Source organism: Somniosus microcephalus, chromosome 28 (genome assembly GCF_052327205.1).
Source record: "Somniosus microcephalus isolate GS21.2 chromosome 28, FLI_Smic_1.0, whole genome shotgun sequence".
NCBI classification, from domain to species: Eukaryota; Metazoa; Chordata; class Chondrichthyes; order Squaliformes; family Somniosidae; genus Somniosus; species Somniosus microcephalus.
Genome location: NC_141014.1, coordinates 40,751,688 through 40,894,658, shown reverse-complemented (window position 1 = coordinate 40,894,658; position 142,971 = coordinate 40,751,688). Strand labels below are relative to the sequence as shown.

At 51.3% G+C, this 142,971-nt stretch overlaps 4 protein-coding genes across 7 annotated transcripts in view; 1 reads left to right on the top strand and 3 right to left on the bottom strand.

Moving 5' to 3' along the window:
• The window catches only part of LOC147099649 (chromobox protein homolog 7-like), a 19,228-nt gene extending 8,627 nt beyond the window's left edge, over positions 1–10,601 (bottom strand). Inside the window, 3 exon segments of the mRNA XM_085969006.1 lie at positions 1,191–1,256; positions 5,187–5,230; positions 10,451–10,601. Of these exon segments, the coding sequence (XP_085825132.1) occupies positions 1,191–1,256; positions 5,187–5,230; positions 10,451–10,519 (179 nt within the window). The 5' untranslated portion in view covers positions 10,520–10,601.
• A 27,887-nt stretch (positions 10,602–38,488) lies between these two features.
• On the bottom strand, positions 38,489–64,943 carry josd1 (Josephin domain containing 1). Its single transcript, XM_085969005.1, has 4 exons — positions 63,492–64,943; positions 46,829–46,957; positions 41,489–41,683; positions 38,489–38,828 (listed from the first exon to the last, which is right to left on the bottom strand). The coding sequence occupies exons 1-4, from the start codon at positions 63,665–63,667 to the stop codon at positions 38,729–38,731; spliced, it is 600 nt and encodes a 199-aa protein (XP_085825131.1). The 5' UTR covers positions 63,668–64,943; the 3' UTR covers positions 38,489–38,728.
• An 8,474-nt stretch (positions 64,944–73,417) lies between these two features.
• LOC147099647 (GTP-binding protein 1-like) lies at positions 73,418–94,413 on the top strand. The gene is made up of 12 exons (XM_085969000.1): positions 73,418–73,919; positions 76,256–76,367; positions 76,689–76,869; positions 78,610–78,958; positions 81,155–81,278; positions 83,370–83,484; positions 84,454–84,598; positions 86,106–86,288; positions 87,853–87,988; positions 88,935–89,113; positions 90,357–90,536; positions 91,783–94,413. The coding sequence occupies exons 1-12, from the start codon at positions 73,767–73,769 to the stop codon at positions 91,870–91,872; spliced, it is 1,947 nt and encodes a 648-aa protein (XP_085825126.1). The 5' UTR covers positions 73,418–73,766; the 3' UTR covers positions 91,873–94,413.
• Positions 94,414–95,592: 1,179 nt separating this feature from the next.
• Positions 95,593–138,643, bottom strand: LOC147099646 (epsin-2-like). Of its 4 annotated transcripts, none has more exons than XM_085969001.1 (11): positions 138,585–138,643; positions 131,018–131,558; positions 124,173–124,409; positions 123,226–123,338; positions 122,428–122,493; positions 116,948–117,049; positions 113,935–114,088; positions 110,538–110,687; positions 107,049–107,159; positions 104,856–105,110; positions 95,593–104,269 (listed from the first exon to the last, which is right to left on the bottom strand). In XM_085969001.1, exons 2-11 carry the CDS (start codon positions 131,373–131,375, stop codon positions 103,995–103,997), a joined length of 1,821 nt encoding a protein of 606 aa, XP_085825127.1. In that variant the 5' UTR covers positions 131,376–131,558; positions 138,585–138,643; the 3' UTR covers positions 95,593–103,994. The 4 variants fall into 4 exon arrangements, with proteins under 4 accessions (XP_085825127.1, XP_085825129.1, XP_085825128.1 ...); XM_085969003.1 differs by having other exon boundaries at positions 138,564–138,604; XM_085969002.1 differs by lacking the exon at positions 138,585–138,643 and adding an exon at positions 133,752–134,519.
• Between the last annotated feature and the right edge of the window lie 4,328 nt (positions 138,644–142,971).

Below are 142,971 nucleotides of genomic sequence, written 5' to 3'. Positions count from 1 at the left end.
TACTGCCCCTCCGACAGAGCGGCGCTCCCTCAGTACTGCCCCTCCGACAGTGCAGCGCTCCCTCAGTACTGCCCCTCCGACAGAGCGGCGCTCCCTCAGTACTGCCCCTCCGACAGTGCGGCGCTCCCTCAGTACTGCCCCTCCGACAGTGCAGCACTCCCTCAGTACTGCCCCTCCAACAGTGCTGCGCTCCCTCAGTACTGTCCCTCCGACAGTGCAGCGCTCCCTCAGTACTGCCCCTCCGACAGTGCGGCGCTCCCTCAGTGCTGTCACTCCGACAGTGCAGTGCTGCGCTCCCTCAGTACTGTCCCTCTGCAGAGGTTCGATACAACCCAGCGTCTTACTGGGCCACTTCAGAGGGCCCCCACATTTGGTGCGGGACTGGAGTCACGTGCAGGCCCAGACCGGGTGAGGAGGGCTGGTTTTCTTCCCTAAAGGGACACTGGTGAACCAGTTGGGTTTTCCCGACAATCCGACAGCTTCGTGGTCACTTTGACTGAGCCCGGCTTTTAATTTCCAAGATCTTTAAAACAGAATTCAAGTTCTCAAACTGCCCAGGGAGGGATTTGAACCCACGTTCTCTGAATTATCAGTCCAGTAATGTAGGCACGACATTGTACCCGTTATTATTGGCCATTCCCAGCTACCCTGAGACCATTCTGAGTCAAGTACACGGTGCGGAACAGGAGTCACACGTAGACCAGACTGGTGATCGGCCGCAGGTTCCCTTCCCTGACACCAAGTTGGATTTTTACGCCAATTCGGCAGCTTTTCTTTGGTTATTTTAGTCATAAATGACCAGCTTTTAAAAAAATCTAATTTCACAATTTGACATGGTGAGATTCGAACTCAAGATGACCAGTCCAGCACCACAAGCCCTAGACTATCAAACCCAACCTTAATACCACTTTCCATCTGTAAAATACTGTGAGGGATGTATGTTAAGATGCACACACACACACGCACGCACGCACGCACGCACGCGCACACACACACACACACACACACACACACTGACACTGACACAAACACACACTCACACAAACACACGCACACACAGACAGACACACACACAGACAAGTGCAGGTTACGCACAAACACGGACACACTCATCCATTCGTTCTGACACACTGACCCAGCAGTCAATGGGTTCAACAACAAGTACAAACTGTGGTGAAAACTCTTCTTACTTTTCCTCATAAGCCATGACGAGTCGCGGGTCCAGAATGTGATCCTCGGGCTCCCACGTACTGTACCTGGAAGAGAAACAGACGAAGAGTTTGTGCCGCAGATTCAACACTGTGACCATCACTGGGATCATCGGCAGGACCACAGTACATTCAGTGATTTTTTTTCTGGTGATGTTGGTTGAGGGATGGCGTTAGAAAGACTTGCATTTCTCCAGCGACTTTCACCACCGGACGTCCCAAAGCGCTTTACAGCCAATGAAGTACTTTTTGAAGTGTAGTCACTGTTGTAATGTGGGAAACGCAGCAGGCAATTTACCCACAGCAAGCTCCCACAAACAACAATGTGAAAATGACCAGATCATCTGTTTCAGTGATGTTGATTGAGTGATAAATCGTTGCCAAGACACCAGGGCGAACTCCCCCCTGCTCTTCTTCGAAATAGTGCCGTGGGATCTTTTACGTCCACCTGAGAACGTAGATGGGACCTCGGTTGCACGTCTCATCCGAAAGACAGCACATCCGACAGTGCGGCGCTCCCTCAGTACTGCCCCTCCGACAGTGCAGCGCTCCCTCAGTACTGCCTCTTCGACCGTGCAGCGCTCCCTCAGTACTGCCCCTCCGACAGTGCAGCGCTCCCTCAGTACTGCCCCTCCGACAGTGCGGCGCTCCCTCAGTACTGCCCCTCCGACAGTGCAGCGCTCCCTCAGTACTGCCTCTCCGACCGTGCGGCGCTCCCTCAGTACTGCCCCTCCGACAGTGCGGCGCTCCCTCAGTACTGCCCCTCCGACAGTGCGGCGCTCCCTCAGTACTGCCCCTCCGACAGTGCGGCACTCCCTCAGTACTGCCCCTCCGACAGTGCAGCACTCCCTCAGTACTGCCCCTCCGACAGTGCAGTACTGAGGGAGCGCCACACTGAGTGTCAGCCTAGATTAGGTGGAATGGGACTTGAACCCAGAACCTTCTGACTTTGTTGTACCGGTGCAATGAGCACAGAACCGAGAGGGAGAGGTCATCGGACTCACAGCAATAATCTGATCAAGGACTGACCCAAAATCTGAAATATTATTTGTGCAGGTTTCATTTTTTCTAAGGATTACGGTTCTGGACATCAATTCCTCATGAGGGAGAATCAAATGAGGTCAGCCCCTGATTAAGAGCAGCACTGAGCGAGGGTAACAGACACCAGGCATGTCCTCGAAGTGTTAACTGGAGTCAGCAGGCTGTGTCATGGACTGCTCACTCACTCACTCACGTGCACTCGCTCGCACACGGTCACTAACACAGCCTTCTCTCCCCTCCCCTCCCCCACTGTACTGCAGGAATACTGCAGAGCGCCGTAAATATCAAGAGAAATAACATCACATGACTAACTCCAGCACCAGGGCAAGCAGCTCCTGCACACAGAGACACGCGTACACGCACAGAGAGACACACACACACAGACAGAGACACACACACACACAGACAGAGACACACACAGACAGAGACACCCGTACACACACACACACAGAGACACACACACACACAGAGACACACACACGCACAGAGACACACACGCACAGACACACACACACACACAGAGACACACACACACAGACCCACACACACAGAGACACACACACAGAGACACACACACAGACACACACACAGGCAAAGACACCAACACACACACAGACGCACAGATGACACGCACAGAGACAGTCAGAGACACACAGATATGGGGAGAGACACACACAGAAACAGAGACTGGGGGAGATGCACAGACATGGGGACACAGACACACACAGACACAGACGCTTGCAAACACAACCATCACACATTCAGACACAGAACAGAGAAACAGTAAGACACACACAGGGACAGAGACACAGAATCGTTGGATCTTGCTGTGCGTAAATTGGCTGCCGCGTTTCCTACATTACAACAGTGACTACACTTCAAACAGTACTTCATTGGCTGTAAAGCGCTTTGGGAGGCGACCGAGCTGTGAAAGACGCTGGAGAAATGGGAGTTCTTTCCTTCTCTCTCTTATCATCCTTGAACTATCCGCCAGCTTTAACACCACTGACCACTCCACCCTCATGAAGTCTCTGCCCTGCCTGGCACCTGTCATAACACAGGAGCTACACGTCCTCCTCAGCACTTAACAGTCACCTCCAGTGTACCCAAGGGTCCATCCCTGGTCCCCTCCTCCTCACTATCACATGCCGTCCTTGGAGATATCTATTTTTTAATTCTTTCTCGGGATGTGGGCGTCGCTGGCAAGGCTGGCATTTATTGCCCATCTCTAGTTGCCCTTGAGAAGGTGGTGGTGAGCTGCCTTCTTGAACCGCTGCAGTCCGTGTGGTGAAGGTGCTCCCACAGTGCTGTTAGGGAGGGAGTTCCAGGATTTTGACCCAGCGACGATGAAGGATCGGCCGATATATTTCCAAGTCAGGATGGTGTGTGACTTGGAGGGGAACTTGGAGGTGGTGGTGTTCCCATGCGCCTGCTGCCCCTTGTCCTTCTAGGTGGTAGCGGTCGAGGTGTTGAAGGTGCTCTACAAAAATACAGGTTGTTATAAATCAGTAGCCCTGACGATGATGCATCAACACGCACACGAGTGTGGAAGTGCGTGTCACGCAGTGTGGGTTTAGTTAGAAGGAAGGTTCATCGATCTGGAAGCTTAATATCGCGTCTCTCAGGAACAGTGGCGTGGTCAGTGAAGGGGTCATGACCCCTCCCGACCATTTTGCGTTCAGCCACCGTGCCTTTGGAGGACCGCCGCCTCGTCGCTCCCAGGAACCTCCGTCTTCCGTCTTCAAACCAGGTAAGTCATCAAATCATGCAGCACAGAAGGAGGCCATTCGGCCCATCGTGCCTGTCCCGGCTCTTTCAACGAGCTCTCCAATTAGTCCCACTCCCCCCTGCTCTTTCCTCAGAGCCCTGCACATGTTTTCTTTTCAAGTATTTATCCTATTCCCTTTTGAAAGTTACTATTGAATCTGCTTCCACCGCCCTTTCAGGCAGCGCGTTCCAGATCACAACAACTCGCTGCGTAAAAACATTCTCCTCATCTCCCCTCTGGTTCTTTTGCCGATCACCTTAAATCTGTGTCCTCTGGTTACCGACCCTCCTGCCACTGGAAACAGTTTCTCCTTATGTCCTCTATCAAAACCTTTGAACAGCATTCCCCAGTTAACCCCCACCCCCCCTCCGCCAAGTCGGCCAATCCCAGTTCCGCCCCCCGCTCAGCAACAGCCCAGAGCTTCGCGAGCAATGGTCCGGTTTCGATAATCCAGGGAAACCAAGCAGCCATTTTGCAATTGGGCCTTCACTGTCCATCGGCATCTCTGGAACCGGCACAAGAGTCCCACCGGCACAGGGGTTGCCAACACTGGCTGGCCGTATTCCTGGAGGTTCCATCACGACCGCCCTGCCCCGCCCCCACACTCTCGCCGTTGGACCATGCTCCGGACGCACTGCCTCCCCACAGCCAATTGGAAAAGGGAACAAGATTCTTTGTTATCCAACTGGATTCATCTTGACTGTTAATTGGACAGCCCATCTCCAATATTTTTGATCACTAATAAACAGAAGGGTTCCAAGAAAACCAGCAACAAAACAATTTTGTTTAACACCCCTATGATATTTCCCTGGGCGTTGCTCGCTGCAGTGTCCTAGAGATTATTCTTCAGTTCCTGAGTGTTGGCGGCCCACCAGGGCCCCTCCCCTACTGCAGCAATGGAGTTTCTGCCTGGATTATGGGCTCAACGCACGGTGGGGGATGGAGGGGCGGCCAGGGGGTGGGGGCTTGACCCCGATGGCCTCCTGACTCGGAAGCGGGAGTGCCACCAACCGAGCCAAGCTGACGAAAATCACGACTTGCAAACGCCATGGAAACCCCAATGGGAGCAAGGGTTATGGGATAGCGGAGGAACCGGGCGGACCAGAAGATCAGGAGAAGCGGGGCGGTCGGAGGGAACAATGGAAGGGATTGAGAGTCTGGTCACTTACTTTGGGGGCCATCCTTTCCACTTCACCAGGTATTCCACTCGGCCCTTTAAACAAACACAGAAGAAATTTGTCGTCAGTCAATCGCGGAACACAGCACAGATTATCGGCTGACGCTCTAATCGCAGCCGCCGGGGAGGGGGCGGGACTGACCGCGGCGCGCGCGCGCACGTTACGACGGCACACTGCGCGCCACACCCAACTTCATGCAGATTCGCAAAGCGTGTTTTTGCCTATAACAGTCTGCGACGGGCTTGCCCTGGGAGACTGTGACTACAGGCAGACCACAGCAAGGGGTCATCAGCACCGACAGCAACACCCACCCTCCTTAAAAAACAGCGAGCTGTTGTGCGAAATGAGTATCAGCCCAGTCCCGTGTACACTCTGCCCGATCATGGACTCTACAGACGTGGCCGCCAATCCCCACACCCCCCCCACCCCCCCCCCGGGACCTCCAGCGTCAATGAGGAATGTGTTTGGTCCCGCCCTTCCCTGGGTCAAGCCTGGGAAGTCCATTCCCGGCACAGGAATCCCAACCTGACCCCCAACGCTCACTCCAAGAACGCAGAGCCTTTAAAGGGACATGCACCGAGAGTTTAGCAGCAGAATAATACATCGTGTCCCTCTCCTTATAAAATAGTGCATCCTCCGAGTTACTGCACATTGGGACATCCGCTAGTTATATTCGTATGCCAAGGTGTCACACACCGGGCGTCACACTGAATTACTCTGGCCTCCCGTTCAAGCTGCTGTAATTACCTGGATTCCCACAGGTGTGACCTGCGCAGTGGTCTTAAAGGGCCAGGCCAGGTTTAAGGCTAAACATTCAAACCTTGCTCTAGATGCGAGTACTCGTGACCGATGGCACAGGAGATGTGCTCGCCATTTATTTAAAAAGGCACGGTTGTAAGGTAGAGAAACCCGGCAGCCAATTTGCATACAGCAAGATCCCACAAACAGCAATGTGATAATGACCAGATAATCTGCTTTTAGTGATGTTGGTTGAGGGATAAATGTCAGCCAGGACACCGGGGAGAGCGCCCCTGCTCTTCTTCGAAGTAGTGCCCTGGGATCTTTTACGTCCACCTGAGAGAGCAGACGGGACCTCAGTTTAACGTCTCTGCCAAAAAATGGCACCTCCGACAGTGCAGCGCTCCCTCAGTACTGCCCCTCCGACAATGCGGCGCTCCCTCAGTACTGCCCCTCCGACAGTGCGGCGCTCCCTCAGTACTGCCCCTCCGACAGTGCAGCGCTCCCTCAGTACCGCCCCTCCGACAGTGCAGCGCTCCCTCAGTACTGCCCCTCCGACAGTGCAGCGCTCCCTCAGTACTGCCCCTCCGACAGTGCAGCGCTCCCTCAGTACGGCCCCTCCGACAGTGCGGAGCTCCCTCAGTACTGCCCCTCCAACAGTGCAGCGCTCCCTCAGCACTGCCCCTCCGACAGTGCGCCGCTCCCTTAGTACTGCCCCTCCGACAGTGCGCCGCTCCCTCAGTACTGCCCCTCCGACAGTGTAGCGCTCCCTCAGTACTGCCCCTCCGACAGTGCGGCGCTCCCTCAGTACTGCCCCCCGACAGTGCAGCGCTCCCTCAGTACTGACCCTCCGACAGTGCAGCGCTCCCTCAGTACTGCCCCTCCGACAGTGCAGCGCTCCCTCAGTACCGCCCCTCCGACGGTGCAGCTCTCCCTCAGTACTGCACTAGAGTGTCAGCCCAGATTTTGTGCTCAAGTCTCTGGAGTGGGACCTGAACCCATGACCTTCTGACTCAGAGGCGAGAGTGCTGCCAACTGAGCCACGGCTGACACCTCAGGGTTGTCGAGAGTATTGGAGACTGCCAGCGGCCTCCACAGTCGAATAGCCTGCCCGCAGACAGTCTAGACTGACACGTGAAGAACAACCAAGTGGCCGGGCAGTACCCAAGGAACCACTCGCAGGGAAGGAGAAAAAACTGTATCTCATGAAAAGGTAACCTCCTCCTGCACCAACACAACAACCGCCGCATGGTTTACCAACTCGCACCCAAGGGAAGAGGGACAAGGAACTAGAACTTGGATTTATCATTCACAACAGCCAAAGGCGCAGACACTGGCATCAACAGTACGTTAGCTTAATTCTCTCATCACTGCCGCCTGCACCGTTCCCTCTACACTGTCCCATCAAACACTCCCAGGGCAGGTACAGCACGGGTTAGATACAGAGTAAAGCTCCCTCTACACTGTCCCGTCAAACACTCCCAGGGCAGGTACAGCACGGGTTAGATACAGAGTAAAGCTCCCTCTACACTGTCCCATCACACACTCCCAGGGCAGGTACAGCACGGGTTAGATACAGAGTAAAGCTCCCTCTACACTGTCCCATCAAACACTCCCAGGGCAGGTACAGCACGGGTTAGATACAGAGTAAAGCTCCCTCTACACTGTCCCATCAAACACTCCCAGGGCAGGTACAGTATGGGGTTAGATACAGAGTAAAGCTCCCTCTACACTGTCCCCATCAAACACTCCCAGGGCAGGTACAGCACGGGTTAGATACAGAGTAAAGCTCCCTCTACACTGTCCCATCAAACACTCCCAGGGCAGGTACAGCACGGGTTAGATACAGAGTAAAGCTCCCTCTACACTGTCCCATCAAACACTCCCAGGGCAGGTACAGCACAGGTTAGATACAGAGTAAAGCTCCCTCTAACTGTCCCATCAAACACTCCCAGGGCAGGTACAGCACGGGTTAGATACAGAGTAAAGCTCCCTCTACACTGTCCCATCACACACTCCCAGGGCAGGTACAGCACGGGTTAGATACAGAGTAAAGCTCACTCTACACTGTCCCATCAAACACTCCCAGGGCAGGTACAGTACGGGGTTAGATACAGAGTAAAGCTCCCTCTACACTGTCCCATCAAACACTCCCAGGGCAGGTACAGCACAGGTTAGATACAGAGTAAAGCTCCCTCTAACAACCTCCGTCATGCCTGATCTATATTAGGCTGTGTGCACGAGCGTGAAGTGGGGCCCAATTCACTGTTGCTGTCGGTAGGTAAATAACCTGTCAGGTGATGTGATAAACATTTTAAGCATAGGGACCTTGTCGGGGAAAATAAGCAAGTACCTAGGCCATTGGATGAGAGAGATGGCAGAACGGGACAGTGTGGAACAGGATTTCTGGCTCTTCCCCTCTCCCCACGGTGGGGGGGTGACCCATCGGAAACTGCTCAAGACACAAATCCGCTGCGCTAACTAAAACTGCTCCCGCCTCCCCGGAACGGTCGGACACTCCCTACCGTCTCGCCGCCGCCCTCGGGCCATTACTCACCTGTGGGCCGGGACAGTGAGCATCGGCAGGCTATTCGGCCGTGGGGGCCGCGCAGGGAGCATGGCCGGGCGAGCTGCTGACGGAGGAGTCCGTGGACTGGGCGGCCCTGTGATCACTGCCCCCCTGCCCTCTCACTCTACTCAATGTTGGCGGGGCCCAGGCCTGCACCTGGGTCACAGGGGGTTCCCTCGATTTGCCCGATACCCTGCATCACTGTGAACAAGGTGAGCTGTCCCACGGGCTACCCTGGTTAAACAGCTGCAGCAAAATACCGTTCTACGTTTCTCAAAATGTTTTCAACACAACTGCTTTGTGGAGCAGGGGGAACGTCTTTACATTTTAACTACGTTCCCTCCCTTTCTCTCCGAAAGGTGCGGAATTTTTCTGGGGAATTTTAGCTATGAGGAAAGATTGGAGAGGCTGGGGTTGTTTTCTTTGGAACAGAGGAGGCTGAGGGAGATTTAATTGAGGTGTATAAAATTATGAGGGGCCTAGATAGAGTGGATAGGAAGGACCTATTTCCCTCAGCACAGAGGTCAATAACCAGGGGGCATAGATTTAAAGTAATTGGGAGAAGGATTAGAGGGGAGTTGAGGAGAACTTTCTTCACCCAGAGGGTGGTGGGCGTCTGGAACTCACTGCCTGAAAGGGTGGTCGAGGCAGAAACCCTCATCACATTTAAAAAGTACTTGGATGTGCACCTGAAGTGCCGTAACCTGCAGGGCTACGGAGCAAGAGCTGGAAAGTGGGATTAGGCTGGAGAGCTCTTTTTCAGCCGGCACAGACACGATGGGCCGAATGGCCACCTTCTGTGCTGTAAATTTCTGTCATTCTATGAGTACAAGCTGCACTGGTTCCCTGCACAAGTTCCCCATTCTCCACACGAGGGCCAGGGCGCGCGGAGCATCAACGGGCCATTCGACCAAGGGGGGCGGCACTGTGGCTGATCCAGATCCTGCCCTACCCACATACTTCCCAGCACCGATCAGCAATCTGGAGCAGGAATCACTCCCTCTCCCTAATGCATCCTGCACCCTTGAGCCATTTTGAACAGACTCCTCCGCCCGTCTAATACTTTTTTCTAAACGTACATGCGTGCTTTAAAAAAAAGGGCAGGGAAATGGGATTCGAGTGGCTGGGACCAGGCTCAGGGACGATGGGCCGAACAGCCTCCTCCTGTACTAAAGCTGCTCGGACTGTATGCATAATTACAATTGTGATTCCAGAGTGCTGGAACAAACAATCGCATGCAGCGCGATAAAATGAGGAAGAGTGATCTCACCCAGTCTTATATTCTGCATCCTCACCCTCGCCCCCCTCTCTGTACTCCAACCAACCCATGTGGTGCACTTGTTATGATATTAATTGTTCCAACAATTTATCTTTAAATTGGGGTTTCTAAAAGTAGTTTATTACTGCCGCTGCCTTTGCGCGTGAAATAATTCACCCATTAATTAATCTTGTATTAATTGATCAGGCAATTCTTAACTCCCAGCAAGACTAGCCCCTCCCCCCCCAATAGTAAACATTGCAAGTTCCCCTGTCAAACTCTTTAACACTCTTTGCAATCTCCACATTTTCACCCTCGTCCCTTAAATTACTGAATATTCGAAACACTTTGCTGCACCGTTGCTTTTTTTTTTGGGCAGAAATTATTCAATTGCAAAAATTAATTTTTAAAAAACCCTCCTCTTTTTTGAATGCCGGCCATGAGCATTTATTTTGGGCACTATTGATATACCTTTGCATTAATTGTTATTTAATTATTAAAATGTTAATGCAATCCATCCCTCCCCTTTCCCCCTTCCTCTCTTCCGGAGGTTATCTGACAGCTTGCTGCTTTGAACAACAACAAAAAATTGCAAGTGTTGTTTATTATTATTATTTTTTTTTTAATTGGCTGCGGTGCATTAAAGTTCTTGCACCCACGTGTGATTTGCATTTGTTGCTGATGGATTACCTTCCTGATGCGCTTCTTCCTGATGTTCTCCACCGCGAATACTTGCTCCCCTATTGCAGACAGCTCCATACAGGCGAGCTCGCAGCTTTCTTCCTGCGCAACATTTTCACCCGCGCGTGCACGCGCATCCCCGGATTTCCCCCGGCGCGCGCGCGCGTGTGTGTGTGTGTGAGTGCGCGTGCACCGACATGGTGCGCGCCCCCCCCCCGCCAACCCGCTCGCGCGCACCAAGCCCTGTGGCGGAGGGGGCGGAGGCTCCAAGCTTGCAAAGTGACACAGAGAGCAAGTTAAAGGGACAGCTCATTGCAAACCCCTTGCATTGAAAAACACAGGGATTGCACACAACACGCACACACACTCAAAATAAAACATTGCACCAATTAAAGATCTTGTGTTTCTCTACATGCAAGACATACTTCTTCTTCTTAGGCAGTCCCTCGGAACCGAGGATGACTTGCTTCCACATTAAAAACGAGTTCTCAGGTGACTGACGAGTCCAATGCGGGATCTACAGTCTCTGTCGCAGGTTGGGGCAGACGGTGGTTGAAGGGGCGGGTGGGTGGGGTGCTTGGGTTGACGTCCTTGCGCTGCCTGCGCTTGGCTTCCGCTTGCTCCCGGCGAAGAGACTCGAGGTGTTCGGCGCCTTCCCGGATGCTTCTCCTCTATTTTGTGCGGTCTTGGGCCAGGGATTCCCAGGTGTCGGTGGGGATGTTTCACTTTTTCAAGGAGGCTTTGAGGGTGTCCTTGAAGCGTTTCCTCTGCCCACCTGGGGCTCTCTTGCCGTGCCGGAGCTCCGAGCAGAGCGCTTGTTTTGGGAGTCTCGTATCGGGCACGCGGACAATGTGACCCGTCCGTCGGAGCTGATTGAGCGTGGTCAGAGCTTTGATGCTGGGGATGTTGGCCTGAGCAAGAACGCTGACGTTGGTGCGCCTATCCTGCCAATGGATTTGCAGGATCTTGCGGAGGCAGCGTTGGTGCTACCTCTCCCGTGCTTTGAGGTGCCTGCTGTACATGGTCCATGTCATACATACATACATACATACATACATTGATTGGCACCCCATCCACCACCTTAAACATTCACTCCCTCCACCACCGGCGCACCGTGGCTGCAGTGTGTACCATCTACAAGATGCACTGCAGCAACTCGCCAAGGCTTCTTCGGCAGCACCTCCCAAACCCGCGACCTCCACCACCTAGAAGGACATGGGCAGCAGGCGCACGGGAACACCGCCACCTCCAAGTTCCCCTTCAAGTCACACACACCACCCTGACTTGGAAATATATCGGCCGTTCCTTCATCGTCGCTGAGTCGAAATCCTGGAACTCCCTCCCAATTTCAATTTCAATTTTTATTTCTCACATAACCAAATACAACAAGTGAAATCCAGTCAGTGAAAAGCTTTTTTCTTAACGAGCCGAGCGCACCAAGCAGCAAAGGACACTTAGCTGCCTGGTACGCGCGGAGCCCGCAAGGACGGCAGCCATCTTCATCGGCGCCATCACAATCGGGTCCGCTCTCGCCTCGCTCCACCTTTCCCGCACTCCTGCCCGACAATCTTCAGCCGCCGTGGTACCGATGTCCCCGGGGCCTGCTTCTCCCTGGCTCTCCTTCCACCCGGTCTGACCTCTGAGCCTCCCGCGGTGTCCGACCTTCCAGGGCCTGCAGTTGAGATCTCTGAAATTTGTGCATTTCCCGAACCATACTTTTCTCCCAGAACGATGTTGCCGGTGAAGGGCAGGAGGATGAGGATGAGGGCCGGTGTCCCAGTCCATGGAGACCGGCTGCTGCAGGAGCAGCGGCTGGAGGCAGAGCGGGACACAGCCATAGCCAGAGAGAGAGCGGGCTTCATAACAACTCCCAGCCGGCAGGCGAGCAGCAGCCGGCGGCTCCTTGCCTCACACAGCGCATCACACGGGGCAGCAGAGCCACGACAGGCCGCTCTGGCTCAGAGGGCCCGGCCCGGCCCGGCCTCTCCCCGCAAAGCGGGGCTCGACCAGAGTCCAGAGCCGGCCCCGGCTTCCCTAACAGCACTGTGGGAGCACCTTCACCACACGGACTGCAGCAGTTCAAGAAGGCGGCTCACCACCACCTTCTCAAGGGGCAACTAGGGATGGGCAATAAATGCTGGCCAGCGATGCCAGCGACGACCACGTCCAATAAACAAATTTTTAAAATACAATGACGTCCCAAAGCGCTTTACAGCCAATGAAGAACTTGTTTGAAGTGTGGTCACTGTTGTAATGTAGGAAACGCAGTAGCCAATTTGCACACAGCAAGCTCCCACAAACAGCAATGTGATAATCTGTTTTTAGTGATGTTGGTTAAGGGATAAATATTGGTCTCAGGACACCGGGGAGAACTCCCCGCTCTTCTTCTAAATAGTGGCCGTGGGATCTTTTACGTCCACCTGACAGAGCAGACGGGGCCTCGGATTAACGTCTCATCCGAAAGACAGCATCATCCGACAGTGCGGCGCTCCCTCAGTACCGCCCCTCCGACAGTGCGGCGCTCCCTCAGTACCGCCCCTCCGACAGTGCGGCGCTCCCTCAGTACCGCCCCTCCGACAGTGCGGCGCTCCCTCAGTACCGCCCCTCCGACAGTGCGGCGCTCCCTCAATACTGCCCCTCCGACAGTGCGGCGCTCCCTCAGTACCGCCCCTCCGACAGTGCGGCACTCCCTCAGTACCGCCCCTCCGACAGTGCGGCGCTCCCTCAGTACCGCCCCTCCGACAGTGCGGCGCTCCCTCAGTACTGCCCCTCCGACAGTGCGGCGCTCCCTCAGTACTGCCCCTCCGACAGTGCGGCGCTCCCTCAGTACTGCCCCTCCGACAGTGCGGCGCTCCCTCAGTACTGCCCCTCCGACAGTGCGGCACTCCCTCAGTACTGCCCCTCCGACAGTGCGGCGCTCCCTCAGTACTGCCCCTCCGACAGTGCGGCACTCCCTCAGTACTGCCCCTCCGACAGTGCGGCGCTCCCTCAGTACTGCCCCTCCGACAGTGCGGCGCTCCCTCAGTACTGCCCCTCCGACAGTGCGGCGCTCCCTCAGTACTGCCCCTCCGACAGTGCGGCGCTCCCTCAGTACTGCCCCTCCGACAGTGCGACGCTCCCTCAGTACTGCCCCTCCGACAGTGCGGCGCTCCCTCAGTACTGCCCCTCCGACAGTGCGGCGCTCCCTCAGTACTGCCCCTCCGACAGTGCGACGCTCCCTCAGTACTGCCCCTCCGACAGTGCGGCACTCCCTCAGTACTGCCCCTCCGACAGTGCGGCGCTCCCTCAGTACAGCCTGGAGTGGGGCTCGAACCCACGACCTTCTGACACAGAGGCGAGAGCGCTACTCATTGAGCCACAGCTGACACTGCTTAAATTAAACATATAATGGGACATTTTTGCAATTGTTGAATTAAAAAAACTAGTGGAGCACTTTTGAAGATAGTGAGGCTGAGGGGAGATTTAATTGAGTTGTATAAAGTTATGAGGGGCCTCGATAGAGTGGATGGGAAGGACATATTTCCCTTAGCAGCGTGGTCAATAACCAGGGGACATAGATTTAAATAATTGGTAGAAGGATTAGAGGGGAGTTGAGGAGAAATGTTTTCACCCAGAGGGTGTGGGGGTCTGGAACTCACTGTCTGGTAGAGGCAGAAACCCTCATCACACTTAAAAAGTACTTGGATACGCACTTGAAGTGCCGAAACCTACAGGGCTACGGACCAAGAGCTGGAAAGTGGGATTAGGGTGGGATGGCTCTTTGTTGGCTGGCAAGGACAAGATGGGCCGAATGGCCTCCTTCTGTGCCGTAAATGTCTATGATTCTATAGTACAATGCAGTAAATTGCCAGAATTAATAAAACAGTGGGCGACTCTATAGCTTTAAGAAGCAATGCTCTCCACCCTAATAAATGGTGAGTTTCCTTGCCTCAAAAAACGGGTCCGTATTAAAAGATTAAAGACAGTGCGCTGTCAGCTTCAAGTCATTCCAATAAGAAGGAGGGAAAAAAACAGCCAAATGTTTAAAGTTTGATGTGAAAAACTGAAAATGCTGGAAACACCCAGCGGGCCTGCCAGCATTTGTCAAAAGGGGAGACGCAGACTAACATTTCAGGTGTACACACCTGCATTTTACATAGTAACACTTCCCAAGGCGCCTCACAGGACAGCGAACCACTTAAGGAGATATTAGGACAGGTGACCAAAGGCTTGGTCAAAGAGTTTGGATTTAAGGAGCGTCTTAAACAGGTGCCCGGATGGGAGCAGCTGCAACAACATTCAAAAAGCTCGGCACTATCCGGGTCGGAGCAGTTCGCTTGATCGGTGCCCTTGGTCGGTGAACTAAATATCCAGCTCGTCCACCACTGTGACTACATAAGAACATAAGAAATAGGAGCAGGAGTCGGCCATACGGCCCCTCGAGCCTGCTCCACCATTCAATGAGATCAGGGCTGATCATCGACCTCAACTCCACTTTCCCGCCCGATCCCCATATCCCTTGATTCCCCGAGAGTCCAAAAATCTATCGATCTCAGCCTGGAATATACTCAAAGACTCAGCATTCACAGCCCTCTGGGGCAGAGAATTCCAAAGATTCACAACCCTCTGAGTGAAGAAATTCCTCCTCATCTCAGTCCTAATGGCCGACCCCTTATCCTGAGACTGTGACCCCTGGTTCTAGACACTCCAGCCAGGGGAAACAACCTCTCAGCATCTACCCTGTCAATCCCCCTCAGAATCTTGTCTGTTTCAATGAGATCACCTCTCATTCTTCTAAACTCCAGAGAGTATCGGCCCATTCTACACAATCTCTCCTCATAGGACAGCCCTCTCATCCCAGGAATCAATCTAGTGAACCTTCGTTGCACCGCCTCCAAGGCAAGTATATCCTTCCTTAGATAAGGAGACCAGAACTGTGCCCAGTACTCCAGGTGTGGTCTCACCAAGGCCCTGTACAATTGGAGCAAGACTTCCTTACTCTTATACCCGAACCCCCGTGCAATAAAGGCCAACATGCCATCTGCCTTCCTTATTGCTTGCTGTACCTGCGCGCTAGCTTTCTGAGTTTCTTGCACGAGGACACCCAAATCTCTCTCAACACCAACATTTGAAAGTTTCTCACCATTTAAAAACATATTCTGTTTTTCTATTCTTCGTACCAAAGTGAATAACCTCACATTTCCCTACATTATACTCCACCTGCCACCTTACTGCCCACTCACTTAGCCTATCTCTATCCCTTTGCGGACTCTTTGTGTTCTCGTCACAGCTTACTGACCCACGTTATGTGCGAGCTTCAGCATGCATTGCAGCCACTCACCAAGGTTACTTCAACAACATCTCCCAGCCCTGCGACACCAAGGACAATTGCAGCAACAGGGTGAGAACATCATTACCTCCAAAGTCCCCTCAAACACCGAGAAGGACAACGGCAGCAATAAATTGGGAACACCATTGCCTCCGATCCCCCCCCCTCCCATTCCCGCACCCTCCTGAGCTACAGCTATATTGGCCGTTTCTTCATCGGCGCTGGGTCGACCAACACCCTGGAACTCCCTCCCTAACAGCACACGGAACTTGAGGGGCAAGTTGATCACCACCAGCTTCTCAGGGCAATGAGGAAGATGCGACAATCGTTAAAGTACACTGGCGCTAGCCCACTCGGGCATTGCAACTACTAGACAACCCACTGCGAGAACCCAGTGTCCATTTTAGCAATGTTTCCTTTTTATATATTTTATAATACTTGATGCAATCTTGTAACTTTGTTAGCACAAACATCACCACCGCGGTGTGCAATCGCCCCTCACCATCGATGCGATCACTCCCGGTATCGGTGCTTGCAGTGCACGCAGCTCGCTTCTAAACTGGCTACACTGTGATGCAAAATAATCAGCCAAGCACCGACGCCCCACACTCACCTTGGGCCTTTAACGTGGTGAGACATCCCCACGGGGTTTTACAAGGGGAGAGGGACACCTTGGGAGAAGGGTTCAGGGAGATGGCCAAAGGGGCAGTCTCGGAGATAGGTTGGAGGAGGTCTCTGAAAGTGGGGACAGAGGCTAGCAAAGCAGCGGGGTTTAGGAAGAAGAGCGTAGGGAACAGGCTACGCGGTGGCTAGAGGCTCCGAAACCGCTAAGGGAGTAAAAGGGGAGGCTGGAAGAAGCACGTAGTCAGAGAGGGCATGGGCCTCGGGAAGGATGAGGCGAGGCTGTGCACTGAGGCCTGGGATGAATTTGTAAACAAGGGCTGCCTTTTTTTTTAGTAAAGAATGAAGTCTTTTTCTTTTCGGAATGTTCATTATGACAGAAAAACACAATTAATTTTGATCAATGGCCAGTGTGTGTGTCAAATGAGTAATACAAGGTCATACAGCCCTGTTATGGAGCCCTTGATCGCTGCAGGGATTGGGCCTTTGCCCAGTGCCCTGTATTTGGCGTTGATTGAATAAGTCACACGTTCTGCAGTTGTGGCTGGATCTTAGCCCTTTGTAAATATCCCACAGCACTGACCAAGGGCAACGCCCCCTGATATTCCCTCCCATTCTTTTTGGAAAACACACAGTACTTGCTGGATCCCTGCCCAACCTGAACCTGCCACCGTGGACCAGGATCTGGCTGCCTGCCAGCCACGGTGTTTCACAAAGTTCTGCTCCGGTAACACCAGGATAATTTCTCACGACAACATTTTCAATGATTGAGTAATGTTTGTGCATCTGAAATGAAAAAGATTAATATTTCCTCTCTAGCTAATAGTGCAGGCAGCTACCGTAAGCTGCAGATTGGAACTCCCTCCCTAACAGCACTGTGGGAGCACCTTCACCACACGGACTGCAGCGGTTCAAGGCGGCTCACCGCCACCTTCTCAAGGGGCAATTGGGGGTGGGCAATAAATGCCGGCCTGGCCATCCCGAGAATTAATTTTTTTAAGAAAATTGAATTGTGGCATTAATAGCGGCAACTCCTTCCTGCATCATTCTTTGGCATAACTTTTAAGAACTTTAGATGCAGGAGTCGGCCATACGGCCCCTCGAGCCTGCTCCGCCATTCAATAAGACCGGGGCTGATCTTCGACCTCAACTCCACCTTCCCCACAATCCCTTGATTCCCTTTGAGTCTAAAAATCTATCGATTTCGGTCTTGAATAGATTGAACGACTGAGCATCCACAGCCCTCTGGGGTAGAGAATTTCAAAGATTCACCGCCCTCTGAGTGAAGAAATTTCTCCTCATCTCAGTCCTAAATGGCCGACCCCTTATCCTGAGACTGTGACCCCTCATTCTAGACTCCCCAGCCAGGGGAAACAACCTCTCAGCATCTACCCTGTCAAGCTCTCTAAGAATTTTATATGTTTCAATGAGATCACCTCTCATTCTTCTAAACTCTCCTTGGCACATCCCAAAGTACACAGCCAATGAAATACTTTAGAAGTGCAGTCACTGTTGTAATGCTGGGGAATATGGCAGCCAAATTACGCACAGCAAGATGACAATGGCCAGATAATGGGCCAGATTTTGTTGGAGTCCAGAAGGCTGTAAGTTGCTTAATTGAAAGATGAGGTGCTGTTCCTCAAGCTTCCGTTGAGATGGAGGCTCATTCCTGACTTGTGCCTTGTAGATGGTGGAAAAGCTTTGGGGAGTCAGGAGGTGAGACACTCGCCACAGAATACCCAGCCTCTGACCTGCTCTTGTTGCCATAGTATTTCTAGAGGGATTGGACGTCCATAGTGAAAAAGAGATGGTTGGGGCCAGGAAACTGGAAACTGTTAAAGTGGCGGAGGGTGTTGCAAGAGCGACGGATGTAGGTGGGAAGACACTAGACAAGAGGAGAAAAAATAGAGTTCAGATAGGAAGAAATCAGTTCTGTGGGGCAAGAGCAGGCTGAAACGATGGGTCCACCAGGGCAGTCCTGTTTGTGGATCTTGGGAAGGAGGTAGAAGTGGGCTGTGTGGGGGTGGGGTCTATGAAGTTGAAGGCCATGGAGAGAAGATCTCCAGCGAAGATGAGGTCAGTGACAGCATGGGAAATGGTGGCTTGATGTTCGGTGGTGGGGTCATGGTCCAGGGGTAGGTAGAAGGAGGTGTCAGAGAGTTGTTGTTTAGCCTCCGCAAGATAGAGGTCAGCTTTTTAAAAAATATTCATTTATGGATGTGGGTGTCGCTGGCAAGGTCAGCATTTATTGCCCATCCCTAGTTGCCCTTGCGAAGGTGGCGGTGAGCCGCCTTCTTGAACAGTTGCAGTCCGTGTGGTGAAGGTGCTCCCACAGGTGCTGTTAGGGAGGGAGTTCCAGGATTTTGACCCGGTGACGATGAAGGAACGGCCGATATATTTCCAAGTCAGGATGGTGTGTGACTTGAAGGGGAACTTGGAGGTGGTGGTGTTCCCATGCGCCTGCTGCCCTTGTCCTTCTAGGTGGTAGAGGTCATGGGTTTGGGAGGTGCTGCCGAAGAAACCTTGGCGAGTTGCTGCAGTGCATCTTGTAGATTGTACACACCGCAGCCACGGTACGCCGGTGGTGGAGGGAGTGAATGTTTAAGATGGTGGATGGAGTGCCAATCAAGCGGGCTGCTTTGTCCTGGATGGTGTCGAGCTTCTTGAGTGTTGTTGGAGCTGCAAGTGGAGGGTATTCCATCACACTCCTGACTTGTGCCTTTTAGATGGTGGAAAGACTTTGGGGAGTCAGGTGAGACACTCGCTGCAGAATACCCAGCCTCTGATCTGCTGTTGTTGCCACAGTATTTATGTGTCTGGTTCAGTTAAGTTTCTGGTCAATGGTGACCCCCCAGGATATTGATGGTGGGGGATTCGGCGATGGTAATGCCGTTGAATGTCAAGGGGCGGTGGTTAGACGCTCGCTTGTTGGAGATAGCCATTGCCTGGCACTTCTGTGGCGCGAATGTTACCTGCCACTTATCAGCCCAAGCCTGAATGTCATCCAGGTCTTGCTGCATGCGGGCATGGACTGCTTCATTATCTGAGGAGTTGCAAATGGTGCTGAACACTGCAGTCATCAGCGAACATCCCCACTTCTGACCTTATGATGGAGGGAAGGTCATTGATGAAGCAGCTGAAGGTGGTTGGGCCTAGGACACTGCCCTGAGGAACTCATGCAGCGATGTCCTAGGGCTGTGATGATTGATCGCCAACCACCACAACCATCACCAAACAACAACAGGGCCACCCTTGTCAGCAGGTTTAATGACAATGTTCGGATTGGACCGGAGAGAAGCTGGGGTTGGTCTCCTTGGAGTAGAGAAGGTTAAGGGGAGATTTAATAGAGGTGTTCATAGAAACATAGAAGATAGGAGCAGGAGTAGGCCATTCGGCTCTTCGAGCCTGCTCCGCCATTCAACGAGATCATGGCTGATCATCCAAACCCTAGCACCCGGTCCCTACACCGACAGCCATCCCACCCAAGCCCTATCCCAGTAACCCCCTAATACTAAGGGCCAATTTTTATCATGGCCAATCAACCTAACCCGCACATCTTTGGACTCAAAATCATGTGGAGTTTTGATAGAATAGTGGAGAAAGTGTTTCCACTGGCAGGAGGGGCGGCAACCAGAGGACACAGATTTAATGTAACTGGCAGAAGAACCTGATGTTAGATCCGTGATTCTGAGAGTATGATGTTTCCAAATAACTACACAGATGCTGTAACTTAACAATCAACAGGTGTTTACTGGAGTAGGGTAGTCTCAAGACTGGGGGTACAGAGGCATGCTCAAGGCTTATATACAGATGTGGTCACTGTCGGTACTACAGTATACAGGAGCTGTAAAAGTAGTTCTCTCTTAAAGGTACATACACTACAATTCCTCCCCTTTTAGATTAGCAGTACCCATAATATTCAAATAACAATTAACACTTTAACATGTACATTAAACAAAATAGTCCATTTATAGATTCAGTCTTTGGGGCGGCTTCCTGATCCTTTCGGGATAGCGCCTTTCCTGAGGTTCTTGTTCTTGGTGCGGAGGCGATTCTGGCCCCTTTTCGTCGGTTAGTTCATCGGTTTCCACTGCTACTGGTTTGGAGGTAGATGCTACCGGTATGTCGGGTTCATCCCCAGGTACTCGAGACATGGGGTTGACTCGTTCCTGTGACGCTAAGATCTGATCGACGTGGCGTCTCACAATGTTCTCCCCGACATCCACTGTGTACATTAATGGCCCCTGCCTTGTGCATATCGTTCCGGGTTGTCATTTCTCTGTTCGGTAGTCACGGGCCAAGACTGGTTGTCCTACATTGAAGCTCCTTGTCGGCTTCTCATTGATGTGCTGGAATTGTTTATCCTCAACATTTCTTCGCACATTTGGTCTGAGCAAATCCAGACGAGATCTCAACCTTCGGTTAAAGAACATCATGGCCGGGGTCTGGTTGGTGACTGCATGTGTCGCATTTCTGTAAGCTAATAGGAAATTGTCCACCTTATGCTGTAGTGGAATTTCCTCGTCGCACATGGCCTTTATCGCCTTTTTAAAGGTTTGTACGAACCTCTCAGCCAATCCATTTGTGGCTGGATGATACGAGGCGGATGTGTAATGCCTTACCCAATTCCTTCTCATAAATTTTCGAAACTCTTCGGACACAAACTGTGGTCCATTATCAGAGCAAATCTGCTCTGGCAAGCCGTTCCTGGCAAATATGGTCCGTAGGACTGCAATCGTTTTCTCTGTAGTGGTTGAGGACATTTTTATCACCTCAGGCCATTTCGAGTGAGCATCCACTGCTATTAAGAACATTGAGTCCATGAATGGACCAGCAAAATCAATATGCACCCGTTGCCATGGAGAGGAGGGCCACTCCCATGGGTGTAGAGGGGCATGTGGTGGTGCATTTTGGACCTTCTGGCATCCTGAGCAGCTCTTGGTTAGGTCCTCGATTTGTTGATCGATCCCCGGCCACCACACATAAGCCCTAGCAAGGCTTTTCATTTTCACCCCTCCCAGATGACCTTCATGAAGCTCATTTAGCACTCTCTCCCTTAACTTGGGTGGAATCACCACTCGGGATCCACACATCACTGTCCCCTGGCATACTGACAGCTGTTCTCTTCTGGATGAGAATGCTGGCAACAGTGAGTCGCCATGTGTTGGCCATCCCCTCACCGTCAAATCATATACCCGAGACAGTGTCGGATCATTGCGGGTCTCCTTCTCTATATCCGCGTTCGTTACTGGCAATCGTTCAATTATTGACGAATAAAATATCTCGATAGGGTCCACTGCTGGTGCTTCCTCCACAGTAGGCAGTGGCAGGCGTGATAGCCCATCAGCGTTTCCATGCTGTTTCGTGCCTTTATATTCTATTTCATATTGATTCGCCCCTAGAAACAGGGACCATCTTTGTAACCGTTGTGCAGTCATCACTGGAACGCCCTTCTTAGGATTAAAGATGGAGACAAGTGGTTGGTGGTCAGTCAGCAAGGTGAACTTCTGCCCATGCAGATAGTGGTTGAAATTTTTTACTCCCCATACTAGGCTGAGGGCCTCCCTGTCAATCTGGGCGTAGTTGCGCTCGGCTGAGGTTAGTGGCCGAGACGCAAAGGCTACTGGCCTCTCCAACCCGTCTGGGAATTTGTGCGACAGCACCGCTCCAATACCATAGGGTGATGCATCACATGCCAAACGAATTGGTAGTGCTGGGTTGAAATGGGCCAACACCTCTTTTGATGTGATCAATTCTTTACACTTCTGGAAAGCTCGTCTACGTTAGTCATTCCACTTCCATGGTACCCCTGTTTGCAGTAGGGTGTTCAGTGGGTGTAATACCGTGGACAAATTTGGTAAGAACTTATGGTAGTAGTTTACCAGCTCGAGGAACGACCTCAGTTGTGACACATTTTCCGGTGCTGGAGCCTTGACTACTGCCTCAATCTTTTCAGGGGACTTATGTAACCCCTCTTCATCGATGACGTGGCCACAATACGAGATCTGCTTCTGGAAAAACTCGCACTTGTGGCGATTAGCTTGTAGCCCATATTCCTTTAATCTGGTGAGCACCTTCTCCAAGTTGGCGAGGTGATCACTGTCATTTTCGCCCGTGACCAGGATGTCGTCCAAATAACACTGGGTCCCTGGAATCCCTTGCAGGACTTGATCCATCGCCCTTTGCCAAATAGCCAGAGCCGATGCTACCCCGAACACCAGCCGGTTGTATTGGTAGAGACCTTTATGAGTGTGGTATTGTTTCGAGGCTTCTTCTACCTCCATTTGCAAGTACGCCTGGGCTAGATCAATTTTGGTGAAGCGTTTACCTCCAGATAACGAGGCGAAAATATCCTCAATTCGTGGAAGCGGATATTGTACCGTGTGAAGGATTGGGTTCACTGTCACCTTAAAATCCCCACAGATGCGGACCTTCTTTGGTTCCCCAGGCGTATTACTCAACGACCTCTGCATTACAGGAACGATGGGTGTAGCCCACTCGCTCCAGTCTACTTTGGACAGTACTCCTGAACGTTCCAACCCTTCCAGCTCTGCTTCGACGGCTGGTCTGATCGCATAAGGCACTGGTCTGGCCTTAAGAAACTTTGGGCTTGCATTTTCCTCTATTTTAATCATTGCTGTTATGCCTTTTAGTGTTCTGAGTCCCTCCTGGAACACTTCTTTTGCGTCAGTTAGCATTTTTGAGTTGTCCAGGTGTGACGTCGTCATCCTTTTTGGCCTCAACCTTCAGTGCCTGTATGGAATGCCAATCTAATCGTATCTTCCGGATCCATTCACGTCCTAGCAGTGATGGTCCTCCATCTGGCAATACATATAAGTCTATTTTAGGTATTTCCTGGCCTTTGTATATCACTTTCACCCTTATTTTTCCTTTGGGGTAGACTTTTTGCCCCGTGTACGTCTTCAAGACAATCTCTGTAGCTTTCAAGGGTATATGTGAAAATAGCCGGTTGTAGTCCCTTTGCTTTAGGACTGTTAGGGCTGATCCTGTGTCCAATTCCATTTTCACTTGGACGCCGTCTATCTTGAGTGTAACCCAGATAGTCTGGTGATCCTCCATTTTGGTTACCTTATGTAGTTTCAGACAACCCAGCTCCTTGCTTTCGGAGTCTGTGTCACTTTTCTGTTCATCTGAACTACTGTCCATCACCTTGTGTACCTTTTTGTACTTCTCCTGTGGAGATTTCTTGCTGTTGGTTTTCTTCCCAGACCTGCAGACTCTTGCTATGTGTCCTGCTTTTCCACACTATCTGCACACTTGGTCCTTGAACCAACAATCCTTCTGGTCGTGTGTTGTTCTGCCGCAGCGATAACACTTCCCTGTTCCATAGGACATTTAATTGGTGCCATATTCTTGCAGTCTCCGTTGTATCTCTGCAGCGCCCCTTGCGGCTGCTTCGTGTGATACTGCCATACTGAAAGCCTTGTCCAGTGTAAGATCCTTTTCTGATAGAAGCCGTTTCTGGGTTCCTTCACTTTGAAGCCCACACACAAACTTGTCCCTTAACGTATCTGCTAGTCCCACTCCAAACTGGCAGTGTTTCGATAGCTTGCGCAGTTCCGTTAAGTACTCAGCATTACTTTCGTCTTTATGCTGGTTCCGTTTGTGGAACTTAAATCTTTCTACTATCAGCAGCGGTGTGGGGTTTAAGTGGTCCTGTAGGATTTCTACTATGCTTCCGAAATTCTTATCCACGGGCTTCTCTGGGGTTATTAGGTTTCGCAGTAAGCCATAAGTTTTTGCAACATGGAATTTAACAAAACGAGTGCTTTCCTAGCATCTGGCACTTCATTCGCCCTGCAGTACACCTCAATGCGTTCCACATATGTCGCCCAATCTTCGACTTCATTGTTGAACGCAGAGATACTGCCACTCTTCGGCATCCCTGGGTGTGATTTAACTGTCAAAAATGGCGTCTCCCGCGCTCTCCCTTCTTCTCCGCTGGCACAAAATGGCATCTCCCGCGCTTTCCTTTCTTCCCGCGCTCGCCCTTCTTCTCCGCTGCGGCTTCTAAAAATGGCGTCTCCCGCGCTCTCCCTTCTTCTCCCCGCGGACGCTGTTCAGCCCTTGAGCCCTGGCTGTGCTCTGCGCCTTCTCCTGTGCGCCTTTCCCGTTTCCGCCGCTCGGTCCTGAACCCGGCTGCTGCTTTACCCTCTCTGTTTTTGTTTTGTTTTTTTCCCTCGACGCCGCTCGGTTTTCAACTCCTGGCTGCGCCCTGTGTGCTTCACCCTCTCTCTTACCCGTCGACGCAGCTCGGCTTTTTCTCTGCCGTCGGACGGCTCCAGCTGCCGCTGTCCGGGAAGGGTCTGCGCTGTACCTGTTGTCAGTCTGTTGCTGGATCGTCGTGGCTGGGGAACCAAGCCCGGCTCTCAACAGCCTCCCATGCGATGTTCACTCTCTGCCAGACGACTGGGCGGTTGCTCGTGGTCGACGCCCGTGCTTCTGGCCTCGACTTTCTTCCACCGCCCTCCCGGAGCGAATCCTTGAAGGGAAATGCAGAGTTGCAGGTAGATTCGAATCGACACTCGTCACCACTGTTAGATCCGCGATTCTGAGAGTATGATGTTTCCAAATAACTACACGGATGCTGTAACTTAACAATCAACAGGTGTTTACTGGAGTAGGGTAGTCTCAAGACTGGGGGTACAGAGGCATGCTCAAGGCTTATATACAGGTGTGGTCACTGCCGGTACTACAGTATACAGGAGCTGTAAAAGTAGTTCTCTCTTAAACAGCACGGTGGCATAGTGGTTAGCACTGTTGCCTCACAGCGCCAGGAACCTGGGTTCGAATCCGGCCTCGGGTGACTGTCTGTGTGGAGTTTGCACATTCTCCCCGTGTTTGCGTGGGTTTCCTCCGGGTGCTCCGGTTTCCTCCCACAGTCCAAAGATGTGCGGGTTAGGATAATTGGCTATGATAAATTGACCCTTAGTGTTAGGGGATCGGGTGGGATATGTGTCGGTGCAGGCTCGATGGGCCGAAATGGCCTCTATCTGCACTGTGGGGTTTCTGTGATTTCTGTGATTAAAGGTACATACACTACACCTGAGGGGAGAGGAGTAGAATTTTTTTTAATGCAGCGAGTTATGATGATCTGGAACGCACTGCCTGAAAGGGCGGTGGAAGCAGATTCAATAGTAACTTTCAAAAGGGAATTGGGTAAATACTTGAAAAGGAAAAATTTGCCGGGCTAAGGGGAAAGAGCAGGGGGAAGAGTGGGACTAATTGGAGAGCTCTTTCGTAGAGCCGGCACAGGCACGATGGGCCGAATTGGTCTCCTCCTGTGCAGAATGATTCTATATGCACACGTCAGCCTGTTGTTACCTCACTCACTCGAAATCTCAGGGTTCAGCTGATGTTGATAAACAGCTTGTGTGCTGAACTTGCAGTTTATGACCATGTCACAAGAACCACTTGATAAGCCTGCTTCTTACAAAGCCCCATTGTGTTGCCTTGCTCTCCGCAGCCTACAGCACGCCACTCACTTTGCATTGGGACTTGTCATTTGCATATCTCCATGGAGTTACTACGGAATGCCATGACCCTGACTGCATTGTTACTGTCACTGTATAATTTGCAATGTGTGACTCAGCGCGAGCTAAACACAAGCATTACACAGGCCAAACTCAATGCCGCATCATTTGAAAGCGACCCTTGCACTAGAGTTTTACTCTTGTATCTGTGTGTGTTTTTTTTTTCAAATTCGCAATCTGAATATTTATTATTTAAATTTTTTTAAAGTTTTAAACCCTCCCGAGGGGCAATGCATTAGCAAAAAATAAACATGGTCTGCATCTTATTTATGAAGAAAATGACGAACGGTTAGAGAACTGATTGGAATGGCTGGCTCTGCTCTGAGTCAAGCCTCGTCTTGCTGAGCAGATGCACAGACCCCGAGCAGCAGTGAAAAATCTGAGTGCAGTGTTGACACTGGATGGCAACATATTGCATTTATATAGCGCTTTTAACGTAGTAAAACGTCCCAAGGCGCTTCACAGGAGCGTTAATCAGGCAAAATTTGACACCGAGCCACATAAGGAGACATTAGGGCAGATGACCAACATAGAAACATAGAATATAGGAGCAGGAGTAGGCCATTCGGCCCCTCGAGCCTGCTCCGCCATTCAATGCGATCATGGCTGATCATCCAAACTCAGTACCCTGTCCCTGCCTTCTCCCCATATCCCTTGATCCCTTTAGCCTTAAGAAATATATCCAACTCCTTCTTGAATATATTTAGTCAATTGGCCTCAACTGCCTTCTGTGGTAGAGAATTCCACAGGTTCACCACTCACTGGGTAAAGAAATTCCTCCTCATTTCTGTCCTAAATGGCCTACCCCTTATCCTTAGACTGTGACCCCTGGTTCTGGACTCCCCGACCATCGGGAACATCCTCCCTGCATCTATTCTGTCCAGTCCTGTCAGAATTTTATAAGTTTCAATGAGATCCCCTTTCATTCTTCTAAACTCCAGTGAGTACAAGCCCAATCGTCCCAATCTCTCCTCATACGTCATTCCTGCCATCCCAGGTATCAGCCTGGTGAATCTTCGCTGAACTCCATCCATGGCAAGAACATCCTTCCTCAGATAAGGCGACCAAAACTGCACACAATACTCAAGATGTGTGGTCTCACCAAGGCCCTGTATAACTGCAGCAAGACATCCTTGTTCCTGTACTCGAATCCTCTCGCTACGAAGGCCAACATACCATTTGCCTTCTTAACCGCCTGCTGCACCTGCATGACCAAAGGCTTGGGTCAAAGAGGTCGGTTTTAAGGAGCGTCTTAAAGGAGGAGAGAGGCGGAGAGGTTCCGGGAGGGAATTCCAGAGCTTGGGGCCTCGGCAGCTGGAGGCACGGCACAAGGGCACGTGCCCTGCCGAAGATTTGGATTCACAGGCCACTCGCACACTTGGCTACAGATTTTCAGGACCAAATTGAGGAAATGCTCCCCTCACTGGAACATAAACATCAGCAGCCATTCAAAATGCAGCGGCATTATTAACCCGAGATATCTCAATCACTCCAATACTGCCCTGCAAAGCTGTAAATTACCACCGCTGAGATCAGTGTATGCTGGTTCTCTGTCCAAGGTGCTAACCTGTTTACGGGTTCGTTTTTATTAAAATAGCAAGTTATACAGGAAACTCTCGATTTACCGGCACCCAAATAACCGGAAATCTCTGTTAACCGGCAAAATTCAGGAGTCGGTTCGGGTAAGTTTTACTTCATATTAGTGGCCGTTCCTGGATCTGTGGCCGTGTAACCGGGGTTCCTGCACCTGTTGCTAAGCAACAGGGACGCCTGGATCTTGTGGCCGGGGTTCCTGCACCTGTTGCTAAGCAACAGGGAAGCCTTGTTCTGTTGCTGTGTACGGAGCTCTCGTACCTTTTAACTATACCTCTCTGTAATCCGGACTTTTTGATAAACTGGCACCACGCCGGTCCCGGATAAAAAAGAGTTTCCAGTACAAACAAACCAGGCAAGTCTTCGCCCCCTAATATCAGCCACAGCAATTGCAAGCCTCCAATCAAACCCTTAATTGTACACGTTATATGCCAAAATTCGAAATGGCAGGCTGTCCCCAGATGTGACTGTTACAAGAAAGAGTTAGAAACTGAAGTCTGTTGCCAAGAAAAGTTTAATGGCGACTTTTCTTAAACACTGTCATAAAGTCTTTTATGTTACACATTAAGGCCACAAAAACTATTAGTAGTTTCGTATTTAAACAAATTGATGGAAGATTTTATTGAAACAATATGTATTTCTTTTTCATTTGAGAACACAAAATAGGGTGAAGGAAGGAGCACAAGGCTGGCAGGTCAGAAACTCTTAATTTATTTCTGTGGCCTGAGGATCTTAAAACAAAAATGATCCTCACAATTACCCAAAACATATAGTGTTTGTTATATAGCTTTGCACCTTTCATTCCTCTCCCAAATACATGGGATAAGAAACAGCAACAGGGTGGTAAATAATGCAAAAATACAAATCGATTTACTCTCTGCCTGCAATCACGCCAGGTTCTGTATTAGCTATGCAATAAAGTTATTTTAATGGTTAAAGTGCAAACAGAAGCAGTCGAGATACACACTCGTGAGCCACTGTTGGACGTCTGCAAACGGGCTGGTGTCTGCTCAGGGACTCTTGTTTTCCTGATTCCATTTTCTCCAATCTGGTGGATGGGAGGAAGCAGCAAAGGTGGATTGGGGATTGCCAATGCAACGAACTTTGGCCAATTCTCTGAACACACTAACTCAACAACAACCGCTCCTAAAATGAGAGGATAAAAAATAACCCACCACCTAAATGACGCACCATTTCAGCCAAGAGGCTTTCCTTCACGTTCAGTGCTGTTCCATGCCAAAAAAAAAGAGACAAAGGCATTTCAGAAGTTGGTCACATCCAGAAATCCTGCAGTATTGGGTTTCTGCAGCTATGGCCTCGAGAGAGTTATGGGCCCTGCTCATCAGGACTGGAAGAAGCAACACTGCATTACTTACACTTATTACTAAACGGCTCCCACAACCTACAGTCTCCAGACCGCCCCAGTCTACAGAAAGTCTCCAGACCCCCCCCCCACAGTCTAGATAGTCTCCAGACCCCCCCACAATCTACAGTCTCCAGACCCCCCCACAGTCTACAGTCTCCAGCACCCCCCACAATCTACAGATAGTCTCCAGACCCCCCCACAATCTACAGATAGTCTCCAGACCCCCCCACAATCTACAGATAGTCTCCAGACCCCCCCCACAATCTACAGATAGTCTCCAGACCCCCCCACAATCTACAGATAGTCTCCAGACCCCCCCACAATCTACAGATAGTCTCCAGACCCCCCCACAATCTACAGATAGTCTCCAGACCCCCCCACAATCTACAGATAGTCTCCAGACCCCCCCACAATCTACAGATAGTCTCCAGACCCCCCCACAATCTACAGTCTCCAGACCCCCCCACAATCTGTAGTCTCCAGACCCCCACAGTCTACAGATAGTCTCCAGACCCCCACAATCAAGATAGTCTCCAGACCCCCCCACAATCTACAGATAGTCTCCAGACCCCCCCCCACAATCTAGTCTCCAGACCCCCCCACAATCTACAGATAGTCTCCAGACCCCCCCACAATCTACAGATAGTCTCCAGACCCCCCCACAATCTAGATAGTCTCCAGACCCCCACAGTCTACAGATAGTCTCCAGACCCCCCCACAATCTACAGATAGTCTCCAGACCCCCCCACAATCTACAGATAGTCTCCAGACCCCCCCACAATCTACAGATAGTCTCCAGACCCCCCCACAATCTACAGATAGTCTCCAGACCCCCCCACAATCTACAGATAGTCTCCAGACCCCCCCACAATCTACAGATAGTCTCCAGACCCCCCCACAATCTACAGTCTCCAGACCCCCCCACAATCTGTAGTCTCCAGACCCCCACAGTCTACAGATAGTCTCCAGACCCCCACAATCAAGATAGTCTCCAGACCCCCCCACAATCTACAGATAGTCTCCAGACCCCCCCCCACAATCTAGTCTCCAGACCCCCCCACAATCTACAGATAGTCTCCAGACCCCCCCACAATCTAGTCTCCAGACCCCCACAGTCTACAGATAGTCTCCAGACCCCCCCACAATCTACAGATAGTCTCCAGACCCCCCCACAATCTACAGTCTCCAGACCCCCCCACAATCTACAGAGTCTCCAGACCCCCCCACAATCTACAGATAGTCTCCAGACCCCCCCACAATCTACAGTCTCCAGACCCCCCCACAATCTACAGATAGTCTCCAGACCCCCCCACAATCTACAGATAGTCTCCAGACCCCCCCACAATCTACAGTCTCCAGACCCCCCCACAATCTACAGATAGTCTCCAGACCCCCCCACAATCTACAGATAGTCTCCAGACCCCCCCACAATCTACAGTCTCCAGACCCCCCCACAATCTACAGATAGTCTCCAGACCCCCCCACAATCTACAGATAGTCTCCAGACCCCCCCACAATCTACAGTCTCCAGACCCCCCCACAATCTATAGTCTCCAGACCCCCCCACAATCTACAGATAGTCTCCAGAACCCCCCACAATCTACAGATAGTCTCCAGACCCCCCCACAATCTACAGATAGTCTCCAGACCCCCCACAATCTACAGATAGTCTCCAGACCACCCACAATCTACAGATAGTCTCCAGACCCCCCCACAATCTACAGATAGTCTCCAGACCCCCCCACAATCTACAGTCTCCAGACCCCCCACAATCTACAGATAGTCTCCAGACCCCCCCACAATCTAGTCTCCAGACCCCCCCACAATCTACAGATAGTCTCCAGACCCCCCCACAATCTACAGATAGTCTCCAGACCCCCCCACAATCTACAGATAGTCTCCAGACCCCCCCACAATCTAGTCTCCAGACCCCCCCACAATCTACAGATAGTCTCCAGACCCCCCCACAATCTAGTCTCCAGACCCCCCCACAATCTACAGATAGTCTCCAGACACCCCCACAATCTACAGATAGTCTCCAGACCCCCCCACAATCTAGTCTCCAGACCCCCCCACAATCTACAGATAGTCTCCAGACCCCCCCACAATCTACAGATAGTCTCCAGACCCCCCCACAATCTACAGATAGTCTCCAGACCCCCCCCAATCTACAGTCTCCAGACCCCCCCACAATCTAGTCTCCAGACCCCCCCACAATCTACAGATAGTCTCCAGATCCCCCCACAATCTACAGTCTCCAGACCCCCCCACAATCTAGTCTCCAGACCCCCCCCCCACAATCTACAGATAGTCTCCAGACCCCCCCCACAATCTAGTCTCCAGACCCCCCCCCACAATCTACAGTCTCCAGACCCCCCACAATCTAGATAGTCTCCAGACCCCCCCACAATCTACAGACAGTCTCCAGAGCCCCCCACAATCTAGTCTCCAGACCCCCCCACAATCTACAGATAGTCTCCAGACCCCCCCACAATCTACAGATAGTCTCCAGATCCCCCCACAATCTACAGTCTCCAGACCCCCCCACAATCTATAGTCTCCAGACCCCCCCACAATCTACAGATAGTCTCCAGACCCCCCCCCACAATCTAGAGTCTCCAGACCCCCCCACAATCTACAGATAGTCTCCAGACCCCCCCCCCACAATCTAGATAGTCTCCAGACCCCCCCACAATCTACAGATAGTCTCCAGACCCCCCCACAATCTACAGATAGTCTCCAGACCCCCCCACAATCTAGATAGTCTCCAGACCCCCCCACAATCTACAGATAGTCTCCAGACCCCCCCACAGTCTACAGATAGTCTCCAGACCCCCCCACAATCTATAGTCTCCAGACCCCCCCACAATCTACAGATAGTCTCCAGACCCCCCACAATCTACAGATAGTCTCCAGATCCCCCCACAATCTAGATAGTCTCCAGACCCCCCCACAATCTACAGATAGTCTCCAGACCCCCCACAATCTAGATAGTCTCCAGACCCCCCACAATCTACAGTCTCCAGACCCCCCCACAATCTACATAGTCTCCAGACCCCCCACAATCTACAGATAGTCTCCAGACCCCCCCACAATCTACAGATAGTCTCCAGACCCCCCCACAATCTACAGATAGTCTCCAGACCCCCCCACAATCTACAGATAGTCTCCAGACCCCCCCACAATCTAGTCTCCAGACCCCCCCACAATCTACAGTCTCCAGACCCCCCACAATCTACAGATAGTCTCCAGACCCCCCCACAATCTACAGTCTCCAGACCCCCCCACAGTCTACAGATAGTCTCCAGACCCCCCCACAATCTACAGATAGTCTCCAGACCCCCCCACAATCTACAGATAGTCTCCAGACCCTCCCACAATCTACAGATAGTCTCCAGACCCCCCCACAATCTACAGATAGTCTCCAGACCCTCCCACAATCTACAGATAGTCTCCAGACCCCCCCCACAATCTACAGTCTCCAGACCCCCCCCCCCACAGTCTACAGATAGTCTCCAGACCCCCGGCAATCTACAGATAGTCTCCAGACCCCCCCCACAATCTACAGACAGTCTCCAGACCCCCCCACAGTCTACAGATAGTCTCCAGACCCTCCCACAGTCTACAGATAGTCTCCAGACCCTCCCACAGTCTAGTCTCCAGACCCCCCCACAATCTACAGATAGTCTCCAGACCCCCCCACAATCTACAGATAGTCTCCAGACCCCCCCCCCACAGTCTACAGACAGTCTCCAGACCCCCCACAATCTACAGATAGTCTCCAGACCCCCCCACAATCTACAGATAGTCTCCAGACCCCCCACAATCTACAGATAGTCTCCAGACCCCCCCACAATCTACAGATAGTCTCCAGACCCCCCCACAATCTACAGATAGTCTCCAGACCCCCCCACAGTCTACAGATAGTCTCCAGACCCCCCCCCGACAATCTACAGACAGTCTCCAGACCCCCCCACAGTCTACAGATAGTCTCCAGACCCCCCCACAATCTAGACAGTCTCCAGACCCCCCCACAGTCTACAGATAGTCTCCAGACCCCCCCACAATCTACAGACAGTCTCCAGACCCCCCCACAATCTAGACAGTCTCCAGACCCCCCCACAGTCTACAGATAGTCTCCAGACCCTCCCACAATCTACAGATAGTCTCCAGACCCCCCACAATCTACAGATAGTCTCCAGACCCCCCCCACAATCTACAGTCTCCAGACCCCCCCACAATCTACATAGTCTCCAGACCCCCCCCACAATCTACAGATAGTCTCCAGACCCCCCCCACAATCTACAGTCTCCAGACCCCCCCACAATCTAGTCTCCAGACCCCCCCACAATCTACACAGTCTCCAGACCCCCCCACAATCTACAGTCTCCAGACCCCCCCACAGTCTACAGATAGTCTCCAGACCCCCCCACAATCTACACAGTCTCCAGACCCCCCCACAATCTACAGATAGTCTCCAGACCCCCCCCCCACAGTCTCCAGATAGTCTCCAGACCCCCCCACAATCTACACAGTCTCCAGACCCCCCCACAATCTACAGATAGTCTCCAGACCCCCCCCCCACAGTCTACAGATAGTCTCCAGACCCCCCCACAATCTAGTCTCCAGACCCCCCCACAATCTACAGATAGTCTCCAGACCCCCCCCCCACAGTCTACAGATAGTCTCCAGACCCCCCCACAGTCTCCAGATAGTCTCCAGACCCCCCCAGTCTACAGATAGTCTCCAGACCCCCCCACAATCTACAGACAGTCTCCAGACCCCCCCACAATCTACAGATAGTCTCCAGACCCCCCCACAGTCTACAGATAGTCTCCAGACCCTCCCACAATCTACAGATAGTCTCCAGACCCCCCACAATCTACAGATAGTCTCCAGACCCCCCCACAATCTAGACAGTCTCCAGACCCCCCCACAGTCTACAGATAGTCTCCAGACCCTCCCACAATCTACAGATAGTCTCCAGACCCTCCCACAATCTACAGATAGTCTCCAGACCCCCCCACAATCTACAGACAGTCTCCAGACCCCCCCACAATCTAGACAGTCTCCAGACCCCCCCAGTCTACAGATAGTCTCCAGACCCTCCCACAATCTACAGATAGTCTCCAGACCCTCCCACAATCTACAGATAGTCTCCAGACCCCCCACAATCTACAGATAGTCTCCAGACCCCCCCACAATCTACAGTCTCCAGACCCCCCCACAATCTACATAGTCTCCAGACCCCCCCCACAATCTACAGATAGTCTCCAGACCCCCCCCACAATCTAGTCTCCAGACCCCCCCACAATCTAGTCTCCAGACCCCCCCACAATCTACACAGTCTCCAGACCCCCCCACAATCTACAGATAGTCTCCAGACCCCCCCCCACAGTCTACAGATAGTCTCCAGACCCCCCCACAATCTACAGATAGTCTCCAGACCCCCCCACAATCTACAGATAGTCTCCAGACCCCCCCACAATCTACACAGTCTCCAGACCCCCCCACAATCTACAGATAGTCTCCAGACCCCCCCACAATCTACAGATAGTCTCCAGACCCCCCCACAGTCTACAGATAGTCTCCAGACCCCCCCACAGTCTCCAGATAGTCTCCAGACCCCCCCACAATCTACAGATAGTCTCCAGACCCCCCCACAGTCTACAGATAGTCTCCAGACCCCCCCCACAGTCTACAGATAGTCTCCAGACCCCCCACAATCTACAGATAGTCTCCAGACCCCCCCACAATCTACAGATAGTCTCCAGACCCCCCCACAATCTACAGATAGTCTCCAGACCCCCCCACAATCTACAGATAGTCTCCAGACCCCCCACAATCTACAGATAGTCTCCAGACCCCCCCACAATCTACAGATAGTCTCCAGACCCCCCCACAATCTACAGATAGTCTCCAGACCCCCCCACAATCTACAGATAGTCTCCAGACCCCCCACAATCTACAGATAGTCTCCAGACCCCCCCACAATCTACAGATAGTCTCCAGAACCCGACTCCCATGTAAAAGCAGAGCCTGAACCTATGAAAATGTCTACCCTGGGACAGACCTGAACATTCACCACCATTCCAGTGACTGACAGAAAGGAGGATGTTAGTATTACTCTGGCCAAGTGCAAGGAATCTTTCCATTTACATGTTAGTGACGGCAAGGTATAGAAAAGCATCCAAGTTGTGCTTCCCCCGTCTCTATTCATCTTTGGACAGTTAGCAAAAACAAATCTCTCGGACAGAGTCAGGAGGGTGGTCGATTTAAGGATCCGGAGTAAACGTTAACGTTTCCTCGCCATAACAATACCCGAATCTCGGTAGGTTTCAGCTTCTGAAACGAGAGTCCATTTCGAATCCCGTATCCAAATTTCAGGAGGCTGAAACTAGTTGTGGTAGAGGGAAAATGTTGACAATTGCCCTGCCTAGGATTTTTAGCACGCGTTCTCCAAATGCGACTGGACTGTGCCAGTGGCAGAATGTCTTACTAGCCCCCCCCACCCCCCGCCACCCGCGGAGCCTCAACAGGTTTTCAAATTTGGATGCATTACTTCTTTCCATAACGTCAACTCAGTATTGGACCGCTGATCACACAATTAAACTGGGCACTGCTACACCTGATCGCACTGCATTCCTCCCTCACTCTTTCCCTAGTTAAGGTCCAATAAATAACCTCTCGCCTTCACCTGGCTGCCTGCTTGGTTTTTCCCCTCTCTTTCAAGCAGTCGCCAGACTTGAGTGACGACAAGCTCAAGGCTGTTTACAATTCCAAGGCTTAGAACAAGACGCGGACCAGGCCAGGTGGCGAGGTGCCAGGTACTCTGCACGCCTCCACCTCACCCTCAACCATTGAAAGGTCCACGTTCCCTGGGCCAGCCGCACGAGTCCAAGTAGCAGCTTTACTCTGGAACTCAATCTCTAAACCTGCGGTTTGAGAATCGCCTGCCCGGTTTTACCTGGGTAGCTACAAGGGGGAAGGATGAGCTGACAAAACTATCACTTTCTGGGTCCGAGCGCGAGGCCTTGCAAAAATTCTCGTCGCTGTTGAATCTGCTGTTTAATATCCGTGCCAGATAGGTGAACGTTGGTGAACTGAATGGCCTTTTCTCATCATTGGGGTTTTCTGTAAAATTCTAGCCAATTCAAATTAAACTCTGTTGGCCAAACCGTACATGCCTATTTATTCCAACTTTAGTTTGCGGTAAGGGGAGGCGATTCCAGAAAGTATGGATGAGGGAGGCCATTGAGTTCACTAATCTCATCCTTTCATTACAACAGTGACTACTTTTCAAAAGTACTTCATTGGCTGTAAAGCGCTTTGGGATGCCCCGCGGTGGTAAAAGACGCTGGAGAAATGCTAGCCTTTCTTTCTTCCATTGATACGCACAATCCCGCCCTCAATTTGTGCACCAATTTTTTTTTTTTTAATGTACAGCAGTCACTTTTTCAGCACATACATGACGAGCAATACATTGGAGCTAAGTGGCCCGGCAACTGAGCTTTGAGGGCACGAGGCCGTCAACAAGAACACGGCCAATTCCAGGGATACCCATCCCAGAGCTATCACAGTCTGAACATGCCTAGCTGAAGGGGGGAGCCTTTTAAAAAAAAAAAAAAAACCAGAACTACAGTGCTCGTGGGCAATCACACCACAACTGGTGAAGGAGACGGAGGCCCCTCAACACTTGCTCATTCCTCCAATCAGAGCAGCCCGCACTTTCTCACCAAGCCCATGTCGGTGGGTTAAAGACACCGGCATGGGTTAGTCACATCACCGTCACTTCAAGGCTCCCAGATAAAGCCCACCTCAGCATCACTTCAGGAAATGCAACGGAGTCTTTGCGTCATTTAACTAGAACCCTTAATAATAAAGCCAAGACGACCCAGCTGGTCTAAACCCGCAGAGCCACACGGTTTACAGGGACAGGAAACTGTCGAGGAACATTCACAGCAGTCAAAAGTAGGGGACAGTGAGTAATGAGAGGAATGATTCCACTGCTGGCGTTTTGCTCCCCCTTTCCCCCACCCCCCCCAATGTCTGATCTTACAGCTGGACTGGACACCCTACGTTAATCTACAAAATGCGATGGCGGATAGCAATCCTCTGAGAGCTACGCTGCAAGTTGAAGAGAGCGAGTTAGGTGTCAGATCTATCCACAAACTCCCTATAGTGCAAGCAGATCTGCTCAACCTCCAGTGCAGCTCACCTCAGTTCCCAGTCCTCGTCGCAGTACCTGCAGGTGCAGCGGCGAGGCTGTCTGATAAACTAAATATAAATTTACTTCATTTAGATAACATTTTTTTTTAAAGGTTTGTGAAATATAGCACAATAAATTTTACAATTTGGGGAATTTGGAAACTCCCAGCAAGTCCTTGATCTTTTTCAATAGATTGTCCAGACAATTATTAAGGTGCCAACAGAGCGCCTGCTTGGCCAGGAACCCTATTCTGTGCTCCAGGTTATCTTTATCCGCTCCACATTATTTAGATTTGTGTCAGACCAAATTTATTTTGCATGATTTGCCATGAGTTCCAATCTCTGAGTTTGGTCGATTAGGCGTGTATTTCCCGACACGGGGCGGGGAGGGGGGGAAATTCTAACCTAGCCCGTCTGTTGGGAGACTGACGAGATCGAGTGGCAACGCTGGTTTGATATCCCGTCTGACTTTACTCCCTACTGAAGTCAGTGGAGGCTAATACTGGGCGGGGGGGGGGGGGGCGGTGGGGGCGGGTGTTAAAACGGGAGATCCATCCAATCCCGTGGGTTTCCCACCCGCCGAGTTAGGTTAAAGTTACCCCCTGGACCTCACTAGTGTGGATTTGAATAGCACAGAGACACTCTCGTTGGCAGGAACAGGTAGTTTGTCAAGTTACAGCACATAGTGGAACGCCAATACCTACAAGATCTGAACTGATCACTACGGTGCTCTCTACCCTTGACCAGATTGTCAATGCGCCCACCAAATTTAAACCCTTTAGTGTCCATTTTAAGAAACAGGTAGTCAAAACGCTAATTTTAAAACTTGATTTGTCACTTCGAGGCCTCTTACCTCACACGGGCTGCTGTGTGCAGAGAGGGCGCGGACAACCTCCAAACATGGGCCGTTACAACCGGCACAGACCTCGTCCCAATGACCTAAATGTTGGCAACAAGGGTCTTTTTGTTTTCCTAATGTTTAGGTGAGTGGAAGTGTTAAAGACTCAGTTAGAAAACATTAGCAAGCCATTGCTGGATGGAGAAGGGGTGGCGGCGGGGGCAGAAATACTAAATCAAGCAACAACTTTCTAGCTGAAAGGTCACCCACCTGAAAGGTTAACTCTGTTTCTCTCTCCACAGACGCTGCCTGACCGGCTGAGTATTTCCAGTATTTTCTGTTTTTATTTAACAACATTCTACAGCAAGGAATCTAGTCGGGTCTTAATGCAGGGGTTTGTGTTGCTCGCTTGAAATTCTCGTTTAATTTAGTCTTGGCCCCAGACCTGAAGTCTTACCTGGCCCCCTTATATTTCTGACAGCAATATTTTTCCCAATTTTTGATATTTATATATTTTACACTTTTTTCTTTTCTAAGCAACAAAACAAAAACAAAACACTTATCGTCCCTCATCGAGTCTGCTGCACTCTGAGTAATTTATATATATATTTAAAAAAAGCACCGACTCTCCTGTAGAATACTTAAGTCACCAAGTCTCTCAAAGATGTGCAGACCTAAAAAGAATTCCTTTTCCACCGATAAAGTCTTCAATAGTCGCTGTGGTTTAAAGTTCAGCTTCTGTCCGTTGAACGTGGAGCTGTAGTGACTACAAGGGTTAGTTCGATTGGGATTTCCCAAGTCAGCCATCTGTTCTCCAGCTCTGATGAACCTCGACCTCTTCGCTCACAACCAAGAGAAGCTCACAGTTCTTCCCCCTCAGCTGGTGCTTCAGAAACTTTCTGTGTGAAGATTAAAAACATACAGTGGGGCATCAGAGAGAACCTTCAAAACAATGATATTTAGAGAGGCTTGGGTGTCCTCGTACAGGAAACACAGAAAGTTAGCATGCAGGTACGGCAAGCAATTAGGAAGGCAAATGGCATGTTGGAATTTATTGCAAGGGGTTGAGTACAAGAGTAAGGAAGTCTTGCTACAATTGTACAGGGCCTTGGCGAGACCACACCTGGAGTACTGTGCACAGTTCTAGTCTCCTTATCTGAGGAAGGATATTCTTGCCTTGGAGGCGGTGCAACGAAGGTTCACTAGATTGATTCCTGGGATGAGAGGGTTGTCCTATGATGAGAGATTGTGTAGAATGGGCCGATACTCTGGAGTTTAGAAGAATGAGAGGTGATCTCATTGAAACATACAAGATTCTGAGGGGGATTGACAGGGTAGATGCTGAGAGGTTGTTTCCCCTGGCTGGAGAGTCTAGAACCAGGGGTCACAGTCTCAGGATAAGGGGTCGGCCATTTAAGACTGAGATGAGGAGGAATTTCTTCACTCAGAGGGTGGTGAATCTTTGGAATTCTCTGCCCCAGAGGGCTGTGGAGGCTCAGTCGTTGAGTATATTCAAGGCTGAGATCGATAGATTTTTGGACTCCAGGGGAATCAAGGGATATGGAGATCGGGCAGGAAAGTGGAGTTGAGGTCGATGATCAGCCATGATCTTATTGAATGGCGGAGCAGGCTCGCGGGGCCGTGTGGCTGACTCCTGCTCCTAATTCTTATGTTCTTAAGACATTGAGGCATCAGGATGGTCTTAAATGATATTCTCTCATTAAAACATTCACCAAGTGGGTTACCGTGCACCAGATTTTCTCAGGCGCTGCAACTATTTATATTACACAAGGTCAGGAAGTTCCAATATTTCAAGCTTGACCTCATTTTCTTCCATTCAACCGAGATCCAGTTCTCACCCTGTGCCCTCGCATACGCAAACTATGCAGCAGGGGTGGTGGTCTGGAGCAGGAACCTCGGCCAATGTCCACTCTCTCTCAACCCAGGGGCATGGAGGGTGACTGTAGCACCCCCACTGGTGCCTCAGCAGAGGTCATTTTCTATTAAACGGGATGGGAAGCAGTTAAAAGGAATTCCCCAACTAACCCACTTTGTATCAAACCGCTACAAGCGGCTGCAACTGTTCAAGAAGGCAGCCCACCACCACCTTCTCGAGGGTAAGTAGGGATGGACAATAAATGCTGGCCTTGCCAGTGGCTCCCACGCCCCGAGAATGAATAAAAATAGCGCACACGGACTAGAATTCAATAAGGCTATGCTTGAACATAAGAAATATAGGAGCAGGAGTCGGCCATTCGGCCCCTCGAGCCTGCTCCGCCATTCAATAAGATCATGGCTGATCATCGACCTCAACTCCACCTTCCCACGCTATCCCCATATCTCGATTCCCTTCGTTCCCAAAAATTTATCGACCTCTGTCTTGAATATACTCAACAACTGAGCATCCACAGCTCTCCAGAATTCCAAAGATTCACCACCCTCTGAGTGAAGAAATTTCTCCTCATCTCAGTCCTAAATGGCCGACCCCTTATTCTGTGACTGTGACCCCTGGTTCTAGACTCCCCAGCCAGGGGAAACAACCTCCCAGCATGGACCCTGTCAAGCTCCTTAAGAATTTTATATGTTTCAATTAGATCACCTCTCATTCTTCTAAACTCTAAGGGATATAGGCCTAGTCTACTCAATCTCTCCTCATAGGGCAATCCCCTCATCCCAGGAACCAGTCTAGTGAACCTCTGCTGCACTCTCTTTTAAGGCAAGTATGTCTTTCCTTACGTAAGGAGACCAGAACTGTACACCGTACTCCAGGTGTGGCCTCACCAATGCCCTGTATAATTATAGTAAGACTTCTTTACTCTTATACTCTAATCCCATTGTAACAAAAGCTAACATACCATTTACTTTCCTAATTGCTTGCTGAACCTGCATGTTAATTTTCTGTGATTCGTATAGGACACCCAGGTCCCTCTGAGTGCAAACATTTCCCCGTCTCTCAAAAGCAGAAAATATTCTGCTTTATTGTTTTTCCTACCAAAGTGGATAACTTCACGTGAAGTAGTGATGAATGGCCAGTGACTCCTGTTGGAATGTGCACATGAATGCCAGGCATGGACAGGATTGGGCTTCTCCACAATGCCCCTCCTTCCAGCCAATAGATAAATAACCTGCTGCCACTCAGTGTATGGACTCTTGCATGAAACATGGCCTCTTGATGGCTGCCGGTGAGTGTGGATCTCAACCCCAGCAAAAGTCAACAGACATGGGGAAAAATTAGACAGGGAGCCCATATATTTCTATCTCTTCTTTTCCTGAAGGTGTTGACACCGTCACTGGGGGTTACACCCACCCCACTACCTTACTCACGCGTCAGCCTTGACAGAAAGTGCCAGCAGGCTATCCGACTGTGGAGGGCGTCACATGCCAGCCCAATCGCGCATTCACCCGATGTCCACACGCACACGGAGAAAGGGGGAAATCACCGTACGTCCAACAGGACGTTTAATGCTCCAGCATTCTCTGCTTCACACGTATACATCTACCACTGTACAGGGCAGAAGTGGGCTCGCATGCCGCAAATCGACGCCGCTGATCGCCTAACCTGAGTTCGTCCTCGTTGCCGATCTGGTCTGGCAGTTTCAGCTTCGAGTCGAGGTTGTAGTAGATTCCGGCGACCTCGCGCACGCCAATCCAGTGCTGCCGTTTGAGGGGAAGCTTCACGGGACCCCAACACAAGCTGGAGGGGATGTTCATAATAAAACCCATCACATTCGAAAGGGCAATACTATTAACGTCTCTGAAATCAAATGCAAAAATACGATCAGGAGACAGAGCGACGTGGTTGAGAGGTGCTCTGTAAGTGCACGCGCCTTGGGACATTTTACTGCACTAAAGGCACTCGAGAAATGCAAATTCCTTCATTCACTAAAGTTTTGCAGATGACAGAAGTTGAGGAGTTTACACAGCAGGTGGCTTCATAGAATTAAATCCTGGCAAATAAAAGTCTTTATTTAACAAGAATTAGCAGACACGTTGGTGCAGGAAGAAAATCATCTCAGAATTTGAAATTCATCTTCAGGTAACAGAAACATTCACTTATCCAAAACTCGGCTGCCCGTGTCCTAACTCACACCCAGTCCCATTCACCCATCACCCCGTGCTCACTGCCCCGTGTCCTAACTCACACCGAGTCCCGTTCACCCATCACCCCCTGTGCTCACTGCCCCGTGTCCTAACTCACACCGAGTCCCGTTCACCCATCACCCCCTGTGCTCACTGCCCCGTGTCCTAACTCGCACCCAGTCCCGTTCACCCATCACCCCCTGTGCTCACTGCCCCGTGTCCTAACTCGCACCGAGTCCCGCTCACCCATCACCCCCTGTGCTCACTGCCCCGTGTCCTAACTCACACCGAGTCCCGTTCACCCATCACCCCCTGTGCTCACTGCCCCGTGTCCTAACTCACACCGAGCCCCGTTCACCCATCACCCCCTGTGCTCACTGCCCCGTGTCCTAACTCACACCGAGTCCCGTTCACCCATCACCCCCTGTGCTCACTGCCCCGTGTCCTAACTCGCACCCAGTCCCGTTCACCCATCACCCCCTGTGCTCACTGCCCCGTGTCCTAACTCGCACCGAGTCCCGTTCACCCATCACCCCCTGTGCTCACTGCCCCGTGTCCTAACTCACACCGAGCCCCGTTCACCCATCACCCCCTGTGCTCACTGCCCCGTGTCCTAACTCACACCGAGTCCCGTTCACCCATCACCCCGTGCTCACTGCCCCGTGTCCTAACTCGCACCCAGTCCCGTTCACCCATCACCCCCTGTGCTCACTGCCCCGTGTCCTAACTCACACCGAGTCCCGTTCACCCATCACCCCCTGTGCTCACTGCCCCGTGTCCTAACTCACACCCAGTCCTGTTCACCCATCACCCCTGTGCTCACTGCCCCGTGTCCTAACTCACACCCAGTCCCGTTCACCCATCACCCCCTGTGCTCACTGCCCCGTGTCCTAACTCACATCCAGTCCCGTTCACCCATCACCCCCTGTGCTCACTGCCCCGTGTCCTAACTCACACCGAGCCCCGTTCACCCATCACCCCCTGTGCTCACTGCCCCGTGTCCTAACTCACACCCAGTCCCGTTCACCCATCACCCCTGTGCTTGCTGACCTACACTGGCTCCTGGTTAAACAACACCTCGATTTTAAAATTCTCGTCCTTGTTTTCAAATCCCTCCATGGCCTCGCCCCTCCCTATCTCTGTAATCTCCTGCAGTGCCCCCCCTCCAAGATCTCTGCACTCCTCCAATTCTGGCCTCTTGAGCATCCCCGATTTTAATCGCTCTATCATTGGCGGCCGTGCCTTCAATTACCGAGGCTCCTAAGCTCTGGAATTCCCTCCCTAAACCTCTCCGCCTCTCCTTCCTCCTTTAAGAGTCTCCTTATATCTCACGCGGCTCGGTGTCAAATTTTGTTTTAGAACACTCCTATGAAGCGCCTTGGGACCACGTTAAAGGTGCTATATGAACACAAGTTGTTGTTGTTGTTATGTAGAGCTGTGTGTGGATAGTGAAACATGTGCATAAGGTGCGCTGCTGGCTCAGTGGGTAAATGGATCGACCTGTGTGCTACTGATCCACACAGACTAGAAGGTTCAATTCCCAGCCTGTGCGGAGTTAGCTGTTTGCAGCCAGGGCTCTACAACTGGCTTCAGTATCTGCATTTGGGGGGGTGGTGAAATCAGCTCCTGGTGGCCTGTCACTTTAATTCTCCGCTCCATTCCCACTCGGACCTCACCGCCCTCGGCCTCTTGCATTGTTCCAATGAAGCTCAGCGTAAGCTCGAGGAACAGCACCTCATCTTTCGATTAGGCACTCTACAGCCCTCTGGACTCAACATAGAGTTCAACAATTTCAGATCATAACCTCGGCCCCCATCATATATATATATATATATATTAAAAAAAAAATTTATCCACACTTTTTGTTTGGCCTTTTTTTCTTCCCTCCCACAGGCCAGCTGTCCGTCATTCTGCCAGCGCAATTCACACCCCATCTAGAGCCATCCTTTGTTCCTTAACCTGTCCCATTACCACCTCCTCTCGCCTTGAATATCTCTCAATGTCTCTCAATGGCTCGTGACCTCTCCTGCTTTCTAGCCTATCATTGGCCTTCCCCTTTGTTCTTTCATCCCCTCCCCCTTTTCCCAGCCTCTAAACTTGCTTTAAAACCTGTTCCATTTCCAGCTTTTTCCAGTTCTGACGAAGGGTCTTCGACCTGAAACGTTAACTCTGTTTCTCTCTCCACCGATGCTGCCCGGGCCTGCTGAGTTTTCCCAGCGTTTTCTGTTGTTACTCCCTATCTAATGGGTTGGGCTGGAAAGCGAGAGCGCGTGGGTGTCGAGGGGGGGGGGAAAACATTAGCAGGCTTGGCGATAATGCCAGCACTCACTCCCTGGGCTCTCACGTGGAGAGCAGCAACTCGGGTGAAGTATGGAAGGGGTCACTGTGCCCCCGGGATTATACCCCGGCAGCGGGTCATTGCCTTCGGGATAGTAGGAAAGAAAACCGGCAGGAAAATCATGGAAACTTACAGCACAGGAGGAGGCCATACGGCCCGTCGTGTCTGTGCCGGCTCTTCGAGAGAGCCGTCGTGCTCAGTCCCACCCCCCCACTTTTAGTCCGTAACCCTGTGAGCTCCTCGTCCTCGAGCACCTGTCCCACTCCCCTTTAACATTATTTATGGAATCAGCTTCCACCACCTTTTCAGGGCTCACTCCTCCCACCACACCCCCAAAAAAACACTAGCCACTTGGATTCTGGAGGTTGCCTGTGAATCACCACTGCAGCATCACCAGAAGAGCAGGAGACTGCCTCTTTCCAATCCGGTACAGAATTCTGACATATAATTCAGGATGCTGAGCACATTACATTCGCATGCATCGTTCTCAGTGCCCAGATGTGCCCTGCTGCGACTGCGATGCTGACGGTGACTCTCGCCTTAACGAGGGCGCAAGGAGCCATAAATAACCTGAATTACATCAGCTGTCAGGGCACATCAGGGCTGGGAGATATAAACATTTACAGTTTGTCAGGTGTAAAATGATTCTGAAGAGAAAAGGCGGCTCAAGAGCCAGAAGAGCAGAGAGTTCATCCCCACCTTTACGATCACACGCACGCAACATTGCAACACGTTCACAATGCAGTTCAACACGAGTTGCGCCACCAGACTAGCTGTTTTTGCAAACAAAAACAACCCTGGTTAGTCAAGCAGTTTTTGCAACACGACACTGCACTCCTAATATTGTATTCCGACATTACAACAGTGACTACACTTCAAAAAAGTGGCTGTAAAGCGCTTTGGGACCTCCGATGGTTGTGACAGGCGCTATATAAATGCTAGTCTTTCTATCTTTCTTTCAGAGCTGGAGCTGTAATTTGCAACCAGCTGGACAAGTTTTGTGACCATTTTGTGTTCCGTTGCAGTAGTTATAAAAGATAAAACCTAAATTAAAGTGCCTGCGAAATAAAATCAATCGCCAAATGTTTTTTTTAAAATTCTTTCCTGGGATGGGGGCGTCGCTGGCAAGGCCGGCATTTATTGCCCATCCCTAATTGCCCTTGAGAAGGTGGTGGTGAGCCGCCATCTTGAACCGCTGCGGTCCGTGTGGTGAAGGTGCTCCCACAGTGCTGTTAGGGAGGCGGTATTGTTTGCAGTAAGAGTAGTGAAGGCAATTAGATCGAAGATGCGCTACGGTCTTATTTTGGATCGGTATCTGTTTCTATTGTTTTATATCCCTGTGTTATTTGTACCTCACACACGGCGAGCTGTGCCTTCAGGATCCCATCATTTTAAGGCTGCGTATAGTGACGCCACAAGTCCTGGCCAGAATGGAGATGATTGGGTAATTCCCCCGTCAATCACTGCTGTAAGTGACTGGAATTGATTTTACGCACAATACTTTCCGCCACTCACTGCAGCTTGCTGGAGAAATAATCCTGCTGTTATCGGGAGGCTTTGCTGTAGTTTCGGTCACGAGTTCTGTTTGCTTTGGTTCATGGAGACTCTGTTTAAATAGACTCTGTTTGCTGTCAGTCCTGTTCTATGTCCCGTTCCGCCTCCAACTCATTGGCTGACACAGTGGCGGCAATTTTCACTCCGTTATTTTTTAAAAATGTGCTAAAATATCAACTTTCATTTTTCCTATATCATACAAAAAAATATTTCAATAGTGAGGATTTATGCTTCGCTGATGGCCTGGAAAGTAAGACTGCCCCCCATTTTGAGAAAGAGTGAAATAACTTGTAATTATATGTCGTCTTTCACGTCTTCAGGATTGCCCTAAGCACTTTACAGCCAAAGCCACTGTTGTAATGTAGGGAAACGTGGCAGCCAATTTGCGTACAGCAAGCTCCCACAAACAGCAATGAGAGAAATGGTCAGATAAGCTGTTTTAGTGATCTCGGTGAGGGATAAATATTGGCCAGGATAACTGTTTTGCTCTCCTTCGAATAGTTCATTGGGTTATAAGAACATAAGAAATAGGAGCAGGAGTCGGCCATTCGGCCCCTCGAGCCTGCTCCGCCATTCAATAAGATCATGGCTGATCTTTTAGCTCAACTCTACTTTCCCGCCCTATTCTTGATTCACTTACTGCCCAAAAATCTCTCTTTCTCAGTCTTGAATTTATACTCATCGACTGAGCATCCACAGCCCACTGGGGTAGAGAATTCTAAAGATTCGCAACCCTTTGAGTGAAGAAATTTCTCCTCATCTCAGTCCTGTATCTTCTACATCCACTAGAGTGAGTGGGGACTGGGTTTAGCATCTCATCCAAAAGACGGCACCTCCAACTAAGTAGTGCACTGAAGTGTCAGCCTAGATTATGTGCTCAAATCCCCAGAGTGGGGCTCAAGCCCGCGACCTTCCGATTATCCCTACCTTCGTTTGTCCCACCAAACAGCTTCGTAACCTTTAGTTTGAAGAGCAGCCATGATTACATTAACGTCATAGTTTCCTGTTCCCAGCATGCTCTTCTTGTGCGGCGTTACCATGGTATTCGGGGACAACCTGGCAGATAGAAAAGCAGATTTAAGCATCGAAGAAACACTAAACAGCACTTGACGTAAGAAAACTACTAGTCACTTGGTCTAAGCGTTAAACAAAGCTTTAATCAACTGTTTTACAACATGGAGGTCTAGTTGTGTCCTTCACTAGTTCCTGATAAAGAATGTCCTGAGCAAACTGGGCCCATGCCCCAGTATTTATACTCTCCCCAGACAGCGCCACCAGCAGGCCGCCCAGTATTATTTCATAAGTCATTTCCACATGAATGGCAAGATTCATGTCAGCACTGTTACCTGTTCAACCAATCTGCATCAAAGGGACCACATTTGCAGGGCAGAGTAAGGTAGCAAAATATTCACAGTTGATTGTATTGAGTAGAATGGGCCTATATTCCCTCCAGTTTAGAAGAATGAGAGGTGATCTCATTGAAATGTATTGAATTCTTATTAGAGGGATTGACAGTGTAGATTCTCAGAGTATGTTTCCCCTGGCTGGAGAGTCTAGAACCAGGGGTCACAGTCTCAGGATAAGGGTTCGGCCATTTAGGACTGAGATGAGGAGGAATTTCTTCACTCAGAGGGTGATGAATCTTTGGAATTCTCTACCCCAGAGGGCTGTGGATGCTCAGTCGATGAGTATATTCAAGACAGAGATCGATAAGATTTTTTTTGACACTAAGGGAATCAAGGGATATGGGGATCGGGTGGTAACACGGAGATGAGGTCGAAGATCAGCCATGATCTTATTGAATGGCGGAGCAGGCTCGAGGGGCCGAATGGCCGACTCCTGCTCCTAATTCTTATGTCTGCATCAAATTTAAATGGCTGCAGCGATCATAGCGCTGTTATTAGGTTTATTTAACAAAATACTATAGGAGCAGTTGCACTGAATTAATAAGCTTTGATGTACAATTTGCTTTGTGTGAACTCATCACCTGAAATTGCTGCCACTACAACTATCGGCAACAGAGAGCTAACCACGAGCCCTTCACCCAAAGTGCTGTACAGCTCAAAGTGCTCCCTGCAGACACAGCCCAAGTTTGGAAGGACACATTTTACACTTGTACAGTACTGGCATAAAGAATAACAGTAATCAGGACCCGGATGAACGATCCCACACAGAACATTAACCTACCTCCATTAGATGCTGATTGGCTTGTTGTGCAATTAATGCATTTTGCTTTTATTTCTATGATGATTTTTCTGTTATCGGTTCAAGTGGCTACAATATTAAAATGTAACTTGCCCACTGTGAAACTTTATTGAAATCCTAGTGGCAACACTGCATCAGGCGTGGAATGATGTACATGTCCCCATAATTTACCTGAATATGGCTTTGACTTGGGGTGAGGGAGAAATGGTTGAAAGGAAATAAATTACCATCGAACGTTAACGTGCGATACACTTCCTGTACGATGTTAATTCATCACCAGTGACAGACCAGCAGCCACCAGTATTTTACCCCAGTGTTATGATCATTTCTGTTCTTTTAAGTGTCAGCCGTGGCTCAGTGGGCAGCGCTCGCGCCTCGGAGTCAGAAGGTTGTGGGTTCAAGTCCCCACTCCAGAGATTTGAGCACAAAATCCAGGCTGACACTCCAGTGCAGTACTGAGGGAGCGCTGCACTGTCGGAGGGGCAGTACTGAGGGAGCGCTGCACTGTCGGAGGGGCTGTACTGAGGGAGCGCCGCACTGTCGGAGGGGCAGTACTGAGGGAGCGCTGCACTGTCGGAGGGGCTGTACTGAGGGAGTGCCGCACTGTCGGAGGGGCAGTACTGAGGGAGCGCTGCACTGTCGGAGGGGCAGTACTGAGGGAGCGCCGCACTGTCGGAGGGGCAGTACTGAGGGAGCGCTGCACTGTCGGAGGGGCAGTACTGAGGGAGCGCCGCACTGTCGGAGGGGCAGTACTGAGGGAGCGCCGCACTGTCGGAGGGGCAGTACTGAGGGAGCGCCGCACTGTCGGAGGGGCAGTACTGAGGGAGCGCCGTACTGTCGGAGGTGCCGTCTTTCGGATGAGACGTTAAACCGAGACCCCATCTGCTCTCTCAGGTGGGTGTAAAAGATCCCACAGCCACTATTTCGAAGAAGAGCAGGGGAGTTCTCCCCGGTGTCCTGGGCCAATATTTATCCCTCAATCAACATCACTGAAACAGATTATCTGGTCATTATCACATTGCTGTTTGTGGGAGCTTGCTGTGCGGAAATTGGTTGCTGCGTTTCCTAGATTACGACACGTCATTGGCTGTAAAGCGCTTTTGGACATCCTGAGGTCGTGAAATGGCACTGTAGAAATGCGAGTCAGTCTTTCTTTCTGGGACCTAGATTCAAATCCAAGCCAGACTGATGGGAATAGAGTTTCATCTTTCTGCAAGGGTGCCAACAGTTTGGGAGTTTTAAGTCTCCAGCACAGAATTCCCCAGCATCCAACATTAAAGGGCAGGTTCACTGAGAGGCAGCTCTGGTGTGGGAAATGGAAATTGTGAAATACTGTAATGTGCTCTTCTGAAAATGGGTTTAAGGCAAATTGTCGGGAGAATACAAGTGGCTTTAACCTAAAGTTAAACCATGGTTTATGTTTCCACTGTTGATATTTAAGAAAAAAACACATTAGTGAAGTACTGTAGATAGCATTCACAGGAGTGTGCGATGGAGGAGGGATTTGGGAACATGAATAAAGATTTTTAAATTCAGTTTTTGTCACCAATTTAAAAACCAGGGCTTTTTCAGGGAGAAAAAAATTTGACCCCAAAAATCCCAGATAAATTCAAAGAAAATCTGCTTTATTTTGATCATTGCTGAAACTCAATAAAACAAGAATTAAAGAAAGATTCGCCTTTCATGTCCTCAGGATGTCCCAAACCAATGAAGTGCTTTTTCAAGTGTAGTCACTGTTGTAATGTGGGAAACGCAGCAGCCAATTTGCGCACAGCAAGCTCCCACAAACAGCAATGTGATAAATGACCAGATCATCTGTTTTAGTGACATTGGTTGAGGAATAAATATTGGCCCCAGGACACTGGGGAGAACTCCCCTGCTCTTCTTCCAATAGTACCCTGGGATCTTTCACGTCCACCTGAGAGCGCAGATGCAGCCTCGGTTTAACGTCTCATTTGAAAGACAACACCTCCGACAGTGCAGCGCTCCCTCAGTACTGACCCTCCGACAGTGCAGCGCTCCCTCAGTACTGACCCTCCGACAGTGCGGCGCTCCCTCAGTACTACCCCTCCGACAGTACGGCACTCCCTCAGTACTACCCCTCCGACAGTGCGGCGCTCCCTCAGTACTGCCCCTCCGACAGTGCGGCGCTCCCTCAGTACTACCCCTCCGACAGTGCGGCACTCCCTCAGTACTGCCCCTCCGACAGTGAGGCGCTCCCTCAGTACTGCCCCTCCGACAGTGCGGCGCTCCCTCAGTACTACCCCTCCGACAGTGCGGCACTCCCTCAGTACTGCCCCTCCGACAGTGAGGCGCTCCCTCAGTACTGCCCCTCCGACAGTGCAGCGCTCCCTCAGTACTGACCCTCCGACAGTGCGGCGCTCCCTCAGTACTACCCCTCCGACAGTACGGCACTCCCTCAGTACTACCCCTCCGACAGTGCGGCGCTCCCTCAGTACTGCCCCTCCGACAGTGCGGCGCTCCCTCAATGTGCATTATGTGCTCAAGTCTCTGAAGTGAGGCTGGAACCTACAACCCTCTGACTCAGAGGCGAGTGCGCTGCCACTGAGCGAAGGTTGACACCTTTAGCTAAGAGACTTAAAAAGATACAGGCACGCTAAAAGACAACCCACAGATTATTGATAGAGATCAAAGATATCACTTCTGCAGGGCTCACGATCAGACTCTGACTTACTTAAAAAAAAAACGATTTAGAGGTTGAAGTAAAGATCCTGTGTTTATTGTAGCTGCAGCCACTATGGCGGTGGGATATTAAAAATGATTGGAGATTGTGCACAGGGGAACAGTAGTGATCTTGGGTTTACTAAATAAAACGTCACTTAAGTAAGGCATCGATTGAGGAGCTGCGTCTTCAGGGGGCGGTCAGTGTGTTAACTGCCGATGCACCACTCTCCTGCATCCATATCCAAGTAGGAATGAAGGATTCACATTTGCTGGACTCCGTTAAGATGTGAAGCGCTTTGAGATATCATGAGGACGTGCCAGGCCCCATATAAATGCATGTTCCTTCTTTTATAAAGAATATAGAGCTCATCTAAAAGATCATCTCAGTCACCTTTTAAAAAAATTGACAGCCGTTGTTTCTTTTCCTGCTGAACGTCAGGTCCAGAGATACACACACGACACATTAGTAATGCACCAGAGGGTTTCGGTGGAGTAGATAGGGAGAGACTGTTTCCACTGGCGGGAGGGTCGGGAACCAGAGGACACAGATTGAAGGTAATTGTCAAAAGAGCCAGAGGGGGGGAGAGGAGGAGAATTTTTTTTTTTAAACGCAGCGAGTTGTTGTGATCTGGAACGCGCTGCCTGAAAGGGCGGTGGAAGCAGATTCAATAGTAACTTTCAAAAGGGAATTGGATAGATAATTAAAAAGGAGAAATTTGCAGGGCTACGGGGAAAGAGCGGGGGGGAGTGGGACTAATTGGAGAGCTCTTTCAAAGAGCCGGCACAGGCACGATGGGCCGAATGGCCTCCTTCGGTGCTATCTCATTCTATGATTCTAACTTCAGCAAGCTACGTACAGCAGGCAAACTGGGTGCAATCCGTGTATTTAAAAAAATGGGACATTTTGGAGGATGGTTCTCAAATTCAGGGGAAATAGTTTTTTTTTAAAACTGATTCAGTACCCAGAGAACGTCAGAATTGCTGTGTATTACCAGCATCACTGTGCAAGTTATTAGGGTCACTGGGAGCTTAGAGCCATTACACTTGGTAAAAGTTTAAGGAGCCCAGCTTGCAATGGTTCTGTCACAGATAGATATTAAAATAAATTTCTAACACCCCAGTGGTTTGGCATGAGTTTTCAAAATGCGTATTTTGCAAATTCCCAGAATTAAACGGACTAATCTCACACCCAAGTCACCACTGAGTCACTTGCTGGTCTCAATATGACAAATCAGAGTGTGTGCGTCTTCTGTCTCGCCTCGTCTATACGATTAAATGTTTTAGAGAAACACAAGGATTAGCAGCAGGAGTCGGCCATTTGGCCTCTCGAGCCTGCTCCGCCATTCAATAAGATCATGACTGATCATCGACCTCAACGCCACTTTCCCGCCCGATCCTCATATCCCTCGATTCCCCTTGAGTCCAAAGATCTGTCGATCTCAGCCTTGAATATACTCAATGACTGAGCCTCCACAGCCCTCTGGGGTAGAGAATTCCAAAGATTCACCACCCTCTGAGTGAAGACATTCCTCATCTCAGTCTTAAATGGCCGCCCCCTTATCCTGAGACTATGCCCCCTAGTTCTAGACTCTCCAGCCAGGGGAAACATCCTCCCAGCATCTACCCTGTCAATCCCCTCAGAATCTTGTATGTTTCAATGAGATCGCCTCTCATTCTTCTAAACTCTAGAGAATACAGGCCTAGTCTACTCAATCTCACCTCATAGGACAATCCCCCCAACCCATGAACCAGTCTGGTGAACCTTTGTTGCACTCCCTTTTAGTGTTTAGTTTGAAAGATTCAACTTGCAACAAATGTGTTTTAAAATCTCAGATGGCGGAGCAGACTCGAAGGGCTGAATGGCCTATTCCTGTTCTTATGTTGCAGCAAGTTATTTTTACATAACCCTGAATGTTGTAAGGGATTTAACGACAGATATCAGTGCCAGTGCGATGCCTTTCCTGTGTTTTATATCTTTTTTAAAAATGCCTCGACAGGCAGTGCTCACATTCTACCCTCGGTCACTCGTTTTCTCATCTCTTATCGATGCGACAATGCCGCGTGCCCTTCTGAAGTTTCCTCTCATTCCTCCGAAGCTGCCAATCCTAAGTTTTCCTCCTCCCTGTACTGAGGTCAACAGCGGACAGATGCCTTCATGCAAGGGAGGGGGACTTGGAATATTTTTGATCCTAAATCTTCTGCCGCCAAGTATCAGTTCGACTCAGTTGGTGGAATACTCACCTTCGAGTCAGAAGGTTGTGGGTTCAAATCCCACACCGGGACCCGAGTACAAAGTTCAAGGTAACACGTCAGTGCAGATGCTAGGACTGTCAGCCTTTAGGCGAGATATTAAACCGAGGCACTGTCTGCCTGCCCTGGTGGTTCAAGTGGACATCAAAAGATCCCGCAGCACTGTTCTAAGAATAGCCAGTTCTCTCGGTGTCCTAGGCCAACATTCCTCCCTCAGTCAACACCACTAAAAACAGATTAACTGGTCCTTCGCCTCATTGCCGTTTGTCAGCTCTTGCTGTGGACAAAACAACCATCACGTTCACCTACACAACACAGCGACTGCACGTCAAAGCAATTCGCTGCATGCAAAGCCATTGAGACATTTCTCAGACACGCGACAAGGTGCTATAAAAATGCAAGTCTTTCTGTCTTCCAGTTTCTACCCAGGAGAAGTTACATAGAAACATAGAAGATAGGAGGAGTCGGCCATTCGGCCCCTCGAGCCTGCTCCGCCATTCATAGAAACAGTGAAAGATAGGAGCAGGAATCGGCCATTCGGCCCCTCGAGCCTGCTCCGCCATTCATAGAAACAGTGAAAGATAGGAGGAGGAGTCGGCCATTCGGCCCCTCGAGCCTGCTCCGCCATTCATAGAAACAGTGAAAGATAGGAGGAGGAATAGGCCATTCGGCCCCTCGAGCCTGCTCCGCCATTCAATGCGATCATGGCTGATCATCCAAATTCAGTACCCTGTCCCTGCTTTCTCCCCATATCTCTTGATCCCCTTAGCCTTAAGAAATATATCTAACTCCTTCTTGAATATATTTAATGAATTGACCTCAACTGCCTTCTGTGGTAGAGAATTCCACAGGTTCACCACTCTCTGGGTGAAGAAATTCCTCCTCATCTCTGTCCTAAATGGCTTACCCCTTATCCTTAGACTGTGACCCCTGGATCTGGACTCCCCGGCCATCGGGAACATCCTTCCTGCATCTAGTCTGTCCAGTCCTGTTAGAATTTTATAAGTTGCGCCTGCTTCGCTTTTCTTCATGGCTTAAAAATAATCCTTGACTTGGCAATGTGCTGGAACCCTGCTTTGAGACCATGGTCTTACTACACAATTAGGAACACGTCATCTAAACTATTACACCCGGACGACGCAAGGGCACACAGCGTCACAGATCTGATAAGCACATGGCATACCTTTAAAGCTAAGGCTTTAGCAGATACAGGTGCCAACAATGGACGAAACCCTTTGTTTAAACCCCACTTGACGCCAACTTAAATCAGCAACCGTAGAACGTTTACACCACTCCCTGTAAACTGTCACTAGCCAAGCCAGTCTCTACAGCCCGCAAGCAAGTACGCTGCACCGTGAGCACTGTATATTCCGAATGTAATGACGGTAACATGGCGCAACTAAAGGCAATTTATTTATTTTAAAATGGCCATCAACCCAGCCTGCCGACAACCAGGGCCGATCACTGGGGCACTTTTCCGATCCTGGAATAGAAGTACACAAACACTGATAAGAACCTTCTGCTTCTCCTTACTGTACATTACGCTGCCGACGCCATGGTAACAGCCCGATTGCTTTTAGCAGTGCAATTGTTTGTTTTACTGGAGCATTCCATGTCTCTGCTCAGCAATGGTGAGGGTGGTTCGAGATGCAACACTGTGCCAGCATCAGGTCAGGTATGGCATGGGTGCGATGCAGAGTAAAGCCCCCCTCCAGTCCACCCCAAGCAGAAGAGCTAGACTCAGAAGTGCCCCTAGAAGTTATATTGGGAGTGGGTGTGTGCTGGAGGACTGGAGAGCGGCCAATCTAACACTCATTTTCAAAAAGAGAGCTCGGGCTAACCCCGGGTAATGGAAGGTCAGTTGGTTTAATGTCTGTGGTAGGAAAAATTCCAGAATTTTTAATGAAAGAATACTAAATATCTAGATGGAGAAGACCATTGGAAACTGCCAACCTGGATTTCAGAGAGTAAGATCGTGCTTGAAGAACCTGACAAGAGTTCTTTGAGGAGATGACGGCTGTGGTAGATGGGGGAAATGCAGTGGATGCGGGAAATGCAGTGGATGCGGTGTACATGGACTTACAGAAAGCCTTTCACAAGGTACCACACAGGTGACTATCGGAGAAGATTAAGGCGTATGAAATTAGGAGAGGGGTAGCACATTGGATTAAAATAGGATTCGAAGGGAGGGCACAGAGAGTGGGAGTTAAGGGCAGTTTCTCAGAGGGGTTGGAAGTGGGGAGCAGTGTCCCACGAGGTTCTGTTCTGGGACCGCTTCTGTTCACGGTGTAGATCAATGATTTGGATATAGGGCTAGAGGGAATGGTGTCTGAATCTGCAGACAACACCAAAATAGGAGGCATAGTGAATCATTCTGCGGTTCAGAGGAAGCTGCAAGGAGATATTGATACGATGGTGGAATGGGCAAACAAGTGGCAGATGGAATTCAATGTTGGTAAAAGTCAGGTGGTAATTCTTGGTTTAAAAAAAAGTAATAATTATACTCTGAATGGGGAAAGCTGGGACACAGATACAAGATTAAATGTAAGATTTAGGACAAAGAGCAAGAAACTTTTTTGAAACAGAGCGTTGTGAAGCTGTGGAATGCACTACCAGAGTTAGTGATTGAATCAGAGACTATATCAATATTTAAGAATACTTTCTCAACATAAGTGGTTGAAGGAAAAGGGAATAAAGAGATATGGGAACAGGGCAGGCACAACAGCAACTTATACAGAAAAACTTCCCAAGGCACGTCACAGAAGCATAATCAGACAAAAATTGAAAGAGATATCAGAAGGGGTGACTAAAAGCTTGGTTAAAGAGGTAGGTTTTAAGGAAGGTCTTAAAGGAGGAGAGGGAGGTGGAGAGGCAGAAAGGTTTATTGAGGGAATTCCAGAGCTTAGGGGCGAGACCCAGGCTGAAGGCACAGTCGGCAATGAAGGGGTGGAAAGAGTGGGGGATGCACAAGAGGCCAGAGTTGGAAGAACGCAGAGATCTCGGGGTGGGTGGGGGGGGGGGGGGGGGGTTGTAGGGTTGGAGGTTACAGAGATAGGGAGGGGCGAGGCCATGAAGGGATTTAAACACGAAGATGAGAATTTTAAATTTGAGGAGTTCAGGGACTGGGTAGCAATGTAGGCCAGAAAGCACAGGGGTGATGGGTGATTGGGGCCCGGTACGGATACGGGAAGTCTAGTTTTTGATGAGCTCGTTTATGGAGGCTGGGAGGCCGTCCAGGACAGCATTGGAATGATCGAGTCTGGAAGTAACAAAGGCGTGGGTGAGAGTTTCAACAGCAGATGGGCTGAGGTGGGAGTGGGTGGGGGAAGATGAACGAACACCAACACAAACTGGTTGGGCCGAATGGCTTGTTTCCGTGTTGTAATATTCATGATTTACCACACCAGCAATTCATCAGCTTATCATAGAAATTCACAGCAAGGCAGGAGGCCATTCGGCCCATTGTGTCTGCGTCAGTCGACAAAGAGCTCTCCAGCCCAATCCCACTTGCCAGCTCTTGCTCCGTAGCCCTGTAGGTTCCGGCACTTCAAGGGCATATCCAAGTACTTTTTAAATGTGATGAGGGTTTCTGCCTCGACCGCCCTTTCAGGCAGTGAGTTCCAGACCCCCACCACCCTCTGGGTGAAAACATTTCCCCTCAAATCCCCTCTAAACCTGCTACCTTTTAATTAAAATCTATGCCCCCTGGTTGTTGACCCTTCTGCCAAGGGAAATAGGTCCTTCCGATCCACTCTATCTAGGCCCCTCATAATTTTATACACCTCAATTAGGTCTCCCCTCAGCCTCCTCTGTTCCAAAGAAAACAACCCCAGCCTCTCCAATCTTTCCTCATAGCTAAAATTCCCCAGCGCAGGCAACATCCTTGTAAATCTCCTCTGTACCCTCTGCAGTGCAATCACATCTTTCCTGTAATGTGGTGACGCAGTATTCTAGCTGAGGCCTAACTAGTGTTTTATACAGTTCAGGCATAACCTCCCTTCTGAGCGAGATTACCAAATTAGAGACACGTTAGTGGTGTGGGCCTGTGCTTGCTATAAATTTGGTTAAGACTGAAATTCATTTCACATAGGAACCCAACAACTAACACAACAACAACTTGTATTTATATAGCACCTTTAACAGAGTAAAACTTCCCAAGGCGCCTCACAGGAACGTAATAAAACAAATTTTGACACCGAGCCACATAAGGAGATCACAGAAACCCCACAGTGCAGATAGAGGCCATTTCGGCCCATCGAGCCTGCACCGACACATATCCCACCCGATCCCCGTAACCCCACGTATTTAATCCCCCTAACACTAAGGCTCAATTTATCATAGCCAATCAACCTAACCCGCACATCTTTGGACTGTGGGAGGAAACCGGAGCACCCGGAGGAAACCCACGCAAACACGGGGAGAATGTGCAAACACCACACAGTCAGTCGCCCGAGGCCAGATTCGAACCCGGGTCTCTGGCGCGGTGAGGCAACAGTGCTAACCACTATGCCACCGTGCATATTAGGGCAGAGCTTGGTCACAGAGGTCGGTTTTAAGGAGCGTCTTAAAGGAGGAGAGGCGGAGAGTTTTAGGGAGGGAATTCCAGAGCTCGGGGCCCAGGCGGCTGAAGGCACGGCCGCCAATGGTGGAGCGATGGAAATCGGGGGGGTGCGCGAGAGACTTTTACCTCTGGGACCCATTCCTGAATCTGGCTCAGGTTGGTGGGTGCAATACTGTGATGCTCAACAAGGTACCCACTGAGAGCATCAAGCATGCCCAGGGTAGGTGTGGCACAGTGAGATGCGGAGTAACGCTTTTAAAGCTTTGCTGTTACAACTATAAATACACTTCATTGGCTGAGAAGCGCTTTGGGACGTCCTGAGGACATGAAAAACGCTCTATAAATGCGGGTTCTTTCTTAATGATCAACTGCATATTGTGGTAAAAAAGTTAAAGCATGTTAATTGGTATAAATGTTGGTTTCAGGAAGGGTGGTTTAAAAAGCTGTCACTGGGTGTGTACAACACCTGATGCATCAGAGAATCAGTGCAGAAAGAAACTGACTGGTATTCGGTCTACAAATGTGGGATGGAAAATATTATTTAAAAATTGTTCCAATATTAATCCAGCACCAGATGCTCAGCAAAATATTAGATACATTCGTTTTTCAATAGATTTTCCAGCGTTGTCAAAATAGGAACATAGGAGGCCATTCAGCCCCTAGAGCCTGCTCCGCCATTCAATTAGATCATGGCTGATCGGTACCGAGATATCAGTGTAACTTGTGGGTGTGTAATTTTTTCAGACTACACCCACTTCAGCTATGAAAAATACCCAAGAATACAATCATAGATTTTATCCTCCCGAACCGGGGAGATAGAATAAACAAATGGAGCGAGACAAAGAACACTAACAGAAGAGAAGGGAAGATACAACTGAAGGAGAGAGGGGGAGGAGGGAGTTAGAGGGGGAGGGAGGGGAGAGCGAGGGAGGAGGGAGGGGAGAGCGAGGGAGGAGGGAGGGGAGAGCGAGGGAGGAGGGAGGGGAGAGCGAGGGAGGAGGGAGGGGAGAGCGAGGGAGGAGGGAGGGGAGAGCGAGGGAGGAGGGGGGGGAGAGCGAGGGAGGAGGGGGGGAGAGCGAGGGAGGAGGGAGGGGAGAGCGAGGGAGGAGGGAGGGGAGAGCGAGGGAGGAGGGAGGGGGGAGGAGGGAGGGGAGAGCGAGGGAGAAGGGGAGAGCGAGGGAGGGGAGAGCGAGGGAGGGGAGAGCGAGGGAGGGGAGAGCGAGGGAGGAGGGAGGGGAGAGCGAGGGAGAAGGGGAGTGTGAGGGAGGAGGGAGGGGAGAGCGAGGGAGGGGAGAGCGAGGGAGGAGGGAGGGGAGAGCGAGGGAGGAGGGAGGGGAGAGCGAGGGAGGAGGGAGGGGAGAGCGAGGGAGGAGGGAGGGGAGAGCGAGGGAGGAGGGAGGGGAGAGCGAGGGAGGAGGGAGGGGAGAGCGAGGGAGAAGGGGAGTGCGAGGGAGGAGGGAGGGGAGAGCGAGGGAGGGGAGAGCGAGGGAGGGGAGAGCGAGGGAGGAGGGAGGGGAGAGCGAGGGAGGAGGGAGGGGAGAGCGAGGGAGGAGGGAGGGGAGAGCGAGGGAGGAGGGAGGGGAGAGCGAGGGAGGAGGGAGGGGAGAGCGAGGGAGGGGAGAGCGAGGGAGGGGAGAGCGAGGGAGGGGAGAGCGAGGGAGGGGAGAGCGAGGGAGGAGGGAGGGGAGAGCGAGGGAGGAGGGAGGGGAGAGCGAGGGAGGAGGGAGGGGAGAGCGAGGGAGGGGAGAGCGAGGGAGGGGAGAGCGAGGGAGGGGAGAGCGAGGGAGGGGAGAGCGAGGGAGGAGGGAGGGGAGAGCGAGGGAGGAGGGAGGGGAGAGCGAGGATATTTCTTTCTTTGACGCAACCTCCATTTTTTTCTCTGGGGCTCCCTGGGACGTTGTTCTACGTTAAAGGCATAATCTGTGTTGTGGTTAGTGAATTGGTAACAAAGGGACAGAACAAAGGGGCAAGATGGAAGAATTGTTTTTCACATTATTATTAAGAACAGGGAGTACTTCACAACAGTGTCTATAACATCATTTAAAAAAGAAATGGCTAAGTATTTTAAAAGGAATATAAAAGTATAGACAAAAGGCAAGGAAACGAGGTTGGAATAGGTAGCTCCAGTTGAAGAGCTAGCACTGGCACAGACACAAAGGGCCAAATGGCCTCTTTCTGTGCTAGCACCTCAAGTCCTGCAATGGCATTCAAAATAAATTGTGCCTATGACAGATAGAAGAAAAAGGCTTGCATTTCTATAGCACCTTTCACAACCTCAGGACATCACAAAGTGCTTCACAGCCAATGAAGTACTACTGAAGTGTGGTGTAGTCAATGGAAGAACTCCCCTGCTTTTCTTCAAATAGTGGCTGTGGGATCTTTAACATCCACCTGAGAGGGCAGACGGGGCCTCGGTTTAAAGTCTTATCCGAAAGACAGCACCTCTGACATTGCAGACTCAGTACTGCCCCACCGACAGTGCGGCGCTCCCTCAGTACTGCCCCACCGACAGTGCGGCGCTCCCTCAGTACTGCCCCTCCGACAGTGCAGCACTCCCTCAGTCCTGCCCCTCCGACAGTGCAGCACTCCCTCAGTCCTGCCCCTCCGACAGTGCGGCGCTCCCTCAGTACTGCCCCTCCGACAGTGCAGCGCTCCCTCAGTACTGCCCCTCCGACAGTGCGGCGCTCCCTCAGTACTGCCCCTCCGACAGTGCAGTGGAGCGCCCTCAGTACTGCCCCTCCGACAGTGCAGCACTCCCTCAGTCCTGCCCCTCCGACAGTGCAGCACTCCCTCAGTCCTGCCCCTCCGACAGTGCGGCGCTCCCTCAGTACTGCCCCTCCGACAGTGCGGCGCTCCCTCAGTACTGCCCCTCCGACAGTGCGGCGCTCCCTCAGTACTGCCCCTCCGACAGTGCGGCGCTCCCTCAGTACTGCCCCTCCGACAGTGCGGTGCTCCCTCAGTACTGCCCCTCCGACAGTGTGGCGCTCCCTCAGTACTGCCCCTCCAACATTGCGGCGCTCCCTCAGTACTGCCCCTCCGACAGTGCGGCGCTCCCTCAGTACCGCCCCTCCGACAGTGCGGCGCTCCCTCAGTACTGCCCCTCCGACAGTGCGGCACTCCCTCAGTACTGCCCCTCCGACAGTGCGGCGCTCCCTCAGTACTGCCCCTCCGACAGTGCGGCGCTCCCTCAGTACTGCCCCTCCGACAGTGCGGCGCTCCCTCAGTACTGCCCCTCCGACAGTGCAGCGCTCCCTCAGTACTGCCCCTCCGACATGTGCGGCGCTCCCTCAGTACGGCCCCTCCGACAGTGCGGCGCTCCCTCAGTACGGCCCCTCCGACAGTGCGGCACTCCCTCAGTACTGCCCCTCCGACAGTGCGGCACTCCCTCAGTACTGCCCCTCCGACAGTGCGGCGCTCCCTCAGTACTGCCCCTCCGACAGTGCGGCGCTCCCTCAGTACTGCCCCTCCGACATTGCGGCGCTCCCTCAGTACTGCCCCTCCGACAGTGCGGCGCTCCCTCAGTACGGCCCCTCCGACAGTGCGGCACTCCCTCAGTACGGCCCCTCCGACAGTGCGGCACTCCCTCAGTACTGCCCCTCCGACAGTGCGGCACTCCCTCAGTACGGCCCCTCCGACAGTGCGGCACTCCCTCAGTACGGCCCCTCCGACAGTGCGGCACTCCCTCAGTACTGCCCCTCCGACAGTGCGGCGCTCCCTCAGTACGGCCCCTCCGACAGTGCGGCACTCCCTCAGTACGGCCCCTCCGACAGTGCGGCGCTCCCTCAGTACTGCCCCTCCGACAGTGCAGTGAAGCGCCCTCAGTACTGCCCCTCCGACAGTGCGGCGCTCCCTCAGTACTGCCCCTCCGACAGTGCGGCACTCCCTCAGTACTGCCCCTCCGACAGTGCGGCGCTCCCTCAGTACTGCCCCTCCGACAGTGCGGCGCTCCCTCAGTACTGCCCCTCCGACAGTGCAGTGAAGCGCCCTCAGTACTGCCCCTCCGACAGTGCGGCGCTCCCTCAGTACTGCCCCTCCGACAGTGCGGCGCTCCCTCAGTACTGCCCCTCCGACAGTGCAGTGAAGCGCCCTCAGTACTGCCCCTCCGACATGTGCGGCGCTCCCTCAGTACGGCCCCTCCGACAGTGCGGCACTCCCTCAGTACTGCCCCTCCGACAGTGCGGCACTCCCTCAGTACTGCCCCTCCGACAGTGCAGTGGAGCGCCCTCAGTACTGCCCCTCCGACAGTGCGGCTCTCCCTCAGTACTGCCCCTCCGACAGTGCAGCGCTCCCTCAGTACTGCCCCTCCGACAGTGCAGTGGAGCGCCCTCAGTACTGCCCCTCCGACAGTGCAGTGAAGCGCCCTCAGTACTGCCCCTCCGACACTCCCTCAGTACTGCCCCTCCGACAGTGCGGCACTCCCTCAGTACTGCCCCTCCGACAGTGCGGCACTCCCTCAGTACGGCCCCTCCGACAGTGCAGTGAAGCGCCCTCAGTACGGCCCCTCCGACAGTGCGGCACTCCCTCAGTACTGCCCCTCCGACAGTGCGGCACTCCCTCAGTACGGCCCCTCCGACAGTGCAGTGAAGCGCCCTCAGTACTGCCCCTCCGACAGTGCGACACTCCCTCAGTACGGCCCCTCCGACAGTGCGGCACTCCCTCAGTACTGCCCCTCCGACAGTGCGGCACTCCCTCAGTACTGCCCCTCCGACAGTGCGGCACTCCCTCAGTACTGCCCCTCCGACAGTGCAGCACTCCCTCAGTACTGCCCCTCCGACAGTGCGGCACTCCCTCAGTACTGCCCCTCCGACAGTGCAGCACTCCCTCAGTACTGCCCCTCCGACAGTGCGGCGCTCCCTCAGTACTGCCCCTCCGACAGTGCGGCACTCCCTCAGTACTGCCCCTCCCACAGTGCGGCGCTCCCTCAGTACTGCCCCTCCCACAGTGCGGCACTCCCTCAGTACTGCCCCTCCGACAGTGCGGCACTCCCTCAGTACTGCCCCTCCGACAGTGCGGCACTCCCTCAGTACTGCCCCTCCGACAGTGCGGCACTCCCTCAGTACTGCCCCTCCGACAGTGCGGCACTCCCTCAGTACTGCCCCTCCGACAGTGCGGCACTCCCTCAGTACTGCCCCTCCCACAGTGCGGCACTCCCTCAGTACTGCCCCTCCGACAGTGCGGCGCTCCCTCAGTACTGCGCCTCAGACAGTGCGGCGCTCCCTCAGTACTGCCCCCCGACAGTGCGGCACTCCCTCAGTACTGCCCCTCCCACAGTGCGGCACTCCCTCAGTACTGCCCCTCCGACAGTGCGGCGCTCCCTCAGTACTGCCCCTCCCACAGTGCGGCACTCCCTCAGTACTGCCCCTCCGACAGTGCGGCGCTCCCTCAGTACGGCCCCTCCGACAGTGCGGCACTCCCTCAGTACTGCCCCTCCGACAGTGCGGCACTCCCTCAGTACTGCCCCTCCGACAGTGCGGCACTCCCTCAGTACTGCCCCTCCGACAGTGCGGCGCTCCCTCAGTACTGCCCCTCCGACAGTGCGGCGCTCCCTCAGTACTGCCCCTCCGACAGTGCGGCGCTCCCTCAGTACTGCCCCTCCGACAGTGCGGCACTCCCTCAGTACGGCCCCTCCGACAGTGCGGCACTCCCTCAGTACTGCCCCTCCGACAGTGCAGTGAAGCGCCCTCAGTACTGCACTGGTAGCGTCAGCCTGGATTTTGAGCTCAAGTCTCTGGAATGGGTCTTGAACCCACAACCTTCTGACTCCGAGACGGGAGAGTGCAACCCACTGAGCCACGGCTGACACTGGCCTTCCCAAAACTGCGTCACCCCACAACTCCACAATTTAATCCGTGCTATAACTGGGTACGGTGACATTCTTTCCTCTGGTACCTCTGAAAAATCTCCTGCAGCGTGTCTCTGGTGAACGCTCTCCCGTCCTGGAAGACGTTGTTGAGGGCGTGAAGTGCGCACAGCTCCCTCCTCTGCTTCTCGTGGTAAATCAGAGCAGGCGACTGCGCATCAGAGTCCAGTTTTAATTTGTCTCCTTTCCAAGGGACACAGCTCATTTTCAGTTCGACAAGACGTACTGCCTGAAACGTGGTCCAATCTCAAGAAAAAGTACACCTCGACCCTAGTTCACGTTCCAGGCGCCTTATAGTCATATTAAGACTTGTGGGCTGTAGCATCGAGTGTCTCCAGGACTCAGTAAAATTCAATCGCATATAAATGATAGCTTTGGGTTGCAGAACTTTGCTACTCCCAGGAACTAAAAAAATATATGTACTGTATGACAGTCAGTCAGTGAAATTCGAGAATCCTCTAAGGACACTTTCTGCCAAGAAGTAAAACACCTTTGAGGCCAAAATCAGGATTTCTTTCCCTGAAGTTCCGCCATTCTGGCACAAATTTTTAATCTCTCAGTAAGCCCCAACTTGTTGCTGTGGGAACATTCTTAGTTGCAGAAGGCTTTGCGTCTCTTGTTGCGTTCCTCCCGAGTCTTCAGACCATTCCATGAGTCTCTGTCCTGGCTTCTGGGCCAGACTCTGCGCTCTGGCCCCTAGGCCGGTCGCTATGGCCTGGGATCTCCCTGTGCCCCTGGGAACTCCCTGGGAACTTGCTGTGCCCCCTGAGCTCTCCCTGGGATCTTGCTGTGCCCCTGGGTTCTCTCTACCTGGAATCTTGCTGTGCCCCCCTGGGCTCTCCCCTGGATCTTGCTGTGCCCCCCCAGGGCGCTCTCTACCTGGGATCTTGCAGTGCCCCCCCCCCCCAGCTCGCTCTACCTGGGATCTTGCTGTGCCCCCTGGGCTCTCTACCTGGGATTTGCTGTGCCCCCTGGGCTTGCTCTACTTGGGATCTTGCTGTGCCCCCTGGGCGCTCTCTACCTGGGATCTTGCTGTGCCCCCTGGGTGCTCTCTGTCTGGGATCTTGCTGTGCCCCTGGGCTCTCTCTACCTGGGATCTTGCTGTGCCCACTGGCTACTATCTGCCTGGGATCTTGCTGTGCCCACTGGGCTCTCTTTCCCTGGGATCTTGCTGTGCCCCCTGAGCTCTCTCTGCCTGGGATCTTGCTGTGCCACCTGGGCTCTCTTTCCCTGGGATCTTGCTGTGCCTCCCCTCTCTCTCTCCACAGTCACTAGCAGTAAACAACCTTCAGGCTCCTCCACGCCTCACGCCGCCGACCCCCGCCGAACACTCGCGGCTGAAGAGAAGGCCGAACCCCGGGACGGACGGACGAACGCCTCAGCGAACAAACCCCCCACGGCCCGCGCTCCGCCGCCTGCGCACCACGTCACCCGAACCCGCGTTCCGCCGCCTGCGTATTACGTCACCCGAACACGCGCTCCGCATCCTGCGTAATACGTCACCCGAACACGCTCTCCGCATCCTGCGTATTACGTCACCAGAACCCGCTCTCCGCATCCTGCGTATTACGTCACCCGAACCCGCGCTCCGCCGCATGCGCACAACCTCACCCGAACATGCGCACCGCCACCGTGACGTCAGCGGAGTGAAAGCTAGCCTCCAACCGTGCGTATAACGTCATCACGCAAACCCAGTGTCCCGCCCCCCTGCTCCTGGCTGGCTCTCTTTCTATGGGGTTGCCAACTCTCCAGGATTGGCCTGGAGTCTCCCGGAATTTCCAGGATAATCCAGCTGAAAAATCACAGGGGCATTAAAAAAAAATTGCGTCATATCTTTTCATTTTCTTTGAAGACCTGTTTATTAGTTATAAAAATACAGGAGATGGCAGCTGATGAAGAGGCTTTTTGCTATCTAATTGGCGGGGCGCCGTGCGGACGGACGTGTTTGGGGACCAATGGCGGCAGCGTGGGGCCGGGTCAGTTAATCAGAAAGAAAGATTGCATTTCTACAGCGCCTTTCACAGCAACAACAACCTGTATTTATATAGCGCCTTTAACGTAGTAAAATGTCCCAAGGCACTGCACAGGAGTATTATAAGACAAAAAGTTTGACCCCGAGCCACATAAGGTGAAATTAGTGCAGGTGAACAAAAGCTTGGGTCAATGAGGTGGGTTTTAAGGAGCGTCTTAAAGGAGGAGAGAGAGAGGCGGAGAGGTTTAGGGAGGGAATTCCAGAGCTCAGGGCCCAGGCAGCAGAAGGCACGGCTGCCAATGGTGGAGCGATTAAAATCGGGGATGCGCAAGAGGCCAGAATTGGAGGAGCGCAGATATCGCGGGGGGGTTGTGGGGCTGGAGGAGATTACAGAGATAGGGAGGGGCGAGGAGGCCATGGAGGGATTTGAAAACAAGGATGAGAATTTTCTGGTATATTCTGTTTGCTGATGTTCGAAAAAGCATTGGTGTGAGTACAAAATATTTTCCCTGCCTTATGGTCACCACATTTTTCCACTAACATTGGCAAATAAGGGGAAAATATTGGCCTCTTGTCTCATGACATTATTGTAACTATTGTGGGTCGGAGCTCCTCTGAATTTTCCTCTTGCTCCTCCTGAGATGCAAATGCAGCATCTTACCCGTTCTTCACTGTGTATAGATCAGGACTCGTCACACGGCCGCCTCATTCCTTCCCTGTGCCACCTCTTATTCTCTTTGGCCCTCAGTTCCTCCCACAATCAGACTACATTTAATGCCAAGCTTGCCATCACCAAATCACCACTTCCGGATTTATATCATCTTCGTTTCTACTTCTCTCAGCCTTCCTATCATCTTGCGCTACAGGATCGAGCCTTTCATTAATTTCACTCAATAACACTAACTCTCTGAGTATGGCTTTGAAGGGTTGAATAGTGTTTTCTTGTCATAGAAACATAGAAAAATAGTAGCAGGAGTCGGCCATTCAGCCCTTCGAGCCTGCTCCGCCATTTAATATGATCATGGCTAAACCTCTATCTCAATACCATATTCCCCCTCTCTCCCCATACCCCTTGATGCCTTTTGTGTCTAGAAATCTATCAATCTCCCTCGGATAGACCGAGTAATTACAGGCCAGTCAGCCTAACCTCGGTGGTGGGAAAATTATTGGAAAGAATTCTGAAAGACAGGATAAATCTTCATTTAGAAAGACACGGATTAATCAAGGATAGTCAGCACGGATTTGTTAAGGGAAGGTCATGTCTGACAAACTTGATTGAATTTTTTGAGGAGGTAACAAGGAGGGTAGACGAGGGTAGTGCGTTTGATGTAGTGTATATGAACTTTAACAAGGCTTTTGATAAGGTTCCACATGGCAAACTGGTCATGAAGTTAAAAGCCCATGGGATCCAGGGCAAAGTGTCAAGTTGGATTCAAAACTGGCTCGGAGACAGGAAGCAGAGGGTAATGGTTGATGGGTGTTTTTGTGACTGGAAGGCTGTTTCCAGTGGGGTTCCGCAGGGCTCAGTACTAGGTCCCTTGCTTTTTGTGGTATATATCAATGATCTAGACTTGAACATAGGGGGTATGATTAAGAAGTTTGCAGATGATACTAAAATTGGCTGTGTGGTTGATACTAAAGAAGGAAGCTGTAGACTGCAGGAAGATATCAATAAATTGGTCAGGTGGGCAGAACAGTGGCAAATGGAATTCAATCCAGAGAAGTGTAAGGTAATGCATTTGGGGAGGGCTAACAAGGAAAGGAAATACACATTAAATGGTAGGACACTGAGTAGTGTAGAGGAATAAAGGGACCTTGGAGTGCATGTTCACAGATCCCTGAAGGTAGCAGGCCAGGTAGATAAGGTGGTTAAGAAGGCATACTGAATGCTTGTCTTTATTAGCTGTGGCATAGAACTTCTTCTCCTTCTTCTTAGGCAGTCCCTCAGAACCGAGGATGACTTACTTCCACGTTAAAAATGAGTCCGCAGGTGACTGATGAGTCCAATGCGGGACCTACAGTCTCTGTCACAGGTGGGGCAGACGGTGGTTGAAGGGGCGGGTGGGTGGGGTGCTTGGGTTGACGTGCGCTCCTTGCGCTGACTGTGCTTGGCTTGCGATGCTTGCGTCTGCGCTCACTTGGAGGTCGAACTCCAAACCATCGTCAACACCTTCACCGAAGCGTACGAGAGCATGGGCCTTACACTAAACATCTGTAAGACAAAGGTCCTCTACCAACCTGCCCCCGCCACACAGTACTGCCCCCCGATTATCAAAATCCACGACAATACAAGAGCAGGGAGGTTATGCTTCAACTGTATAAAACACTAGTTAGGCCTCAGCTAGAGTAATGCGTGCAGTTCTGGTCACCACATTACAGGAAAGATGTGATTGCACTAGAGAGGGTACAGAGGAGATTTACAGGGATGTTGCCGGGAGCAGAGAATCTTAGCTATGAGGAAAGACTGGATTTCCTTGGAACAGAGGAGGCTGAGGGGAGACCTTATTGAGGTGTATAAAATTATGAGGGGCCTAGATAAAGTGGATAGAAAGGACCTATTTCTCTTAGCAGAGGGGTCAAAAACCAGGGGGCACAGATTTAAAGTAATTGGTGGAAGGTTTAGAGGGGATTTGAGGGGAAATTTCTTCACCCAGAGGGTTGTGGGGGTCTGGAACTCACTGCCTGAAAGGGTGGTAGAGGCAGGAACCCTAACCACATTTAAAAAGTACTTGGATGTGCACTTGGGATGCTGTAACCTGCAGGGCTACGGACCTAGAGCTGGGAAGTGGGATTAGGCTGGATAGCTCTTTGTTGGCCGGCGTGGACACGATGGGCCGAATGGCCTCCTGCCATGCTGTAACTTTCTATGATTCTATGATTAAATATATTCAGTGATTTGGCCTCCACAGCCCTCTGGGGTAGAGAATTCCACAGGTTCACCACCCTCTGAGTGAAGAAATTTCTCCTCATCTCAGTCCTAAATGTCCTACCCCGTATCCTGAGACTGTGACTCCTCGTTCTGTGTTTCCTATAGTTTTTGAGGTTTGGCACGGTGGCATAATTTGGATTCACTAGATTGCCACTTTGGAGGTGTGGGACCACACTTCAGTGTGATTATGCATCATCATGTTGCAATGTTTTGCAAACTATAGGGTAGATACAGAGAAACTACTTCCTCTGACACCCTCAAAGCCTCCTTGAAAAAGTGCAACATCCCCACCGACACCTGGGAATCCCTGGCCCAAGACCGCACAAAGTGGAGGAGAAGCATCCGGGAAGGCACCGAACACCTCGAGTCTCTTCACCGGGAGCAAGCAGAAGCCAAGCGCAGGCAGCGCAAGGAGCGCACATCAACCCAAGCACCCCACCCACCCGCCCCTTCAACCACCGTCTGCCCCACCTGTGACAGAGACTGTAGGTCACGCATTGGACTCATCAGCCACCTGAGAACTCATTTTTAATGTGGAAGCAAGTCATCCTCGGTTCTGAGGGACTGCCTAAGAGGAAGGATATTCTTGCCATGGAAGGAGTTCAGCGAAGATTCACCAGGCTGATACCTGGGATGGCAGGAATGACGTATGATGAGAGATTGGGTCGATTGGGCTTGTACTCGCTGGAGTTTAGAAGAATGAGAGGGGATCTCATTGAAACTTATAAAATTCTGGCAGGGCTGGACAGACTAGATGCAGGGAGGATGTTCCCGATGGTCGGGGAATCGAGAACCAGGGGTCACAGTCTAAGGATAAGGGGTAGGCCTTTTAGGACAGAAATGAGGAGGAATTTCTTCACCCAGAGAGTGGTGAACCTGTGGAATTCTCTACCACAGAAGGCAGTTGAGGCCAATTCATTAAATATATTCAAGGAGGAGTTGGATATATTTCTTAAGGCTAAAGGGATCAAGGGATATGGGGAGAAAGCAGGGACCGGGTACTAAACTTGGATGATCAGCCATGATCGCATTGAATGGCGGAGCAGGCTAGAGGGGCCGAATGGCCTACTCCTGCTCCTATCTTCTATGTTTCTATGTTTCTAAGAAGAAGAATTTCCTCTGAAAGGGAGAGTCCGGAACAAGAGGCATAATCTTAAAATTAAAGCTAGGCCTCTTAGGAGTGAAATCAGGAAGCGCTCCTTCACACACAGGGTAGCAAAGGCTGCCAACTCTGGTTGGAGGTATTTCTCAAGGATGGATCACGTGACTTCTGGTCATGTGACATCTGCAAATGTTGTTGCATGTACCGTAGAATGGTTGGGTTCCCTGTAGTTGAGTATCTTTGCTCGTTTTTCTGTGTCTGTAACTGTTGTGTGAGAAGTTCCGAGAACCAGGAGGCCGCCCGTAAGCAGACCAAGGGGGGAAACCGAGGGGGTTGGGGAGAGATTCATAGGGGAGGGAACCAGAGCTGGGAGGAACTTTGATTGCACCAGTAAGTAACAGCAACTCACTGAAATGGCACCGATAACTAATAGTAATATTAATAGTAACACTCAGATAACCAACAGTGATACAATAACTCACTGATAGTCTATCTGTAACTAGTTGTAAAAGATGTTACACCCCAATATCCTACCTGAAACTAGTAATAATCCTATAACCCACTGATATTCACCCTGTAACTACAGCCAGAATCGCCCAACGCTGCAGAATGCGTGGTCAGGCTCCTCACGCAATGTCACTATTAGCAGGCCCCCATCTCTCTCCCGAGCTCCTTGGACTCTGGTTTGGATTCAGATCCCATGTGAAGGTGACGACTCTGAACTGGGACCCTCAGTCAGGTCCGATCTGTACGTCAAAACCGGCCGTGGGATCTTTACGTCCACCTGAGAGCGCAGACGGGGCCTCGGTTTAACGTCTCATCCGAAAGACGGCCCCTCCGACAGTGCAGCAAGGGCTCCCTCGGTACTGCACTGGAGTGTCAGCCTGGATTATGTGCTACAAGTCTCTGGAGTGGGACTTGAACCACACAACCTTCTGACTCAGAGGCGAGAGTGCTGCCCACTGAGTCACACTGACAAAGGGCAGCTTTTCACAGAGCACATAGTTCTCAACTCAGCCCAATACCAGCATTTCTAAACCACTCCCTGGGCACGGACTCAATAAAGGAGAGTTCTCATAGAACGATAGAAATTACAGAACAGAGCAAGAACATTGGGCCCCCGGTACCTGTGCCAGTGCTCCCTCCTGTAACCCCCAATCCCCAATTACAAATACTTATCCAGTTCCCTTTTAAATGATGTTCGCTGATGACTCGATCAGCTCCGATGGACGGGCCACATCGCCCGCATGCCCGATACGAGACTCCCAAAACAAGCGCTCTACTCGGAGCTCCGACACGGCAAGAGAGCCCCAGGTGGGCAGAGGAAACGCTTCAAGGCCACCCTCAAAGCCTCCTTGAAAAAGTGCAACATCCCCACTGACACCTGGGAATCCCTGGCCCAAGACCGCACAAAGTGGAGGAGAAGCATCCGGGAAGACGCCAAACACCTCGAGTCTCTTCGCCGGGAGCAAGCGGAAGCCAAGTGCAAGGAGTGCACGTCAACCCAAGCACCTCACCCACCTGCCCCTTCAACCACCGTCTGCCCCACCTGTGACAGAGACTGTAGGTCTCACATTGGACTTATCAGTCACCTGAGAACTCATTTTTAGTGTGGAAGCAAGTCATCCTCGGTTCTGAGGGACTGCCTAAGAGAAGAGAAATGATGTTCGCTGACGACACCTAGCTCTACCTCACCACCACTTCTCTCGACCCCTCCACGGTCTCTAAATTGTCAGACTCCAGTTCTGGATGAGCAGAAATTTTCTCAAATTAAATATTGGGAAGACCGAAGCCATTGTTTCAATCCCCGCCACAAACTCCGTTCCCTAGCCACTGACTCCATCCCTCTCCCTAACATCTGTCTGAGGCTGAATCACACTGTTCGCAACCTTGGTGTCATATTTGACCCTGAAATGAGCTTCCGACCACATATCCGCGCCATCACTAAGACCGCTGATTTCCACCTCCGTAACATCGCCCGTCTCCGCCCCTGCCTCAGCTCATCCGCTGCTGAAATCCTCATCCAATCCTTTGTTACCTCTAGACTTGACTATTGCAACGCACTCCTGGCCTCCCGCATCCTACCCTACATAAACTTGGTGATCCAAAATTCGGCTGCCCGTGTCCTAACTCACACGAAGGCCCTAAGCTCCGGAATTCCCTGCCTAAACCTCTCCGCCTCTCTCTCTCCTCCTTTAAGACGCTCCTTAAAACCTGCCTCTTTGACCAAGCTTTTGGTCACCTGCCCTAATTTATCCTTACGTTGTTTGGTGTCAAACATTTTGTCTTATAATACTCCTGTGAGGCGCCTTGGGATGTTTTACTACGTTAAAGGTGCTATATAAATACAAGTTGTTGTTGTTGTTGTTCTAGACTCTGCTTCAATAGCCACTTGTAGTGAAGCATCCCATGCTCTAATAGCCTCAGCTCAAAAACTTTCCTTCTCCCTTAGTTCCTCCAGTGAGAAACCTTGGTCACCGTCCCCTTGTTTTACATTCACGCACCAGTGGAAACAAACTTTCACTACTTACCCACAGTAAGTGCAAGTCTTTTTTTTTAATCCCCAGGTTTCACACATCCTTACTGCCTGCTCCCACCCACCACATTACTGCAGCTCCTGGCTCTGGAGGAAATGCTGAACCCCAAGCTCACCCCATTCCCCCCCCAGTCTTTCCCTCTCCCCCATTACCGGGCCCAATACCACCCAACTCCCAAACTGATCCATGGCCTTCCCGCCCCCTATCTCTGTAACCTGCTCTAGCCCGACAAACCCTCCAAAGTCTCTACATTAATAGAAACATGGAAACATAGAAGATAGGAGCAGGAGTAGGCCATTTGGCCCCTCGAGCCTGCTGCACCATTCAATGAGATCATGGCTGATCATCCAAATTCAGTACCCGGTCCCTGCCTTCTCCCCATATCCCTTGATCCCTTTAGCCTTAAGAAATATATCCAACTCCTTCTTGAATATATTTACTGAATTGTCCTCCACTGCCTTCTGTGGTAGAGAATTCCACAGGTTCACCACTCTCTGGGTGAAGAAATTCCTCCTCATCTCTGTCCTAAATGGCTTACCTCTTATCCTTAGACTGTGACCCCTGGTTCTGGACTCCCCGGCCATCGGGAACATCCTTCCTGCATCTAGTCTGTCCAGTCCTGTCAGAATTTTATAAGTTTCAATGAGATCCCCTCTCATTCTTCTAAACTCCAGCGAGTATAAGCCTAATCGACCCAATCTCTCCTCATACGTCATTCCTGCCATCCCAGGTATCAGTCTGGTGAATCTTCGCTGCACTCCCTCCATGGCAAGAACATCCTTCCTCAGATAAGGCGACCAAAACTGCACACAATACTCAAGGTGTGGTCTCACCAAGGCCCTGTACAACTGCAGCAAGACATCCTTGCTACCTCTTTGACCAAGCTTTTGGCCACCTGTCCCAATATCTCCTTATGTGGCTCGGTGTCAAAGTTTTGTCTGAAAATGCTCCCATGAAGCGCGCCGGGACCAATTAAAGGCGCTATATAAATACAAGTTGTTGTTGTTGCAATGAATTTCAGCTGTGTTTCATCAGAAAGAAAAAAATCCCCAGTGGCATTTGAGGAAGATAATTTGTTTATGTAAAAGGTCACACAATTGCAGAGTTTATTGAGGTGTTTATTGTGTTGTATTGGCCCCTGGTTGCACCAAAGTTGCATCAGGAATGAACACAACAGCAAGTGATTGACAGGCGCCATTTTCCGCTTCCGCGCGGCGCCCATTGGATAATACGTTTGATTGATGGGCTGCTTCCGTCTCCGATAGGTCGGGAGAAACGTCAATCAGACGAGAACCCACGTAATCACCGGCCTCCCGCCGCACAACCAAACCCGAGGTCGATTGGTCCGAGCGCACGTCCATCTGCGGCTCCGCGATCGGCAATTGGTCCAATCCCATCGCCCCGCCTCCCGACCAGCAAGTTTGTCGAGTATAAAATTATCGGTGTTGATAAAATATCGTCGCGTCAAAAAAATGAGAACGAAATTTGAGTGGGCAGCGGGGAATACGGCGCGATTTAAATCGATGATCAGGCGGGCGAGCGGCGGCAGGAGAAAAAGAAATTAAACTTTAAAAATAAGAGGAAGAAATAACAGCGCGCTCGCGCGAGCCTGGAAACCGGCGGCCCGAGCAGCGGGGGGGCCTGGAAACCGGCGGCCCGAGCAGCGGGGCGGCCTGGAAACCGGCGGCCTGAGCAGCGGGGGATTTTGTGCCGGCCGATTTTTAGTTGACTTTAAGAAGCCTTAAAGGGGCGAGGCGCCGGAAAATGGCGGCCGAGCCCGGGCGGGAGGGAGCTGGGAGCGAGCCTCCGCCCCCAGGCCCCGGCCCCGGGGAGCTGGCCAGCATCTTCGGACCCGGCCTGGATGGCGAGCTGGAGGAGAACGTCAACGGCGAGCTGGAGCCCGACCTGGCGTCCAAGGTAAACCCTGAGGGGCAGTACTGAGGGAGTGCCGCACTGTCGGAGGGGCGGTACTGAGGGAGCGCCGCACTGTCGGAGGGAGCGCCGCACTGTCGGTGGGGCGGTACTGAGGGAGCGCCGCACTGTCGGAGGGGCGGTACTGAGGGAGCGCCGCACTGTCGGAGGGGCGGTACTGAGGGAGCGCCGCACTGTCGGAGGGGCGGTACTGAGGGAGCGCCGCACTGTCGGAGGGGCGGTACTGAGGGAGCGCCGCACTGTCGGAGGGGCGGTACTGAGGGAGCGCCGCACTGTCGGAGGGGCGGTACTGAGGGAGCGCCGCACTGTCGGAGGGGCGGTACTGAGGGAGCGCCGCACTGTCGGAGGGGCGGTACTGAGGGAGCGCTGCACTGTCGGAGGGGCCGTCTTTCGGATGAGACGTTAAACTGAGGCCCCATCTGGCTTCTCGGGAGGACGTAAAAGATCCCGGGGCACTATTTTGAAGAAGAGCGGGTAGTTCTCCCTAATGTCTTGGGCCAATATTTATCCCTCCACCAACCGCACTGGGAAAAAAAAACCCAGGTTATCTGGTCATTATCACATTGCTGTTTGTGGGAGCTTGCTGTGTGCAAATTATCTGCTGTGTTTCCTACATTACATTACATTATTCCGGAGTGTGATGGAATACTCTCCACTTGCCTGGATGAGTGCAGCTCCAACAACACTCAAGAAGCTTGACACCATCCAGGACAAAGCAGCCCGCTTGATCGGCACCCCATCCACCACTTTAAACATCCACTCCCTCCACCACCGGCGCACCGTGGCTGCAGTGTGTACCATCTACAAGATGCACTGCAGCACCTCCCAAACCCGCGACCTCTACCACCTAGAAGGACAAGGGCAGCAGGCGCACGGGAACACCACCACCTCCAAGTTCCCCTCCAAGTCACACACCATCCTGACTTAGAAGTATATCGCTGATCCTTCATCGTCGCTGGGTCAAAATCCTGGAACTCCCTCCCTAACAGCACTGTGGGAGCACCTTCACCACACGGACTGCAGCGGTTCAAGAAGGCGGCTCACCACCACCTTCTCAAGGGGCAACTAGGGATGGGCAATAAATGCTGGTCTTGCCAGAGATGCCCACATCCCATTAAAAATGAATACCTTTTTTTTTAAATCCCTCTTTCCAGCTCTTGGTCCGTAGCCATGTAGGTTACGGCACTTCAGTTGCATACCCAAGTACTTTTTTAATGTGACGAGGGTTTCTGCCTCTACCACCCTTTCAGGCCGTGAGTTCCAGACCCTCACCACCCTCTGGGTGGAAAAAGTTCTCCTCAACTCCCCTTTAATCCTTCTACCAATTACTTTCAATCTCTGCCCCTTGGTTATTGACCTCTCTGACTGCAGCTGTTGAGAAAGGGAAAGATCTTTTGGTTTATATATTGTGCCTCATCAGGTCGCCCTGATGTGTTTCACACAGTGTATTGTTTTGATGTGCAATCATTGTCCTATGTGCAAACAAACCTGCAATCCAAGCACTGATCCCAGATTTGTGGGCAGTCATCAGTTTAAAACCGAGATGTTAAAGATTTGCATTTAACCCTTCCATCAGAAGTGGGGAAGTATGGCACCCGAACTATTGACTCGCTTGAGTATTTCCAGGGCTTTACATTGCTGTCTGGTCTCCAGTGTTTGCAGATTCGACACACTTTTGTCAGTGTGAGTGGGGGCATGAGGCTGTCTTCATTGCGGTGAGGATGTTTCCACTGATGGGTGAGACTAGAACTAGGGAGCATAATCTTAGAATAAGGGGCTGCCCTTTCAAAACTGAGATGAGGAGAAACTTCTTCACTCAGAGGGTAGTAAATCTATGGAATTTGCTACCCCAGAGAGCTGTGGAAGCTGCAACATTAAATAAATTTAAAACGGAGATAGACAGTTTCCTCGCAGATAAGGGAATTAGGGGTTACGGGGAGAGGGCAGGGAAGTGGACGTGAGTCTAGATTCGGATCAGCCATGATCCTATTGAATGGCGGAGCAGGCCTGAGGGGCCGTATGGCCTGCTCCTACTTCTTATGTTCTTATTTGGATTTTACATTTTAAAATCCCAAGTAACGTCAAAAAATGCTCCTCTGCAGTAGTTATCGCCAGCTTCTTGACTCGCTTAATACGAGGCCGCTTCATAAAACCCGGCACCAAAATATTAATCTGTGAGCTCAAGCTGGTCGAAACGCAAGTGTTGCATTTCCGAATCCAACCATCAGCAGGAATGCTTTGTTTTGACTGGTGCTCGACTGACTCTGACGAGCGTGTCTTCAGGCAGTCCTGAAATCTTGTTTTTGTTTTTTGTGTTTTAGTTTGTGTTGGTGAGCCCGAGTTCGGAGCAGTACGAGTACCTGCTGAAGCAGTTGCGGGAGCGAATGGACGAGGGTTGTGGGGAGACCATCTATGTAATCGGGCAAGGATCGGGTAAAGTTTAATAACTTTTCGCTCTCCGGTGTGTTCTCGCACTTATTTGTACCCTTGACTTTAACTTCCTTCACTGGTAAATTATTCCATGACTTGTGTGCCCTTTGGGTGAAAAGTTTTACTCTTCCTATTTTTCCCTTCCTACTCCTGACTTTTAAATTCTCTCTGCCTGGCATTTGCACCGACTGGATCATTTTTTATCTGTTCCTTCTATGGTCCTGCACGGTTTGCAGTCTTGTTTCCAGGGGGGAAGAAAGATGAGCTGGGCAATAAGACGTCTACAGCCTGCGCCGTTTAATCCTTGGGCTGTCTTTATTCCAGATGGCAAGAAGTACGGGCTGAATGACGATGACATCGAAGCGTCTGTAGCAACTGTCAAGAGTCTGTCCGAGCAGATCTACTCTGATCTGATCCTTCTGCGAGAGCGCCAGGAGGCGGGAGGGAAAGTGGCTGACTACCTGGTGCGCAAGCGAGTCGGGGAGAATGACTTTCTGGAGGTCAGGTGAGGAATTGGAGAAAAGCAGCCGTGGCGTGCTGGAAATACTCAGCAGGCCAGACAGCACCTGTGGAAACTCAGGAGTTTTGGAGCTGGGAAAAATCGGTGTTTGTTCCTTGTTTCTTCCCCTCCTTGCCTGAAGGCGTTGACTTGCTTGCCGTGGTGTGGTTCAGTTGGCGCAGTTACCTTCTAGTACCTTGCCTGATTGTCCAGTCTTTGCACGCGAGCCTAGATGGCGAGCTTCATAAGAAATAGGAACAGGAATAGCCCATTCGGCCCCTCAAGCCTGCTCTGCCATTCAATGAGATCATGGCTGATCTTCTACCTCATCTCCACTTTCCTGCACTATCCCCATATCCCTTGATTCCCTTAATATTCAAAAATCTATCGATCTCTGTCTTGAATATACTCAACGACTGAGCCTCCACAGCCCTCTGGGGTAGAGAATTTCAAAGATTCACCACCCTCTCAGTGAAGAAATTTCTCCTCATCTCAGTCCTAAATGGCTGACCCCTTATTCTGAGACTGTGACCCCTGGTTCGAGACTCCCCAGCCAGGGGAAACATCCTCCCTGCATCTACCCTGTCAAGCCCTGTAAGAATTTTGTGTATTTCATTGAGATCACCTCTTATTTTTCAAAACTAGAGAATATAGGCCTAGTCTACTCAATCTCTCCTCATAGGACAATCCCCCCATCCCAGGAACCAGTCTGGTGAACCTTTGTTGCACTCCCTCTATGGCAAGTATATCCTTCCTTAGGTAAGGAGACCAAAACTGTACACAATACTCCAGGTGTGGTCCCACCTAGGGCCCTATATAATTGCAGTAAGACGTCTTTACTCTTATACTCCAAATCCTCTTGTAATAAAGGCCAAAAATCTGTTCAGTAGGCTGTTCAATCACACAGTACATCAGAGCACAGCCTAACTCCTCACCATGCACGCTTTAACTCTAACATTCAGGATCGGGTTTGCAGTAACCCCCTCTCACTTCCTAGCCCATGGGCAGAGGTGAACTGTAGCATGCCCAGTGCTGTCCTGGCTGCCATCAGCTAACTGAGAACCGAATGGAAACTGTAAGTGGGATCCATTGAGTTGCAATGAAAGTGTTTGAAAACTGGAACTAATTAGCAGTATGAAAGTTCCCTTTAATAGCGGAACTGGGAGGTTCCTGGTTGCAGGAGTCGGCCATACAGCCCCTCGAGCCTGCTCCGCCATGCAATAAGATCATGACTGGTCTGAATGAGAGGTGATCTCATTGAAACATACAAGATTCTGAGGGGGATTGACAGGGTAGATGCTGAGAGGTTGTTTCCCCTGGCTGGAGAGTCTAGAAATGGGGGACAAAGTCTCGGGATAAGGGGTCGGCTATTTAGGACTGAGATGAAGAGGAATTTTTTCACTCAGAGGGCGGTGAATCTTTGGAATTCTCTACCCCAGAGGGCTGTGGAGGCTCAGTTGTTGAGTATATTCAAGATAGACATCGATAGATTTTTGGACTCTAGGGGAATCAAGGGCTCGGGCAGGATAGTGGAGTTGAGGTCGATGATCAGCCATGATCTTATTGAATGGCGGAGCAGGCTAGAGGGGCCGAATGGCCAACTCCTGCTCCTAATTCTTATGTTGTGCAGATGATTACAGTAGCTTGTAGACTGTGAATGCTCCCCACCCAACACCCTTGATTTTGGCTAGTCTTGCAGTTTGCAGATAATACCCTGTTTTTTCCCCCCCCTTTCTCCTCCCCCAGGGTGGCAGTGGTCGGGAACGTGGATGCCGGAAAGAGCACGCTGTTGGGCGTTCTGACGCACGGAGAACTTGACAACGGACGGGGATTTGCCCGGCAGAAACTGTTCCGTCACAAGCACGAGGTTGAGTCTGGGCGGACGAGCAGTGTTGGCAACGACATCCTGGGCTTCGACAGCACTGGGGATGTTGTGAACAAACCAGACAGCCATGGCGGTGGGCTGGACTGGACCAAAATCTGTGAGAAATCCACGAAAGTCATCACCTTCATTGACCTGGCGGGACACGAGAAGTACCTGAAGACCACGGTGTTCGGGATGACTGGGCACCTACCAGACTTCTGCATGCTGATGGTAAGAGTCAAAAGAAAGACTTGCATTTCTATAACGCCTTTCTATAACGCCTTTCACCTCTGGACGTCCCAAAGCGATGTACAGCCAATGAAGTACTTTGAAGTGTAGTCACCGTTGTAATGTGGGAAACGTGGCAGCCAATTTACACACAGCAAGCTCCCACAAACAGTAAACGATCAGATAATTTTCTTTTTTATTGATGTTGGTTGAGGGATAAATATTGGCCCAGGACACCGGGGAGAACTCCCCCTGCTCATCAGAATAGTGCCGTGGGATCTTTTACATCCACCTGAGAGAGCAGACGGGGCCTCGGTTTAACGTCTCATCCGAAAGACAGCCCCTCCGACAGTGCGGCGCTCCCTCAGCCCTGCCCCTCCGACAGTGCGGCGCTCCCTCAGCCCTGCCCCTCCGACAGTGCGGCGCTCCCTCAGCCCTGCCCCTCCGACAGTGCGGCGCTCCCTCAGCCCTGCCCCTCCGACAGTGCGGCGCTCCCTCAGCCCTGCCCCTCCGACAGTGCGGCGCTCCCTCAGCCCTGCCCCGGAGTGTCGGCCTGGATTACATGCTCAAGGCTCTGGAGTGGGACTTGAACCCACAACCTCTGACTCAGAGGCGAGAATGCTACCCACTGAGCCATGGCTGACGCTGTAAATGCCCAGTGGAGCTTCAGTTGGAATCCATTCTTTTTATATGGACAAGTGAAGTCCCTCGGGTCCATCCAGCCTGTCAATTGCGATACCGTGTGTATCTCTATATACACTCTGCACCCCACCCAAAACCATGTGATGGTCGTTTTCTCCCCTCTCCTGCCCACCTCAAGGCACTGAGCGATTGCTGAAGTGCGGCTGCATGTGTGTCTGCTGCCGATCTGCCCGAGTGGTCACTCAGCGTGTTAGCCCAGACAGCAGGTGTTGTCCTGATACTCCCCTGTGGGGCAGAGAACAGTCCAGCAGGGCATGGTCCCGATATCGACAGCTGCACTCTTCAGCAGGGCTTGCGAGTGACTGTCCAGATTCGGCATCATTTCTGATTGTTCAGCACACACTCTAGAGCAGGGGGCGAAGGGCAGTTTCCAGCCCTCCATCTGCTGCTGTGGCTGGGGATCATCTCTCGGCGCACTGCTGTGGAAAAGATTCCGTCAGCTGGTCTGCAGCCAGAGGACAGTGTTGTATAAACAAGGGATCAGTAAGGAGTCTCTCAACAGCACCTGATCAGGTGGCTTTTGCTCCCAGCTTCCAATGGTGAGGCCGGGACCCTCCCTCCCTATAAAGCATCGGTGGAGACGGTGCACTGATGGTCACGATTCAGAAACAAGCACATTACATTCTCTTGCCAAACCCAAATCGATTCTTACGCCAGACCCAAATCGATTCTTACAGCGTAACAAAATATGACGCACAGTGTCCTAAATCTCATCATCGAGAAGCTACCTATGAAATAACACTGGACGGCCAGCTGGTGGCGCCGTCCAAGGAGTATAAATAGTCGGGCGTGGGCCCCAGCTTCCCAGGGACATTTTGTAAGACAGGAACTAGTGAAGTACAACTAGACCTCCATGTTCTGAAACAAGTTGATTAAAGCCTTGCTTTATACTCGCACCAAGTGTGTAGTGAGTTTTATTACGTCACACGGTTTGAGTCGGGTCCAATGTTTAAAACCTGTTATCGTAGCTGGTGCTACCAGTGACTGGTCAATGCCGGGTGCTGGTCAAGTAACCCGGCCAACCTCCAGAAAGTGCTAACTGCTTCGGGCGGGCTGAGGGCCTTGGAGGAGGGGCCTCTCGATGGAGGAAGTGTCACTGGAGGCGGATGAGCTAATGGTTAAATTAGCCGTCGGTCTCGCAGCCTGCCAGTGAGCCAGCCGCGGTACAGAACGGGTCACTGGCAGAGCAACTGTGGACTGTCTGGAACACAACACCAGGGTTCGAGCCCCTGCCTTTGAGGTGTGAAGGACAGACGCAGGAGCTCGGATGACAGTCGACCAATGATTGAAAAAAAGAACTTGCAATTATATCGTGACCTCAGGATGTCCCAAAGCGCTTCACAGCCAGCGAGGTATTTGTGGTGTAGTCACTGTTGTAATGCAGCATGTGATGACTATTTGTACAAAGGGAGATGGGGCTTTAGTATTTTTGTTTGTTAACGGGCTGTGACTTCCTCTTGTTCCAGTCTGACCATTGATGAACTTTGTTGTTAAAAGGTCGGCAGTAATGCTGGAATTGTGGGCATGACCAAAGAGCACCTGGGACTCGCACTGGCCCTCAACGTTCCTGTGTTTGTTGTGGTGACAAAGATAGACATGTGTCCAGCTAACATCCTGCAGGGTAAGGGGCAATACTAAATTGCCAATTGATTCACCTGTAAACGCACGAGGCTCCCATTTCTGGCCGTGGCCATCTGTAAACGCACCAAATACACCTTGTGATGTGCCCAGGAATGGCTTGAACTTGCTGCAGTTCTGGTCAATGCAAGGGCAGGACCTTGAAATTGGATTGGTCTTAAGATTTTTTTTTACATGTCTTTCCCTTTCTATGGGAACCTGACCTTGACTGTGAATTGCATGTGAAACTGCATCAGTGCGCTGGTACGGAGAACAGAGTCTCTGCAAAAATACTGTGTTCTTCATTGCATTTGTGTTCCTTTAATTCTTGTGCTAAAATAAATGGGTTTGGGGTTGTTTATCAGGCATATTCTTGTGGTCTGAAGCGTGGGCCAGGCAGTCGAGAAATCTCTTAAAAACAGTACTGTATTTCAGTGTTGTAAACACACAAGGCTCCTATTTTCAGCCACCCGTGACAGGTGGACCCAACTATAAGGCTTCTGTTGTGTAAACTGACATGCAGCCAGTGTACGTTGGCAGAGGAGAGGGGGCTGCTCCATCGCTGACTCGCCCAGGTGAGGCTACAGAGACACCGCTTTGGCCATGGGCACTAATTCTAGTAGAAAACGTTTCGCACACATACAGGTAAAGGTACCCCACACTTGTACACTTCCCAAACAAACATTCGCTGCCAGTGAGTAACCCAGGAAGTGAAACGCGCTCGCCCTCCGCTTTTTGTCCTGCCAACAAACACACACAGCAAGGTTAAATGGCGCGCACTGACTGGCGTGCGCACACGCGCACACACCCAACGACTGAGTCTGTTACTCATTGTTTATTTACTGATCGCCACATAGAATTACAGGAAACTTTGTGTTATCCGGAGGCGAACCGTCCGGCAAGCTGGAGCCACTGGCAAAAATCAGGAGCCGTTTTCGTTTCTTTGCTTTTTTTGAACAGTCAAGGTCTGTAGCTAAGCAACCGCTTCAGCTAGAGACGTTAGAGACGCTTGCCGACTGTTTAGAGGCTGTTGCTAAGCAACAGGGTTTGTTGATTCATACGGAGATGAAAATCTCCATATGTTTCAACATTAGCTCTGGAGTGTACGGCAGTTTTGAGGGAACGGCAGCAGCTCGGTCCCGTCGGTGCCGGATAGCACAAAGTTTCCTGTACATCGAATATACAGCACAGGCCATTCGGCCCACCGAGTTTGTGCTGGCGTTTATACTCCCCATGAGTCTCCTCCCATTCCATTCCCTCTTTTCAGCATCTCTTTCTATTCCTTTCTCCCTCATGTGTTTATCCAGCTTCCCCATAACTGTATCGATACTATTCGCTTCAACCACTCCCTGTGGTAGCGAGTTCCACATTCTCACCACTCTCTGGGTAAAGAAGTTTCTCCTGAATTCCCCATTGGATTTATTAGTGACTATCTTATATTGACGGCCCCTAGTTTTGGATCCCAATATTCTACATCTACCCTGTCCACCCCATTCAGAATTTTACAGGCCTCCCAACTCTTCTCTTTTTCCTAAAGGAAAAAGCCCCAACCTGTTCAATCTTTCCTGATAGCTGAATCTCTTTTCTGGTACCATCCTTGTAAAATCTGTTTTTACACTTTGTCCAGTGCTTCGATGTCCTTTTTTTTTTATAGTCCCACGTGACAAATGTATTGGATCAGAATCGCCCAATTCCATCAACTCTCTTGTTAATTACTTAAAAGAAGTGTTTAAATACTGCTTTTGTAGAGGCCTTTTGAATGAAAGTTCTCATTTAACTTACTTAACTACTATTTATGTAGCTGCTTTTAATGTGAAAAATGTCCCAAGGCATTTCACAGATGGATGCAAAGAAAACAGTCAGCTGACTGGGGGGAGGACACCGGGTTAGGGGCGGGGGGAAACCAAAAGCTTGGTCGAAGAGAAGGTTTCTAAAGGCAGGCAGTGGAGAGGTGATCCAGAGCAGGACCCTGGTGGCTTTGTGTGGGGGGGTGCAGTGAGTGTCCTGCAGTTCTCTAATGTGGTGCTGACGGTACTGTGTGCTGCTGGTGAAATGTACAAAGGCTGGCGGGTTTACTTCTGTCTCTATTACCCAGAAACGTTGAAGTTGCTGCAGAGGCTGCTGAAGTCTCCGGGCTGCAGGAAGATCCCAGTCCTGGTTCAAAACAAGGACGATGTGATTGTTACGGCATCAAACTTCAGCTCCGAAAGGTAACGGCTTTGCATTCAGCCGACCCGGGGTGGGGGGGGGGGCCCGCGCTTTGAATTCCCTCCCTTTCCTCCCCCAACCCCCCCGCCTTCCGAAAGCAGCGACTCTTGCCTGCGTACGGTTCCACGGGTACCTGCCATTCCCCCAGTGAGCATCAGCGGGCTACTCGCCCAGGGTAGGAATCGTGGCCAAGCCCAATCCTTTCCTCGCCCAGTGGACCAACACGTGCTTCGAGTTGGGGGGCGGTCACTGGATAGCGTTTTGTTTTAATAACCCCCCCCCCCACTTCCTGTAGCTAGTTGCAGCATCCCTGCTGCTGAGCTGTCCTGATTGCGATCTGTTAGCTCAGCACAGTCTGTGTCTGGTTGTGTTTACTCCGTGACCTCTTGGCGCAGGGAGCAGCATTTCAGAGAACCATTGCTGTTACAAGCCAACCATAACTTAAAAAAAAAAAAAAATACAAGAATGCTCCTCTCCCAAAAATATATTCTAAAATGGATTATGCAATAGTGTGCGTGGCACATGAATTCTCCTTCCACCCCGAATACTTCGCTTTGTGCTCCCTGTGAGGCTGCTTTTCCAGTCCCATGTTGCTAATATTGGAATGCATCGCGGTTGAAATTATTAGTTAATTCAGTCACCCCCCCCCCCCCCCCCCCCCGTGTCTCCTGTAAGCGTTACTGTGAGATGTGAAGCGTTAGGAATCTGAATAGCGTGGCTACACCGGAGGAGTGTTTAACTGTGTTTTCTTGTTGCTAGTAACCGAGGGAGTGTATAAAATGGTGGTTGTACCGTCGGGTGGCTCCCGCTGTCCCGGCTGATTAACTTCACAAACGCTGGCTGTCCCGTGTCGTCTGGTGTTTGTTCTCGCCGTGCCGGGACTGTGATATGTGAACTCTTCATTTTTGTTTTCTCTCGCACCTGTTCTTTCTCTCCCTGTAACCGAGCCCCTCCCTTTTCCTTTGCCTCAGGATGTGCCCAATTTTCCAGATCTCCAACGTGACCGGGGAGAACCTGGAGCTGCTGAAGATGTTCTTGAACCTGTTGTCGCCGAGGACGAGCTTCAAGGAGGACGAGCCGGCAGAGTTTCAGATCGATGACACGTACTCCGTCCCGGTGAGCCCCTTGTATCTTGGTGTTGGGGTGGGGGGGGGGGCAGTGCTAGAAAATGCCTGCTGCACTAATCCAAGTATTAAGCTTGCCGAGCATGATTCTGTGCCACATCAGCGGTAACTTGCATTTATATAGCGCCCTTAACTTAGTAAAACGTCCCAAGGCACTTCACGGGAGCGATTATCAAACAAAAACTGACCGGGTCAAAGGAGGAGATATTAAGACAGGTGACCCCCAAAAAAAAGGTATGTTTTAAGGAGGTGGAGTGGTTATGGGAGGGAATTCCAGAGCTAGGGGCCTGAAAGGCACGACCACCAATGGTGCATCACCTAAACCGTCATTGTTCGCATGTGAGCCTGAACATTGCGCCATTGCTTCCCAACAGGAGTCACTGGATCACGATCAGGAACTGGAGGCTTGGCTGATTTTATTTTTCACTGACCCAGTGACGTTGAAGTGTATTGCAGCATGCTGATTGCTGCCTTGGTCTAACGCCCCCCCCCCCCCCCCCAGTCCAGGAAGGAGCTGGGATTCTCTGATCTGTTGGCTTGGGCCAGCTGCCAACTGATCAGTGCATCAGCCCCAGTCTTGAAGTGAATGTCGCTTGGGTTGTGTGGAAGGTGCATTAATCTGCTGGATAAACAGATGTGTGGTTTGGGGTGTGGCCACCGTGTTCTGTGGAAGGTGCATTAATCTGCTGGATAAACAGATGTGTGGTTTGGGGTGTGGCCACTGTGTTCTGTGGAAGGTGCATTAATCTGCTGGATAAACAGATGTGTGGTATGGGGTGTGGCCACTGTGTTCTGTGCTGTTGAACAAGTTCGAATTAATTGACTTGGGGTGTCCGCTGTGGCTCATTTGGTCGCACTCTCGCGCCTTGAGTCAGTTGGTCAGGCTTCAAGTCCCACCCCAGAGACTTGAGCACATAATCTAGGCTGTCGCACCAGTGTAGCACTGAGGGAGTGGTGCACTGTCAGAGATGCCTTCTCGCACCAGTGTAGCACTGAGGGAGTGGTGCACTGTCAGAGATGCCGCCTTTCAGATGAGATGTTAAACCGAGGCCCCGTTCCCTGCTCGAGTAGATATAAAAGACACCATGACACGATTCAGAGAAGTATAGGGATGTTCTCGTTTCCCTTTAACCAGCACTGCCAAAAAAGATTTAACTCGCTGTTTATTGTGGGACCTTGCTGTGTGCTAATTACAGCAAATCCTTGCATTATTACACTTCAAAAGTAATTAATTAGCTTTGGGACATCCTGAAGGTGTGGTAAGTGCTTTATAAATGCAAGTGAATTCTTTTCATACCCAAACCGGGCTTTGGTTTAACGTCTTCTCCAAAGGGTGGGTAAAACAGACAGGTTACTGATGAAAATGGATGGGACTGTCGCTTGTCTTTGTGGGTGAAAGCAGGAATAAGCACCTTCACTGTCCAGGTTTATTGATGTTTAGCATTAAATTGTGAGCCCCCTCTTTTTCCCCCCCCCCCCCCATTTGATTCTATTTCCAGGGTGTTGGAACAGTGGTATCTGGCACAACGCTAAGGGGTCTGATCCGATTGAACGACATATTGCTGCTGGGACCCGACCCGCTGGGAAACTTCATGCCCATCGCAGTGAAGTCGATCCACAGGAAGCGAATGCCGGTCCGGGAGGTGCGAGGCGGCCAAACCGCGTCCTTCGCTCTGAAAAAGGTGCGTACCGCTCGCCTCGCACAGTTACACCTAACCGTTCAAATCTTCTCTCCTATCCTCCGAAACAATCATACTGTGCCTGTAAAACCCGAGAATCCGAGTGCCCATTTACTCCATTGTATTCAGTTCCTGTATAAGCAGCTCCTTCAATTACACAGACCTAGAATTTTACAACATGGAAACAGGCCATTTGGCCCAACTGGCCGGTGCCGGTGTTTCTGCTCCACACCAGCCTCCTCCCACCCCTCATCATCTCACCCCATCAACATTCCCTTCTATTCCTTTCTCCCTCATGTGTTTATCCAGCCTCCCCTTAAATGTATCGATACTATTCACCTCAACCACTCCCTGTGGGAGCGAGTTCCACATTCTCCCCACTCTCTGGGTAAAGAAGTTTCTCCTGAATTCCCCATTGGATTTATTAGTGACTATCTTATATTGATTAATTCTGGTCTCTCCCGCAAGTGGAAACATCTTCTCTACATCTACCCTATCAAATGTCTTCATAATTTTAAAGATCTCTATCAGGTCGCCCTTCCGCCTTCTCCTTTCTAGAGAAAAGAGCCCCCGCCTGGTCAGCCTTTCCTGATGGGTAGAACCTCTTGGCTCTGGTATCCTTTTTTTTAATGAATGGGTGATTGCGTTGACCAGTGTGTACCGAGACCCACCCTCGCTCCCAGCTCCTTGCTGCTGGCCTCCGTGTCTCGGGGAGAGGAAGGGAACTGTCGGACAGTGTTCACAGGCGATGCCTCCACGTAATTTCTGGAAGAGACGCTTTGCCGAAGAGAAACCGTAGGAAGGATTTAACAAAACCAAAACCCTGCAATGCAGACGAGGCCTAATCTGAAATATGTTGGGGCTGAGACTGAGGGTCAATACCTCTGGGGAAGTTGGAAATGTTTCCTGTTGTTCTATCCTGAAGTTTAACCCAAATGGCCAGTGAGGCAGAATCCATGACTTAAAAAGGAATTGGATAAGGATTTGAAAAGGGGAAGTATGAAAGCGGGCAGGAGATTGCCTCCTCCTTTGCTGTACCTGATGAGTTCTTGATCTTCCTCCTAACACACAATCCACCTGTCTAACTCCTGGAATCAGCGCAGATAATTCATACTTGTATCTCAAGAAGTATTACAGGAAACTCTCTCGATTTACCGGCACCCAAACAACCGGAAATCTCGGTTAACCGGCAAAATTCAGGAGTAGGTTCAGTTAAGTTTTTCTTCATATTAGTGGCGGTTTCTTGGTTCTTGGCTGTGTAATCGGGGGGGTTCCTGCACTTGTTGCTAAGCAACAGGGACGCTTGGTCTGTGGCTGGGCTTTTTGCACCTGTTGCTAAGCAACAAGGAAGCCTGGATTTGTTGCTGTGTACGGAGCTCTCGTACCTTTTTACTATACCTCTCTGTAATCCGGACTTTTTGATAAACCGGCACCATGCCGGTCCCGTTGGTGCCAGATAAGAAAGAGTTTCCTGTAAAACAATTGCACACTTTATGAAGCTGTGTCTGTTTTCTGCCACTGGTCTGTTGCTTAGCATCGAACTTTTTCTCTTTTTCCCCACCCCCAGATTAAGCGTTCATCCATCCGAAAGGGGATGGTGATGGTGTCTCCGAAACTGAATCCTCAGGCATCCTGGGAATTCGAGGGCGAAATCCTAGTGCTGCACCATCCGACAACCATCAGCCCTCGCTACCAGGCTATGGGTGAGCAAACTGTGGGTGGAACTTACTTTGCTGAACTCTATCATCTCTCTTCCATCACATATCTGACTCCTACAAGTTTAAGGTGGCTGGGGAGGGAGGTAATTAGCCAGTGCCAGCTTGGCTCCGTGGTAGAGTTCTCGTAGGTTCACAGTCCCACACCAGAGACTTGAGCACATAATCCAGGCTGACACTCCCAGTGCCGCACTGTCGGAGGGGCAGTACTGAGGGAGTGTCGGGGGGGCAGTGCTGAGGGAGCGCCGCACTGTCGGAGGGGCAGTACTGAGGGAGTGTCGGAGGGGCAGTACTGAGGGAGCGCCACACTGTCGGAGGGGCAGTACTGAGGGAGCGCCGCACTGTCGGAGGGGCAGTACTGAGGGAGCGCCGCACTGTCGGAGGGGCAGTACTGAGGGAGTGCCGCACTGTCGGAGGGGCAGTACTGAGGGAGCGCCGCACTGTCGGAGGGGCAGTACTGAGGGAGCACCGCACTGTCTGAGGGGCCGTGCTGAGGGAGTGCTGCACTGTCGGAGGTGCCGTCTTTTGGATGAGACGTTAAACCGAGGCCCCGTCTGCCCTCTGGTGGATGTGAAAGATCCTATGGCACTTTTTTGAAGAAGAGCTGGGGAGTTCTCCTTGGTGTCCTGGCTAATATTTTTCCCTCAACCAACACCTAAAACAGATGATCTGGTCATTATCACATTGCTGTATGTGGGAGCTTGCTGTGTGCAAATTGGCTGCTGCGTTTCCTACATTACAACAGTGACCACACTTCAAAAAGTACTTCATTGGCTGTAAAGTGCTTAGAGATGTCCTGAGGTGGTGAAAGGTGCTATATAAATGCAAGTTCTTTCTATAATGTACCTCTCCTCCTCCTCCTAGCCTACCTGGTCATCAGCTTCCTTGTGTGTGTTTCTGTCCAGTTGCTCATTGAACCCCTTCTGTCCCACAGTGCACTGCGGCAGCATCCGGCAGACGGCCACCATTCTGTCCATGAGCAAGGACTGCCTGCGGACGGGGGACAAGGCCACCGTCCACTTCCGCTTCATCAAAACCCCCGAGTACCTGCACGCCGACCAGCGCCTGGTCTTCCGGGAGGGCCGCACCAAAGCCGTGGGGACTATAACCAAGGTAAAAGGGGGTGGCGGCCTCGGGCCTGGGCCGCAGCCGGATCGCAACACGAGTCCAGTGGGCCACGCACAGTCGGAATGAAGCTCCTGTTAATTCTCCAGCAGATCCCAGTATTCTGATTTTTGGATTCGTTCGCCAGCGAGGGGACCAAATGTACCCGGAACGGGCCTTTGCAAACCTCCAACTTGCAGTCCTGTTTCCTGAGGACCTCTGACCCTTCAGAGGAACCGCTTTGAACCCCTGCCCCCCCCCCCCACCCCATGAGCATCACAGGCACAGGAGGAGGCCATTCAGCCCCTCGAGCCTGTTCCGCCGTTCAATGAGACCACGGCTGATTTGTACCTCCACTCCATTTACCCGCCTTTGCTCCATATCCCTCGATACCCTCGCCCAACATCTATCGATCTCCGATCTAATCGTCCCTCAGCATCCACAGCTTTTTGGGGGAGAGCGTTCCAGATTTTCACAACCCTTTGTGTGAAGAAGTGCTTCCTGATTTCACTCCTTGATGGCTCCTCGTTTGTGATTTCCCCTGCCAGAGGAAATATCTGCATCTACCCTGTCGCTTTTTAAACGCCTCGATTAGCGCTCCATCTTCTAAACTCGAGGGAATACAAGCCAAGTCCATGCAACCTGTCCTCGCAATTTAACCCTCCAAGCCCCGGTATCACGTCGGGCCTGATCCTGTCCTGACGGGGCCCAGCACGCACTGGCGGGTGTTAGTGTGCAGTGAGCGGGGTCCGTCACTGCCTTGTCCCATCCCAGGAGCGCGGAGACCACCTGTAGTGACTCCCCCTGCTCCCCGAGCTGAGACCAGCCGATCCACACAGCCCAGCGGTCGACACGGCCCCGTCTGATCTCTAACCTATTGCTACACCAGATGGGGCATTTAATTCAACTTTTCCAGCCCTTGAATGTTTGGTTTTTGTCAGTATTTTGCTACTTCAATAACTCTCTCCTTCGCATCTGAATAGTTCAGCCATTAATTCAGTGACCTGATCATGAGCTGACCGATTGGGGTAAAATACTGCTGCTGATGCCTGTGGGGGTGGCAAGAGATTGGGTAGGGTTTTGTTGGATGGGGTGGGGTTTGGGTTGATCTATGTCGCTGCGAAGCACGATGCGGAGCCACACAGACCGTGGGGAGCGGGGGGGCTGTGTTGGTGCAGATACTGGGAAATGGCCCAATCGGCCAAAGGGAGTTGATGGTAACCATTCACTCGGCTTTGTTTTTGCGAACCAGCTAATCCAGACCACAAACACGTCACCATCCAACACCAAACCGCTCCAGCTGAAGATGCAGTCGACCAAGAAAGGCGCCCTGGTGAAGAAGGAGGAGGTGCCGGCAGCGACTGGTTCTGCCTCCGAGGAGGGTCTGTCCCTGGGACAGATGCCAGCCCTGCACACATTGAGCCAAACACAGGTAGGCCACGCAGCAGCGAGTGTGGGGTCTCCGAGCTGCACCTGACGGTGATGTAAGGTTGTAACTCCTGCACACACTCCCTCTGTATTAAAGCCTGTGATGTACCCGGAGCAAGTGTCGACATTGTGCCGATATTTCCAACTTTTTGGTGGTGCATGTTGCAGGTTTTGATCCCCGGGGTGACTGGGCTCTCGTCTCTGTCTGTGTGTCTCTCTCTCTCTCTCTCTCTCTCTCTGTGTGTGTCTCTCTCTCTCTCTCTCTCTCTCTCTCTCCCCCAGGGTGACTGGGCGGGCTCTCTCTCTCCCCCGGGGTGTCTTGTCTCTCACACTGTCTGTCTCTTTGCTTTCTCTTGCTGCACGCTCTTCAGACGCCTTCAGAGGAGGATAAACAGAACCGAGATGTTAATAAGGAAAACAAGGTAGCAGCCTGGATTGACTTGTTCTGTTTTATTAGGGCTGAGGTTTGGTGGTAATGGTGAGCAGCCATTCCCTGCAAGGCAGTCTGCTTGTAAAAGTCAGTGCCAGCACATTTCTGATTGCGGAGAGTGAATCTATTAAGTGAGCCATACAGTAAGGGGAGGGGATCGGTCCGCAGTCCTTGCTGAGATCAATGATCCGAGTCCGAGCTGTAGGTCACGTCCTACAAGTGGCCCCAGCGCACCTGTGAAAGGGGGTGGATCCTGTTTCGATCCCCCTCCAGCGTGCGTGTTGCTGGGGCATGCCAAGGTTTCGAACATCCTGCCGGGGCTCACTGTCGTGGCAAGGGACCAGAAAGTAACTGAATCATAGAATAAAACCGCACAGGAGGAGGCCATTCTGCCCATCGTGCTGGTGCTGGATGTTCGTAAGTAGGCAGCGCCTTTGGGAGGGGACTAAAGAACCAGAAGTGAATAAACTTGTCGCGTGGGGGGAGCTGGTTCAGGTCATGGGTTGGGTTTGCTGTGGGGAGTAGCGGCTGAGCCTGGTCATGCATCGAGAACGTGAGACACACATCCCCGCTTCCTCTCTCAGGCAGAGGTGTGTGTCCTTTAGCATAGTGTAACATAGGACAAATCACTGGCCCAAACCTGCTGTTGCTGGAAGTGTTGCCCAGACTCTGCAATGGACTAAATACTCAGGCGAGGGGGGGGTCATCTGTACATTGCTGGTGTCGGTGCCCACTTGTTGCTCTTGACCCTGCTGGTATAACTAACTTCATAAGAAATCCTGGTGTTTTAACCTGTTTTCTCTCTCTGGTGTCCTACCAGCCCAAGGGCGGTGGAGGGAGAAGGCGAGGAGGACAGCGGCACAAGGTGAAATCGCAGGGAGCTGCTGTGACTCCAGCCAGTGGCTGTTAGACGCATAGCATGACTTCGGCAAGCGACCCCCCCCTGGAGAAATACTAAAGAATTATGGAAGTGTCCCGAGCCAATCAGGAAGTGACGTGGACATTGTTCTGTTTTTTTAAAGCAGCATTTTTTTGGAATGGATTTTTACATTTTAAACCATTTGAACACTACCGATGAGACATTTCAAGTCTGTTCTTAACGTGTCTCTTTGAAGTTTGTGCATGTATGTAGTTTTTTTATGATCTAAAAATGTTAAAATAATCGGAAGCTTGTTCCAACTGAGCTGGGAGTGTGTAAGAGGAACGCCCCCAGGCTGTGTTACTCCCAGTATTTTTTCATTTTAAAATTTACTCACCACCTTATCCTTTAATCAGACCAGGCCTGGCCTTCAGTTCATTGGATCTTGCAGATCATTCTGCTGTGACTCAATTATTTATAAATGATGCTAGGTTTTATTATACGACTTTGCAAAGTGACTTGAGCGATTCCCTGTAATTGGTGCTGTACCGAGGCCATAATATTCAATCTGGTTGTGAGAGGAAGAATCTATTTTACCAAGTCTTGAATGCCAAATCAAAATTGGTGTTTGGGGGGTCTTGGAGTGCAGGAAGATTGGGCACGTCTCTCGGTCCTGCTCCGTCCCGTTTCTCAACATGGTGCAGCCTCGTCTCACTAAAACACAGTTTGTGGCAAAATAAGTGAGTAAGCCTGGTTGTTGGCAGTGCCTGTTAAAACTGGCACAAGCTCTTTGACAATCAGTGAGGCAGCTCTGCCCACAGCATTTTTGAACGGGTTCCTTACCCCGATGAGCTGTATTTGAGCTTGTTTTAGAATGAAGAGGTGCGGCTGGGATGTAAATCCACTCATTCAGTAGCACGTTGTCCACCAGCTATTGGGACCTGGGGCTGGACTAGGCTTGCTTGCAATTTGTGGCCCCTCTTAATTTAACTGACCCTTTATTGTCTGGAGGAGTTGATGTGAATGAGTCTTGTTTAGAGGAACAAACTTGGCATGCTTGCTTAACCAGGTCTCAGTCCTGTTCTTGGTGAGGATCATGGAGTTGACTATTCATTCTATTGATTGGGTGCAGTCCTAGTGTTGAATGGTTTTCTCTTCTCTCTCCCCTCCACCCACAACTCTCTGGTGTATACAAGGCTGGTTCATTGCTCAGTGCAGTTTGGAGGTCTACCCTGTTTAGCTGCAAATGCATGACCCCTCTGCTGATCTCTTCCACCCACACCCCCACCAAAACAAATCTGACTTTGGAAAATCTACATCAACTGGTGGCCTGCACAGAAATCTCTCTCTTCCTCCCCCCCCCCCCCCCCAAATGGGCTATCTCCCACTTAAACTGACTGCAACAAGACTCTTTTGTGGGTTTAAAAAAGAGACTTTGTGCAGCCTGGGTGTTTGTGGCAAGACTGGAGTTGAGGAGTTTGTGTACTAGTTATTCAGGGAGAGGTCAGTAAGAACCTCCACTGCCCACTCGTCAGCAGCTAACCTCTAATCCATTGGTCTGCTGTTAAATCCGACTGGTACCAGTGAAGAATAATGGAAAGACAGTTGAACCATTTGTATTGGAGGAATTGGAATGTTTCGCTGCACAGACCCAGTACTGTGGAAGGTGCTAACGCCTGAAATACTGACACTATTTTCAAAGTGACCTCTTGTGTGCCAAGACAAATGTGTTTTTGCCTCCATCTGTCAAATATTTCCTAATAATCGGTGGCTGTTTTAACCCTTCACCCACAGGATGAATTAGATCACACTTGTTCTCTCAATCTCAAACTGTCTTGTCTGTCTGTGTGCTGTTTAAATATTCCATCCTGTCACTAGATGTCAGTCATGTACTCTGCAAACATGCAGCAAGGTATAAAAAACATCATAATCATAAACTGCTTTTTTGGGTGATTTTTTTAAAGTTGTGTGGATGACAATCCCATTTATTGTGGGTCTTCAGTTTGCGCACCTGTAATGCCGGAACCAGCTCACTGGAGTACTATCTCGGAGAGGTATTATTCTCCTTGTACTTTCTTCAGACAAGGAAAATAAAGGAACACTTTGATTAATATTCTACCTTTACTAACCTGCTCAACAGCTAATTCGACAAGGGGCTGACAGCAGAAGTCCAGGGACCCTGTGCAGTTAACTTCTTGTATCCTAAGCTGACAGTAACAGTGCAGAAATTTGAATTAATTTGAGCGGACAAGCTTAAAAATGGAGTAAAAGTACAGTAATCGGGACAGGCTGCCACAGCTTGGCACCACATGGATCCCAACTTCCTGCAGTAAGTGAGAACAGTCACAACCCGAGGGCATCAGACCTTCCCTTTCTGTTCCTGAAGGAGAGGGGCATTGTGCATTCAATAAAATGGTTTGATGTCACTAAGCGCTGGCTTTGTTTGCTCCAATGAGAACTTTTTATTTTAAGATTGACATGTTTGAACTTGGCCAAGGTTGTGGTAAGTGCAGTGCTGCCCAATCCATGGGCTGATGGGGAATCCAGATGTGGCTACTTGCATTTCTGTTCAATAAAGAGTAATAGACACTTGTTGGTTGTGTGAACTTTAACCTTTTTGTGAATTTAAGAGACAGCAGTTCTTTTGATCAGTGTGACTTATTTACTGAATGGTGGCAAGATGTTTCTGCCCATGCAGTACATTTACCTGGATTGTGTGTGTGTAAGGTGTTTTCTACAGCCCTGGTGTTGCCAAAGCCACACTTCCTGTATGATTAATGTACAAAGGTTGGAGTTGTACAGAAACAAATGAAAATTTGATTAGAAATCGCTATTGATCAGTTTTCCTTTCCCTGCACCTTACAACTATATAACAAATGGGGAAACAAGTACCTCTCCACAAGGGGAGGGTCACTACCTGCCTGTAGTTACTGCTATGCCAGTAAGAAAGACTTTCAGCCAATGAGTGTAGTGTAGGAAACATTGCAGCCAATTTGTACCCAGCAAGCTCCCACAAACAGCAATGTGATAATGACCAGATATCTGTTTTAGCAATGTTGGCCCTAGGGCACCAGGAAGAACTCCCCTGCTCTCCAAATAGGGCCCTGTGATTATTTGCACCCTCTGTCAGTCCTTTCATGTTGGGGAATACAACAGCAAAACACCAGGGCCCATCTAACAAAGGGTTGCCTGCTGAGGGACCTGCTCTGTGTGTGCGCAACTACTTGTATTAGTTCCACATTACAAGCATTCTGTAGTTTTTAATCTGTTAAATGAGTTGAGTTAGCACAGTGTGCATGGACTCTTATCGCTCCAATTACCTAACTGGAACAGTTGATTGGAGGGGGAAACTGCCATAATTGGCAGTGTGGGGAACTCGCTGCTTGCCCCACAGCTGCTCCTATTCCATACACCAGTACTGACAATTTGACAGCTTCATGGTCAGTGAATTTATTTCCAGATTTTGAAAAAACTGAACTCAAACTCTTAAATGCTATGGTGGGATTTGAACTCGCGTACTCTGGATTATTAGTCCCAGTAACCTGACCAATGCACTAACGGGGGAATACTTTTTTTCCCCCCCCTAGTGATAAAAATTGCTTTTAGATAGTCTTCCCCGCCATTGAGTTACTTTTGAGGTAAATTCAGTGCCATGAAATTGTAACTTGGGCTCCTGTCTGGTAAATACAGTGTCAGGATAGGGAAAAGCACTGCTAAAGCAAGCTATTTCCTTTTCTACCTGATATGAAAAAGTCTTAAAAAACACACAGGACAGGTTCACAAGTTTATTTTTTGCAGGTACAGTTAATCTGGCCAAAGTGGTTTAATACTTAAAAAAAACACAACAGAATGGGTGGCTATCTACAGTAAAAGGTGATGAGGACTGTAACAAAGATTTGGGTGCCCACACCAGCCTCTTGGGCTGCAAGCGTTTCCTGTACAGGTAGCCAGCGAGTAACGGTAGTGTGTGGGGCAGGAGATAGTGTGGGGGGATTTAAAACCAGACGCTGTTCTTCAGCCCACACGCAGTTCTCTCGTGGGAGTCGGTGTTGCCTGTCTGACAACAATGGCAGCAGGCAAGGAGTAGGGAGAGTACCATTTAATTTTCAGAATGGTCATAAGTTATTTAGGAATAAGCACTGCCCAACACACCTCGTTACAATAACCGTCTCTGGCCCTTCTGCAAAAACGCACAGCGAGGCGGCACAATGCTGGGCACCAAATAACACGTTTGCTACACTCCGGACAACCATACTAAAACACTACCGACACTGTACAGTATCACTAGCAGCGAGTGCAAACGGTCCTCCCAAAATACTGACAGCATCATCGAACAAAACAATGTATTGGGTGCCAGGAATAAACAGGTTCTTATATTTTGGATGATCAGCCATGATCTCATTGAATGGCGGAGCAGGCTCGAAGGGCCGAATGGCCTGCTCCTATCTTCCTATATAATTCCACATGCATAGTATGAACTGCACCAGATAAGAATTAGTGTTGATTCTTGCACCCCAGCTTACGAGAGGATAAATATATTTATACATTAAATACTCATGAATAATAAATTAATGCGTATGATACACTACAAATAAATTCTTTGGACACCTAACTTTACCAAAGTCTAAAATGAAAGGGACCTGTTCAGCCCACGAGTTTGATTGGGATTCTCCCTTCTTGGCACAGTAAGCTGCAGCCCCGGGGAAGACTTGGCTCTGCCGGCTATTCCTCATCCGCAAACTATTCGACCTGGGGAGGGGGGTGTGCATCAGGGGCTGCGAGTCTGACCCTGGGATCCGCCAACAGGGAAATCTAGGGCGGCTTTTGGTGCCCATCTGGCCCGCTACCCCAGGAGAGATCCACTATCGCAGCCGGAAAAAAAATCATTAAAAATTCATCAACAGTCAGTTCTCAGTAACTTCCTCCTGTGCACCCTCTCCTCCCCATCCATCTCAACAAGACAAACACACATGGCACCAGATGTCCAGGTCCCTTTAAATGCTGCAAATTTACAAAAATAAAATACCGAGCACAGCTTCTAAACCAGTGCAGTGCTTAGAAAAAAATGCACGGAGCAGATTTTCAGAAGGAGAGAATCAGAGTGCCTCAGCGTTGCTGGAAACAGATCACCAGCCAGGAGAAGATACACTGAGGGGAGCCTCACGGGAGAATCGTGCGTTTATATATATTTAAAAAATCCTATTATACTACAGGGCGAACGAGGGGCTCGACACTCCAAAACACGGCCTAAAAGCTGACCAAAAGTGCCTGTTAGCGGCCCGGAGCTGATCGTGGATGGTTCAAAGATCGGTTCAAGTTATCTTCTCAGAGGAAGCGGACAATCAGGGCTTTGCTTCAGTCACCTATTGTGTTAAAAATGCACAATACAGCGACTGCTTCAGTCCTCCCAACATTCAACCCCCACAAATTTGCAACTCTCTTAGTTAAATAAAAAAGTGTTATTGTAAAGCTTCGACACTCTTTTCATCTCACCCGCTGTCCAAGACATGTTTTTCTTTTCTCCTCAATCCCTGCCTCCCACTGCCGGATTTTACAATCTCTCCCCTGCATCGAACCCGCTGGGCCATCTCCAGATTCCACTCAACAGCGGGAGAAAGGGTTTTTCTATTTGAATATTGCAACGCTGGAAGCAGCAGAACCAGCTGCCAGAAGTGAGGCAACATTCTTCCAACTGAGTCAGGCTCTGGCACTGGTGTGTTAAAATAAGAGAGAAAACCCAAGGGGAGGGGGTGAAGAGGATCTGGGTATACCTCCACCCTGCACACACACAACTTTCTAGTCCTGTAGGACAGTACAAACGCTAGTCTCCTTTGAATCTTCCAAAACTACATTTTCATCACCGACATTACTGACCGAGCTCAGTAAAACTTCACATCCTACAACACAACTCTCAGAACCATTTCTGGACACTCAATCCCCAACCCTTGTTCCAATATCATAGCAAACTAACTCAAAACTTCAGCATTTTAATTCTTTTGTGTGTAAAATTTGTGCTTATTAATTTGAGGGATGTCATACTGGGAAACAGAATGCCTTCCCATTACAGACCACAACGTTAGCATTTAGTCCCAGGGCAGGTACAGCATGGGTTAGATACAGAGTAAAGCTCCCTCTGCACTGTCCCATCACACACTCCCAGGGCAGGTACAGCATGGGTTAGATACAGAGTAAAGCTCCCTCTACACTGTCCCATCAAACACTCCCAGGGCAGGTACAGCACGGGTTAGATAGAGTAAAACTCCCTCTACACTGTCCCATCAAACACTCCCAGGGCAGGTACAGCACGGGTTAGATACAGAGTAAAACTCCCTCTACACTGTCCCATCAAAACTCCCAGGGCAGGTACAGCACGGGGTTAGATACAGAGTAAAGTTCCCTCTACACTGTCCCATCAAACACTCCCAGGGCAGGTACAGCACAGGTTAGATACAGAGTAAAGCTCCCTCTACACTGTCCCATCACACACTCCCAGGGCAGGTACAGCACGGGTTAGATACAGAGTAAAGCTCCCTCTACACTATCCCATCAAACACTCCCAGGGCAGGTACAGCATGGGTTAGATACAGAGTAAAGCTCCCTCTACACTGTCCCATCACACACTCCCAGGGCAGGTACAGCACGGGTTAGATACAGAGTAAAGCTCCCTCTACACTATCCCATCAAACACTCCCAGGGCAGGTACAGCATGGGTTAGATACAGAGTAAAGCTCCCTCTACACTGTCCCATCAAACACTCCCAGGGCAGGTACAGCACGGGTTAGATAGAGTAAAACTCCCTCTACACTGTCCCATCAAACACTCCCAGGGCAGGTACAGCACAGGTTAGATACAGAGTAAAACTCCCTCTACACTGTCCCATCAAAACTCCCAGGGCAGGTACAGCACGGGGTTAGATACAGAGTAAAGTTCCCTCTACACTGTCCCATCAAACACTCCCAGGGCAGGTACAGCACAGGTTAGATACAGAGTAAAGCTCCCTCTACACTGTCCCATCACACACTCCCAGGGCAGGTACAGCACGGGTTAGATACAGAGTAAAGCTCCCTCTACACTATCCCATCAAACACTCCCAGGGCAGGTACAGCATGGGTTAGATACAGAGTAAAGCTCCCTCTACACTGTCCCATCACACACTCCCAGGGCAGGTACAGCACGGGTTAGATACAGAGTAAAGCTCCCTCTACACTATCCCATCAAACACTCCCAGGGCAGGTACAGCATGGGTTAGATACAGAGTAAAGCTCCCTCTACACTGTCCCATCAAACACTCCCAGGGCAGGTACAGCACGGGTTAGATACAGAGTAAAGCTCCCTATACACAATTTGCTAATTAGCACCAAATCAGAGGCGAAAGGTCACCGTCTGCCCCACTGCTTCACCCAATCCCGGTCAGCATTTTTAGGGGAACAAAGGGCACGCACCTCCTTTCACAGTCATACCCCAGAAATCTCAAATGATTTAGAAAATATTGATAAAGTGTTAGATATGGAACTGCCTTTAGAAAGTCTGAGGCCTGATTTACCTTGCGAATAAAAACTAGAGGGCAGACTGTCAAATTTGAAGACAAAAGCAGAGAGGTCCAAACTCCTACCGTGAGCCACACGCTGCCTCACTCTGCGGCCGAGTCTGTGACACAGAGACTAGGGAACCGGCAGTACTGGGAGGGATCTTGGTGCCTGGGAAGGAAAATACCACCACACCATGCGGGCACGGGATATGCGTAAAGAAATTCAACGGTAAACATGGTCACGGAAGCCTTTGTAAACAAATGTAGTGTCGTTCAGAACATAAATACGAGAATACTTCTCCAAATACCAAATATTCAACAAAAAAAACTATTAAAAAAAGTGTTTCTTCCGACTAGTACACATTTTGTGTTCAGTTTTACCCAGGATAGTGTGTTTCTGTCGAGAGCCACTGAAGATCCCGTGGGTCACTTGTACCCAGGGAATTGGCAGTCGCCGCTCCAGCAGTGCAGCAAACCCGGTCACAACACAGACTATTCCGGCGTCCAACACCACGGGTCTGTACAATAGCAAAATACTGCGGAGGCTGGAAATCTGAAACAACAGAAAATGCTGGAAACACTCAGCAGGTCAGGCAGCATCCGTGGAGAGAGAGAGAGAAAAACAAGAGTTAACGTTTCAGGTCTGTGACCCTTCGTCAGAACTGGAAAAAGTTGGAGATCGAACAGGTTTTAAGCAGGTACAGAGGCAGGGCGCCCGCTTTAACAACCTGTTACATCTCTAACATTTTCCAGTTCTGACGAAGGGTCATCGACCTGAAACGTTAACTCTTGTTTCTCTCTCCACAGATGCTGCCTGACCTGCTGAGTGTTACCAGCATTTTCTGCTGTTATACCACGTGTCTGTAGTTTTGTCAGACGGGATCACCTAACGTTCTGTATACAGAGACCGTTAATACTGCAGAGGTTTATTGTTTAAAGGGAGTGACCCTGCAAGGGCCGGGGGGGGTAATCTGTATACAGGGAACTTTGGCCAAACTTCTGATCACCTGTCCGAATATCTCTGCGGCTCGGCTTAAAATTTTGTTCAACCGTTTCCCCGTGAAGTGCCTCGGGACGTGTTTCTACATCAAAGGCGCTGTGTAAATACAAGTTGTTGTTCTATTAATGCTGCAGCGGGTTTCTGTACACAGCCCATCAATACTGCAGACGGTTAGTGCATACATACAGGAAACTCTCGATTTACCGGCACCCAAACAACCGGAAATCTCGGTTAGCCGGCAAAATTCAGGAGTAGGTTCAGGTAAGTTTTTCTTCATATTAGTGGCGGTTTCTTGGCTGTGTAACCAGGGTTCCTGCACTTGTTGCTAAGCAACAGGGACGCTTGGTCTGTGGCCGGAGTTCCTGCACATGTTGCTAAGCAACAGGGAAGCCTGGATTTGTTGCTGTGTACGGAGCTCTCGTACCTTTTAACTATACCTCTCTGTAATCCGGACTTTTTGATAAACCGGCACCACGCCGGTCCCGTCGGTGCCGGGTAATAAAGAGTTTCCTGTATTATTAATACTGGGCAGGACGTGAAGTTCTCCGAGGCAGGATTTACTTTCTGGCTTGCAAGCTCCATGCACTTGGTCTGAACAGAAATTTAAAAAGTAATTTTCAGTTCATTAGTAATATTATTTCTAAAAAGTCCCCCCCCGCCCCAAAAACCCTAGGGACTGGCCTACACCAGAATCAAAACATCCCCCAGAATCAAAACATCCCCCACTAAGAAAAATTCATTTTTTAAAATAAAATCTCGCTGTCATTTTGTCCGACTGCAACTGCGGACACGGGTCACTTTAAAACCTGCGAACCTCCCACCCTGACCCACACAGCGGCGAAAAGGTTTCTCAAACTGTTGAGAACGTAACGCAGGGGTCAAAAATCTCGACGATTGTCTTCTCCCAGTTGTTGTTCTGCACACTCGCTGGGTGTTTGTAAACTTCAAAAGAATGCCTCCCCACCCCCTTGACCAGACCTCACCGGATCCGTTCAAATCGTCGCTCCACCAGGGAAGAGAGACCCTTTAAGATATTGGGGGGGGGGTTTGCGGGAGGAGAATGGGGGAGCAGAGGAAATCTGGGCCGAGCTTGTCAATTAACTGAGAATCGAACTGAAACCTAAGAAAATTAATGCATTTGGCCTGGAAACTTCAATAGGAAAATTCTACATTAAAAAGCACCTGTAGGGGACGTCACGGGCTCTGAAAGGAGATCTGGGCCGTGTTCAGCGCAGTCGCTCGCTTCGGGGAGTTTGGCCAGCTTGCGTGTGCACGCACGAACAACCGCGTAACCCAGTCCAAAGGCCAACGCCAAGAGTGTACGTCCCTGCTCGTGGATGGCAGTGGAGAGGCCTGCTTTACACTCACACCGACCTTTCCACTGCCCTCCCAGCTGGTGTTAGAATAAAACTGGTACAACCCCCCCCACCATCTCTCACCTCCGCTCGAAACCATTCCTGAGGCACTGCCTTGTCAGAGAAGCGCTGAATTCAGGCAGCTGTCTGAAGATTTAAAAAGTTTAAAGTTCTTATTAACCTGCATCTGGCTGATGGGCCGGCGGCCATCGGGCGAGAGATACAAGCGGCCACCAGGGAGGGAGCCTTCTGCTGAAGCCCACGGGCAGGGTAGGAGGGACGTTACTGACACATCAGCCAGAGTGCGGACTGGTTAATGTTCCCAACTTTCCAACTCTGCAATATATTCGTTACAAATCTGCAGACAATTCCCCCCCCCCCCCCCCCAAACAATGTGGGTCAACAGAAACGAGGGGGGGGGGGGGTGGGTCTTATGCCAGCTGCTGGGAGCATTCACGGGGACGAGCGACACCCGTACTGATCGCGCCCGAGAGGCTCCATGGCACGGATGACTGGCTGGAGAGAGACGGGACACTTGCGCCCAGGGGCCTTTCACCTGCGGCAGAGCGCTCAAAAAATTAAATACTTCGCTCACTCGACCTGGCAGCATTATGATCAGGGCAACTACTTCACTGTGACTGTAGTCTAATCCCGGGATTCTAGCCGGTGTTTCGACTCCCATCAGTTTGTCAGTGGAAACCACCCCCCCTCACCCCCCTGAGTCAGTGGCCTTGGCTGTGACGTTTCCCCTTTTTTGGTGTGAAATGAATCATTCCGAGCGAGGTCATGAGATGAATCCATTGACCAACAGATGGTGTGTTGGTGGGGGGGGCGAACCAGATCTGTGCAGGCTGTTGCATCGCTCAACACTACTGTCATGGCCTGGGTCCCGTCTCTTGAGCCGCCGCGGGACAGAGCGATTAGTAAACACACGACTGCGACAAAATGTAAACGTCTTTTCAAAAAAATTAATTAAAAAAAAAAAATCACAATCCAGACTGGAAGCACCGGGTAGCAGTGGACGGACTGCAGCACTGAGCTGTAAACAACCTCAATAAAAGGTACAGGCTGCGGGGCCAGAGTAATCGGCAAGAATTCAACGGCTTGCAAGAGGGGACAGACGGACAAAGGTTACCGAGCCCCCCACACACACCGGCAATCCAGCTTCCCACACGGTGCCGAGAGTGAGAGAGAATCCTCTGAACTTCCAGTCTGTGAAAGCACCGTAGGGGCGGGGGGAGGAGGGGCAACTCCGCGACTGCTCAACTGTGACAGCATCACTAGGTGGCAGGACCAGAGTTCCTCAGAGCAGTGCAACCGGAGTGAGGGGAAAGGAGGGGAGGCTGAAGCGAGCTGCAGAAGAGGTGATCCTTGGCCTTGTAGGATGCAAGATGACATCCAGCACCCAATGACAAGCTTACCCAGGAGGAGGAGGAGGCTGCACTGAGAGAGAACACAGCATTCGTTCAAATCCAGTGTCTGCATCCTGCAGAACCGATCAGGAACTGCACGCAGCAAAAGCCAACGGACTGGGGCTGGGGCTTCAAAGTTTCGGGAAGCTTCCAGTTGGGAGGTTGATGTGCAGCAGGGCATGGCACCCACCCCGGGCCAAACTCACGAGTGAAAGCTCGCGGGGGAACCAAGGGGCCGAGCGGCTGGGATCAGACAGAAGGGCCCCATGAACCGGGTTCCTGGACGGCGGGGCGCCATTTCCGCGACGGCACATTTGTTGCTAAAATGAAGCCCGCCCGACTGTCGGTCGGTCACAACAACCAGACGCAGAACGGAAGCCTCAGGCCGCCCGCGCCCGGGGTAATTTAGCCCCACAAAAAAATGACCCAACTTTGCCTCCCCCCCTGCCCCCCAACCCCAGGCAGGCAGCCAGTATTCTGGTCCCCGTGGATCAGGATCATTGGGTGGGTTTGTCAGTCAGGACCCCCACTGGATGCCGTCGCTGTGATGAAGCGACGGTGGAAATCCAAGTTATTTTCACAGCTCTGCGTTTACCCAATCATCACAGCAGCTTCCCCACATTCCCGTGCAAAAGGAGGCTCTTAAAAATGATTGAACTGCTAAATCAAGACGAGTCACTTCTCAGTTCAGGATGCGCGCGAGTTATTTAACTCGATCGGAATTCCTGGGAACCTTTTCTGTGCCTCAGTGCCACTTTTACCAATTGTCCAAAAAGGAAGAACTCGGGATATTTTTGTACTCGAAACGTACAGGGAGAAGGAAAAAGTTATAAAACAGATTAGTTAAACACGAGCTGAGACAGGGAGCCGACCTGCCATCATAATAAAAATGGATTAGTGGAGCTTGGAGTCGGACCAGGGGGAGGAGGGGCTGCCATGGTAACGTATGCCGACCCCATCATCCCTTGCATGCCGGTGCTCTGTGGCAGCCCCATTACCGGCACGGTTACCATGGGAGCGACCCCGGGCATCGCCGAGAAAGGGGCACCGCTCACGCCGACGGGTCCAAACGGCGTCTGGGTCACGGCCATCACAGAGCTGGACATCTGTGCGGAAGAGCTGTGGAATGGGTTCGCTGTCGCAGCAGGTACACCTGTGGGGAGAGAGGCCACGTTAGAAACTCGGGGGGGTGGGGGGAGAGATGACAATTCCACTAAACGCCCAGCGCCACTGCACCCCACCCCCAGCCTGTCAATCTTTTGAAGACCTACATTGGCTCCCGGTTAAGCAGCGCCTCGATTTTAAAATCCTCATCCTTGTTTTCAAATGGCCTCGCCCGCTCCCCATCTCTAATTGCCTCCAGCCCCACACCCCTCCTCCAATTCCAGCCTCTTGCGTATCGCTCCACCATTGGCGGCCGTGCCTTCAGCTGCCTGGGCCCCGAGCTCTGGAATTCCCTCCCTAAACCTCTCCGCCTCTCTCTCCTCCGCTAAGATTCTCCTTTAAAACCGACCTCTGAACAAGCTTTTGGTCACCTGTCCTGATATTTCATGTGGCTCGGTGTCAAATTCTGTCTGATGACGCTCCTGTGAAGCACCTTGGGAAGTTTTACTACATTAAAGGTGCTACATAAATGCAAGCTGCTGTTGTTGTTGAAGACGTGGACTGTGGTTAAGGTCCAGTTCACACGGACACAGACAGCCACAGTGAGCGATCCCCGAGCAGAACGTGGTACTCACCCTGTGTCAGGAAGGGGTTGGTGTTCACGTTGGGGTGCGTCGTGCGGGTAACGAGCGTGTCCAGGTTTACCAGAGAAGCGTTGGGGCCTAGGAAGGATTCGGGGTTCTTGTGCGCGGCCGGCTGGTGCTTGGGGGTGGGCAGCTTGGAGGCGACGGTGCTGGACATGCGGGACATGTCGAAGATGTCGGGGCCGCCTGTGCCAGTGGACGTGGGTGGGGTGTTCAGACCATCACCCAGCACCTCGAACCTGCCACCTGTGGAGGTCAGAGCAAGCTCATAGGATTGTTTCTAAAGAAGTCACATTCCAAACATTCAAAGATCACCTAGTCCATCCCAAAATCAGACAGACAGAGAGCACACACCTCAGAGCTTCTCTGCATCATAGGAACAGGAAGAGGCCATTCAGCCCCTCGAGCCCGTTCCGCTATTCAATATCATGGCTGATCTGCGACCTAACTCCATATACCTGCCTTTGCCCCATATCCCTTAATACCTTTGGTTAACAAAAATCTATCAATCTCAGATTTAAAATTAACAATTGACCTAGCATCAATTGCAGTTTGCGGAAGAGAGTTCCAAACTTCTACCACCCTTTGTGTGTAGAAGTGTTTCCTAACCTCACTCCTGAAAGGTCTGGCTGTAATTTTTAGACTCTGCCCCCCGAGTCCTAGACTCTCCAACCGGCGGAAATAGTCTCTCTCTATCTCGGTTTAAATGTTGTGCACTGTTGGAGAATTCCCGTCCATAGTATTGCCGGGAAATGCAGGCAAGATTTCAGCTGCTGTACTCGTGCCTCGAGGGCCAGATGGCAGTGGCTTTGAGCTCCACGCCAGAACGAAATCAAACCGATAGTGTATCCAGGAAACACAGGTTAAACCGAGGCATCATCCTCCTGTTCAGGAGGCTGTGCTGGGAAAGGGATAGAGTTTTTTTTTTTTAATGTATTCGTTCATGGAATGTGGACGTCGCTGGCAAAGCCAGCATTTATTGCCCATTCCTAACTGAGAAGGTGGTGGTGAGCCGCCTTATACAACTGTGTCTCGCTGGGCCATTTCAGAGGGCAGTTAAGAGTCAACCACATTGCTGTGGGTCTGGAGTCACATACCGGCCAGACCGGGTAAGGGCGGTAGATTTCCTTCCCTAAAGGACATTAGTGAACCAGATGGATTTTTACAACAATCCGGTACTTTCATGGTCACCATTACTGACACTAGCTTTTTATTCCAGATTTATTTATTAATTTAAATTCCCCCAGCTGCCGTGGTGGGATTTGAACTTGGGTCTGTGGATCATTAGCCCAGTGACATCACCACTATGCTACCGTTCCCGGGATTGGGCAGGCAGGAGATTAAAGAGCCTGCTTCATCACAGACCGCCTTGTGATCTTAAACCTTAGGGAGCAATTTTTTTCTGGATGCTTAAACTCTGCGCTCCGACACCAGTCGATTGAATTAGAGGCTTAATCAGGATCTCAATCCTCATGCACATCGAGAGATTCTCAAAATGCTGCATAACAGATCGGAAGGAAGGGGCAGTTTGAGGATTTTCCAGTTACTCTGCTGCGGGAGGAGAGTCGTCCTGGGATACAGTTCGATGGGTGGCAGCAGCTAACTAGCATCTTACCAAGGTGGCCTTCGTGCACCAACCCAGCACCCCTCAGCTGACTACCCAGCGTGTGTGGGAGGGGGCGGAGGAAAGACCATTCCAGCCGTGCCTGATCCAGTTTCCACCCAATATTCACAAGCAAGCACTTTCCAGCAGGTTTGATGGCCAGTGACTTTGACTGACTGACCCGTTCTCTAACCCAGAGCTGCTGAGGTCCACTGTCACCACCTTCCTGCTACCCTGGCCGAGGACAGCTAGCTCTGTGCAGGCTGGGGGGCTGGCTCGGTATCGCAGCACATGGTGCAGCGCCCACTGCGGAGCTGGGAGTCATCAACTCTACCTCTAACACAATGTGCAGGGCTATGGGGAAAGAGCCAGGGGGTTGACACTAACTGGATCACTCTTTCAAAGTCTTCAGCGCTGTAAAGTTCTATGATTCTAATTTCAAACACCCCACAGTGAGGGGGGAAACTCCAGACAATACAACAGAGCGACACGGACAGAGTAATACAGAATAAACCCGTGCTCCCTGACCAGCTAGGCTTGTAAGAAAAACATCCGAATGTAACAAAGGAAGGAAAGCTCACCTGTCGCCTGGCCTTCTGCTTTCCTGGGTGATCCTCGGAGATGGCTGAACGCGGAGAAGTCATCGGTCACAGCGGCATCTGCAGCACTGAGAGAGTGGAAGGGGGAAGCCCCTGCGAGAGGGAACAAATTAATATAAAATACATTACCACGGGATGGATACAGACCCTGCAATGAAACCCAGTGCTTCACATTTACACCCCTCGCCCCCGCAGTACGACAAGGGGTAGAAACCGTGGAAGACTAGCATCATGTCCCACCATACCACGTTCCCAATCTCAATGGTGACACTACAGAAAGGAAAAAAAAACGGCCATGGACAGGCCCTCAAACACACTGGGGATGGAGGGCGTGTAGTGGTTATGTTACTGGACTAATAATCCAGAGAACGTGAGTTCAAGTCCCAGCATGGGGGCAAGGTATTGACTTGGATAGAGAACTGGTTGGCAGACAGAAAGCAAAGAGTTGGAATAAACGGGTCGTTTTCCGAGTGGCAGGCAGTGACTAGTGGGGTACCGCAAGGATCGATCCTAGGACCCCAGCTGTTCACAATATATATTAATGATCTGGACGAGGGAATTGGATGTAATATCTCCAAATTTGCAGACGACACAAAGCTGGGTGGGAGGGTAAGCTGTGAGGAGGATGTCGTGAAACTCCAGTACGATTTGGACAGATTGGGTGATTGGGCAGAAACATGGCAAATGCACTATAATGTGGATAAATGTGAGGTTATCCACTTTGGTGGCAAAAACAGGAAGGCAGATTATTATTTGAATGGCAATAGATTGGGAGAAGGGGAAGTGCAAAGAGACCTGGGTGTTCTTGTGCACCAGTCGCTGAAGGTAAGCATGCAGGTGCAGCAGGCGGTTAAGGCGGCAAATGGTATGTTGGCCTTCGTAGCAAGAGGGTTCGAGTACAAGAACAAGGATGTCTTGCTGCAGTTGTACAGGGCCTTGGTGAGACCGCACCTTGAGTATTGTGTGCAGTTTTGGTCACCTTACCTGAGGAAGGACGTTCTTGCCATGGAAGGAGTGCAGCGCAGATTGACCAGACTGATACCTGGGATGGCAGGAATGATGTACGAGGAGCGATTGTGTCAATTGGGCTTATACTCACTGGAGTTTAGAAGATTGAGAGGGGATCTCATCAAAACCTATAAAATTCTGTCAGGTCTGGACAGACTAGATGCAGGAAGGATGTTCCCGATGGCGGGGGAGTCCAGAACCAGAGGTCATAGTCTAAGGATAAGGGGTAAGCCATTTAGGACTGAGATGAGGAGGAATTTCTTCACCCAGAGAGTGGTGAACCTGTGGAATTCTCTACCACAGAGGGCGGTGGAGGCCAATTCATTAAATATATTCAAGAAGGAGTTGGATATATTTCTTGAGGCTAAAGGGATCAAGGGATATGGGGAGAAGGCAGGGACAGGGTACTGAATTTGGATGATCAGCCATGATCTCATTGAATGGCGGAGCAGGCTCAAAGGGCCGAATGGCCTACTCCTGCTCCTATCTTCTATGTTTCTATGACAGTTTTGCGAAATGATATTCCTTTTAAAGAAAAATAGGGAAATAAATAAAAAGCTGGGATCAGTAAAAGTGACCATGAAACTGTAGGATTGTCGTAAAAAACAAGCGAGAGTCTAACCACCGCCCCCTTGACATTCAACGGCATTACCATCGCCGAATCCCCCACCATCAACATCCTGGGGGTCACCATTGACCAGAAACTTAACTGGACCAGCCACATAAATACTGTGGCTACAAGAGCAGGTCAGAGGCTGGGTATTCTGTGGCGAGTGTCTCACCTCCTGACTCCCCAAAGCCTTTCTACCATCTACAAGGCACAAGTAAGGGGTGTGATGGAATACTCGGTTATAAATCTCATCATCAAGAAACTACTTATGAAATAACACTGGACGGCCAGCTGGTGGCGCCGTCCAAGGAGTATAAATACTCGGGCGTGGGCCCCAGCTTGCCAGGGACATTTTGTAAGACAGGAACTAGTGAAGTACAACTAGACCTCCATGTTCTGAAATAAGTTGATTAAAGCCTTGCTCTATGCTCAAACCAAGTGTGTAGTGAGTTTTATTACGTCACTCTCCACTTGCCTGGATGAGTGCAGCTCCAACAACACTCAAGAAGCTCGACACCATCCAGGACAAAGCAGCCCGCTTGATTGGCACCCCATCCACCACCTTAAACATTCACTCCCTCCACCACCGGCGCACCGTGGCTGCAGTGTGTACCATCTACAAGATGCACTGCAGCAACTCACCAAGGCTTCTTCGGCAGCACCTCCCAAACCCGCGACCTCTACCACCTAGAAGGACAAGGGCAGCGGGCACATGGGAACACCACCACCTCCAAGCCACACACCATCCTGACTTAGAAGTACATCGGCCGATCCTTCATCGTCGCTGGGTCAAAATCCTGGAACTCCCTCCCTAACAGCACTGTGGGAGCACCTTCGCCACACGGACTGCAGTGGTTCAAGAAGGCAGCTCACCACCACCTTCTCGAGGGCAATTCGGGATGGGCAATAAATGCTGGCCTTGCCAGCGACGCCCACATCCCGTGTATGAATTTTAAAAACCCAACTGGTTCACTGATGTCCTTTAGGGAAGGAAATCTGCCATCCTTACCTGGTCTGGGCCTATATGTGGCTCCAGTCCCACTCCAACGTGGTTGACTCCCGCAGCCCAGGATTGATATTGATATATATTTATACATAAAAAACTTAATGGGTTGCAGAGCAGAACACAAACTCACAGCCACAGCTGGTGCGGGAATGGGAAAAGACAAAAACCCACCCGCAAATGAAGAGGGGGAAAAACTCGCACTCATTTCAGTGCCTTGTTAAGTCTCAGAAACACCCCAAACGCTTCACATACAATGAATTGTTTTAAAGTGCAGTCATTAATGTAGGCGATTCTCGTTTTGAACACAGCAAGATCCCAGAAACAGCATCGAGATGAATGGCCAACTAATCTGCTGTTGGTGGCGCTGGTTGGTTTCCTACGTGACAACACTTCAAAAAGTACTTCATTGGCTGTGAAGCGCGTTGGGACGTCCCGAGGTGGGGAAATGGGGATATAGGAGCAGAGCGACAGGAGAACTCGCTGCTTTTCTGAATGTACAGCTGGCGGATAGGAATCTTACCCTTCAGCGTATTCACAGAACGGTGTATTGGATTGTGAGAAGAGTGCTCGAGCTCCCCTCTTTGCTGCCAGCGCCACACCAGAAGCAGCTGAAGGAGATGGTCATTATGCACCCTGCAGACACATCCCTACATATTAAATGTAATGTCATCAAAATAAAAACACTGTAGCTGTAGAGTCCAAAACCAAATCTACTAACACAAGACTTAAAAAAAATTCACGTCAGGTTCACGTTAATTTTTAAAAAAAAACATAAATCGAGTTGATCTAACGGGGATTCCTCTGCAGTGCTCGGACTCGCCCCATGCGCGCCTCGATCGGGCCTTACCTGTAGGGGAGGTCGGTGCCCAGGGGTCTCGCTCAGAGGCTGGTGCGACCGAGCCCCAGGGGTCTGTGCTTCTTGGCTGCTGCTCTCCCAAGGAGGGATGGCTGGATGTTCCCCACGGGTCAGAGGAAGCGGCAGCCAGTCTGGAACCTGCTGCAAGAGGGATTAGATCGTCAGTTTACCAGAGCCCGAAAAAAGAGGGTGATTTCAGCTCAACTCGAGCAACAACCGTCAAAGCGCCATTAGTCGTTAGAACAGATTACACCAAAATGGAGGGCGAGCGAGCGGAGCTTTCAACACCTCGTAAAATCCTCAGTGAGGCATTCTCAGTCATAGCCTGCCGTACCCAAGGCAGTTGCTGTTACAACAAATAAACTGCTTGTGACATGGGCCCCCAGGACAGCCAAGGGCATCAATATATCCTCTCAAGGCGGCTGCATTTATGAAGGATCTCCTCGTATCTCAAACCTCTGCATGCAGTTCACGCACAATAAGCTGCAACGCAGTGACTGCAATGCAGTCGCCATTTTGTACACAACGTCCCACAAACAGCAGCGAAAAACATGAACCAACCAGTCAACCTGTTTCTCGGTGGCGTTGGCTGATGGACCAGGGCGCCTGGGTCTTTAACGCCCGCCTCCACCATCGGAACAGGCAGACGCGCGGACCCCTCAAAAGGGCGACACCTGCAAGAATGCAGCACTCCGCCAGTGCTGCAATGCAGTGTTGAGCACGCAACCTGGGCTGCTGCTCCAGTGCAGCACTGAGGGAGTGCCGCATTGCTGGGTCAGACATTAGAACAAATCCCATCTGCCTATTCTGGTGGTTCAAGTGGATATTAAAGATCCCGCGGCACTATTCAAGAAACAGGGTTTACAGTCCAGATAGTTTTCACTAAGCTCTATGGATTTTGGTATAGTATTGTCTCAATGGTGGGACAGAGATATATATATATATATATAGCAATTAAAAAAATCTTCAGCAGCTTTAATAACCTTGGTATGTGCGTTCAGTACAACGTCCAAAGGTGCACAGTGCCTCCTAATACAGTGTCAGCTGTGGCTCAGTGGGTGGCACTCTTGCCTCGGAGTCAGAAGGTTGTGGGTCCCAGTCCCACCCCAGAGACTTGAGCACAAAAATCTAGGCTGACACGCCAGAGCAGTACTGAGGGAGCGCCGCACTGTCGGAGGGGCAGCGCTGAGGGAGCGCCGCACTGTCGGAGGGGCAGCGCTGAGGGAGCGCCGCACTGTCGGAGGGGCAGCGCTGAGGGAGCGCCGCACTGTCGGAGGGGCAGCGCTGAGGGAGCGCCGCACTGTCGGAGGGGCAGCGCTGAGGGAGCGCCGCACTGTCGGAGGGGCAGCGCTGAGGGAGCGCCGCACTGTCGGAGGGGCAGCGCTGAGGGAGCGCCGCACTGTCGGAGGGGCAGCGCTGAGGGAGCGCCGCACTGTCGGAGGGGCAGCGCTGAGGGAGCGCCGCACTGTCGGAGGGGCAGCGCTGAGGGAGCGCCGCACTGTCGGAGGGGCAGCGCTGAGGGAGCGCCGCACTGTCGGAGGGGCAGCGCTGAGGGAGCGCCGCACTGTCGGAGGGGCAGCGCTGAGGGAGCGCCGCACTGTCGGAGGGGCAGCGCTGAGGGAGCGCCGCACTGTCGGAGGGGCAGCGCTGAGGGAGCGCCGCACTGTCGGAGGGGCAGCGCTGAGGGAGCGCCGCACTGTCGGAGGGGCAGCGCTGAGGGAGCGCCGCACTGTCGGAGGGGCAGCGCTGAGGGAGCGCCGCACTGTCGGAGGGGCAGCGCTGAGGGAGCGCCGCACTGTCGGAGATGCCGTCTTTTGGATGAGACGTTAAACCGAGGGCCCGTCTGCTCTCGGGTGGATCGTATGGCACTATTTTGAAGAAGAGCAGGGGGAGTTCTCCTCGGTGTCCTGGGCCAATATTTATCCCTCAACAAACATCACAAAAAACAGATGATCTGGTCATTATCGCAGTGCTGATTATGGGAGCTTGCGGTGCGCAAACTGGCTGCTGAGTTTTTTACATTACAACAGTGACCACACTTCAAAAAGTACTTCATTGGCTGTAAAGCGCTTTGGGACATCTCGAGGTGGTGACAGGCACTATAGAAATGCAAGTCTTTCTTTCTGACATACCTCAGGACACAGCGTGGTGTGTTGAGGGCGCTCGGCAGGGTAACGGTATCGGCGCTCGGTTTGCCAGCAGGTGGTTGTGCCGCCGAGCCCCTGGGCTCTGCAGTACTTGAGCAGATAGCGACAGGTTCGAGCCCCAAGTGTTGCCCGTCACTTTGCTCTGCCTGGTCTCGGTTCAGCGGGACTACAGCTGTGCCCCGAGAGACATTCCATCTCCGATTCCGAACGGACATCGTTCTTCAAGCATCGCTCCAGTCACAACAGCAGCATTTAGAGGCACTAAACTGAGTAACCTAAACAGAGCTCCCTCCTCAGAAAGGTTGAACCCACAGAGGCAAGGATTCTCCGCAGGGAAACAACAGGGTTGGGGGGGAAAGAAGATAAAATACCCCAATACTGCACGACCATGGACATCAACAGCAATGGACACGTTAAGTGATTGCCGAGCACGTTTCCTTACAGGCAAAACTCCCTCAACAACCAACCAATTCCCACTGGACTTCCAGCAGTTGTGCTGAGCTGTGCTCAGTAAGGACGGATCTAGTCAGTGGGATAATCCTCCATGGTGCGGTCAGCTGTGGATCCACACACCACCTGTAACTTCTCCTGCTTCAGACTGGAAGCTGCTGGAGGCACAGCACTACCAAAGCTACAGCTTCCGATCCCGAAAGGAGGTTGTTAGACTGTCGGGAGTAGAACGTTCTACAGCGCGAACGGTTTGGACAGACAAGTTCAGGAGCAAGAACGCCGTGAATACAGTATTCCTCCAGCAGGTCCCGTCCAAAGTCTTCTAAAGACGCATTGGAATTCTAACCCCGCCAGACCAACATCCTCCCTCGCGCCCTTGAATGGACTGAGTCACGCTGGGGTACGATTCCCAGCCTCTCTCCGGTACCCTGCACAAGTAGCAATTCATGCGTGTGCCCAGATAGTCAAGGGAGACGGCCAAGGCTGTATATACTCACACAGACACACATCGCCATCCAGCAGAGGTCACTGAACGGCAATCAGGAGCAGGAGCCAATTCTCTCCTCCCTCAGGGAGCACTCAGGCTCATTGTAACACTCCCACTACCGCCCCCTCAGCAGAGATCAGCATCGAACCCTTCCCGATCCCCTGGTTCGGTTTAACACTGGGCATTACGATCACTAACTGAGCCATCAGGGTATCTGGTTACAGGTTAGTCGGTCACTAGGCACAGGTGCCATCACACGCAAAAACAAAACGGCGAGAGTCGAAACAACGCCAATAGATCTTACCCATCTGCTTCCACGGGTCGGAGGACACTGGGCGGGACACAGCAGCCCAGGGGTCGGGCTTGGCAGTGGACGCTGAGGGGAAGGGGGTTCCCCAGGGGTCAGGTTTCTGTGTCAGGGGAGATGGAGTGGAGTCAATCAGATCCAGCAAAGTGGTCTGCAAAAATATACAAGAGAACGCATATTTTAACTTATCTAGTGATTATTAAATTTGAAAGCCTTTCCCTGCCTCTTTCCTCCCCACACTCCCTCTTTGAAGGGGAAGGTACCAGTCTGGGTAAAGGCTGTACTGAGCACAAGCCAGCTTCAAAGCACTTCCGGCACTTCTTATTAGAATCTCATTTTGAATTAGAAACGTCCCATCAGAGAAGCAGACACTGCAGCTCCCGTCTGTGCTAGAGAACCGGAACGAGTGATCGTGGCCTCTCTAGAGACAGGTTATGGACGGAGCATTCCTGCTGTCAATCTTTACTTAACCAGCATTACAGTGAAGTTAACGATGCACCAGGATCGCCACCAGGCTCACTGCAGGAAGAGTAAAATAAACCCAAAACGGTCCATACACTTTGATGTGCTTAATTCACATGAACTCAAACTGCTCCTACCGCTAATGACTAACCTGCAAGTCCAGTACAGGAAGCTTTGTGATATCCGGCACCGAGCTGTTGCCGATCTATCAAAACTGCCGGACATACAAAGTTAATGTTGAAGCATACGGAGGTTTTCATCTCCGTATCTGACAACAAACACTGTTGCTTGGCAACAGCTTGTAAACAGTCGGCCCGTACCTTGGAAGCGTCTCTGTAGCTTAGCAACAGCTTCAGAGAGGCTTTCCAGAGCCCGACTGTTGAAAACAAAGCCACGAGAAGAAATAAAAAAATAACAAAACGGCTCCTGATTTCTGCCGGTAGATCGAGGTTTCCGGACATACAACCTCCGGATAAACCAAAGTTTCCTGTACTCCACTCTGGTGTTACCCGGCTCAAACACTCTGCTGACATGTCAAGCTCAGAACTGCACAATCTATAGTTAGAAAAGAATCATAGAACTTTACAGCACAGAAGGAGGCCATTCGGCCCATCGTGTCTGTGCTGGCCGAAAAAGAGCTCTCCAGCCCAATCCCTCTTTCCAGCTCTTGGCCAGTGGCGCTGCAGGTTACCGCACTTCAAGTGCATATCCAAGTATTTTCAAATGTGATGAGAGTTTCTGCCTCTACCACCCTTTCAGGCAGTGAGTTCCAGACCCCCACCACCCTCTGGGTGAAAAAAGTTCTCAACTCCCCTCTAAACCTCCGACCAATTACTTTAAATCTAGGAGGCCAATTAATTAAATATATTCAAGAAGGAGTTAGATATATTTCTTAAGGCTAAAGGGATCAAGGGATATGGGGAGAAGGCAGGGACAGGGTACTGAATTTGGATGATCAGCCATGATCTCATTGAATGGCGGAGCAGGCTCGAGGGGCCGAATGGCCTACTCCTGCTCCTATCTTCTATGTTTATGCCCCCTGGTTACGGACCTCTCTGCTGAGGGAAATAGGTCCTTCCTATCCACTCTATCTAGGCCCCTCATAATTTAATACACCTCAATTAAATCTCCCCTCAGCCTCTTCTGTTCCAAAGAAAAAGTTGTATTGCTCGAGTTTCTTTGACCGCTCAAATGCACCTAGGAACAGGAATAGGCCGTTCAGCCCCTCGAGCCTGTTCTATTTTATTAGATCATGCCTGATCTGTACCTCAACTCTATTTACCCACCTTTGCTCCACACCCCCTGATATCACTACCCAACAAAAATCAATCGACCTTCTATCCATATATAAAAAGTCGGTCGCACTTCCTGGTTACAAAACCTTATGGTCGTGTCTTATTAGCCACTATAAATTCCTGTTCCCATGTATAATGGACATTGTATTTGTAAACTAGTCTCGGTAGCACCTCAGTTTCAAGTCTCAGCTCCTCAGCCTGTCCAGAGAAGAATCTCGACCTCTAACCAGCTCTGCTTCCTAAAGTTCTGCTGTTTAACTGTAAAGAACGTGAAATCTAAGTATTGCATGAAAATAAGTACAAAATGGAAGGCTTTAAATTAGGGACAGAATTACATCTGTGTGCCCTGATCCAATTATCCCTCACCGTCCAGCCCCAGCTCATCTGAAGACTACACTGGTCCTGATTGCTGTGCACAACACAGGCTGGTGTGGAGCAGAACCACCAGCAGAGACTAGTTAGGCCGAATGGCCTGCTCCTGTGCTGTATATTCGATGCTGCACCACACATGGTACAAAGGTTTCACCCACCATCGTCACACTTCACTGAAACCCCAGGGACACTGCATGGGTAAACTCTTACTTTCACCTTTAAACTTCTTCAATAAAGAACCAACTCCGTATCAAAAACTCTTCAGAGCCATTTACACTGGGCGGGTGTGGATTCAAGACTCACTCCAGTACGTCAGAATACAATCTATTCTGACACTGCAGCGCAGCGCCGAGGGAGCGCCGCACCGGCGGAGGGGCAGCGCCGAGGGAGTGCCGCACCAGCGGAGGGGCAGCGCTGAGGGAGCGCCGCACCGGCGGAGGGGCCGCGCCGAGGGAGCGCCGCACCGTCGGAGGGGCAGCGCCGAGGGAGCGCCGCACCGTCGGAGGGGCTGTACTGAGGGGGCGCCGCACTGTCGGAGGGGCCGTCTAGTAGTTCAGGGAGGTGTTAAATACCCCATGGCATCATTCAAAGGGTAGTGAATTCTCTTAGTTTCCTGGCTAACATCAGAAACAGATTTAACTGGTCACATTACCTCATGACGGTTTGTGGAATGTCACTGACCGAGAATCGCGGCTGCATTTGCGGAGAAACAATCCAAAGTAATTTGCTGCATGAACAGCTGTGGGACCTAGCAACGTTGTGATTAATGAAATTATTATTCCAATGTGTTCTCAGCCACCCACTAGCCAAAGGAAATGCTGGGACAGTTGTAACAAATCATTAAAGTGATGGTCAGAATTACAGGTGGTCCGCGGCCGTACCTCGGTTTTGTGGGGACCCGCGCTCGGCATTTGCATCTTCTGTCGGCTCTCTTCCAACGCCAGCTGTAGACGCAGGTCATCCCCACGGCGACGCCGCTCGTCCTGTACAAACCAATCCAAAGACCAGAATCAGATTCACCAATCGGAGCTCCGGTAGGGTACCGAGTCATGCTCAAAAGAGAGAGACCCAGGTGCGTCCCCCGGTGCGTTCCCAGTCAGTCAGTCTCGCTCAAAGCAGCAGTTTGGAGCACCACAACGAGCGTGGGTGCTCCTGGGCTAGGGATGGGAAGAGGTAAATAAATTGCTCAGGGTTCCCACTCCTAATGGCGACCCTGACACTCCTGCTGGAAAGTGTGCGAGAGCGCCAGGAAAGGATCAGACCCCGCTGCAATGCCAGCCTGCCGACCATCGCTGGCTAGACTTGCACATGGAGAATATAGGACTGTGCACGAGAGCGACTAACCTGCTGTAGAACACGGTCGTTACATTCCTGGGTTTTGGCTTTGCGCGCTTATATGCAAAAATAATAATATCCTAAATAGAAAAGTTCAATAAACATAAAAACTTGAGTGAGAGGGGGAGGGGGGGGGGGGAGAGACCGAGGGGAGGGGAGGGGGGGGGGGGGAAGAGAGACCGAGGGGGGGAGGGAGAGGGGAGAGGGGCGGAGGGGGAGGGGGCGGAGGGGGGGGGGGGCGGAGGGGGAGGGGCGGAGGGGGAGGGGCGGGGGGGGAGGGGCGGAGGGGGAGGGGGAGGGGCGGAGGGGGAGGGGCGGAGGGGGAGGGGCGGAGGGGGAGGGAGAGGGGCGGAGGGGGAGGGAGAGGGGCGGAGGGGGAGGGAGAGGGGCGGAGGGGGAGGGAGAGGGGCGGAGGGGGAGGGAGAGGGGCGGAGGGGGAGGGAGAGGGGCGGAGGGGGAGGGAGAGGGGCGGAGGGGGAGGGAGAGGGGCGGAGGGGGAGGGAGAGGGGCGGAGGGGGAGGGAGAGGGGCGGAGGGGGAGGGAGAGGGGCGGAGGGGGAGGGAGAGGGGCGGAGGGGGAGGGAGAGGGGCGGAGGGGGAGGGAGAGGGGCGGAGGGGGAGGGAGAGGGGCGGAGGGGGAGGGAGAGGGGCGGAGGGGGAGGGAGAGGGGCGGAGGGGGAGGGAGAGGGGCGGAGGGGGAGGGAGAGGGGCGGAGGGGGAGGGAGAGAAAGACAGAGGGAGAGAAAGACAGAGGGAGAGAAAGACAGAGGGAGAGAGAGAGAGAGACGGAGGGTTTTTAAAACTACTGGGGAGGGAGCAATGAGTCACAAGAATAATTATATTGTATTCCAAGGGCTCTTGATCATTTTCCGGTTTATACTACGGCTTAAACAAACTTCTAGATAAAAAAAAAGGAATTAAAGGCAAGATGCACTTATTGCCAAGGAGACAATCAGTCTGTGGGAAAAGGCAAACGCCTTGTGTCAATATACTGGTGGGACAATTTGAAATGCTAGTGTCTGTGGGTGCACAGGTGGATTCGCAGGTTCCAGTTGGTGTCAGGCAATGTTCCCCGACTAAAGAGAAGATTTGCGCGATAGTTCTGGATGAGGAATGCCGTTGGGTCCACCCAAATTCATTCTTCCAGAAAGCCCACCCCACAAGCATCATCCAATGGTTTCTCAAATACCTCCACCGTTCTCCCCCCACTCCTCTTACTCTCTGTGTGATGAAAGAATTTATTGAGATGAGACCTAAATTTCTCTTATGAAGGGTTAAGCTCGAAAAATATTAACTTGTGTGTTTCCAGTTTTTACACTGGTGTTTTTAATCTAAATTTGACTTGTACTAGTTTGACCCGAGAAAAGGTAAAACGGAAATATTACTATAAAATTAAATTGCAAGAGAAGAGCAAGGGGACACGGAGTCAGAATCAGATTATTAGGCTAATTGAAAAGCCCACTTGTGCCATGCCCAAAATGTTCAGATTTCTCCTGTCATTCCTCATAACGGTTAACGGACTCGGCTCGCGGGCCCCGGGGGTTAACGGGCTCGGCTCGCGGGCCCCGGGGGTTAACGGGCTCGGCTCGCGGGCCCCGGGGGTTAACGGGCTCGGCTCGCGGGCCCCGGGGGTTAACGGGCTCGGCTCGCGGGCCCCGGGGGTTAACGGGCTCGGCTCGCGGGCCCCGGGGGGTTAACGGGCTCGGCTCGCGGGCCCCGGGGGTTAACGGGCTCGGCTCGCGGGCCCCAGGGGTTAACGGACTCGGCTCGCGGGCCCCGGGGGTTAACGGACTCGGCTCGCGGGCCCCGGGGGTTAACGGACTCGGCTCGCGGGCCCCGGGGGGTTAACGGACTCGGCTCGCGGGCCCCGGGGGTTAACGGACTCGGCTCGCGGGCCCCGGGGGTTAACGGGCTCGGCTCGCGGGCCCCGGGGGGGGGGTTAACGGACTCGGCTCGCGGGCCCCGGGGGTTAACGGACTCGGCTCGCGGGCCCCGGGGGTTAACGGACTCGGCTCGCGGGCCCCGGGGGTTAACGGGCTCGGCTCGCGGGCCCCGGGGGGGGGGGGGGGGGGGGTTAACGGACTCGGCTCGCGGGCCCCGGGGGTTAACGGGCTCGGCTCGCGGGCCCCGGGGGGGGGGGGGGGGTGGTTAACGGACTCGGCTCGCGGGCCCCGGGGGTTAACGGACTCGGCTCGGGGGCCCCGGGGGGTTAACGGACTCGGCTCGCGGGCCCCGGGGGTTAACGGACTCGGCTCGGGGGCCCCGGGGGTTAACGGGCTCGGCTCGCGGGCCCCGGGGGGGGGGGGTGGTTAACGGACTCGGTTCGCGGGCCCCGGGGGGGTTAACGGACTCGGCTCGCGGGCCCCGGGGGGGTTAACGGACTCGGCTCGCGGGCCCCGGGGGTTAACGGACTCGGCTCGCGGGCCCCGGGGGTTAACGGACTCGGCTCGCGGGCCCCGGGGGGGGTTAACGGACTCGGCTCACGGGCCCCGGGGGTTAACGGACTCGGCTCGCAGACCCCAGGGGGTTAACGGGACTCGGCTCGCAGGTAAGGGCAACGTCACCACCGCCATAACCGGAAGCAGGCGGTGAGAGACGCTGGTAGTGTTCCGGTGTGGAATACCCCGGGTTCGCCGTGTCGGAGTCTGTGGAGCGGCCGCCACTGGTTCTCACTATGGATGTTGATTTAATGCGCCCTGGATTATACTGTGGAAAGCAAATAACAGAAAGCCTAAATGGTAGTCAGCTGCAATATGGAGACTGTGGGGTATGCCCAAGAGGGGAAAGAACAGGTGCTCTGAAGATTTGTGGTACACGTGAGGAATCACCAGAGCTATATGACTGGCTGTATCTTGGTTTCATGGCAATGCTACCTTTGGTTTTTCATTGGTTCTTCATTGAATGGTATTCAGGCAAAAAGAGTCCCTCTAGAAAGAAAGAGTCGGCGGTGAGTCAGCAGAAGCAGCGATGGAGGCCACCACGACCCGCTGTAGCACAGCGGCCGGCAGCTCCTCAGCAGGAGGCTCGGCGGTCGAACCGGTAGGAGGGAATGCGACCAGCGTACCGAGGGCGGGAAAAGCAGGCCCTGGAAGGTCGGACACTGCGGGAGGCTCGGAGGTCAGACCGGGTGGAAGGAGAGCCAGGGAGAAGCAGGCCCCGGGACGTCGGTACCACAGCGGCTGAAGATTGTCGGGCAGGAGTGCGGGAAAGGTGGAGCGAGGCAAGAGCGGACCCGATTGTGATGGCGCCGATGAAGATGGCTGCCGTCCTTGCGGGCTCCGTGCATACCAGGCAGCTAAGTGTCCTTTGCTGCTTGGTGCGCTCGGCTCGTTAAGAAAAACGCATTTCACTGACTGGATTTCACTTGTTGTATTTGGTTACGTGACAAATAAAAATTGAAATTGAAATTGAAAAAAACTACTACTTTGAGCCCACAGACTCTCAGGGCTCCTGGTTCCTGGTGCATCTCACCACCAGTACGTGCCAACAGGGCCCAGTGAGGAATCGCGGTCACATAACTCTTCCAAGAATTTGTTGGAAAAAGCTTCAAAGGATTTCAGGCTCTCTATTGGCGTCTCTTGTTTTTATACAGACAAATCTGAATGTTATGCAAGGTTATTTATCGTACTGTATTAATATCTTGCTGTGTCTTTTTGTCTCTGTATAACATTTCACCTACGCATAAATCTGACCTAGTAATTTTAGCCTGTTTGCACTCGTCTGTCAGCATGTTGCTTTCCACCTCTGGAGGGAGATAATGGAGAGGATCCCACGTATTCTTAAGTTAGCGTCTTACTACGGTTCAGGGTTAAATGTTGAACCATGGCATTCGAATGCTTCTGTGGCACAGAATAAGGACACGTGTTTTGTTTCATAGTCTCTGCTTATGGAAAGTACTGTTTAGTCCGGATCACAAATAAAAGGCATTAGGATAAAGCCCAAACTGCAACAAAGACATTGTGACATAGGAAAGATGGCATCTTCTCAATGTCATCCATGAGACAGCGCATCGAGACTCTCAATTGCTTAATTTAGGTCTTGCTCTTTGGTAATGGTGTGGTTACGGGGTGGGGGGGGGAAGCAGAGAAAGACACTTAATTTATTCCAACTACAATTTTTTGTTTTCCAATGTGTGAGTGAAGGGAAGACAGCTGTTTCAGTTTAAACCGTAAGCATGTTATGTGGAATCATTATAGTTGGATGAAAATGGTACCCATCCAAACTGGTGGGATCTATGTCTGCTGGCTGTAAGCATTCAAAGCAAAGTGAGCGTTGATCCAGTTCTTGCAGGCTCCGCAGGCCAAAATTACCTTTCATTTAGTAAGAGGCCACGGGGTGGCTGATGTAGGCAAAGGAATCTCTCTGTGCGGCAGCAAGAGCTGCTTCTGAGCCAAGGCAAATTGTGGAGTGCAGGGAGCTTTACTCTGCACCCAATGGCGTGATGCCAATACTGGGCGCCAACAGGAATATTGCGCCACTTCCCAGCATCAGCTCTCCTCAAGTTGTTCAGCTCAATCATTCACAATGAATAGTTTCATTAAACAATTTATCCTGGGCTGAACATAGCCCGCAGTACGTCTCATTTTTATATGTAGTTTATTAAGCAGAATAAACAGGAGCGGGAGCCTTTCCACTGCAGAGTACAGCCTCAACAAGCTAACGACAAGAAACGGCATATAGCCGATCTCCTGACACTGCCCATCTTAAGTTGGATAATGCAGAGTTTTATACCCATACAATGCATTATCCTGTTCTTGAGGTGCAGCCGTGTTTAAGATGACCTTTCTCCTTAAAGGTCATAAATTATACTAATTAATATAGTTAAGTGACTGCAGGCTGTGGTTAATGGTCGTTTGGTGTTGGGACCCCAGAGATTAGAATATGCTGGTCAGTTTTAGATTGCAGCTCAGAAGCGTTCAAAAAAAAGCATTTAAGATCAGTGTGCATCTAGAGCAAAGTGCAACGTCTGTACTTATTTAGACTTAACATACACATTCTGCCCCGTTGTCAGTACTAAACGATCCTACCTGTGCCCCCAGGGTCATCACAGTGTTCCTTGGCTGGCTGCCAGCTGTGGTGGCGCATTTGAAAATCTATATGGGCAAGGAAGGAAACACCAAGAATGTCACTGAACATTATACACCGTAACAAACTCGTACAGGCCCCTCTACTGGAGCCTGTGCATCCCAGGAAAGAGCCCAATTACCCAGCGTAGTGTAATGTGTACGTAAACATAGAAGATAGGAGCAGGAGTAGGCCATTCGGCCCCTCGAGCCTGCTCCGCCATTTAATGAGATCATGGCTGATCATCCAAACTCAGTACCCTGTCCCTGCTTTCTCCCCATACTCCTTGATCCCTTTAGCCTTAAGAAATATATCCAACTCCTCCTACTGGGACACAGGGGAAAAAACAAATCAAGCGGTCTCGCAGGAGAGATTAACCAAAAATAATTTTTCCAATCAGAAATGTTTTTTCACCCCAAACACTTCCAAGTGATCGAAATCACCCATAGCAATTTAAACAGTGCATTATAATAGATCACTGCAAAATAAATGGCTTCAGCATCTGGGAATATTTAATCAGGGTCACTCCATGGTAGGAAAAAGCTCATTTATGATAAAGGAGCTTCGAGGACTACCCCCCACCCTGGTGTCACGAATCCACTCTAGACTGCACCCACCCACCCCCCCCCCATAGTCTACTCACTACCTTGTCACATTATCAATGAATTGGGAGCAGTGCAGGAAACAAACCTGAACCTGGACTGCCAGCTACCTGGGATCCCCCAGTGTTTGTTTGCCCAGCCCTAGCACCACCTGGGTACCTGTTCAGCCTCTTCCCGGCTCATGGCCAGCGCCAGCTGGAGCTGCAGCTCCTCTTCGCCGCTGGTCTGGGGCCGCGTCTGCTCCAGCTCGGAGGAGATCTTCGGGGAGGTTGCTGTGGACACAGGAACGCGCGTCACTGCGAGGCCAGTCCAGTCTCTCGCTCTGTGTTAGGTTACGCTACCCGAGATATTACTAATGCTTCCCACCTGTGATTACAGGGCACTGCAGCATTTCGATAATGTACAAAGACTGCAATAGATTAAAGCACCCTCAACCAATGTCCCCTGCAAGCTGTGCTTTGTTCTGCACGGCCTAATTCTTGTAATGCGTGGCCCCTTTCAATTTCTGCTCATGCGCGGTATTTACAATGTAAAAGCCGGTGAGCGGCCTGCGCGGGATCTCGCAGACTACTGCACGGCTGCCCTTAGCAGGAACATTGCCCGCAACCCTTCTATACTTCAGGGAATACAAGCCAAGTTAATGCAACCTATCCTCATGAATTTAACCCTTCAAACCCTGGTGAATCTGCGCTGTACCCTCTCCAAGGCCAATAAATCAATACTCATATTCGCACGGCGTGTGCATGTGAACTTTAACCTTTTGGTAAGTTTGCTGGGGAGAGGAAAAGCAGAATGCCTTTCGGTTGTTGCGAGTGCTTTACTTCCTTGGTTACTGTATGGTGGTAGGTGTTTGTTAATAACTATACACGTGTAAAGTACGTTTACCCGTATTGTGAGAGTGAGTGTGAGGCGCATGCGTCTGAAACGTGGTCGCCATAGTCACACATGGGGCTAGTCAGCGATTTCTACTGGACAACGGTGTGCCAGAAGGAAGTGAATTCAAATACTATTGGTTAGGCCAGAGAGGAAGTTTCAAAATTCAGCCTGTGAGGTCACACACACACACGCGGGGGGACACACACACAAAGTGCAACTTGGACACTTACAGCCGTGGTAGGAAGCGGGCGACCCACCCACTTTGCCACACTCATCTGACTGGCTGGTGGACAGGTTTGGGTGGCTGGAGCCACGCCCGAACATGATCTGGTTGTTGCTGCCCACGGCGGTGGTCACACTCGACATCCGTTCTTTCGTCTTCAGTGCGTGACTGCGCTCGACCCGAAGCCGCTCGTCGTCCTTCAGGAGCGCGATGAGCTGCTTCGATTTCTCCCGCACGTTGATGCCTGGGTTTGGAGAGAGTCGACTGCAAACGGTTACAGCTGCGCTCCACGTCACCTCGGTGCAGTTTAACAAAAAGTCAGCAGCCCTCAACATGAAACCACCATCCCATCAATGTAACACGAGGTAAGCCAGTGCTTCCTGCAACTTGCACCGCCTCAGGAGTCTGTTCGAAGACAGTTTAAAAAAGCAGCTCTCTGTCAGCTGGAACAGAGTACAGGAAGCATGTACAGCTACGAGCATCTGAATGGGACCAGCAGTTGCATCTCGCCTCACCGCATTAGTGTCAGTTGGGCATGTTCACCTCTAAATGAAAAGGTTACACATTCAAGCTTCGCCTCGCTTCAGCCAACAAGCTAGGCTGAAAGTTCCGCAGCGTCAGAGGGGCTGCCCTTTGGCTGAAGCATTAAACCGAGAGCCGCGCCTGCCCGCTCGGCTGGAGGTAAAAGATCCCGTGGCCTGAGTGGAAGAGCAGGGCGTTCTCCCAGTGTCCTGGCCACCATCCAACACCGAGAGCACATTAACTGCTCACTCATCTCAAGGCTGTGTAAATTTAAAGGGTGGCAAGCATTTGGAATCAAAGGCATTAGAGGAATTTAAATGCAGTTAGATGCTAGTGAGCTGAGAGTCGGGCTGAACGGCCAGAGAATCACCCGCTCCCGCATCGTTACCTCTGGTGTCCCCCAAGGATCTATCCTTGACCCCCTCCTATTTCTCATCTACATGCTGCCCCTCGGTGACATCATCCGAAAACACAGTCAGTGTCCACATGTACGCTGGCGACACCCAGCTCTACCTCACCACCACTTCTCTCGAACCCTCCACTGTCTCTAAATTGTCAGACTGCTTCACCGACATCCAGCACTGGATGAGCAGAAATTTCCTCCAACTAAATATTGGGAAGATCGAAGCCGTTGTCTTCGGTCCCCGCCATAAACCCTGTTCCCTAACCACCGACTCCCTCCCTCTCCCTGGCAACTGTCTGAGGCTGAATCACACTGTTCGCAACTTTGGTGTCGTGTTTGACTCCGAGATGAGCTTCCGACTACACGTCCACGGCATCTCCAAGACCGCCTACTGCCATCTCCGTAACATCGCCCGACTCCGCCCCTGCCTCAGCTCATCTGCTGCTGAAACCCTCATCCATGCCCGTGTTACCTCTAGACTTGACGATTCCAACGCACTCCTGGCTGGCCTCCCGTGTCCCACCCTACCTAAACCTGAGGTCATCCGAAACTCGGCTGCCCGTGTCCTAACTCGCACCAAGTTCCGTTCACCCATCACCCCTGTGCTCGCTGACCTACATTGGCTCCCAGTTAAGCAACGCCTTGATTTCAAAATTCTCATCCTTGTTTTCAAATCCCTCCACGGCCTCGCCCCTCCCTATCTCTGTAATCTCCTCCAGCGCCCCCCCACCCCGCCCCCCTCCCCAGATCTCTGTGCTCCTCCAATTCTGGCCTCATTTGGTCACCTCCCCCAATATCTTCTTATGACAGGAAACACTGTCTGGGCTTGGGACAAGAAACACAACCACTTGTGCAAGGTACTGGGAGAACAGCCAGAACCTGTGGAAACATACCCCAGTAAGAAAGAGAGCTCAGCAGATGGGGGAAAAGGAGAAAGTTAAAATCTGGTGTGCAATCTCAGCAGCAATGACTTGCAACAGTCTGAATCAGGCCCCTGAAAGTCCACAGACCAATACCCAGCTGAATTTAATACAACGAAGACCCTCAGCTTTAGCCGATCGCAGGACAGGGGGTGGAATGGGGAGAAATATCCATTGTACCAATGAATTCAGAAGGAGCAGTGAAAATGTGGCGACTGATTCGTTCAGCTTAGTGACTAACACTTGCAAGCTGTCGAAATACTAAAATGGATGGTGAAGTCTCTACTACATGGTGTGAAATCTTCCACTTTCTGACAGGTGCTTTTAATGTGCCAAAAAACCGACTCGCTATCAACTACACACAACAGATTATAAAGGCAGCGTCGAATCCAGGATAGTGTCAGAAACCAGTTTTCACCCACCATCTGAAATCCTCAAGGTTTAATAGGTTGAAAGTCACTCCTACTCTTTCTGATCCACTTCCTTCGCCCCACCATTGGCGGCCGTGCCTTCAGCCGTCTAGGCTCCCTAAATCTCTCCATCCCTCTCCTCCTTTAAGATGCTCCTTAAAACCGACCTCTTTAACCAAGCCTTTAAGTTACCTGTCCTAATAGTTCAGTCGTTGGCTCAGTGTCAATTTTTCTTTAATTACACTCCTGTGAAGCACCTTGGGCTGTTTTAAGATGTTAACGGAGTGATCTAAATGCAAGTGGTTGATGATTAATTGCCCTACCATCTTTAGACTCCTTCCTTCCCTGCCACCCAGCCTCCCCCAATCCAACCAACCAACAGCCTTTAATTTGGCATTAATTGGCAATGGCACAGGATGGCCGCTGCAGTGGGGGGCAGTGGGACATGGTGGGTGCCCATTAAAGAAAGATAGAAAGAAAGACTTCTATTTCACCAGCGTCTTTCACGACCACCGGACGTCCCAAAGCGCTTTACAGCCAATGAAGTACTTTTTGAAGTGTAGTCACTGTTGTAATGTAGGAAACGCTGCAGCCAATTTGCGCACAGCAAGCTCCCACAAACAGCAAGGTGATAAATGATCAGATCATCTGTTTTAGTGATGTTGATTGAGGGATAAATATTGGCCCCAGGACACAGGGGAGAACTCCCCTGCTCTTCTTCGAAATAGTGCCACGGGATCTTTTACGTCCAGCTGAGGGGAGCAGATGGGGCCTCGGTTTAACATCTCATCCGAAAGCAGACAGGACAGCACTCCCTCAGTACTACACTGAAGTGTCAGCCTAGAGTGGGACTTGAACCCACAACCTCCTAACTCAGAGCCGAGAGCGCTGCCCACTGAGCCACGATGACACTCGCGCCCCGGACGTGTTCCCAGGCTTCTGCCATAAGCTGTTCAATAGCCACTCGTTCGGTGGTGCGTCAGAAAGACTCACCTGCAGGTCCCCGGACACCGCATCTCTATGTGAAAGCAACCCGGGTACGCAGGGGAACAATTACAAACAAGAGCAAACACTCTCCCAATAGCCCAGCGGTTTAAAGGCATTATCCACAAAGTCACACAAAGCATTGAGACAAGAGCACACAGTGCCCAGTCTGGGCCGGGTCAGCTGGTATAGTTTGGGGGGCACTACAATCGTCCGTAGACGGGGATGAGAGCAGTTGGGGTGTCACTCCGATTGTTATTCAGCGACCACTACTAGGAAGTGAACCAGTTCACTGGGAGCAAGGCTGGATCGGGATCTGCTGTTTTGCCTTCCGCAGCTAAATATCCCAGACCGTCCCTGTCTGGACTCCGGTGTGAAGAATGACTCCCGAGGGAGATGGTGGAAGCAGTAAGTACCGATGCAAATGAGGCAGGTTTCTCTCAGAAAATAACATTTTGGAACACAGTCTAGAAGTAATGAGAGACATGGCGTGTGGTGAGTGTAGCGTGCTGGGGAGGAACGGGTGACTTGTTCCCAAAGCTCTCCACCGTGGGGGGGTTTTCCTCGCCTCGTGTCGGGGTCTGTTGTAGACTCACTGATCGAGATTGATCGCTGTGATTGGTCAACAACCCCATTGTCGTTGTATCATTAAAAAAATACATTTCTACAGCACCCTTCATAACCTTTGTACGTCCCAAAGCGCTTTACATCCAATGAAGTACTTTTTGGAAGTGTAGTCACTGTTGTAATGTAGGAAACGCAGCAGCCAAATTGCGCACAGCAAGCTCCCACAAACAGCAGTATGATAATTACCAGATAATCTGTTTTAGTGATGTTGATTGAGGGATAAATATTGGCCCCAGGACACCGGGGAGGATTTCCCTGCTCTTCTTCAAAATAGTGCCACGGGATCTTTTACATTCACTCGAGAGTCTACAGAGTCTCGGTTTAACATCTCATCCGAAAGACGGCATCTCCGACAGTGCGGTGCTCCCTCAGTACTGCCCCTCAGACAGTGCGGCGCCCCCTCAGTACTGCCTCTCCGACAGTGCGGCGCCCCCTCAGTACTGCCCCTCCGACAGTGCGGCGCTCCCTCAGCACTGCCCCTCCGACAGTGCGGCGCTCCCTCAGTACTGCCCCTCCGACAGTGCGGCGCTCCCTCAGTACTGCCCCTCCGACAGTGCGGCGCTCCCTCAGTACTGCCCCTCCCACAGTGCGGCGCTCCCTCAGTGCTGCCCCTCCGACAGTGCGGCGCTCCCTCAGTACTGCCCCTCCCACAGTGTGGCGCTCCCTCAGTACTGCCCCTCCGACAGTGCGGCGCTCCCTCAGTACTGCACTGGGAGTGTCAGCCTTGATTTTTGTGGTCAAGTCTCTGGAGTGGGAATTAAACCCACAACCTTCTGACTCAGACGAGAGTGAATGGTAGAAAGCAAACTAGACCTTGGACTTTTTTTCAATCTCGCAATTCCCATATTCAATCCTCAATTGATTCAGAAACAGGTACTGCGCTGCCAATTACATCTCCTTTCCCTTCTCCCCAGCTCCCACCCAAGAAACTCCGTTATTTTTCCACTTTTTCATTTAACGGGTGAAATACTGCTGGGAGTGAATTATGATTTTTTTTTTAAAAGCACCAGCAAGTTCCACAAAGTGCGGAGAGAGCAGCAGCTCAGTATTAACAGTTCCTCCACAGAGCTGTGGTCACTGGCTTGACTCCCACCACCGACACCTCACAGCCACAATGATCAGGCTCGCTCTAGCCACCAGAAGGTGGATCGGCGCCCGTGTTATTTAAAGGTCGTGCACTTGGGATCTTTTAATAGCAGGCAGGCAAAGCAGTTCCAGGAACAGAGTCTGCGCCTAGTTATTTCAAAAAGGAGCTTTCAGCGCCAACTTGAATCGATCAAAATCGATCTGAAACACCCACCTCAGAGCAGCAAATTTAAGGCTTCATCCGAGAGCCTGATCTAAGCGAGGCCGGGCACAGGTTAAGGAAATGTAAACTCATATTCTCTTCTATGCCCGCCTCCCTACTTCTCCCCGCCTCCCCAACAATGCCAACCCACTGGGGTACTGCGCTGTGAGCACCAGCAGCCTTCTGGGCACCTGCACGCCTTCAGAGAGCGTTGTGGAGGTTATCACAACCAAGGTGGTGACATCCTTATCCAGACACGCACACATTACAACAAGGGGTCACGAGACAACACTCCGCCACACAAAGCTGGATTTTCCTTGCTCCAGCCCAGAAATAGTGAGGCCAATGGCAGTACCTCTGTCAGCTGACGCAGCTCAAACAGGGGATCCCACCTGGGTCCATCCGGTCAGCTGTGGCTCACTGGGTAGCACCCTTGCCTCTGAGTCAGGAGGTTGTGGGTTCAAGTCCCACTTCAGAGACTTGAACACAAACATCTAGGCTGACACTCCCAGCACGGTACTGAGGGAGCGCCGCACTGTCGGAGGGGCGGTGCTGAGGGAGCGCCGCACTGCCGGAGGGGCGGCGCCGAGCGAGCGCCGCACTGCCGGAGGGGCGGCGCCGAGCGAGCGCCGCACTGCCGGAGGGGCGGCGCCGAGCGAGCGCCGCACTGCCGGAGGGGCGGCGCCGAGCGAGCGCCGCACTGCCGGAGGGGCGGCGCCGAGCGAGCGCCGCACTGCCGGAGGGGCGGCGCCGAGCGAGCGCCGCACTGCCGGAGGGGCGGCGCCGAGCGAGCGCCGCACTGCCGGAGGGGCGGCGCCGAGCGAGCGCCGCACTGCCGGAGGGGCGGCGCCGAGCGAGCGCCGCACTGCCGGAGGGGCGGCGCCGAGCGAGCGCCGCACTGCCGGAGGGGCGGCGCCGAGCAAGCGCCGCGCGAGTGCCGGAGGGCCGGTAATGAGGGAGCGCCGCACTGCCGGAGGGGCGGTAATGAGGGAGCGCCGCACTGCCGGAGGGGCGGTAATGAGGGAGCGCCGCACTGCCGGAGGGGCGGTAATGAGGGAGCGCCGCACTGCCGGAGGGGCGGTAATGAGGGAGCGCCGCACTGCCGGAGGGGCGGTACTGAGGGAGCGCTGCACTGTCGGAGGGGCGGTACTGAGGGAGCGCCGCACTGTCGGAGGGGCGGTACTGAGGGAGCGCCGTACTGTCGGAGGGGCGGTACTGAGGGAGCGCCGCACTGTCGGAGGGGCGGTACTGAGAGAATGCCGCACTGTCGGAGGGGCCGTCTTTCAGATGAGACGTTAAACCGAGGCCATGTCTGCTCTCTCGGGTGGACATGAACGATCCCATGGCACTATTGGAAGAGGAGCAGGGGAGTTCTCCCCAGTGTCCTGGCCAATATTTATCCCTCAACCAACATTACAGAAAAAAATTATCTGGTCATTGTCACATTGCGGTTTGTGGGAGCTTGCTGTGTGCAAAATCGGCTGCCCCATTTCCTAGATCACAACAGTAACTGCACTTCAAAAAGTACTTCATTGGCTGTAAAGCACTTTGGTACGTCCGTTGATCTTGAAAAGCGCTATAGAAAGGCAAGATTTTCTTTCTTTGGCCTGCAAGACTAGGATCCTCACTGGTTGATGCAATTTCCCCCATATTTAAGTGTTTAAAAAATAAAATTACAAATAGGAGAGATTTAATTACCCTGGTCCCTTCCATCTCGATCGATATACTGAAAGTCCTTCAGCGTCTGGATGGCAAAGACGTTTTCCTTGCACTGCTGCGCCACGCGCTCGGAGCCCGTCTTGATCAGGTAGTCCATCAACATCAGAGCCTTGTACACGTGACGCCAGTTCTTCCCGTGGTCGTTGAGTCGCTTCCAGATCATGCTCATGATCTCGGAGAAAGCCACCACGTTGTAGGTCAGGTCGGAAATTTCCGCCATCAGCGAACTCGAGGGGCCCCACGGATCGTTCGACGTGGCCTCCCGCACTTTGATCTCCGCCTCAGAGTAATTGTTCACAATGTTTTTCATCTGTCTCCGAAGAGATGAGGACGTCATGGTGACTGTTTCAGCTTTCTTCCCCCCCCCACCCACCCCCCGCAGGCTCCTTTCAGCAGCGAAGTATTAACACCATTAGCGAGTTCCTCCTTTCAGCCCGAATGAAGCCACATGTTGTCCTAATGGTGCTTATTTGGTAACTTTGCCCAGCCGATAATTCCACCGTTGCCACATATCTACAACCTGGAAAAAGACAATGGAAGTTTGGTCAATGTTTCTGTGAACTTCCCCCTCATTTTTCCAATGCTCCATTCTTCCTCCTCTCTCTATCCTCACTGCATTGATAAAGACTCTTCACACTGTCTCCCACTGCAATTTAGCCTCTCCCAGGACCTTAAAACGGTGCAAACCCCAAGCCTCCAATCTTCCGTTGCTCCCAAAACCTACATGCATTTAAAACCAACCTTCGCATTACCCAATACAGGAAACTCTTTCTTACCCAGCACCGACGGGACCGGCGTGGTGCCGGTTTATCAAAAAGTCCGGATTACAGAGAGGTATAGTAAAAGGTAGGAGAGCTCCCTACACAGCAACAAATCCAGGCTTCCCTGTTGCTTAGCAACAAGCACAGGAACCCCGGCCACAGACCAAGCGTCCCTGTTGCTTAGCAACATGTGCAGGAACCCCGGTTACACAGCCAACAGATCCAGGAACGGCCACTAATATGAAGTAAAACTTACCTGAACCTACTCCTGAATTTTGCCGGTTAACAGAGATTTCCGGTTATTTAGGTGCTGGTAAATCAAGTTTCCTGTATATTGATTGATTTCTGCTTTTAACCCTCAGCTGTGTCCTGCGCTATGAGCCTTGGCCCTTCACCTAGGCTTTTCAGTTAGAAAAAAAAAGGGGGCAGAAGTCTGAATGTACTCGGAAACGAGTGACGGGCTACAGCACTGCTTATAGGGCTCACTGCTCATGGCTGAAGTGTTTACTCCTGTGTCGCATTCGTGGCCCACCCTCCGAGGTGACAGAACAAGCAAGGCATAAAATGAACACAGAAGTTAGAAAGCATCTCATTTCCTTCCTCGAGACAAAATATCTCCATTTTGTTTGGAATACATTAAATTTGGTACGGGGGTGAAAGCTTCATAGAAAACTCCTGTCGGCGGTGCTGCGATGGGGCTTTTCAATGTTATAAGGCGTCACGCTGTGTGACACAAAACAGCTACGCTTTTTTTTTTAAAGTGTGAACTAAAAAAATTACATATTTCACAATATTATTAAATGTATCCATTGAATTGTCGTTTGGTGCATTTATTAACGTTTTACTTGAAGGCCTCAGCTTCGCCTGGGCTAGGCAAATTTATTCTACCCACAGTGACCTCAGCCCTCACTTCCACCTTCTGAATAGCTGCAGCTCATCGCAGCGACGTAAAGACTGAGCCACGCCATCAAAATCTAAACCTCAATTCTTGCAGTTAGGGTTGTGCACACTCGCCTCGCTCTCCAGCGCCTACAAAAGAACCTTTAAAAAATGTATCTTTCAGCTCACCCCCCAAAAAAATACCAGTTCCACAATGTCTATGAATTTGTAATGGACCCGTCAGTCAAAAAGGCGAAGATTCTCTCCTGCAGTCTGATCTCGAAATGAACCCACCATTCGTTAGGAGCACAAATGCATCTTCTGGCCTCAAAATGCGGTGACCTACATTCCATATTACATGGTACAACATTCTGGCTTCACATCTGCCTTACCACGAGCAGCGCCACAGGTCATTATTTTGAGATGCCAAGTCTGGCGTGCATCTGTCACAATACTTGAAAAGGAAACATTTGCAGGGCTATGGGAGGAAGGGTAAGGGGAGCTCTTTCGAAGACCCGGCACAGACACAAAGGGCCGAATGGCCTCCTCCTGTGCTGCATCATTCTACGAACACAGCTGTAAACCAACAAAAAAAAAACAAACAGTGCCTGGTCAGGAGCCGAAAATTTACAAGCAGCTTACAAATGCCTTCCGATGTAATCTCAGCAATTTACCAGTAACAATAATTACCTGGACTAGAAGCAAGGCACAGAACCCAAATCCGGCACCGAACCCAAATCCGGCACCTTCAGCATAAGCCTGTCCCAGCAAGGACAGCGTCACTTTGTGACTCATTCACCGAGCCAAAAATGCTCTGTGACAGCAGATGGGATCTTTGTACCAAGATGGTGCACATATGGTGAGCTTTGCTGCCAACTTTAGTCTCTTAAAGAGGTACAAGCTCCAAGAAGTGAGACTCATTTTGCAAACCTTCTACGCACAGCTGTTTTTCTTTTAAAGTAAATCATTTTGCAAACACTAATTCCGTTTTTGCCTGGACACTCGTTTCGATCGGACTCCAGGCTCCGTAAGTCAGAACCCAGCATTTACACCACTAACTCCAGCTCTCTTACCCGAGTCGCAAGATCGTATGTACACAATAAACTGGGGCTACCAGTCTGCTGTAGAGGTGAGCAAGCTAGCTCATCGGCATTGGTCCCCCGGAATCAGATCTAAACAAGCACCAGCATAAAAGAGGATCAAGACAAAGAAAAGAACAATTTTTATACAAAAGCAGTAAAAACTGAGAGTCAAGTTCAGAGTTGCCATGAAATATAGTCAACACAAGCCTTGGAATGAGATCAATGCAGTTTCAATTGGTGCAAAATTCATTGCTTTAATTACAATAATTTCACGGGATACACTTCAAATAAACCCAACAGCGACTTAGAGGCTGCAATATAATCACAGGGTTCAAAACAAAAATACTACCCAATGCTCAGTTGGCAATGGCACGATATAGCTGAACTGTACAGGATAGACTGTCCTAGATCCTGATCGAAGCACTAAGCTAATCCCCGTACCCTTGGGTTTAAGGAGGAGAAAAACAAAAGTTTCCGCAGGGGATCTTTCCGATTCGAAGGGACGAGAGGGATATGGGGATAGTGCGGGAAGGTGGAGTTGAGGTAGAAGATCAGCCTTGATCTTATTGAATGACCGAGCAGGCTCGAAGGGCCGAATGGCCTACTCCTGCTCCTATTTCTTATCTTACGATCGATCCCCATTGCTGACTGCTATCCACCAACGCCTGCTGTGAAGTGCCCGTGGGCTAGCATCAGGCATGAATAGGACAGAGCTCAGCTATGATGCCGTCTGTAGTTGAATAGGCCAATGACAATCAGCATCTCATAGATACATAGATACATAGAAGATAGGAGCAGGAGTAGGCCATTCGGCCCTTCGTGCCTGCTCCGCCATTCGATGAGATCATGGCTGATCCTTTAATTCAGTATCCCGTCCCCGCCTTCTCTCCGTAACCCTTAACCCCTTTTGCCCGTAGAAATATATCTAATTCCCTCTTAAATATATTTAATGAGCTGGCGTACACTGCCCTCTGTGGCAATGAGTTCCACAGGTTCACCACTCTCTGAGTGAAGAAATTCCCCCTCATCTCTGTCCTAAATGGTTTAGCCCTTACCCTTATCTCGGCTCATTCATAGCAGCCTATGCCAAGCGAAGCATATCCCAGCAAAGGTCACGATCTTCAGATGAACTGGGGAGGAATTAGCAACAAAAAAGTTGTCAACACTATTCACACAGCCGAACTGAATTATAGTCTTATAATGCTCTCCAGTCTCTAGGATTCTTTACATACTATACTAACCTAGAAAGTAAACGTGCAATACCGTTAAACTACATTCAGTTAAGATGCAAAAGCAAAATACTGCGGATGCTGGAAATCTGAAGTAAAATCAGAAAATGCCGGGAATACTCAGCAGGTCAGGCAGCGAGAGAGAGAGAGACAGAGAGAGAGAGCGAGAGAGAGAGAGAGAGAGAGAGAGAGAGAGAGAGAGAGACAGAGAGAGAGAGAGAGAGAGAGAGAGAGAGAGAGACAGAGAGAGAGAGAGACAGAGAGACAGAGAGAGAGTTAACGTTTCAGGTCGATGACCCTTCGTTCTGGAACAGTTCTGACGAAGGGTCATCGACCTGAAACGTTAATTCTGTTTCTCTCTCCACAGATGCTGCCGGACCTGCTGAGTATCTCCAGCATTTTCTGTTTTTATTTCAGTTAAGATGCCATCGCCATGATGCAAAACCCACAAACATGCTGCCCCACCAACGCCACAAGTGGACAGATAATCGAATCGTTTACCTCACCACTGCTTGTGGAAGTTGCTGACCGGGAATTATCTGCATGGTGTTCCTGGAGAGCCACTGCACTCCAATCATTAGCTCATCTCATAAAGCACTTCAAAGCATTTCAACCAAATAAGGAGCCATATAAACGTAAATGTTCCTTTCTATTAACGATCACTCCTTGCACGACCCATTCACAACAAATCGTTCAAACCTACGCCGCCTGCCACTTGGCCACCTCGAATAAATTGCATACAATGTACACACACACACAGCCAGTCCGAAGCTGCTTGCACCCTGCGCTTAACACCACTGGCCCCAGACATGCAGCCAGCAACATCATCCTTTGCTGGGTCACCCGAGCTGCCAGCTCTGACCGATCCAGCAAGTCGACTATGGGAGCATCGCAGAGCAGCTCCAGCGCAGGAGTGAGCGCGACAGTAAAACAGTCTTACGCACACGGACACACTGGACAGGAGTCTAGGTTCGGATCGGTCATGGCCCTGTGGGTAGCGGAGCGGGCCCAGGGGCCGTGTAGCCTGATCCTGCTCCTATTTCGTGTGTCTAATTCTGTTAGATTCAGGAGATGGTTCTGTGATAGTGGTTTGGCGGTTAGGATCAGATCAGCCATGATCTTATGGAATGGCGGAGCAGGCTCGAGGGGCCGATTGGCCTACTCCTGCTCCTATTTCTTATGTTCTTATGTAACCAGAGGACACGGGTTATAGATAATTGGTAAAAGAACCAGAGGGGAGATGAGGAGAAATGTGATTTTCTTACGCAGCGAGTTGTTGTGATCTGGAACGCGCTGCCTGAAAGGGCAGTGGAAACAGATTCAATAATAACTTGCAAAAGGGAATTGGAGAAATACTAGAGGTGTTCAAAATCACGAGGGCAGGTTGAAAAAGCAGTGAACAAAAGCATAGGGGATCCTGGGCTTCATAAAGACATAGAGTACAAAAGCAAGGAAGTTATGATGAACCTTTATAAAACACTGGTTCGGTTTCAACTGGAGTATTGTGTCCAAATCTGTGCACCGCACTTTAGGAAGGATGTGAAGGCCTTAGAGAGGGTGTAGAAAAGATTTACAAGAATGATTCCAGGGATGAGGGACTTCAGTTACGTGGATAGACTGGAGAAGCTGGGGCTGTTCTCCTTAGAGAAGACTGAGAGATTTGATGGAGGTGTTCAAAATCATGCGGGGTCTAGACAGAGTAGATAGAGAGAAACTGATCCCATTGGCGGAAGGGTCGAGAACCAGAGGACACAGATTTAAGGTGATTAGCAGGAGAACCAAAGGTGACATGAGGAAAAACTTTTTTTACGCAGCGAGAAAGAAAGACTTGTATTCCTACAGCACCTTTCACAACCTCGGGACGTCCCAAAGTGCTTTCCAACCAATTAAGTACTTTTTGGAGTGTAGCCACTGTTGTAATGTAGGATATGCGGCAGCCAATTTGCACACAGCAAGCTCCCACATACAGCAATGCGATGATGACCAGATCATCTAGTTTTTGGTGATGCTGGTTGTGATCTGGAACGCGCTGCCTGGAAGGGCGGTGGAAGCAGATTCAACAGTAACTTTCAAAAGGGAATCGGATAAACACTTGAAAATTTGCATGGCTACGGGGAAAGTGGGGCTGGCTGAAGCACTCTTGCAGAGAGCTGGCATGGGCTCAACCGACCTCCTTCCGTGCTGTAACCATTCTAAAGAAAGACAGACTTGCATTTATAACCATTCTATAAATTGAATTTGCTGGGGGGGGGGGGATTGTCAGCCAGGGACTTGCGCAGATAAAGTTAGGCTAACACTCCCAGTGCGGTGCTGAGGGAGTGCTGCACTGTTGGAGGTGCCGTCTTTCAGATGGGACGTTAAACCGAGGATGGACGTAAAAGATCCCACGGCCACTATTTCGAAGAGGAGCAGGGGTGTTATCCCTGGTGTCCTGGGCCAATATTTATCCCTCAAATCAACATCACCAAAACAGTTTATCTGGTCATTATCACATTGCTGACTGTGGGAGAAACATAGCAGATAGGAGCAGGAGTAGGCCATTTGGCCCCTCGAGCCTGCTCCGCCATTTAATGAGATCATGGCTGATCATCCAAGTTCAGTACCCTGTCCCTGCCTTCTCCCCATATCCCTTGATCCCTGTAGCCTTAAGAAATATATCCAACTCCTTCTTGAATATAATTAATGAATTGGCCTCAACAGCCTTCTGTGGTAGAGAATTCCACAGGTTCACCACTCTCTGGGTGAAGAAATTCCTCCTCATCTCTGTCCTAAATGGCTTACCCCTTATCCTTAGACTGTGACCCCTGGATCTGGACTCCCCCGCCATTGGGAACATCCTTCCTGCATCTAGTCTGTCTAGTCCTGTTAGAATTTTATAAGTTTCAATGAGATCCCTTCTCATTCTTCTTGCTTGCTGTGCGCAAATTGGCTGCCGTGATTACCACATTACAACAGTGACCACACCTCAAAAAGTACTTCATTGGCTGTTAAAGCGCTTTGAGATATGCAGTGGTCGTGAAAGGCGCTGGAGAAATGCAAGTCTGTCTTTATTGGCTAGCTCTATCAAAGGGGCTAGCACCGGCACGGTGGGCTGAATGGCCTCCTCCTGGACGATGAGGGCCAGATGTTGAGTGAATTATTCCCCCAGATTGGACCTCGGGGCCCCTTAGATCCAAATCACAGGATTACTGACAGACTTAAGGGGCTTTAACATTGATTTATTCCCCCTTGAAACTCCCCCACAATGATTAGATTGGCAATAAAAACAAATTATGAATTCATTTTAAACCTGGTCTTCCCCGTCAGGTGCAGAAACACGAAGACAAACCAGCACCGTCCCCACACACACGCGGAAGAAAAAGGAAATCAGCGGCCTGGATTTCAGCCGCTGCCCGGCTCCCCCTCGCTCAGGGCGGCCAGGGGGTAGCATGAAAGTCCGAGGCCCCGGACCGCGGCCTACCGGACCTCCCCCGGGTCAAGCACTCGGAAGCCGCGCGTCGAATTCTGAATCAAACCTCCCGGCGGCCGAGCCGGGCCAAGGGCGGATGGCTTGATTTTTTTGTTTGAGATTTACCGGGAGCCGTTCGTCACTCACCGCCTTCCCGCTCCGCTCGGCCCGGCTCTCGGCTCGCCAATCACAGCGCCGCCTCCCCGGTTCCTGCCAATCACAGCTGCCGTCTCTCCGGCCCGCGGGCGGGACCGCGCCCCTCTCCGCCAATCACAGCTGCCGTCTCTCCGGCCCACGGGCGGGACCAGGCCCCTCTCCGCCAATCACAGCTTCCGTCTCTCCGGCCCGCGGGCGGGACCGCGCCCCTCTCCACCAATCACAGCTGCCGTCTCTCCGGCCCGCGGGCGGGACCGCGCCCCTCTCCGCCAATCACAGCTGCGGTCTCCCCGGCCCGCGGGCGGGACCACGTCCCTCTCCGCCAATCACAGTGCCGCTACCGCCCTCATCGTTTGCGCGACAGCCGCACGCCCCAATCAACTGCCAGAGATCAACGAGATTGACAGCAGTCCCAGCCAATTGACAAGCGGCGTCAGTTGATTGGCAGCTCAACCATCCAATGGCGGGATTATTCTTGTCCAATAGTAACGTAGAGCGGCCCATGAGTCATCCGATTGACAGTTATTTCATTCAATCAGCGATTAGCATTTAGATGATTGACATGACGGCCAGCCAATCAAACACCCAGCCTGGCATTGGGTTAAATTAGCAGTTTAATGTTGCCTTGTGCAAATTAAAGGGACAAAGGTTGGCTCTCCCACTATGGAGGGTTGGGCAAATAGCTGCAACAGAATGGGTTGGTTATAAAAGACAGATTTGCATTTCTCCAGCGCCTTTCACCACCACCGGACGTCCCAAAGCGCTTTACAGCAAATTAAATACTTTTGAAGTGTGGTCACCATTGTAATGTGGGAAACGCGGTGTGATGAAATATTCCATTCATCACTGCCTGTGACTGTGGTCGGTTTCAGTGTCATTTCCCTTCCCCCAGGCCTCATTGTATTGTTTATTGGAATGTGCTGGAATGTGCTGTGTGTGTAGGGCTCCGCCCATACCTGGCCCCTTTTGTAAGCTAGCTCAGTCTGGCCTCAGTCTCCAGAAGGAAGATACCTCTCTCTCTTACGTGTTACTTTCTAAGTTAATAAAAGCCTTGTTTTGTTTCGCTAACATCGAGTCTCGGAATTATTGAGGCACATCAATTTTATTAACTTATTTTTCAACACTATGGATCAACTCCTGAAACCCGAACGTTTGGATTTGGATCAACATGCTCCGGACGCATCAGCACGCTTCGGACACTGGTTTGAGTGTATGGAATTCTTCCTGGACAATTCCGCAGCCGTCAAAGACGCTACGGACGCTGCGAGGATGAGACTCGGAATTCTGCGGAATTGGGTAAGCCACCGGGTTTACCCCCTCATCCAAGACGCCGATACGTACCTGGCCACCTGCGACATCTTAAAGGCGCATTACCAGCAGCCTACGAATGAGGTGTATGCTAGGCATCTGCTCGCTACTCGCGCACAGCGACCTGGGGAATCGGTGGAGGAGTTCCTAAGCACCCTGAAAATGCTTGGCAAAGACTGCAAGTGCCGAGATGTAAAAGCCGCAGTGTACACTGACGAGCTTGTTCGCGATGCCTTTATCACAGGCCTCAGCTCCACTTACATCCGGCAAAGACTGCTGGAAAAAACGGGGTTGGACCTGAAACAGGCTGCGGACACCGCGCGATCCCTGGATGTGGCCCAGAGAAACTCGGACGCCTACTCTTCAGCCCGCGCCGTCCACGCCGCCACGTGTGCACCGAGGGCGCCGCCATCTTGGAAGGCATCTTCCCCGCCCGGCAGCCCGACACCGGCAGGGCCCCGCTCTCCCCCCAGAAGCCCTACGACAGCCGCGACGCGTCAGGGACCCAACTGCTACTTCTGCGGGCAGCCAAAACACACCAGAAACCTGTGCCCGGCGAAAGGCACCACCTGCTTTGCGGTAAGAAGGGGCACTTCGGGAAGGTGTGCAGAGGGAACCCCGCCGGAAAAACCAACCGCCGGAAAACCCGCCACCGCCGCGTGTGCGCCGTGGGAGCGGCCATCTTGGACGCCATCTTGCCCAACCTCGTGGGGTCCGCCATCTTATGAGCAGACAGCGTGGACGCCATCTTGTATCGATCAGGGCCCTACAGTGGCATCGGTCACAGTGGACCAGACCAGGCCGCACCCGCTATCCAAATCAATGGTGGACATCGAGGTAAACGGGTGCCGGGTTAAATGTTTAATTGACAGTGGAAGCACGAAGAGTTTTATCCACCCTGAACTGGCACAGCAACTCTCCCTAAAGGTGGTCCCTGCTCAGGGTACCATCTCTATGGCTGATAAAACCCAGACATCGACCATTCTGGGTTACTGCACGGTACAATTGGGCGTTAACGGAACTGTATACGATAATTTTAAAGTATTAATCATGAAGAACCTATGTGCGAGCGTGATCTTGGGCCTGGATTTCCAGTGCAACCACCAAAGCATCACGCTCAAGTACGGTGGGTCCCAGCCGCCCCTCACAGTGTGCGGTCTGGCTACCCTGAAGGTAAAGCCGCCTTCGCTATTCGCGAGCCTTACCCCTAACTGCCGGCCAATAGCGACCAAAAGCAGGAGGTACAGCTGGGAGGACAGGCGGTTTATCGCGACCGAGGTAGACAGGCTCCTGAAAGAGCGCATTATTGAACGCAGCAACAGCCCGTGGCGCGCCCAAGTGGTAGTGGTAAGGGGTAGTGAGAAGAAACGGATGGTGATCGACTATAGTCAAACGATCAACAGGTACACCCAACTAGATGCCTACCCGCTACCCCGCATATCAGAAATGGTGAACCAAATCGCCCAATACCGGGTGTTCTCCACCATCGACCTCAAGTCAGCGTACCACCAGCTCCCTATCAGACCAGAGGACCGCCCGTACACCGCCTTTGAGGTGAACGGACGCCTCTACCAATTCCTCAGAGTCCCCTTTGGGGTGACGAATGGGGTCTCGGTTTTTCAGAGGGAGATGGACCGCATGGTCGATGACCACCACTTGCAGGCAACCTTCCCCTACCTCGACAACGTCACCATCTGCGGCCACAATCAGCAGGATCACGACTCGAACCTCGAGAGGTTCCTGGAAACCGCACAAAAACTCAACCTCACCTACAACGAGGACAAGTGCGTTTTCAACACCATGCGCCTCTGCATACTAGGCAGCGTGGTGGAGAATGGGGAAATCGGACCAGACCCCGACCGATTGCGCCCCCTACGGGAGCTGCCCCTGCCCAACACTCCCAAAGCCCTGAAAAGGTGCCTGGGGTTATTTTCTTATTATTCCCAATGGGTCCCCAACTACTCCGACAAAGCCCGCCCCCTCTTGAAAGCATCCTCTTTTCCGCTCTCTGCTGAGGCCCACGCCGCCTTCAAAAGCATTAAGCAGGATATTGAGCGGGCCACGCTACAGGCAGTGGACGAGAACACTCCATTTCAAGTGGAAAGTGATGCGTCTGACTTCGCCTTGGCGGCCACCCTCAACCAGGCGGGGCGGCCCGTAGCTTTCTTCTCGAGGACCCTCCAAGGGCCCGAGATCAGACACTCCTCCGTGGAAAAGGAGGCCCAAGCCATCGTGGAGGCAGTGCGCCACTGGCGCCACTACCTAGCCGGCAAACGCTTCACCCTACTTACCGACCAGCGGTCGGTAGCGTTTATGTTCAATAATAAACAGAGGGGGAAGATTAAAAATGATAAGATTCTTAGGTGGCGGATCGAGCTCTCCACCTTCGAGTACGACATCATTTACCGGCCAGGGGCCCTTAACGAATCCCCTGACGCCCTCTCACGAGGGATGTGTGCCAGCGCCACCGGGGATCGGCTACAGACCCTCCACAACGACCTCTGCCACCCAGGGGTCACGCGGCTGTTCCACTTCATAAAGTCCCGTAACTTACCCTACTCGATTGAGGAAGTTCGGTCTCTGACCAGGAACTGCCGCACTTGCGCTGAGTGCAAGCCTCGGTTCTACCGCCCAGATAGAGCCCACTTAATCAAAGCTACACGGCCCTTTGAGCGGCTCAGCTTAGATTGCAAGGGCCCCCTCCCGTCCGTCGACCGCAATGTTTACTTCCTGAACATTGTGGATGAATACTCCCGGTTCCCATTCGCCTTCCCCTGCCCAGACATGACCAGCGCCACGGTCATTAAATGCCTCAACAGCCTGTTCTGCCTGTTCGGTATGCCAAGCTACATCCATACGGATAGGGGGGCGTCCTTCATGAGTGAAGAGCTACGCCAGTACATGCTGTCCAAGGGGATCGCCACGAGCCGTACCACCAGCTACAACCCCCGGGGTAACGGCCAAGTGGAGCGAGAGAACGGGACAGTATGGAAAGCAGTCACTCTAGCTCTAAGGACCAAGGGCCTCCCTATCTCCCGCTGGCAGGAAGTCCTCTCGGATGTGCTCCATT

Coding starts and splice junctions, on each gene's coding strand:
- LOC147099646 (XM_085969001.1), bottom strand. CDS start 131,375: ATGACGTCCTCATCTCTTCGGAGACAGATGAAAAACATTGTGAACAAT. Junction 114,089..116,947: donor CGGGTCCCCACAAAACCGAG/GTACGGCCGCGG, acceptor ATATTTTTGCAG/ACCACTTTGCTGGATCTGAT. Junction 107,160..110,537: donor GGCACCGACCTCCCCTACAG/GTAAGGCCCGAT, acceptor TCCCTCTCGCAG/GGGCTTCCCCCTTCCACTCT.
- josd1 (XM_085969005.1), bottom strand. CDS start 63,667: ATGAGCTGTGTCCCTTGGAAAGGAGACAAATTAAAACTGGACTCTGAT. Junction 41,684..46,828: donor GTTTGGTGGGACAAACGAAG/GTAGGGATAATC, acceptor ATTTGATTTCAG/AGACGTTAATAGTATTGCCC. Junction 38,829..41,488: donor GGCAACGAGGACGAACTCAG/GTTAGGCGATCA, acceptor ATCTTCACACAG/AAAGTTTCTGAAGCACCAGC.
- LOC147099647 (XM_085969000.1), top strand. CDS start 73,767: ATGGCGGCCGAGCCCGGGCGGGAGGGAGCTGGGAGCGAGCCTCCGCCC. Junction 73,920..76,255: donor AGCCCGACCTGGCGTCCAAG/GTAAACCCTGAG, acceptor TTTGTGTTTTAG/TTTGTGTTGGTGAGCCCGAG. Junction 83,485..84,453: donor TCAAACTTCAGCTCCGAAAG/GTAACGGCTTTG, acceptor CCTTTGCCTCAG/GATGTGCCCAATTTTCCAGA.